The sequence below is a fragment of the Equus caballus genome, chromosome 24, assembly GCF_041296265.1.
Source record: "Equus caballus isolate H_3958 breed thoroughbred chromosome 24, TB-T2T, whole genome shotgun sequence".
In the NCBI taxonomy this organism is placed as follows: Eukaryota; Metazoa; Chordata; class Mammalia; order Perissodactyla; family Equidae; genus Equus; species Equus caballus.
In genome coordinates this window covers 7,115,212-7,251,129 of record NC_091707.1, presented here as the reverse complement: position 1 = coordinate 7,251,129, position 135,918 = coordinate 7,115,212, and positions in this window count along the sequence as shown.

The window sequence follows — 135,918 nt, the reverse complement described above, 5'->3', positions numbered from 1 at the left end:
GATTCCGGACTGTCCGCCACGTGCTTCTGGCACGTCTGAGAGGTGGTTCCAACATGCCCGGCAGTTCATTTCGGAGAGTCGTCCAAGTGGTTCTGGCGTAGCCCGCAGGTGATTTTGGCCTGTCCGGCAGGTGGTTCCGCCGTGCTCGGCAGGTGGTTCAGGCATGGCCGTCACGTGGTTCCAGTCTGTCCAGGACGTGTTTCCAGCTTCTCCGGCAGGTGGTTCTGGTACGTCTGAGAGGTGGTTCCGCCAAGGCTGGCAGGTGGTCCCGGACTGTCCCCCAGGTGGTTCTGGCATAGCCAGCAGTTGATATTGGCCTGTCCGGCAGGTGGTTCCAGCGAGTCGAACAGGTGGCTCCGGCGTTCTTGGCAGGTGGTTCCGGTCTGTCCGGTAGGTGTTTCCGGCGTGTCCGGCTCGTGTTTCCGGCACGTCTGAGAGGTGGTTCCGGCATGCGTGTCAGGTGATTCCGTAGAGTCCGCCAGGTGGTTCTGGCATACCCGGCAGGTGATTTTGGCGTGTCCGGCAGGTGTTTCTGGCGAGTCGAGCAGGTGGCTCCGGCATGCTCGGCAGGTGCTTCCGGCGTCTCCGGCACTTGGTTCTGGTGTGTCTGAGAGCTGGTTCCGGCATGTCCGGCAGATGATTCCGGAGTGTCCGCCAAGTGGTTCTGGCATACCCAGCAGGTGATTTTGGCGTGTCAGGGAGGTGGTACCGGTGAGTCGAGCAGGTGGTTCCGGCGTGCTCAGCAGGTGGTTCAGGCGGTTCTGGCAGGTGGTATCCGTCTGTTCGGGGTGTGGTTCCAGCATCTCATGAACACGTTTCTGGCACGTCTGAGATGTGGTTCCAGCCGGCCCGACAGGTGTTTCCGCAGTGTCCGCCAAGCGGTTCTGGCGTAGTTGGCAGGTGATTTTGGCATGACTGGCAGGTGGTTCCAGCAAGCCTGGCAGGTGATTCCAAAGTGTTCCCCAACTGGTTGTGGCGTAGCCGGCAGGTGATTTTTGCATGATCGGCAGGTGGTTCTGGCGAGTCGAGCAGGTGGTTCCGGCGTGCTCGGCTGGTGCTTCCGGGGTCATTGGCACGGGGTTCTGGCATGTCTGAGAGGTGGTTCCTGCATGCCCGGCAAGTGATTCCGGAGTGTTCGCCAAGTGGTTCTGGCATAGTCGGCAGGTGATTTTGGCATGTCCGGCAGGTGGTTCAGGCGAGTTGAGCAGGTGGTTCCAACGTGCTTGGCAGGTGCTTCCGGCGTCTCCGGCACGTGTTTCTGGCACATCTGACTGGTGGTTCCGGCATGCCCAAAAGTTGATTCCGGTCTGTCCGTTAGGTGGTTCCGGCGTGCACGGCACGTGGTTCTGGTACGTGTCAGAGGTGGTTGCGTATGCCCAACAGGTGATTCCGGACTGTCCGCCACGTGCTTCTGGCACGTCTGAGAGGTGGTTCCAACATGCCCGGCAGTTCATTTCGGAGAGTCGTCCAAGTGGTTCTGGCGTAGCCCGCAGGTGATTTTGGCCTGTCCGGCAGGTGGTTCCGCCGTGCTCGGCAGGTGGTTCAGGCATGGCCGTCACGTGGTTCCAGTCTGTCCAGGACGTGTTTCCAGCTTCTCCGGCAGGTGGTTCTGGTACGTCTGAGAGGTGGTTCCGCCAAGGCTGGCAGGTGGTCCCGGACTGTCCCCCAGGTGGTTCTGGCATAGCCAGCAGTTGATATTGGCCTGTCCGGCAGGTGGTTCCAGCGAGTCGAACAGGTGGCTCCGGCGTTCTTGGCAGGTGGTTCCGGTCTGTCCGGTAGGTGTTTCCGGCGTGTCCGGCTCGTGTTTCCGGCACGTCTGAGAGGTGGTTCCGGCATGCGTGTCAGGTGATTCCGTAGAGTCCGCCAGGTGGTTCTGGCATACCCGGCAGGTGATTTTGGCGTGTCCGGCAGGTGTTTCTGGCGAGTCGAGCAGGTGGCTCCGGCATGCTCGGCAGGTGCTTCCGGCGTCTCCGGCACTTGGTTCTGGTGTGTCTGAGAGCTGGTTCCGGCATGTCCAGCAGATGATTCCGGAGTGTCCGCCAAGTGGTTCTGGCATACCCAGCAGGTGATTTTGGCGTGTCAGGGAGGTGGTACCGGTGAGTCGAGCAGGTGGTTCCGGCGTGCTCAGCAGGTGGTTCAGGCGGTTCTGGCAGGTGGTATCCGTCTGTTCGGGGTGTGGTTCCAGCATCTCATGAACACGTTTCTGGCACGTCTGAGATGTGGTTCCAGCCGGCCCGACAGGTGTTTCCGCAGTGTCCGCCAAGCGGTTCTGGCGTAGTTGGCAGGTGATTTTGGCATGACTGGCAGGTGGTTCCAGCAAGCCTGGCAGGTGATTCCAAAGTGTTCCCCAACTGGTTGTGGCGTAGCCGGCAGGTGATTTTTGCATGATCGGCAGGTGGTTCTGGCGAGTCGAGCAGGTGGTTCCGGCGTGCTCGGCTGGTGCTTCCGGGGTCATTGGCACGGGGTTCTGGCATGTCTGAGAGGTGGTTCCTGCATGCCCGGCAAGTGATTCCGGTGTGTTCGCCAAGTGCTTCTGGCATAGTCGGCTGGTGATTTTGGCATGTCCGGCAGGTGGTGCAGGCGAGTTGAGCAGGCGGTTCCAACGTGCTTGGCAGGTGATTCCGGCCTCTCCGGCACGTGTTTCTGGCACATCTGACAGGTGGTTCCGGCATGCCCGAAAGGCGATTCCGGTCTGTCCGGTAGGTGCTTCCAGCCTGCACGGCATGTGGTTCTAGTACGTCTCAGAGGTGGTTGCGCATGCCCAACAGGTGATTCCGGACTGTCCGCCACATGGTTCTGGCACGTCTGAGAGGTGGTTCCGGCATGCCCGGCAGGTCATCCCAGAGAGTCCTCCAAGTGGTTCTGTCATAACACGCAGGTGATTTTGGCGTGTCTGGCAGGTTGTTCCGTTGTGCTTGGAAGGTGGTTCAGGCTTGGCCGGCAGGTGGTTCCAGACTGTCCAGGACGTGTTTCCAGCTTCTCCGGCAGGTGGTTCTGGTACGTCTGAGAGGTGGTTCCGCCATGGCGGGCAGGTGATTCCGGACCGTCCCCCAGGTGGTTCTGGCATAGCCAGCAGTTGATATTGGCCTGTCCGGCAGGTGGTTCCAGCGAGTCGAACAGGTGGCTCCGGCGTGCTCGGCAGGTGGTTCCGGTCTGTCCGGTAGGTGATTCCGGCGTGTCCGGCACGTGCTTCCGACACGTCTGAGCGGTGGTTCCGGCATGCGCGACAGGTGATTTCGGAGTGTCCGCCAGGTGGTTCTGGAGTACCCGGCAGGTGATTTTGGCGTGTCCGGCAGGTGTTTCTGGCGAGTCGAACAGGTGGCTCCGGCATGCTCGGCAGGTGCTTCCGGCGTCTCCGGCACTTGGTTCTGGTGTGTCTGAGAGCTGGTTCCGGCATGTCCGGCGTATGATTCCGGAGTTTCCGCCAAGTGGTTCTGGCACACCCAGCAGGTGATTTTGGCGTGTCAGGGAGGTGGTACCGGTGAGTCGAGCAGGTGGTTCCGGCGTGCTCGGCAGGTGCTTCCGGGTTCATTGGCACGTGGTTCTGGCATATCTGAGAGGTGGTTCCGGCATGCCCGGCAGGTGACTCCGGAGTGTTCGCCAAGTGTTTCCGGCGTAGCCGGCAGGTGATTTTGCATGTCCAGCGGTCGTTCCGGCGGGTCGAGCCGGTGGTTCCGGCGTGTCCGGCAGGTGGTTCCGGTCTGTCCGGCAGGTGGTTCTGTGGTGTCCGGCACGAGGTTCAGTCTGAGAGGCTGTGCCGGCATGCCCCTCACGTGATTCCGGCTTGTCCCCGAAGTGGTGCTGGTGTAGCGGGCAGGTGATTTTGGCGTGTCCGGCAGGTGGTTCAGGCGAGTTGAGCAGGTGGTTGCGACGTGCTCGGCAGGTGCTTCCGGCGCCTCCGGCACGTGTTTCTGGCACAACTGACTGGTGGTTCCGGCATGCCCAAAAGTTGATTCCGGTCTGTCCGGTAGGTGGTTCCGGCGTGTCCGGCACGTGCTTCCGGCACGTCTGAGAGGTGGTTCCCGCATGCGCGACAGGTGGTTTCGGAGTGTCCGCCAGGTGGTTCTGGCGTACCCGGCAGGTGATTTTGGCGTGTCCGGCAGGTGTTTCTGGCGAGTCGAGCAGGTGGCTCCGGCATGCTCGGCAGGTGCTTCCGGCGTCTCCGGCACTTGGTTCTGGTGTGTCTGAGAGCTGGTTCCGGCATGTCCGGCAGATGATTCCGGAGTGTCCGCCAAGTGGTTCTGGCATACCCAGCAGGTGATTTTGGCGTGTCAGGGAGGTGGTACCGGTGAGTCGAGCAGGTGGTTCCGGCGTGCTCAGCAGGTGGTTCAGGCGGTTCTGGCAGGTGGTATCCGTCTGTTCGGGGTGTGGTTCCAGCATCTCATGAACACGTTTCTGGCACGTGTGAGATGTGGTTCCAGCCGGCCCGACAGGTGTTTCCGCAGTGTCCGCCAAGCGGTTCTGGCGTAGTTGGCAGGTGATTTTGGCATGACTGGCAGGTGGTTCCAGCAAGCCTGGCAGGTGATTCCAAAGTGTTCACCAACTGGTTGTGGCGTAGCCGGCAGGTGATTTTTGCGTGATCGGCAGGTGGTTCTGGCGAGTCGAGCAGGTGGTTCCGGCGTGCTCGGCTGGTGCTTCCGGGGTCATTGGCACGGGGTTCTGGCATGTCTGAGAGGTGGTTCCTGCATGCCCGGCAAGTGATTCCGGAGTGTTCGCCAAGTGGTTCTGGCATAGTCGGCAGGTGATTTTGGCATGTCCGGCAGGTGGTTCAGGCGAGTTGAGCAGGTGGTTCCAACGTGCTTGGCAGGTGCTTCCGGCGTCTCCGGCACGTGTTTCTGGCACATCTGACTGGTGGTTCCGGCATGCCCAAAAGTTGATTCCGGTCTGTCCGGTAGGTGGTTCCGGCGTGCACGGCACGTGGTTCTGGTACGTGTCAGAGGTGGTTGCGTATGCCCAACAGGTGATTCCGGACTGTCCGCCACGTGCTTCTGGCACGTCTGAGAGGTGGTTCCAACATGCCCGGCAGGTCATTTCGGAGAGTCGTCCAAGTGGTTCTGGCGTAGCCCGCAGGTGATTTTGGCCTGTCCGGCAGGTGGTTCCGCCGTGCTCGGCAGGTGGTTCAGGCATGGCCGTCACGTGGTTCCAGTCTGTCCAGGACGTGTTTCCAGCTTCTCCGGCAGGTGGTTCTGGTACGTCTGAGAGGTGGTTCCGCCATGGCTGGCAGGTGATCCCGGACCGTCCCCCAGGTGGTTCTGGCATAGCCAGCAGTTGATATTGGCCTGTCCGGCAGGTGGTTCCAGCGAGTCGAACAGGTGGCTCCGGCGTTCTTGGCAGGTGGTTCCGGTCTGTCCGGTAGGTGTTTCCGGCGTGTCCGGCTCGTGTTTCCGGCACGTCTGAGAGGTGGTTCCGGCATGCGTGTCAGGTGATTCCGTAGAGTCCGCCAGGTGGTTCTGGCATACCCGGCAGGTGATTTTGGCGTGTCCGGCAGGTGTTTCTGGCGAGTCGAGCAGGTGGCTCCGGCATGCTCGGCAGGTGCTTCCGGCGTCTCCGGCACTTGGTTCTGGTGTGTCTGAGAGCTGGTTCCGGCATGTCCGGCAGATGATTCCGGAGTGTCCGCCAAGTGGTTCTGGCATACCCAGCAGGTGATTTTGGCGTGTCAGGGAGGTGGTACCGGTGAGTCGAGCAGGTGGTTCCGGCGTGCTCAGCAGGTGGTTCAGGCGGTTCTGGCAGGTGGTATCCGTCTGTTCGGGGTGTGGTTCCAGCATCTCATGAACACGTTTCTGGCACGTGTGAGATGTGGTTCCAGCCGGCCCGACAGGTGTTTCCGCAGTGTCCGCCAAGCGGTTCTGGCGTAGTTGGCAGGTGATTTTGGCATGACTGGCAGGTGGTTCCAGCAAGCCTGGCAGGTGATTCCAAAGTGTTCCCCAACTGGTTGTGGCGTAGCCGGCAGGTGATTTTTGCATGATCGGCAGGTGGTTCTGGCGAGTCGAGCAGGTGGTTCCGGCGTGCTCGGCTGGTGCTTCCGGGGTCATTGGCACGGGGTTCTGGCATGTCTGAGAGGTGGTTCCTGCATGCCCGGCAAGTGATTCCGGTGTGTTCGCCAAGTGCTTCTGGCATAGTCGGCTGGTGATTTTGGCATGTCCGGCAGGTGGTGCAGGCGAGTTGAGCAGGCGGTTCCAACGTGCTTGGCAGGTGATTCCGGCCTCTCCGGCACGTGTTTCTGGCACATCTGACAGGTGGTTCCGGCATGCCCGAAAGGCGATTCCGGTCTGTCCGGTAGGTGCTTCCAGCCTGCACGGCATGTGGTTCTAGTACGTCTCAGAGGTGGTTGCGCATGCCCAACAGGTGATTCCGGACTGTCCGCCACATGGTTCTGGCACGTCTGAGAGGTGGTTCCGGCATGCCCGGCAGGTCATCCCAGAGAGTCCTCCAAGTGGTTCTGTCATAACACGCAGGTGATTTTGGCGTGTCTGGCAGGTTGTTCCGTTGTGCTTGGCAGGTGGTTCAGGCTTGGCCGGCAGGTGGTTCCAGACTGTCCAGGACGTGTTTCCAGCTTCTCCGGCAGGTGGTTCTGGTACGTCTGAGAGGTGGTTCCGCCATGGCGGGCAGGTGATTCCGGACCGTCCCCCAGGTGGTTCTGGCATAGCCAGCAGTTGATATTGGCCTGTCAGGCAGGTGGTTCCAGCGAGTCGAACAGGTGGCTCCGGCGTGCTCGGCAGGTGGTTCCGGTCTGTCCGGTAGGTGATTCCGGCGTGTCCGGCACGTGCTTCCGGCACGTCTGAGAGGTGGTTCCGGCATGCGCGACAGGTGATTTCGGAGTGTCCGCCAGGTGGTTCTGGCGTACCCGGCAGGTGATTTTGGCGTGTCCGGCAGGTGTTTCTGGCGAGTCGAACAGGTGGCTCCGGCATGCTCGGCAGGTGCTTCCGGCGTCTCCGGCACTTGGTTCTGGTGTGTCTGAGAGCTTGTTCCGGCATGTCCGGCGTATGATTCCGGAGTTTCCGCCAAGTGGTTCTGGCACACCCAGCAGGTGATTTTGGCGTGTCAGGGAGGTGGTACCGGTGAGTCGAGCAGGTGGTTCCGGCGTGCTCGGCAGGTGCTTCCGGGGTCATTGTCACGGGGTTATGGCATGTCTGAGAGGTGGTTCCTGCATGCGCAGCAAGTGATTCCGGAGTGTTCGCCAAGTGGTTCTGGCATACCCGGCTGGTGATTTGGGCATGTCAGGTAGGTGGTTCCGGCGAGTCGAGCAGGTGGCTCTGGCGTGCTCGGCAGGTTGTTCAGTCGGGTCTGGCAGGTGTTTTCCGTCTGTTCGGGGTGTGGTTCCAGCATCTCATGCACATGGTTCTGGCACGTCTGAGATGTGGTTCCGGCCGGCCCGACAGGTGTTTCCACAGTGTCCGCCAAGTGGTACTGGCGTAGTTGGCAGGTGATTTTGGCATGACCAGCAGGTGGTTCCAGCAAGCCCGGCAGGTGATTCCGAAGTGTTCCCCAACTGGTTGTGGCGTAGCCGGCAGGTGATTTTTGCGTGTCCGGCAGGTGGTTCTGGCGAGTCGAGCAGGTGGTTCTGGCGTGCTCGGCAGGTGCTTCCGGGTTCATTGGCACGTGGTTCTGGCATATCTGAGAGGTGGTTCCGGCATGCCCGGCAGGTGACTCCGGAGTGTTCGCCAAGTGTTTCCGGCGTAGCCGGCAGGTGATTTTGCATGTCCAGCAGTCGTTCCGGCGGGTCGAGCCGGTGGTTCCGGCGTGTCCGGCAGGTGGTTCCGGTCTGTCCGGCAGGTGGTTCTGTGGTGTCCGGCACGAGGTTCAGTCTGAGAGGCTGTGCCGGCATGCCCCTCACGTGATTCCGGCTTGTCCCCGAAGTGGTGCTGGTGTAGCGGGCAGGTGATTTTGGCGTGTCCGGCAGGTGGTTCAGGCGAGTTGAGCAGGTGGTTGCGACGTGCTCGGCAGGTGCTTCCGGCGTCTCCGGCACGTGTTTCTGGCACAACTGACTGGTGGTTCCGGCATGCCCAAAAGTTGATTCCGGTCTGTCCGGTAGGTGGTTCCGGCGTGTCCGGCACGTGCTTCCGGCACGTCTGAGAGGTGGTTCCGGCATGCGCGACAGGTGGTTTCGGAGTGTCCACCAGGTGGTTCTGGCGTACCCGGCAGGTGATTTTGGCGTGTCCGGCAGGTGTTTCTGGCGAGTCGAGCAGGTGGCTCCGGCATGCTCGGCAGGTGCTTCCGGCGTCTCCGGCACTTGGTTCTGGTGTGTCTGAGAGCTGGTTCCGGCATGTCCGGCAGATGATTCCGGAGTGTCCGCCAAGTGGTTCTGGCATACCCAGCAGGTGATTTTGGCGTGTCAGGGAGGTGGTACCGGTGAGTCGAGCAGGTGGTTCCGGCGTGCTCAGCAGGTGGTTCAGGCGGTTCTGGCAGGTGGTATCCGTCTGTTCGGGGTGTGGTTCCAGCATCTCATGAACACGTTTCTGGCACGTCTGAGATGTGGTTCCAGCCGGCCCGACAGGTGTTTCCGCAGTGTCCGCCAAGCGGTTCTGGCGTAGTTGGCAGGTGATTTTGGCATGACTGGCAGGTGCTTCCAGGAGGCCTGGCAGGTGATTCCAAAGTGTTCACCAACTGGTTGTGGCGTAGCCGGCAGGTGATTTTTGCGTGATCGGCAGGTGGTTCTGGCGAGTCGAGCAGGTGGTTCCGGCGTGCTCGGCTGGTGCTTCCGGGGTCATTGGCACGGGGTTCTGGCATGTCTGAGAGGTGGTTCCTGCATGCCCGGCAAGTGATTCCGGAGTGTTCGCCAAGTGGTTCTGGCTTAGTCGGCAGGTGATTTTGGCATGTCCGGCAGGTGGTTCAGGCGAGTTGAGCAGGTGGTTCCAACGTGCTTGGCAGGTGCTTCCGGCGTCTCCGGCACGTGTTTCTGGCACATCTGACAGGTGGTTCCGGCATGCCCGAAAGGTGATTCCGGTCTGTCCGGTAGGTGGTTCCAGCCTGCACGGCATGTGGTTCTGGTACGTCTCAGAGGTGGTTGCGCATGCCCAACAGGTGATTCCGGACTGTCCGCCACATGGTTCTGGCACGTCTGAGAGGTGGTTCCGGCATGCCCGGCAGGTCATCCCAGAGAGTCCTCCAAGTGGTTCTGGCATAACACGCAGGTGATTTTGGCGTGTCTGGCAGGTTGTTCCGTTGTGCTTGGCAGGTGGTTCAGGCTTGGCCGGCAGGTGGTTCCAGCAAGCCCGGCAGGTGATTCCGAAGTGTTCCCCAACTGGCTGTGGCGTAGCCAGCAGGTGATTTTTGCGTGTCCGGCAGGTGGTTCTGGCGAGTCGAGCAGGTGGTTCCGGCGTGCTCGGCAGGTGCTTCCGGGGTCATTGGCACGTGGTTCTGGCATATTTGAGAGGTGGTTCCGGCATGCCCGGCAGGTGATTCCGGAGTGTTTACCAAGTGTTTCCGGCATAGCCGGCAGGTGATTTTGCACGTCCAGCGGTCGGTCCGGCGGGTCGAGCCGGTGGTTACGGCGTGTCCGGCAGGTGGTTCCGGTCTGTGCGGCAGGTGGTTCTGTGGTGTCCGGCACGAGGTTCAGTCTGAGAGGCTGTGCCGGCATGCCCCTCACGTGATTCCGGCTTGTCCCCGAAGTGGTGCTGGTGTAGCGGGCAGGTGATTTTGGCGTCTCCGGCAGGTGGTTCAGGCGAGTTGAGCAGGTGCTTGCGACGTGCTCGGCAGGTGCTTCCGGCGTCTCCGGCACGTGTTTCTGGCACAGCTGACTGGTGGTTCCGGCATGCCCAAAAGTTGATTCTGGTCTGTCCGGTAGGTGGTTCCGGCGTGCACGGCACGTGGTTCTGGTACGTCTCAGAGGTGGTTGCGTATGCCCAACAGGTGATTCCGGACTGTCCGCCACGTGCTTCTGGCACGTCTGAGAGGTGGTTCCAACATGCCCGGCAGGTCATTTCGGAGAGTCGCCCAAGTGGTTCTGGTGTAGCCCGCAGGTGATTTTGGCGTGTCCGGCAGGTGGTTCCGCCGTGCTCGGCAGGTGGTTCAGGCATGGCCGTCACGTGGTTCCAGTCTGTCCAGGACGTGTTTCCAGCTTCTCCGGCAGGTGGTTCTGGTACGTCTGAGAGGTGGTTCCGCCATGGCTGGCAGGTGATCCCGGACTGTCCCCCAGGTGGTTCTGGCATAGCCAGCAGTTGATATTGCCCTGTCCGGCAGGTGGTTCCAGCAAGTCGAACAGGAGGCTCCGGCGTTCTTGGCAGGTGGTTCCGGTCTGTCCGGTAGGTGTTTCCGGCGTGTCTGCCACGTGCTTCCGGCACGTCTGAGAGGTGGTTCCGGCATGCGCGGCAGGTGAATCCGTAGTGTCCGCCAGGTGGTTCTGGCGTAGCCGGCAGGTGATTCTTGCGTGTCCGGCAGGTGGTTCTGGCGAGTCGAGCAGGTGGTTCCGGCGTGCTCGGCAGGTGCTTCCGGGGTCATTGGCACGTGGTTCTGGCATATCTGAGAGGTGGTTCCGGCATGCGCGGCAGGTGATTCCGTAGTGTCCGCCAGGTGGTTCTGGCATACCCGGCAGGTGATTTTGGCGTGTCCGGCAGGTGTTTCTGGCGAGTCGAGCAGGTGGCTCCGGCATGCTCGGCAGGTGCTTCCGGCGTCTCCGGCACTTGGTTCTGGTGTGTCTGAGAGCTGGTTCCGGCATGTCCGGCAGATGATTCCGGAGTGTCCGCCAAGTGGTTCTGGCATACCCAGCAGGTGATTTTGGCGTGTCAGGCAGGTGGTACCGGTGAGTCGAGCAGGTGGTTCCGGCGTGCTCAGCAGGTGGTTCAGGCGGCTCTGGCAGGTGGTATCCCTCTGTTCGGGGTGTCGTTCCAGCATCTCATGAACACGTTTCTGGCACGTCTGAGATGTGGTTCCAGCCGGCCCGACAGGTGTTTCCGCAGTGTCCGCCAAGCGGTTCTGGCGTAGTTGGCAGGTGATTTTGGCATGACTGGCAGGTGGTTCCAGCAAGCCTGGCAGGTGATTCCAAAGTGTTCACCAACTGGTTGTGGCGTAGCCGGCAGGTGATTTTTGCGTGATCGGCAGGTGGTTCTGGTGAGTCGAGCAGGTGGTTCCGGCGTGCTCGGCTGGTGCTTCCGGGGTCATTGGCACGGGGTTCTGGCATGTCTGAGAGGTGGTTCCTGCATGCCCGGCAAGTGATTCCGGAGTGTTCGCCAAGTGGTTCTGGCATAGTCAGCAGGTGATTTTGGCATGTCCGGCAGGTGGTTCAGGCGAGTTGAGCAGGTGGTTCCAACGTGCTTGGCAGGTGCTTCCGGCGTCTCCGGCACGTGTTTCTGGCACATCTGACAGGTGGTTCCGGCATGCCCGAAAGGTGATTCCGGTCTGTCCGGTAGGTGGTTCCAGCCTGCACGGCATGTGGTTCTGGTACGTCTCAGAGGTGGTTGCGCATGCCCAACAGGTGATTCCGGACTGTCCGCCACATGGTTCTGGCACGTCTGAGAGGTGGTTCCGGCATGCCCGGCAGGTCATCCCAGAGAGTCCTCCAAGTGGTTCTGGCATAACACGCAGGTGATTTTGGCGTGTCTGGCAGGTTGTTCCGTTGTGCTTGGCAGGTGGTTCAGGCTTGGCCGGCAGGTGGTTCCAGACTGTCCAGGACGTGTTTCCAGCTTCTCCGGCAGGTGGTTCTGGTACGTCTGAGAGGTGGTTCCGCCATGGCTGGCAGGTGATTCCGGACCGTCCCCCAGGTGGTTCTGGCATAGCCAGCAGTTGATATTGGCCTGTCCGGCAGGTGGTTCCAGCGAGTCGAACAGGTGGCTCCGGCGTGCTCGGCATGTGGTTCCGGTCTGTCCGGTAGGTGTTTCCGGCGTGTCCGGCACGTGCTTCCGGCACGTCTGAGAGGTGGTTCCGGCATGCGCGACAGGTGGTTTCGGAGTGTCCGCCAGGTGGTTCTGGCGTACACGGCAGGTGATTTTGGCGTGTCCGGCAGGTGTTTCTGGCGAGTCGAGCAGGTGGCTCCGGCATGCTCGGCAGGTGCTTCCGGCGTCTCCGGCACGTGGTTCTGGTGTGTCTGAGAGCTGGTTCCGGCATGTCCGGCAGATGATTCCGGAGTGTCCACCAAGTGGTTCTGGCATACCCTGCTGTGATTTGGGCATGTCAGGTAGGTGGTTCCGGAGAGTCGAGCAGGTGGCTCCGGCGTGCTCGGCAGGTTGTTCAGACGGGTCTGGCAGGTGTTTTCCGTCTGTTCGGGGTGTGGTTCCAGCATCTCATGCACATGGTTCTGGCACGTCTGAGATGTGGTTCCGGCAGGCCCGACAGGTGTTTCCACAGTGTCCGCCAAGTGGTACTGGCGTAGTTGGCAGGTGATTTTGGCATGACCGGCAGGTGGTTCCAGCAAGCCCGGCAGGTGATTTCGGAGTGTCCGCCAGGTGGTTCTGGCGTAGCCGGCAGGTGATTTTTGCGTGTCCGGCAGGTGGTTCTGGCGAGTCGAGCAGGTGGTTCCGGCGTGCTCGGCAGGTGCTTCCGGGGTCATTGGCACGTGGTTCTGGCATATCTGAGAGGTGGTTCCGGCATGCCCGGCATGTGATTCCGGAGTGTTCGCCAAGTGTTTGCGGCGTAGCCGGCAGGTGATTTTGCATGTCCAGCGGTCGTTCCGGCGGGTCGAGCCAGTGGTTCCGGCGTGTCCGGCAGGTGGTTCCGGTCTGTCCGGCAGGTGGTTCTGTGGTGTCCGGCACGAGGTTCAGTCTGAGAGGCTGTGCCGGCATGCCCCTCACGTGATTCCGGATTGTCCCCGAACTGGTGCTGGTGTAGCGGTCAGGTGATTTTGGCGTGTCCGGCAGGTGGTTCAGGCGACTTGAGCAGGTGGTTGCGACGTGCTCGGAAGGTTCTTCCGGCGTCTCCGGCACGTGTTTCTGGCACATCTGACTGGTGGTTCCGGCATGCCCAAGAGTTGATTCCGGTCTGTCCGGTAGGTGGTTCCGGCGTGCAGGGCACGTGGTTCTGGTACGTGGCAGAGGTGGTTGCGTATGCCCAACAGGTGATTCCGGACTGTCCGCCACGTGCTTCTGGCACGTCTGAGAGGTGGTTCCAACATGCCCGGCAGGTCATTTCGGAGAGTCGCCCAAGTGGTTCTGGCGTATCCCGCAGGTGATTTTGGCGTGTCCGGCAGGTGGTTCCGCCGTGCTCGGCAGGTGGTTCAGGCATGGCCTTCACGTGGTTCCAGTCTGTCCAGGACGTGTTTCCAGCTTCTCCGGCAGGTGGTTCTGGTACGTCTGAGAGGTGGTTCCGCCATGGATGGCAGGTGATCCCGGACTGTCCCCCAGGTGGTTCTGGCATAGCCAGCAGTTGATATTGGCCTGTCAGGCAGGTGGTTCCAGCGAGTCGAACAGGTGGCTCCGGCGTTCTTGGCAGGTGGTTCTGGCGTCTCCGGCACGTGGTTCTGGTGTGTCTGAGAGCTGGTTCTGGCATGTCCGGCAGATGATTCCGGAGTGTCCGCCAAGTGGTTCTTGCATACCTGGCTGGTGATTTGGGTATGTCAGGTAGGTGGGTCCGGCGAGTCGAGCATGTGGCTCCGGCGTTCTTGGCAGGTGGTTCCGGCGTCTCCGGCACGTGGTTCTGGTGTGTCTGAGAGCTGGTTCCGGCATGTCCGGCAGATGATTCCGGAGTGTCCGCCAAGTGGTTCTGGCATACCCAGCAGGTGATTTTGGCGTGTCAGGGAGGTGGTACCGGTGAGTCGAGCAGGTGGTTCCGGCGTGCTCAGCAGGTGGTTCAGGCGGTTCTGGCAGGTGGTATCCGTCTGTTCGGGGTGTGGTTCCAGCATCTCATGAACACGTTTCTGGCACGTGTGAGATGTGGTTCCAGCCGGCCCGACAGGTGTTTCCGCAGTGTCCGCCAAGCGGTTCTGGCGTAGTTGGCAGGTGATTTTGGCATGACTGGCAGGTGGTTCCAGCAAGCCTGGCAGGTGATTCCAAAGTGTTCACCAACTGGTTGTGGCGTAGCCGGCAGGTGATTTTTGCGTGATCGGCAGGTGGTTCTGGCGAGTCGAGCAGGTGGTTCCGGCGTGCTCGGCTGGTGCTTCCGGGGTCATTGGCACGGGGTTCTGGCATGTCTGAGAGGTGGTTCCTGCATGCCCGGCAAGTGATTCCGGAGTGTTCGCCAAGTGGTTCTGGCATAGTCGGCAGGTGATTTTTGCATGTCCGGCAGGTGGTTCAGGCGAGTTGAGCAGGTGGTTCCAACGTGCTTGGCAGGTGCTTCCGGCGTCTCCGGCACGTGTTTCTGGCACATCTGACTGGTGGTTCCGGCATGCCCAAAAGTTGATTCCGGTCTGTCCGGTAGGTGGTTCCGGCGTGCACGGCACGTGGTTCTGGTACGTGGCAGAGGTGGTTGCGTATGCCCAACAGGTGATTCCGGACTGTCCGCCACGTGCTTCTGGCACGTCTGAGAGGTGGTTCCAACATGCCCGGCAGGTCATTTCGGAGAGTCGTCCAAGTGGTTCTGGCGTAGCCCGCAGGTGATTTTGGCGTGTCCGGCAGGTGGTTCCGCCGTGCTCGGCAGGTGGTTCAGGCATGGCCGTCACGTGGTTCCAGTCTGTCCAGGACGTGTTTCCAGCTTCTCCGGCAGGTGGTTCTGGTACGTCTGAGAGGTGGTTCCGCCATGGCTGGCAGGTGATCCCGGACTGTCCCCCAGGTGGTTCTGGCATAGCCAGCAGTTGATATTGGCCTGTCCGGCAGGTGGTTCCAGCGAGTCGAACAGGTGGCTCCGGCGTTCTTGGCAGGTGGTTCCGGTCTGTCCGGTAGGTGTTTCCGGCGTGTCCGGCTCGTGTTTCCGGCACGTCTGAGAGGTGGTTCCGGCATGCGTGTCAGGTGATTCCGTAGAGTCCGCCAGGTGGTTCTGGCATACCCGGCAGGTGATTTTGGCGTGTCCGGCAGGTGTTTCTGGCGAGTCGAGCAGGTGGCTCCGGCATTCTTGGCAGGTGCTTCCGGCGTCTCCGGCACTTGGTTCTGGTGAGTCTGAGAGCTGGTTCCGGCATGTCCGGCAGATGATTCCGGAGTGTCCGCCAAGTGGTTCTGGCATACCCAGCAGGTGATTTTGGCGTGTCAGGGAGGTGGTACCGGTGAGTCGAGCAGGTGGTTCCGGCGTGCTCAGCAGGTGGTTCAGGCGGTTCTGGCAGGTGGTATCCGTCTGTTCGGGGTGTGGTTCCAGCATCTCATGAACACGTTTCTGGCACGTCTGAGATGTGGTTCCAGCCGGCCCGACAGGTGTTTCCGCAGTGTCCGCCAAGCGGTTCTGGCGTAGTTGGCAGGTGATTTTGGCATGACTGGCAGGTGGTTCCAGCAAGCCTGGCAGGTGATTCCAAAGTGTTCCCCAACTGGTTGTGGCGTAGCCGGCAGGTGATTTTTGCTTGATCGGCAGGTGGTTCTGGCGAGTCGAGCAGGTGGTTCCGGCGTGCTCGGCTGGTGCTTCCGGGGTCATTGGCACGGTGTTCTGGCATGTCTGAGAGGTGGTTCCTGCATGCCCGGCAAGTGATTCCGGTGTGTTCGCCAAGTGCTTCTGGCATAGTCGGCTGGTGATTTTGGCATGTCCGGCAGGTGGTGCAGGCGAGTTGAGCAGGCGGTTCCAACGTGCTTGGCAGGTGATTCCGGCCTCTCCGGCACGTGTTTCTGGCACATCTGACAGGTGGTTCCGGCATGCCCGAAAGGCGATTCCGGTCTGTCCGGTAGGTGCTTCCAGCCTGCACGGCATGTGGTTCTAGTACGTATCAGAGGTGGTTGCGCATGCCCAACAGGTGATTCCGGACTGTCCGCCACATGGTTCTGGCACGTCTGAGAGGTGGTTCCGGCATGCCCGGCAGGTCATCCCAGAGAGTCCTCCAAGTGGTTCTGGCATAACACGCAGGTGATTTTGGCGTGTCTGGCAGGTTGTTCCGTTGTGCTTGGCAGGTGGTTCAGGCTTGGCCGGCAGGTGGTTCCAGACTGTCCAGGACGTGTTTCCAGCTTCTCCGGCAGGTGGTTCTGGTACGTCTGAGAGGTGGTTCCGCCATGGCGGGCAGGTGATTCCGGACCGTCCCCCAGGTGGTTCTGGCATAGCCAGCAGTTGATATTGGCCTGTCAGGCAGGTGGTTCCAGCGAGTCGAACAGGTGGCTCCGGCGTGCTCGGCAGGTGGTTCCGGTCTGTCCGGTAGGTGATTCCGGCGTGTCCGGCACGTGCTTCCGGCACGTCTGAGAGGCGGTTCCGGCATGCGCGACAGGTGATTTCGGAGTGTCCGCCAGGTGGTTCTGGCGTACCCGGCAGGTGATTTTGGCGTGTCCGGCAGGTGTTTCTGGCGAGTCGAACAGGTGGCTCCGGCATGCTCGGCAGGTGCTTCCGGCGTCTCCGGCACTTGGTTCTGGTGTGTCTGAGAGCTGGTTCCGCCATGTCCGGCGTATGATTCCGGAGTTTCCGCCAAGTGGTTCTGGCACACCCAGCAGGTGATTTTGGCGTGTCAGGGAGGTGGTACCGGTGAGTCGAGCAGGTGGTTCCGGCGTGCTCGGCAGGTGCTTCCGGGGTCATTGTCACGGGGTTATGGCATGTCTGAGAGGTGGTTCCTGCATGCCCGGCAAGTGATTCCGGAGTGTTCGCCAAGTGGTTCTGGCATACCCGGCTGGTGATTTGGGCATGTCAGGTAGGTGGTTCCGGCGAGTCGAGCAGGTGGCTCTGGCGTGCTCGGCATGTTGTTCAGTCGGGTCTGGCAGGTGTTTTCCGTCTGTTCGGGGTGTGGTTCCAGCATCTCATGAACACGTTTCTGGCACGTCTGAGATGTGGTTCCAGCCGGCCCGACAGGTGTTTCCGCAGTGTCCGCCAAGCGGTTCTGGCGTAGTTGGCAGGTGATTTTGGCATGACTGGCAGGTGCTTCCAGGAGGCCTGGCAGGTGATTCCAAAGTGTTCACCAACTGGTTGTGGCGTAGCCGGCAGGTGATTTTTGCGTGATCGGCAGGTGGTTCTGGCGAGTCGAGCAGGTGGTTCCGGCGTGCTCGGCTGGTGCTTCCGGGGTCATTGGCACGGGGTTCTGGCATGTCTGAGAGGTGGTTCCTGCATGCCCGGCAAGTGATTCCGGAGTGTTCGCCAAGTGGTTCTGGCCTAGTCGGCAGGTGATTTTGGCATGTCCGGCAGGTGGTTCAGGCGAGTTGAGCAGGTGGTTCCAACGTGCTTGGCAGGTGCTTCCGGCGTCTCCGGCACGTGTTTCTGGCACATCTGACAGGTGGTTCCGGCATGCCCGAAAGGTGATGCCGGTCTGTCCGGTAGGTGGTTCCATCCTGCACGGCATGTGGTTCTGGTACGTCTCAGAGGTGGTTGCGCATGCCCAACAGGTGATTCCGGACTGTCCGCCACATGGTTCTGACACGTCTGAGAGGTGGTTCCGGCATGCCCGGCAGGTCATCCCAGAGAGTCCTCCAAGTGGTTCCGGCATAACACGCAGGTGATTTTGGCGTGTCTGGCAGGTTGTTCCGTTGTGCTTGGCAGGTGGTTCAGGCTTGGCCGGCAGGTGGTTCCAGACTGTCCAGGACGTGTTTCCAGCTTCTCCGGCAGGTGGTTCTGGTACGTCTGAGAGGTGGTTCCGCCATGGCTGGCAGGTGATTCCGGACCGTCCCCCAGGTGGTTCTGGCATAGCCAGCAGTTGATATTGGCCTGTCCGGCAGGTGGTTCCAGCGAGTCGAACAGGTGGCTCCGGCGTGCTCGGCAGGTGGTTCCGGTCTGTCCGGTAGGTGTTTCCGGCGTGTCCGGCACGTGCTTCCGGCACGTCTGAGAGGTGGTTCCGGCATGCGCGACAGGTGGTTTCAGAGTGTCCGCCAGGTGGTTCTGGCGTACCCGGCAGGTGATTTTGGCGTGTCCGGCAGGTGTTTCTGGCGAGTCGAGCAGGTGGCTCCGGCATGCTCGGCAGGTGCTTCCGGCGTCTCCGGCACGTGTTTCTGGTGTGTCTGAGAGCTGGTTCCGGCATGTCCGGCAGATGATTCCGGAGTGTCCGCCAAGTGGTTCTGGCATACCCGGCTGGTGATTTGGGCATGTCAGGTAGGTGGTTCCGGCGAGTCGAGCAGGTGGCTCTGGCGTGCTCGGCATGTTGTTCAGTCGGGTCTGGCAGGTGTTTTCCGTCTGTTCGGGGTGTGGTTCCAGCATCTCATGCACATGGTTCTGGCACGTCTGAGATGTAGTTCCGGCCGGCCCGACAGGTGTTTCCACAGTGTCCGCCAAGTGGTACTGGCGTAGTTGGCAGGTGATTTTGGCATGACCAGCAGGTGGTTCCAGCAAGCCCGGCAGGTGATTCCGAAGTGTTCCCCAACTGGTTGTGGCGTAGCCGGCAGGTGATTTTTGCGTGTCCGGCAGGTGGTTCTGGCGAGTCGAGCAGGTGGTTCTGGCGTGCTCGGCAGGTGCTTCCGGGTTCATTGGCACGTGGTTCTGGCATATCTGAGAGGTGGTTCCGGCATGCCCGGCAGGTGACTCCGGAGTGTTCGCCAAGTGTTTCCGGCGTAGCCGGCAGGTGATTTTGCATGTCCAGCGGTCGTTCCGGCGGGTCGAGCCGGTGGTTCCGGCGTGTCCGGCAGGTGGTTCCGGTCTGTCCGGCAGGTGGTTCTGTGGTGTCCGGCACGAGGTTCAGTCTGAGAGGCTGTGCCGGCATGCCCCTCACGTGATTCCGGCTTGTCCCCGAAGTGGTGCTGGTGTAGCGGGCAGGTGATTTTGGCGTGTCCGGCAGGTGGTTCAGGCGAGTTGAGCAGGTGGTTGCGACGTGCTCGGCAGGTGCTTCCGGCGTCTCCGGCACGTGTTTCTGGCACATCTGACTGGTGGTTCCGGCATGCCCAAAAGTTGATTCCGGTCTGACCGGTAGGTGGTTCCGGCGTGCACGGCACGTGGTTCTGGTACGTCTCAGAGGTGGTTGCGTATGCCCAACAGGTGATTCCGGACTGTCCGCCACATGCTTCTGGCACGTCTGAGAGGTGGTTCCAACATGCCCGGCAGGTAATTTCGGAGAGTCGTCCAAGTGGTTCTGGCGTAGCCCGCAGGTGATTTTGGCGTGTCCGGCAGGTGGTTCCGCCGTGCTCGGTAGGTGGTTCAGGCATGGCCGTCACGTGGTTCCAGTCTGTCCAGGACGTGTTTCCAGCTTCTCCGGCAGGTGGTTCTGGTACGTCTGAGAGGTGGTTCCGCCATGGCTGGCAGGTGATCCCGGACTGTCCCCCAGGTGGTTCTGGAATAGCCAGCAGTTGATATTGGCCTGTCCGGCAGGTGGTTCCAGCGAGTCGAACAGGTGGCTCCGGCGTTCTTGGCAGGTGGTTCCGGTCTGTCCGGTAGGTGTTTCCGGCGTGTCTGGCACGTGCTTCCGGCACGTCTGAGAGGTGGTTCCCGCAAGCGCGGCAGGTAATTCCATAGTGTCCGCCAGGTGGTTCTGGCATACCCGGCAGGTGATTTTGGCGTGTCCGGCAGGTGTTTCTGGCGAGTCGAGCAGGTGGCTCCGGCATGCTCGGCAGGTGCTTCCGGTGTCTCCGGCACTTGGTTCTGGTGTGTCTGAGAGCTGGTTCCGGCATGTCCGGCAGATGATTCCGGAGTGTCCGCCAAGTGGTTCTGGCATACCCAGCAGGTGATTTTGGCGTGTCAGGGAGGTGGTACCGGTGAGTCGAGCAGGTGGTTCCGGCGTGCTCAGCAGGTGGTTCAGGCGGTTCTGGCAGGTGGTATCCGTGTGTTCGGGGTGTGGTTCCAGCACCTCATCAACAAGATTCTGGCACGTCTGAGATGTGCTTCCAGCCGGCCCGACAGGTGTTTCCGCAGTGTCCGCCAAGCGGTTCTGGCGTAGTTGGCAGGTGATTTTGGCATGACTGGCAGGTGGTTCCAGCAAGCCTGGCAGGTGATTCCAAAGTGTTCACCAACTGGTTGTGGCGTAGCCGGCAGGTGATTTTTGCGTGATCGGCAGGTGGTTCTGGCGAGTCGAGCAGGTGGTTCCGGCGTGCTCGGCTGGTGCTTCCGGGGTCATTGGCACGGGGTTCTGGCATGTCTGAGAGGTGGTTCCTCCATGCCCGGCAAGTGATTCCGGAGTGTTCGCCAAGTGGTTCTGGCACAGTCGGCAGGTGATTTTGGCATGTCCGGCAGGTGGTTCAGGCGAGTTGAGCAGGTGGTTCCCACGTGCTTGGCAGGTGCTTCCGGCGTCTCCGGCACGTGTTTCTGGCACATCTGACAGGTGGTTCCGGCATGCCCGAAAGGTGATTCCGGTCTGTCCGGTAGGTGGTTCCAGCCTGCACGGCATGTGGTTCTGGTACGTCTCAGAGGTGGTTGCGCATGCCCAACAGGTGATTCCGGACTGTCCGCCACATGGTTCTGGCACGTCTGAGAGGTGGTTCCGGCATGCCCGGCAGGTCATCCCAGAGAGTCCTCCAAGTGGTTCTGGCATAACACGCAGGTGATTTTGGCGTGTCTGGCAGGTTGTTCCGTTGTGCTTGGCAGGTGGTTCAGGCTTGGCCGGCAGGTGGTTCCAGACTGTCCAGGACGTGTTTCCAGCTTCTCCGGCAGGTGGCTCTGGTCCGTCTGAGAGGTGGTTCCGCCATGGCTGGCAGGTGATTCCGGACCATCCCCCAGGTGGTTCTGGCATAGCCAGCAGTTGATATTGGCCTGTCCGGCAGATGGTAACAACGAGTCGAACAGGTGGCTCCGGAGTGCTCGGCAGGTGGTTCCGGTCTGTCCGGTAGGTTATTCCGGCGTGTCCGGAACGTGCTTCTGGCACGTCAGAGAGGTGGTTCCGGCATGCGCGACAGGTGATTTCGGAGTGTCCGCCAGGTGGTTCTGGCATACCCGGCAGGTGATTTTGGCGTGTCCGGCAGGTGTTTCTGGCGAGTCGAGCTGGTGGCTCCGGCATGCTCGGCAGGTGCTTCCGGCGTCTCCGGCACTTGGTTCTGGTGTGTCTGAGAGCTGGTTCCGGCATGTCCGGCAGATGATTCCGGAGTGTCCGCCAAGTGGTTCTGGCATACCCTGCTGGTGATTTGGGCATGTCAGGTAGGTGGTTCCGGCGAGTCGAGCAGGTGGCTCCGGCGTGCTCGGCAGGTTGTTCAGACGGGTCTGGCAGGTGTTTTCCGTCTGTTCGGGGTGTGGTTCCAGCATCTCATGCACATGGTTCTGGCACGTCTGAGACGTGGTTCCGGCCGGCCTGACAGGTGTTTCCACAGTGTCCGCCAAGTGGTACTGGCGTAGTTGGCAGGTGATTTTGGCATGACCGGCAGGTGGTTCCAGCAAGCTCGGCAGGTGATTCCGAAGTGTTCCCCAACTGGTTGTGGCGTAGCCGGCAGGTGATTTCTGCGTGTCCGGCAGGTGGTTCTGGCGAGTCGAGCAGGTGGTTCCGGCGTGCTCGGCAGGTGCTTCCGGGGTCATTGGCACGTGGTTCTGGCATATCTGAGAGGTGGTTCCGGCATGCCCGGCAGGTGATTCCGGAGTGTTCGCCAAGTGTTTGCGGCGTAGCCGGCAGGTGATTTTGCACGTCCAGCGGTCGTTCCGGCGGGTTGAGCCGGTGGTTCCGGCGTGTCCGGCAGGTGGTTCCGGTCTGTCCGGCAGGTGGTTCTGTGGTGTTCGGCACGAGGTTCAGTCTGAGAGGCTGTGCCGGCATGCCCCTCATGTGATTCCGGCTTGTCCCCGAAGTGGTGCTGGTGTAGCGGGCAGGTGATTTTGGCGTGTCCGGCAGGTGGTTCAGGCGAGTTGAGCAGGTGGTAGCGACGTGCTCGGCAGGTGCTTCCGGCGACTCCGGCACGTGTTTCTGGCACATCTGACTGGTGGTTCCGGCATGCCCAAAAGTTGATTCCGGTCTGTCCGGTAGGTGGTTCCGGCGTGCACGGCACGTGGTTCTGGTACGTGTCAGAGGTGGTTGCGTATGCCCAACAGGTGATTCCGGACTGTCCGCCACGTGCTTCTGGCACGTCTGAGAGGTGCTTCCAACATGCCCGGCAGGTCATTTCGGAGAGTCGTCCAAGTGGTTCTGGCGTAGCCCGCAGGTGATTTTGGCGTGACCGGCAGGTGGTTCCGCCGTGCTCGGCAGGTGGTTCAGGCATGGCCGTCACGTGGTTCCAGTCTGTCCAGGACGTGTTTCCAGCTTCTCCGGCAGGTGGTTCTGGTACGTCTGAGAGGTGGTTCCGCCATGGCTGGCAGGTGATCCCGGACTGTCCCCCAGGTGGTTCTGGCATAGCCAGCAGTTGATATTGGCCTGTCCGGCAGGTGGTTCCAGCGAGTCGAACAGGTGGCTCCGGCGGGCTCGGCAGGTGGTTCCGGTCTGTCCGGTAGGTGATTCCGGCGTGTCCGGCACGTGCTTCCGGCACGTCTGAGAGGTGGTTCCGGCAAGCGCGACAGGTGATTTCGGAGTGTCCGCCAGGTGGTTCTGGCGTACCCGGCAGGTGATTTTGGCGTGTCCGGCAGGTGTTTCTGGCGAGTCGAGCAGGTGCTTCCGGCGTGCTCAGCAGGTGGTTCAGGCGGTTCTGGCAGGTGGTATCCGTCTGTTCGGGGTGTGGTTCCAGCATCACATGAACACGTTTCTGGCACGTCTGAGATGTGGTTCCAGCCGGCCCGACAGGTGTTTCCGCAGTGTCCGCCAAGCGGTTCTGGCGTAGTTGGCAGGTGATTTTGGCATGCCTGGCAGGTGGTTCCAGCAAGCCTGGCAGGTGATTCCAAAGTGTTCCCCAACTGGTTGTGGCGTAGCCGGCAGGTGATTTTTGCGTGATCGGCAGGTGGCTCTGGCGAGTCGAGCAGGTGGTTCCGGCGTGCTCGGCTGGTGCTTCCGGGGTCATTGGCACGGGGTTCTGGCATGTCTGAGAGGTGGTTCCTGCATTCCCGGCAAGTGATTCCGGAGTGTTCGCCAAGTGGGTCTGGCATAGTCGGCAGGAGATTTTGGCATGTCCGGCAGGTGGTTCAGGCGAGTCGAGCAGGTGGTTCCAACGTGCTTGGCAGGTGCTTCCGGCGTCTCTGGCACGTGTTTCTGGCACATCTGACAGGTGGTTCCGGCATGCCCAAAACGTGATTCCGGTCTGTCCGGTAGGAGGCTCCAGCCGGCACGGCATGTGGTTCTGGTACGTCTCAGAGGTGGTTGCGCATGCCCAACAGGTGATTCCGGACTGTCCGCCACATGGTTCTGGCACGTCTGAGAGGTGGTTCCGGCATGCCCGGCAGGTCATCCCAGAGAGTCCTCCAAGTGGTTCTGGCATAACTCGCAGGTGCTTTTGGCTTGTCTGGCACGTGGTTCCGTTGTGCTTGGCAGGTGGTTCAGGCTTGGCCGGCAGGTGGTTCCAGACTGTCCAGGACCTGTTTCCAGCTTCTCCGGCAGGTGGTTCTGGTACGTCTGAGAGGTGGTTCCGCCATGGCTGGCAGGCGATTCCGGACCGTCCCCCAGGTGGTTCTGGCATAGCCAGCAGTTGATATTGGCCTGTCCGGCAGGTGGTTCCAGCGAGTCGAACAGGTGGCTCCGGCGTGCTCGGCAGGTGGTTCCGGTCTGTCCGGTAGGTGTTTCCGGCGTGTCCGGCACGTGCCTCCGGCACGTCTGAGAGGTGGTTCCGGCATGCGCGACAGGTGATTTCGGAGTGTCCGCCAGGTGGTTCTGGCGTAGCCGGCAGGTGATTTTGGCGTGTCCGGCAGGTGTTTCTGGCAAGTCGAGCAGGTGGCTCCGGCATGCTCGGCAGGTGCTTCCGGCGTCTCCGGCACGTGGTTCTGGTGTGTCTGAGAGCTGGTTCCGGCATGTCCGGCAGATGATTCCGGAGTGTCCGCCAAGTGGTTCTTGCATACCTGGCTGGTGATTTGGGCATGTCAGGTAGGTGGTTCCGGCGAGTCGAGCAGGTGGCTCCGGCGTTCTTGGCAGGTGGTTCCGGCGTCTCCGGCACGTGGTTCTGGTGTGTCTGAGAGCTGGTTCCGGCATGTCCGGCAGATGATTCCGGAGTGTCCGCCAAGTGGTTCTGGCATACCCGGCTGGTGATTTGGGCATGTCAGGTAGGTGGTTCCGGCGAGTCGAGCAGGTGGCTCCGGCGAGCTCGGCAGGTTGTTGATACGGTTCTGGCAGGTGTTTTCCGTCTGTTCGGGGTGTGGTTCCAGCATCTCATGCACATGGTTCTGGCACGTCTGAGATGTGGTTCCGGCCGGCCCGACACGTGTTACCACAGTGTCCGCCAAGTGGTACTGGCGTAGTTGGCAGGTGATTTTGGCATGACCGGCGGGTGGTTCCAGCAAGCCCGGCAGGTGATTCCGAAGTGTTCCCCAACTGGTTGTGGCGTAGCCGGCAGGTGATTTTTGCGTGTCCGGCAGGTGGTTCTGGCGAGTCGAGCAGGTGGTTCCGGCGTGCTCGGCAGGTGCTTCCGGGGTCATTGGCACGTGGTTCTGCCATGTCTGAGATGTGGTTCATGCATGCCCGGCAGGTGATTCCGGAGTGTTCGCCAAGTGTTTCCGGCGTAGCCGGCAGGTGATTTTGCACGTCCAGCGGTCGTTCCGGCGGGTCGAGCCGGTGGTTCCGGCGTGTCCGGCAGGTGGTTCCGGTCTGTCCGGCAGGTGGTTCTGTGGTGTCCGGCACGAGGTTCAGTCTGAGAGGCTGTGCCGGCATGCCCCTCATGTGATTCCGGCTTGTCCCCGAAGTGGTGCTGGTGTAGCGGGCAGGTGATTTTGGCGTGTCCGGCAGGTGGTTCAGGCGAGTTGAGCAGGTGGTAGCGACGTGCTCGGCAGGTGCTTCCGGCGACTCCGGCACGTGTTTCTGGCACATCTGACTGGTGGTTCCGGCATGCCCAAAAGTTGATTCCGGTCTGTCCGGTAGGTGGTTCCGGCGTGCACGGCACGTGGTTCTGGTACGTCTCAGAGGTGGTTGCGTATGCCCAACAGGTGATTCCGGACTGTCCGCCACGTGCTTCTGGCACGTCTGAGAGGTGCTTCCAACATGCCCGGCAGGTCATTTCGGAGAGTCGTCCAAGTGGTTCTGGCGTAGCCCGCAGGTGATTTTGGCGTGTCCGGCAGGTGGTTCCGCCGTGCTCGGCAGGTGGTTCAGGCATGGCCGTCACGTGGTTCCAGTGTGTCCAGGACGTGTTTCCAGCTTCTCCGGCAGGTGGTTCTGGTACGTCTGAGAGGTGGTTCCGCCATGGCTGGCAGGTGATCCCGGACTGTCCCCCAGGTGGTTCTGGCATAGCCAGGAGTTGATATTGGCCTGTCCGGCAGGTGGTTCCAGCGAGTCGAACAGGTGGCTCCGGCGTGCTCGGCAGGTGGTTCCGGTCTGTCCGGTAGGTGATTCCGGCGTGTCCGGCACGTGCTTCCGGCACGTCTGAGAGGTGGTTCCGGCAAGCGCGACAGGTGATTTCGGAGTGTCCGCCAGGTGGTTCTGGCGTACCCGGCAGGTGATTTTGGCGTGTCCGGCAGGTGTTTCTGGCGAGTCGAGCAGGTGCTTCCGGCGTGCTCAGCAGGTGGTTCAGGCGGTTCTGGCAGGTGGTATCCGTCTGTTCGGGGTGTGGTTCCAGCATCACATGAACACGTTTCTGGCACTTCTGAGATGTGGTTCCAGCCGGCCCGACAGGTGTTTCCGCAGTGTCCGCCAAGCGGTTCTGGCGTAGTTGGCAGGTGATTTTGGCATGCCTGGCAGGTGGTTCCAGCAAGCCTGGCAGGTGATTCCAAAGTGTTCCCCAACTGGTTGTGGCGTAGCCGGCAGGTGATTTTTGCGTGATCGGCAGGTGGCTCTGGCGAGTCGAGCAGGTGGTTCCGGCGTGCTCGGCTGGTGCTTCCGGGGTCATTGGCACGGGGTTCTGGCATGTCTGAGAGGTGGTTCCTGCATTCCCGGCAAGTGATTCCGGAGTGTTCGCCAAGTGGGTCTGGCATAGTCGGCAGGAGATTTTGGCATGTCCGGCAGGTGGTTCAGGCGAGTCGAGCAGGTGGTTCCAACGTGCTTGGCAGGTGCTTCCGGCGTCTCCGGCACGTGTTTCTGGCACATCTGACAGGTGGTTCCGGCATGCCCAAAACGTGATTCCGGTCTGTCCGGTAGGAGGCTCCAGCCGGCACGGCATGTGGTTCTGGTACGTCTCAGAGGTGGTTGCGCATGCCCAACAGGTGATTCCGGACTGTCCGCCACATGGTTCTGGCACGTCTGAGAGGTGGTTCCGGCATGCCCGGCAGGTCATCCCAGAGAGTCCTCCAAGTGGTTCTGGCATAACTCGCAGGTGCTTTTGGCTTGTCTGGCACGTGGTTCCGTTGTGCTTGGCAGGTGGTTCAGGCTTGGCCGGCAGGTGGTTCCAGACTGTCCAGGACCTGTTTCCAGCTTCTCCGGCAGGTGGTTCTGGTACGTCTGAGAGGTGGTTCCGCCATGGCTGGCAGGCGATTCCGGACCGTCCCCCAGGTGGTTCTGGCATAGCCAGCAGTTGATATTGGCCTGTCCGGCAGGTGGTTCCAGCGAGTCGAACAGGTGGCTCCGGCGTGCTCGGCAGGTGGTTCCGGTCTGTCCGGTAGGTGTTTCCGGCGTGTCCGGCACGTGCCTCCGGCACGTCTGAGAGGTGGTTCCGGCATGCGCGACAGGTGATTTCGGAGTGTCCGCCAGGTGGTTCTGGCGTAGCCGGCAGGTGATTTTGGCGTGTCCGGCAGGTGTTTCTGGCAAGTCGAGCAGGTGGCTCCGGCATGCTCGGCAGGTGCTTCCGGCGTCTCCGGCACGTGGTTCTGGTGTGTCTGAGAGCTGGTTCCGGCATGTCCGGCAGATGATTCCGGAGTGTCCGCCAAGTGGTTCTTGCATACCTGGCTGGTGATTTGGGCATGTCAGGTAGGTGGTTCCGGCGAGTCGAGCAGGTGGCTCCGGCGTTCTTGGCAGGTGGTTCCGGCGTCTCCGGCACGTGGTTCTGGTGTGTCTGAGAGCTGGTTCCGGCATGTCCGGCAGATGATTCCGGAGTGTCCGCCAAGTGGTTCTGGCATACCCGGCTGGTGATTTGGGCGTGTCAGGGAGGTGGTTCCGGCGAGTCGAGCAGGTGGCTCCGGCGAGCTCGGCAGGTTGTTGATACGGTTCTGGCAGGTGTTTTCCGTCTGTTCGGGGTGTGGTTCCAGCATCTCATGCACATGGTTCTGGCACGTCTGAGATGTGGTTCCGGCCGGCCCGACAGGTGTTTCCACAGTGTCCGCCAAGTGGTACTGGCGTAGTTGGCAGGTGATTTTGGCATGACCGGCAGGTGGTTCCAGCAAGCCCGGCAGGTGATTCCGAAGTGTTCCCCAACTGGTTGTGGCGTAGCCGGCAGGTGATTTTTGCGTGTCCGGCAGGTGGTTCTGGCGAGTCGAGCAGGTGGTTCCGGCGTGCTCGGCAGGTGCTTCCGGGGTCATTGGCACGTGGTTCTGCCATGTCTGAGATGTGGTTCATGCATGCCCGGCAGGTGATTCCGGAGTGTTCGCCAAGTGTTTCCGGCGTAGCCGGCAGGTGATTTTGCACGTCCAGCGGTCGTTCCGGCGGGTCGAGCCGGTGGTTCCGGCGTGTCCGGCAGGTGGTTCCGGTCTGTCCGGCAGGTGGTTCTGTGGTGTCCGGCACGAGGTTCAGTCTGAGAGGCTGTGCCGGCATGCCCCTCATGTGATTCCGGCTTGTCCCCGAAGTGGTGCTGGTGTAGCGGGCAGGTGATTTTGGCGTGTCCGGCAGGTGGTTCAGGCGAGTTGAGCAGGTGGTAGCGACGTGCTCGGCAGGTGCTTCCGGCGACTCCGGCACGTGTTTCTGGCACATCTGACTGGTGGTTCCGGCATGCCCAAAAGTTGATTCCGGTCTGTCCGGTAGGTGGTTCCGGCGTGCACGGCACGTGGTTCTGGTACGTCTCAGAGGTGGTTGCGTATGCCCAACAGGTGATTCCGGACTGTCCGCCACGTGCTTCTGGCACGTCTGAGAGGTGCTTCCAACATGCCCGGCAGGTCATTTCGGAGAGTCGTCCAAGTGGTTCTGGCGTAGCCCGCAGGTGATTTTGGCGTGTCCGGCAGGTGGTTCCGCCGTGCTCGGCAGGTGGTTCAGGCATGGCCGTCACGTGGTTCCAGTGTGTCCAGGACGTGTTTCCAGCTTCTCCGGCAGGTGGTTCTGGTACGTCTGAGAGGTGGTTCCGCCATGGCTGGCAGGTGATCCCGGACTGTCCCCCAGGTGGTTCTGGCATAGCCAGCAGTTGATATTGGCCTGTCCGGCAGGTGGTTCCAGCGAGTCGAACAGGTGGCTCCGGCGGGCTCGGCAGGTGGTTCCGGTCTGTCCGGTAGGTGATTCCGGCGTGTCCGGCACGTGCTTCTGGCACGTCTGAGAGGTGGTTCCGGCAAGCGCGACAGGTGATTTCGGAGTGTCCGCCAGGTGGTTCTGGCGTACCCGGCAGGTGATTTTGGCGTGTCCGGCAGGTGTTTCTGGCGAGTCGAGCAGGTGCTTCCGGCGTGCTCAGCAGGTGGTTCAGGCGGTTCTGGCAGGTGGTATCCGTCTGTTCGGGGTGTGGTTCCAGCATCACATGAACACGTTTCTGGCACGTCTGAGATGTGGTTCCAGCCGGCCCGACAGGTGTTTCCGCAGTGTCCGCCAAGCGGTTCTGGCGTAGTTGGCAGGTGATTTTGGCATGACTGGCAGGTGGTTCCAGCAAGCCTGGCAGGTGATTCCAAAGTGTTCCCCAACTGGTTGTGGCGTAGCCGGCAGGTGATTTTTGCGTGATCGGCAGGTGGCTCTGGCGAGTCGAGCAGGTGGTTCCGGCGTGCTCGGCTGGTGCTTCCGGGGTCATTGGCACGGGGTTCTGGCATGTCTGAGAGGTGGTTCCTGCATTCCCGGCAAGTGATTCCGGAGTGTTCGCCAAGTGGGTCTGGCATAGTCGGCAGGAGATTTTGGCATGTCCGGCAGGTGGTTCAGGCGAGTCGAGCAGGTGGTTCCAACGTGCTTGGCAGGTGCTTCCGGCGTCTCCGGCACGTGTTTCTGGCACATCTGACAGGTGGTTCCGGCATGCCCAAAACGTGATTCCGGTCTGTCCGGTAGGAGGCTCCAGCCGGCACGGCATGTGGTTCTGGTACGTCTCAGAGGTGGTTGCGCATGCCCAACAGGTGATTCCGGACTGTCCGCCACATGGTTCTGGCACGTCTGAGAGGTGGTTCCGGCATGCCCGGCAGGTCATCCCAGAGAGTCCTCCAAGTGGTTCTGGCATAACTCGCAGGTGCTTTTGGCTTGTCTGGCACGTGGTTCCGTTGTGCTTGGCAGGTGGTTCAGGCTTGGCCGGCAGGTGGTTCCAGACTGTCCAGGACCTGTTTCCAGCTTCTCCGGCAGGTGGTTCTGGTACGTCTGAGAGGTGGTTCCGCCATGGCTGGCAGGCGATTCCGGACCGTCCCCCAGGTGGTTCTGGCATAGCCAGCAGTTGATATTGGCCTGTCCGGCAGGTGGTTCCAGCGAGTCGAACAGGTGGCTCCGGCGTGCTCGTCAGGTGGTTCCGGTCTGTCCGGTAGGTGTTTCCGGCGTGTCCGGCACGTGCCTCCGGCACGTCTGAGAGGTGGTTCCGGCATGCGCGACAGGTGATTTCGGAGTGTCCGCCAGGTGGTTCTGGCGTAGCCGGCAGGTGATTTTGGCGTGTCCGGCAGGTGTTTCTGGCAAGTCGAGCAGGTGGCTCCGGCATGCTCGGCAGGTGCTTCCGGCGTCTCCGGCACGTGGTTCTGGTGTGTCTGAGAGCTGGTTCCGGCATGTCCGGCAGATGACTCCGGAGTGTCCGCCAAGTGGTTCTGGCATACCCGGCTGGTGATTTGGGCATGTCAGGTAGGTGGTTCCGGCGAGTCGAGCAGGTGGCTCCGGCGAGCTCGGCAGGTTGTTGATACGGTTCTGGCAGGTGTTTTCCGTCTGTTCGGGGTGTGGTTCCAGCATCTCATGCACATGGTTCTGGCACGTCTGAGATGTGGTTCCGGCCGGCCCGACAGGTGTTTCCACAGTGTCCGCCAAGTGGTACTGGCGTAGTTGGCAGGTGATTTTGGCATGACCGGCAGGTGGTTCCAGCAAGCCCGGCAGATGATTCCGAAGTGTTCCCCAACTGGTTGTGGCGTAGCCGGCAGGTGATTTTTGCGTGTCCGGCAGGTGGTTCTGGCGAGTCGAGCAGGTGGTTCTGGCGTGCTCGGCAGGTGCTTCCGGGGTCATTGGCACGTGGTTCTGCCATGTCTGAGATGTGGTTCATGCATGCCCGGCAGGTGATTCGGGAGTGTTCGCCAAGTGTTTCCGGCGTAGCCGGCAGGTGATTTTGCACGTCCAGCGGTCGTTCCGGCGGGTCGAGCCGCTGTTTCCGGCGTGTCCGGCAGGTGCTTCTGTGGTGTCCGGCACGAGGTTCAGTCTGAGATGCTGTGCCGGCATGCCCCTCACGTGATTCCGGCTTGTCCCCGAAGTGGTGCTGGTGTAGCGGGCAGGTGATTTTGGCGTGTCCGGCAGGTGGTTCAGGCGAGTAGAGCAGGTGGTTGCGACGTGCTCGGCAGGTGCTTCCGGCGTCTCCGGCACGTGTTTCTGGCACATCTGACTGCTGGTTCCGGCATGCCCAATAGTTGATTCCGGTCTGTCCGGTAGGTGTTTCCGGCGTGCACGGCACGTGGTTCTGGTACGTCTCAGAGGTGGTTGCGTATGCCCAACAGGTGATTCCGGACTGTCCGCCACGTGCTTCTGGCACGTCTGAGAGGTGGTTCCAACATGCCCGGCAGGTCATTTCGGAGAGTCGTCCAAGTGGTTCTGGCGTAGCCCACAGGTGATTTTGGCGTGTCCGGCAGGTGGTTCCGCCGTGCTCGGCAGGTGGTTCAGGCATGGCCGTCACGTGGTTCCAGTCTGTCCAGGACGTGTTTCCAGCTTCTCCGGCAGGTGGTTCTGGTACGTCTGAGAGGTGGTTCCGCCATGGCTGGCAGGTGATCCCGGACTGTCCCCCAGGTGGTTCTGGCATAGCCAGCAGTTGATATTGGCCTGTTCGGCAGGTGGTCCAGCGAGTCAAACAGGTGGCTCCGGCGTTCTTGGCAGGTGGTTCTGGTGTCTCCAGTAGGTGTTTCCGGCGTGTCTGGCACGTGCTTCCGGCACGTCTGAGAGGTGGTTCCGGCATGCGCGGCAGGTGATTCCGTAGTGTCCGCCAGGTGGTTCTGGCGTAGCCGGCAGGTGATTTTGGCGTGTCCGGCAGTGTTTCTGGCGAGTCGAGCAGGTGGCTCCGGCGTTCTCGGCAGGTGGTTCCGGCGTCTCCGGCACTTGGTTCTGGTGTGTCTGAGAGCTGGTTCCGGCATGTCCGGCGGATGATTCCTGAGTGTCCGCCAAGTGGTTCTGGCATACCCAGCAGGTGATTTTGGCGTGTCAGGGAGGTGGTACCGGTGAGTCGAGCATGTGGTTCCGGCGTGCTCAGCAGGTGGTTCAGGCGGTTCTGGCAGGTGGTATCCGTCTGTTCGGGGTGTGGTTCCAGCATCTCATGAACACGTTTCTGCCACGTCTGAGATGTGGTTCCAGCCGGCCCGACAGGTGTTTCCGCAGTGTCCGCCAAGCGGTTCTGGCGTAGTTGGCAGGTGATTTTGGCATGACTGGCAGGTGGTTCCAGCAAGCCTGGCAGGTGATTCCAAAGTGTTCACCAACTGGTTGTGGCGTAGCCGGCAGGTGATTTTTGCGTGATCAGCAGGTGGTTCTGGCTAGTCGAGAAGGTGGTTCCAGCGTGCTCGGCTGGTGCTTCCGGGGTCATTGTCACGGGGTTCTGGCATGTCTGAGAGGTGGTTCCTGAAAGCCCGGCAAGTGATTCCGGAGTGTTCGCCAAGTGGTTCTGGCACTGTCGGCTGGTGATTTTGGCATGTCCGGCAGGTGGTTCAGGCGAGTTGAGCAGGTGGTTCCAACGTGCTTGGCAGGTGCTTCCGGCGTCTCCGGCACGTGTTTCTGGCACATCTGACAGGTGGTTCCGGCATGCCCGAAAGGTGATTCCGGTCTGTCCGGTAGGTGGTTCCAGCCTGCACGGCATGTGGTTCTGGTACGTCTCAGAGGTGGTTGCGCATGCCCAACAGGTGATTCCGGACAGTCCGCCACATGGTTCTGGCACGTCTGAGAGGTGGTTCCGGCATGCCCGGAAGGTCATCCCAGAGAGTCCTCCAAGTGGTTCTGGCATAACACGCAGGTGATTTTGGCGTGTCTGGCAGGTTGTTCCGTTGTGCTTGGCAGGTGGTTCAGGCTTGGCCGGCAGGTGGTTCCAGACTGTCCAGGACGTGTTTCCGGCTTCTCCGGCAGGTGGTTCTGGTACGTCTGAGAGGTGGTTCCGCCATGGCTGGCAGGCGATTCCGGACCGTCCCCCGGGTGGTTCTGGCATAGCCAGCAGTTGATATTGGCCTGTCCGGCAGGTGGTTCCAGCGAGTCGAACAGGTGGCTCCGGCGTCCTCGGCAGGTGGTTCCGGTCTGTCCGGTAGGTGATTCCGGGGTGTCCGGCACGTGCTTCCGGCACGTCTGAGAGGTGGTTCCGTCATGCGCGACAGGTGATATCGGAGTGTCCGCCAGGTGGTTCTGGCGTACCCGGCAGGTGATTTTGGCGTGTCCGGCAGGTGTTTCTGGCGAGTCGAGCAGGTGGCTCCGGCATGCTCGGCAGGTGCTTCCGGCGTCTCCGGCACGTGGTTCTGGTGTGTCTGAGAGCTGGTTCCGGCATGTGCGGCAGATGATTCCGGAGTGTCCGCCAAGTGGTTCTGGCATACCCGGCTGGTGATTTGGGCATGTCAGGTAGGTGGTTCCGGCGAGTCGAGCAGGTGGCTCCGGCGTGCTCGGCAGCTTGTTCAGACGGGTCTGGCAGGTGTTTTCCGTCTGTTCGGGGTGTGGTTCCAGCATCTCATGCACATGGTTCTGGCACGTCTGAGATGTGGTTCCGGCCGGCCCGACAGGTGTTTCCACAGTGTCCGCCAAGTGGTACTGGCGTAGTTGGCAGGTGATATTGGCATGACCGGCAGGTGGTTCCAGCAAGCCCGGCAGGTGATTCCGAAGTGTTCCCCAACTGGTTGTGGCGTAGCCGGCAGGTGATTTTTGCGTGTCCGGCAGGTGGTTCTGGCGAGTCGAGCAGGTGGTTCCGGCGTGCTCGGCAGGTGCTTCCGGGGTCATTGGCACGTGGTTCTGGCATATCTGAGAGGTGGTTCCGGCATGCCCGGCAGGTGATTCCGGAGTGTTTGCCAAGTGTTTCCGGCGTAGCCGGCAGTTGATTTTGCACGTCCAGCGGTCGTTCCGGCGGGTCGAGCCGGTGGTTCCGGCGTGTCCGGCAGGTGGTTCCGGTCTGTCCGGCAGGTGGTTCTGTGGTGTCCGGCACGAGGTTCAGTCTGAGAGGCTGTGCCGGCATGCCCCTCACGTGATTCCGGCTTGTCCCCGAAGTGGTGCTGGTGTAGCGGGCAGGTGATTTTGGCGTGTCCGGCAGGTGGTTCAGGCGAGTTGAGCAGGTGGTTGCGACGTGCTCGGCGGGTGCTTCCGGCGTCTCCGGCACGTTTTTCTGGCACATCTGACTGGTGGTTCCGGCATGCCCAAAAGTTGATTCCGGTCTGTCCGGTAGGTGGTTCCGGCGTGCACGGCACGTGGTTCTGGTACGTCTCAGAGGTGGCTGCGTATGCCCAACAGGTGATTCCGGACTGTCCGCCACGTGCTTCTGGCACGTCTGAGAGGTGGTTCCAACATGCCCGGCAGGTCATTTCGGAGAGTCGTCCAAGTGGTTCTGGCGTAGCCCGCAGGTGATTTTGGCGTGTCCGGCAGGTGGTTCCGCCGTGCTCGGCAGGTGGTTCAGGCATGGCCGTCACGTGGTTCCAGTCTGTCCAGGATGTGTTTCCAGCTTCTCCAGCAGGTGGTTCTAGTACGTCTGAGAGGTGGTTCCGCCATGGCTGGCAGGAGATCCCGGACTGTCCCCCAGGTGGTTCTGGCATAGCCTGCAGTTGATATTGGGCTTTCCGGCAGGTGGTTCCAGCGACTCGAACAGGTGGCTCCGGCGTGCTCGGCAGGTGGTTCCGGTCTGTCCGGTAGGTGATTCCGGCGTGTCCGGCACGCGCTTCCGGCACGTCTGAGAGGTGGTTCCGGCATGCGCGACAGGTGATTCCGGAGTGTCCGCTAGGTGGTTCTGGCGTACCTGGCAGGTGATTTTGGCGTGTCCAGCAGGTGGTTCAGGCGAGTTGAGCAGGTGGTTGCGACGTGCTCGGCAGGTGCTTCCGGCGTCTCCGGCACGTGTTTCTGGCACATCTGACTGGTGGTTCCGGCATGCCCAAAATTTGATTCCTATCTGTCCGGTAGGTGGTTCCGGCGTGCACGGCACGTGGTTCTGGTACGTGTCAGAGGTAGTTGCGTATGCCCAACCGGTGATTCCGGACTGTCTGCCACGTGCTTCTGGCACGTCTGAGAGGTGGTTCCAACATGCCCGGCAGGTCATTTCAGAGAGACGTCCAAGTGGTTCTGGCGTAGCCCGCAGGTGATTTTGGCGTGTCCGGCAGGTGGTTCCACCGTGCTCGGCAGGTGGTTCAGGCATGGCCGTCACGTGGTTCCAGTCCGTCCAGGACGTGTTTCCAGCTTCTCCGGCAGGTGGTTCTGGTACGTCTGAGAGGTGGTTCCGCCATGGCTGGCAGGTGATCCCGGACTGTCCCCCAGGTGGTTCTGGCATAGCCAGCAGTTGATATTGGCCTGTCCGGCAGGTGGTTCCAGGAAGTCGAACAGGTGGCTCCGGCGTTCTTGGCAGGTGGTTCCGGTCTGTCCGGTAGGTGTTTCCGGCGTGTCTGGCACGTGCTTCCGGCACGTCTGAGAGGTGGTTCTGGCATGCGCGGCAGGTGATTCCGTAGTGTCCGCCAGGTGGTTCTGGCATACCAGGCAGGTGATTTTGGCGTGTCCGGCAGGTGTTTCTGGCGAGTCGAGCAGGTGGCTCCGGCATCTCGGCAGGTGCTTCCGGCGTCTCCGGCACTTGGTTCTGGTGTGTCTGAGAGTGGTTCCGGCATGTCCGGCAGATGATTCCGGAGTGTCCGCCAAGTGGTTCTGGCATACCCAGCAGGTGATTTTGGCGTGTCAGGGAGGTGGTACCGGTGAGTCGAGCAGGTGGTTCCGGCGTGCTAAGCAGGTGGTTCAGGCGGTTCTGGCAGGTGGTATCCGTCTGTTCGGGGTGTGGTTCCAGCATCTCATGAACACGTTTCTGGCACGTCTGAGATGTGGTTCCAGCCGGCCCGACAGGTGTTTCCGCAGTGTCCGCCAAGCGGTTCTGGCGTAGTTGGCAGGTGATTTTGGCATGACTGGCAGGTGGTTCCAGCAAGCCTGGCAGGTGATTCCAAAGTGTTCACCAACTGGTTGTGGCGTAGCCGGCAGGTGTTTTTTGCGTGATCGGCAGGTGGTTCTGGCGAGTCGAGCAGGTGGTTCCGGCGTGCTCGGCTGGTGGTTCCGGGGTCATTGGCACGGGGTTCTGGCATGTCTGAGAGGTGGTTCCTGCATGCCCGGCAAGTGATTCCGGAGTGTTCGCCAAGTGGTTCTGGCATAGTCGGTAGGTGATTTTGGCATGTCCGGCAGGTGGTTCAGGCGAGTTGAGCAGGTGGTTCCAACGTGCTTGGCAGGTGCTTCCGGCGTCTCCGGCACGTGTTTCTGGCACATCTGACAGGTGGTTCCGGCATGCCCGAAAGGTGATTCCGGTCTGTCCGGTAGGTGGTTCCAGCCTGCACGGCATGTGGTTCTGGTACGTCTCAGAGGTGGTTGCGCATGCCGAACAGGTGATTCCGGACTGTCCGCCACATGGTTCTGGCACGTCTGAGAGGTGGTTCCGGCATGCCCGGCAGGTCATCCCAGAGAGTCCTCCAAGTGGTTCTGGCATAACACGCAGGTGATTTTGGCGTGTCTGGCACGTTGTTCCGTTGTGCTTGGCAGGTGGTTCAGGCTTGGCCGGCAGGTGGTTCCAGACTGTCCAGGACGTGTTTCCAGCTTCTCCGGCAGGTGGTTCTGGTACGTCTGAGAGGTGGTTCCTCCATGGCTGGCAGGTGATTCCGGACCGTCCCCCAGGTGGTTCTGGCACAGCCAGCATTTGATATTGGCCTGTCCGGCAGGTGGTTCCAGCGAGTCGAACAGGTGGCTCCGGCGTGCTCGGCAGGTGGTTCCGGTCTGTCCGGTACGTGATTCCGGCGTGTCCGGCACGTGCTTCCAGCACGTCTGACAGGTGGTTCCGGCATGCGCGACAGGTGATTTCGGAGTGTCCGCCAGGTGGTTCTGGCATACCCGGCAGGTGATTTTGGCGTGTCCGGCAGGTGTTTCTGGCGAGTCGAGCAGGTGGCTCCGGCATGCTCGGCAGGTGCTTCCGGCGTCTCCGGCACGTGGTTCTGGTGTGTCTGAGAGCTGGTTCCGGCATGTCCGGCAGATGATTCCGGAGTGTCCGCCAAGTGGTTCTGGCATACCCGGCTGGTGATTTGGGCATGTCAGGTAGGTGGCTCCGGCATTCTCGGCAGGTTGTTCAGACGGGTCTGGCAGGTGTTTTCCGTCTGTGAGGTTTGTGGTTCCAGCATCTCATGCACATGGTACTGGCACGTCTGAGATGTGGTTCTGGCCGGCCCGACAGTTGTTTCCACAGTGTCCGCCAAGTGGTACTGGCGTACTTGGCAGGTGATTTTTGCGTGTCCGGCAGGTGGTTCTGGCGAGTCGAGCAGGTGGTTCCGGCGTGCTCGGCAGGTGCTTCCGGGGTCATTGGCACGTGGTTCTGGCATATCTGAGAGGTGGTTCCGGCATGCCCGGCAGGTGATTCCGGAGTGTTCGCCAAGTGTTTCCGGAGTAGCCGGCAGGTGATTTTGCATGTCCAGCGGTCGTTCCGGCGGGTCGAGCCGGTGGTTCCGGCGTGTCCGGCAGGTGGTTCCGGTCTGTCCGGCAGGTGGTTCTGCGGTGTCCGGCACGAGGTTCAGTCTGAGAGGCTGTGCCGGCATGCCCCTCACGTGATCCCGGCTTGTCCCCGAAGTGGTGCTGGTGTAGCGGGCAGGTGATTTTGGCGTGTCCGGCAGGTGGTTCAGGCGAGTTGAGCAGGTGGTTGCGACGTGCTCGGCAGGTGCTTCCGGCGTCTCTGGCACGTGTTTCTGGCACATCTGACTGGTGGTTCCGACATGCCCAAAAGTTGATTCCGGTCTGTCCGGTAGGTGGTTCCGGCGTGCACGGCACGTGGTTCTGGTACGTGTCAGAGGTGGTTGCGTATGCCCAACAGGTGATTCCGGACTGTCCGCCACGTGCTTCTGGCACGTCTGAGAGGTGGTTCCAACATGCCCGGCAGCTCATTTCGGAGAGTCGTCCAAGTGGTTCTGGCGTAGCCCGCAGGTGATTTTGGCGTGTCCGGCGGGTGGTTCCGCCGTGCTCGGCAGGTGGTTCAGGCATGGCCCTCACGTGGTTCCAGTCTGTTCAGGACGTGTTTCCAGCTTCTCCGGCAGGTGGTTCTGGTACGTCTGAGAGGTGGTTCCGCCATATCTGGCAGGTGATCCCGGACTGTCCCCCATGTGTTTCTGGCATAGCCAGCAGTTGATATTGGCCTGTCCGGCAGGTGGTTCCAGCGAGTCGAACAGGTGGCTCCGGCGTTCTTGGCAGATGGTTCCGGTCTGTCCGGTAGGTGTTTCCGGCGTGTCTGGCACGTGCTTCCTGCACGTCTGAGAGGTGGTTCCGGCATGTGCGGCAGGTGATTCCGTAGTGTCCGCCAGGTGGTTCTGGCATACCCGGCAGGTGATTTTGGCGTGTCCGGCAGGTGTTTCTGGCGAGTCGAGCAGGTGGCTCCGGCATGCTCGGCTGGTGCTTCCGGCGTCTCCGGCACGTGGTTCTGGTGTGTCTGAGAGCTGGTTCCGGCATGTCCGGCAGATGATTCCGGAGTGTCCGCCAATTGGTTCTGGCATACCCGGCTGGTGATTTGGGCATGTCAGGTAGGTGGTTCCGGCGAGTCGACCAGGTGGCTCCGGCGTGCTCGGCAGGTTGTTCAGACAGGTCTGGCAGGTGTTTTCCGTCTGTTCGGGGTGTGGTTCCAGCATCTCATGCACATGGTTCTGGCACGTCTGAGATGTGGTTCCGGCCGGCCCGACAGGTGTTTCCACAGTGTCCGCCAAGTGGTACTGGCGTAGTTGGCAGGTGATTTTGGCATGACCGGGAGGTGGTTCCAGCAAGCCCGGCAGGTGATTCCGAAGTGTTCCCCAAGTGGTTGTGGCGTAGCCGGCAGGTGGTTTTTGCGTGTCCGGCAGGTGGTTCTGGCGAGTCGAGCAGGTGGTTCCGGCGTGCTCGGCAGGTGGTTCCGGGGTCATTGGCACGTGGTTCTGGCATATCTGAGAGGTGGTTCCGGCATGCCCGGCAGGTGATTCCGGAGTGTTCGCCAAGTGTTTCCGGAGTAGCCGGCAGGTGATTTTGCATGTCCAGCGGTCGTTCCGGCGGGTCGAGCCGGTGGTTCCGGCGTGTCCGGCAGGTGGTTCCGGTCTGTCCGGCAGGTGGTTCTGCGGTGTCCGGCACGAGGTTCAGTCTGAGAGGCTGTGCCGGCATGCCCCTCACGTGATCCCAGCTTGTCCCCGAAGTGGTGCTGGTGTAGCGGGCAGGTGATTTTGGCGTGTCCGGCAGGTGGTTCAGGCGAGTTGAGCAGGTGGTTGCGACGTGCTCGGCAGGTGCTTCCGGCGTCTCTGGCACGTGTTTCTGGCACATCTGACTGGTGGTTCCGACATGCCCAAAAGTTGATTCCGGTCTGTCCGGTAGGTGGTTCCGGCGTGCACGGCACGTGGTTCTGGTACGTGTCAGAGGTGGTTGCGTATGCCCAACAGGTGATTCCGGACTGTCCGCCACGTGCTTCTGGCACGTCTGAGAGGTGGTTCCAACATGCCCGGCAGCTCATTTCGGAGAGTCGTCCAAGTGGTTCTGGCGTAGCCCGCAGGTGATTTTGGCGTGTCCGGCGGGTGGTTCCGCCGTGCTCGGCAGGTGGTTCAGGCATGGCCGTCACGTGGTTCCAGTCTGTCCAGGACGTGTTTCCAGCTTCTCCGGCAGGTGGTTCTGGTACGTCTGAGAGGTGGTTCCGCCATGGCTGGCAGGTGATCCCGGACTGTCCCCCAGGTGGTTCTGGCATAGCCAGCAGTTGATATTGGCCTGTCCGGCAGGTGGTTCCAGCGAGTCGAACAGGTGGCTCCGGCGTTCTTGGCAGGTGGTTCCGGTCTGTCCGGTAGGTGTTTCCGGCGTGTCTGGCACGTGCTTCCGGCACGTCTGAGAGGTGGTTCCGGCATGCGCGGCAGGTGATTCCGTAGTGTCCGCCAGGTGGTTCTGGCATACCTGGCAGGTGATTTTGGCGTGTCCGGCAGGTGTTTCTGGCGAGTCGAGCAGGTGGCTCCGGCATGCTCGGCAGGTGCTTCCGGCGTCTCCGGCACTTGGTTCTGGTGTGTCTGAGAGCTGGTTCCGGCATGTCCGGCAGATGATTCCGGAGTGTCCGCCAAGTGGTTCTGGCATACCCAGCAGGTGATTTTGGCGTGTCAGGGAGGTGGTACCGGTGAGTCGAGCAGGTGGTTCCGGCGTGCTCAGCAGGTGGTTCAGGCGGTTCTGGCAGGTGGTATCCGTCTGTTCGGGGTGTGGTTCCAGCATCTCATGAACACGTTTCTGGCACGTCTGAGATGTGGTTCCAGCCGGCCCGACAGGTGTTTCCGCAGTGTCCGCCAAGCGGTTCTGGCGTAGTTGGCAGGTGATTTTGGCATGACTGGCAGGTGGTTCCAGCAAGCCTGGCAGGTGATTCCAAAGTGTTCACCAACTGGTTGTGGCGTAGCCGGCAGGTGTTTTTTGCGTGATCGGCAGGTGGTTCTGGCGAGTCGAGCAGGTGGTTCCGGCGTGCTCGGCTGGTGGTTCCGGGGTCATTGGCACGGGGTTCTGGCATGTCTGAGAGGTGGTTCCTGCATGCCCGGCAAGTGATTCCGGAGTGTTCGCCAAGTGGTTCTGGCATAGTCGGCAGGTGATTTTGGCATGTCCGGCAGGTGGTTCAGGCGAGTTGAGCAGGTGGTTCCAACGTGCTTGGCAGGTGCTTCCGGCGTCTCCGGCACGTGTTTCTGGCACACCTGACAGGTGGTTCCGGCATGCCCGAAAGGTGATTCCGGTCTGTCCGGTAGGTGGTTCCAGCCTGCACGGCATGTGGTTCTGGTACGTCTCAGAGGTGGTTGCGCATGCCGAACAGGTGATTCCGGACTGTCCGCCACATGGTTCTGGCACGTCTGAGAGGTGGTTCCGGCATGCCCGGCAGGTCATCCCAGAGAGTCCTCCAAGTGGTTCTGGCATAACACGCAGGTGATTTCGGTGCGTCTGGCAGGTTGTTCCGTTGTGCTTGGCAGGTGGTTCAGGCTTGGCCGGCAGGTGGTTCCAGACTGTCCAGGACGTGTTTCCAGCTTCTCCGGCAGGTGGTTCTGGTACGTCTGAGAGGTGGTTCCGCCATGGCTGGCAGGTGATCCCGGACTGTCCCCCAGGTGGTTCTGGCATAGCCAGCAGTTGATATTGGCCTGTCCGGCAGGTGGTTCCAGCGAGTCGAACAGGTGGCTCCGGCGTTCTTGGCAGGTGGTTCCGGTCTGTCCGGTAGGTGTTTCCGGCGTGTCTGGCACGTGCTTCCGGCATGTCTGAGAGGTGGTTGTGGCATGCGCGGCAGGTGATTCCGTAGTGTCCCCCAGGTGGTTCTGGCATACCCGGCAGGTGATTTTGGCGTGTCCGGCAGGTGTTTCTGGCGAGTCGAGCAGGTGGTTCCGGCGTGCTCGGCAGGTGCTTCCGGGGTCATTGGCACGTGGTTCTGGCATATCTGAGAGGTGGTTCCGGCATGCCCGGCAGGTGATTCCGGAGTGTTCGCCAAGTGTTTCCGGCGTAGCCGGCAGGTGATTTTGCATGTACAGCGGTCGTTCCGGCGTGTCGAGCCGGTGGTTCCAGCGTGTGCGGCAGGTGGTTCTGGTCTGTCCGTCAGGTGGATCTGTGGTGTCCGGCACGGTGTTCAGTCTGAGAGGGTGTGCCGGCATGCCCATCACGTGATTCCAGCTTGTCCCCGAAGTGGTGCTGGTGTAGCGGGCAGGTGATTTTTGCGTGTCCGGCAGGTGGTTCTGGCGAGTCGAGCAGGTGGTTCCGGCGTGCTCGGCAGGTGCTTCCGGGGTCATTGGCACGTGGTTCTGGCATGTCTGAGAGGTGGTTCCAACATGCCCGGCAGGTCATTTCGGAGAGTCGTCCAAGTGGTTCTGGCGTAGCCCGCAGGTGATTTTGGCGTGTCCGGCAGGTGGTTCCGCCGTGCTCGGCAGGTGGTTCAGGCATGGCCGTCACGTGGTTCCAGTCTGTCCAGGACGTGTTTCCAGCTTCTCCGGCAGGTGGCTCTGGTACGTCTGAGAGGTGGTTCCGCCATGGGTGGCAGGTGATTCCGGACCGTCCCCCAGGTGGTTCTGGCATAGCCAGCAGTTGATATTGGCCTGTCCGGCAGGTGGTTCCAGCGAGTCGAACAGGTGGCTCCGGCGTGCTCGGCAGGTGGTTCCGGTCTGTCCGGTAGGTGATTCCGGCGTGTCCGGCACGTGCTTCTGGCACGTCTGAGAGGTGGTTCCGGCATGCGCGACAGGTGATTTCGGAGTGTCCGCCAGGTGGTTCTGGCGTACCCGGCAGGTGACTTTGGCGTGTCCGGCAGGTGTTTCTGGCGAGTCGAGCAGGTGGCTCCGGCATGCTCGGCAGGTGCTTCCGGCGTCTCCGGCACTTGGTTCTGGTGTGTCTGAGAGCTGGTTCCGGCATGTCCGGCAGATGATTCCGGAGTGTCCGCCAAGTGGTTCTGGCATACCCAGCAGGTGATTTTGGCGTGTCAGGGAGGTGGTACCGGTGAGTCGAGCAGGTGGTTCCGGCGTGCTCAGCAGGTGGTTCAGGCGGTTCTGGCAGGTGGTATCCCTCTGTTCGGGGTGTGGTTCCAGCATCTCATGAACACGTTTCTGGCACGTCTGAGATGTGGTTCCAGCCGGCCCGACAGGTGTTTCCGCAGTGTCCGCCAAGCGGTTCTGGCGTAGTTGGCAGGTGATTTTGGCATGACTGGCAGGTGGTTCCAGCAAGCCTGGCAGGTGATTCCAAAGTGTTCACCAACTGGTTGTGGCGTAGCCGGCAGGTGATTTTTGCGTGATCGGCAGGTGGTTCAGGCGAGTCGAGCAGGTGGTTCCGGCGTGCTCGGCTGGTGGTTCCGGGGTCATTGGCACGGGGTTCTGGCATGTCTGAGAGGTGGTTCCTGCATGCCCGGCAAGTGATTCCGGAGTGTTCGCCAAGTGGTTCTGGCATAGTTGGCAGGTGATTTTGGCATGTCCGGCAGGTGGTTCAGGCGAGTTGAGCAGGTGGTTCCAACGTTCTTGGCAGGTGCTTCCGGCGTCTCCGGCACGTGTTTCTGGCACATCTGACAGGTGGTTCCGGCATGCCCGAAAGGTGATTCCGGTCTGTCCGGTAGGTGGTTCCAGCCTGCACGGCATGTGGTTCTGGTACGTCTCAGAGGTGGTTGCGCATGCCCAACAGGTGATTCCGGACTGTCCGCCACATGGTTCTGGCACGTCTGAGAGGTGGTTCCGGCATGCCCGGCAGGTCATCCCAGAGAGTCCTCCAAGTGGTTCTGGCATAACACGCAGGTGATTTTGGTGCGTCTGGCAGGTTGTTCCGTTGTGCTTGGCAGGTGGTTCAGGCTTGGCCGGCAGGTGGTTCCAGACTGTCCAGGACGTGTTTCCAGCTTCTCCGGCAGGTGGTTCTGGTACGTCTGAGAGGTGGTTCCGCCATGGCTGGCAGGTGATTCCGGACCGTCCCCCAGGTGGTTCTGGCATAGCCAGCAGTTGATATTGGCCTGTCCGGCAGGTGGTTCCAGCGAGTCGAACAGGTGGCTCCGGCGTGCTCGGCAGGTGGTTCCGGTCTGTCCGGTAGGTGATTCCGGCGTGTACGGCACGTGCTTCCGGCACGTCTGAGAGGTGGTTCCGGCATGCGCGACAGGTGATTTCGGAGTGTCCGCCAGGTGGTTCTGGCGTATCCGGCAGGTGATTTTGGCGTGTCCGGCAGGTGTTTCTGGCGAGTCGAGCAGGTGGCTCCGGCATGCTCGGCAGGTGCTTCCGGCGTCTCCAGCACGTGGTTCTGGTGTGTCTGAGAGCTGGTTCCGGCATGTCCGGCAGATGATTCCGGAGTGTCCGCCAAGTGGTTCTGGCATACCCGGCTGGTGATTTGGGCATGTCAGGTAGGTGGCTCCGGCGTGCTCGGCAGGTTGTTCAGACGAGTCTGGCAGGTGTTTTCCGTCTGTTCGGGGTGTGGTTCCAGCATCTCATGCACATGGTTCTGGCACGTCTGAGATGTGGTTCCGGCCGGCCCGACAGGTGTTTCCACAGTGTCCGCCAAGTGGTACTGGCGTAGTTGGCAGGTGATTTTGGCATGTCCGGCAGGTGGTTCCAGCAAGCCCGGCAGGTGATTCCGAAGTGTTCCCCAACTGGTTGTGGCGTAGCCGGCAGGTGATTTTTGCGTGTCCGGCAGGTGGTTCTGGCGAGTCGAGCAGGTGGTTCCGGCATGCTCGGCAGGTGCTTCCGGGGTCATTGGCACGTGGTTCTGGCATATCTGAGAGGTGGTTCCGGCATGCCCGGCAGGTGATTCCGGAGTGTTCGCCAAGTGTTTCCGGCGTGGCCGGCAGGTGATTTTGCATGTCCAGCGGTCGTTCCCGCGGGTCGAGCCGGTTGTTCCGGCGTGTGCGGCAGGTGGTTCCGGTCTGTCCGGCAGGTGGTTCTGTGGTGTCCGGCACGAGGTTCTGTCTGAGAGGCTGTGCCGGCATGCCCCTCACGAAATTCCGGCTTGTCCCCGAAGTGGTGCTGGTGTAGCGGGCAGGTGATTTTGGCGTGTCCGGCAGGTGGTTCAGGCGAGTTGAGCAGGTGGTTGCGACGTGCTCGGCAGGTGCTTCCGGCGTCTCCGGCACGTGTTTCTGGAACATCTGACTGGTGGTTCCGGCATGCCCAAAAGTTGATTCCGGTCTGTCCGGTAGGTGGTTCCGGCGTGCACGGCACGTGGTTCTGGTACGTCTCAGAGGTGGTTGCGTATGCCCAGCAGGTGATTCCGGACTGTCCGCCACGTGCTTCTCCCACGTCTGAGAGGTGGTTCCAACATGCACGGCAGGTCAATTCGGAGAGTCGTCCAAGTGGTTCTGGCATAGCCCGCAGGTGATTTTGGCGTGTCCGGCAGGTGGTTCCGCCGTGCACGGCAGGTGGTTCAGGCATGGCCGTCACGTGGTTCCAGTCTGTCCAGGACGTGTTTCCAGCTTCTCCGGCAGGTGGTTCTGGTACGTCTGAGAGGTGGTTCCGCCATGGCTGGCAGGTGATCCCGGACTGTCCCCCAGGTGGTTCTGGCATAGCCAGCAGTTGATATTGGCCTGTCCGGCAGGTGGTTCCAGCGAGTCGAACAGGTGGCTCCGGCGTGCTCGGCAGGTGGTTCCGGTCTGTCGGGTAGGTGATTCCGGCGTGTCCGGCACGTGCTTCCGGCACGTCTGAGAGGTGGTTCCGGCATGCGCGACAGGTGATTTCGGAGTGTCCGCCAGGTGGTTCTGGCGTACCCGGCAGGTGATTTTGGCGTGTCCGGCAGGTGTTTCTGGCGAGTCGAGCAGGTGGCTCCGGCATGCTCGGCAGGTGCTTGCGGCGTCTCCGGCACGTGGTTCTGGTGTGTCTGAGAGCTGGTTCCGGCATGTCCGGCAGATGATTCCGGAGTGTCCGCCAGGTGGTTCTGGCGTATCCGGCAGCTGATTTTGGCGTGTCCGGCAGGTGTTTCTGGCGAGTCGAGCAGGTGGCTCCGGCATGCTCGGCAGGTTATTCAGACGGGTCTGGCAGGTGTTTTCCGTCTGTCCGGGGTGTGCTTCCAGCATCTCATGCACATGGTTCTGGCACGTCTGAGATGTGGTTCCGGCCGGCCCGACAGGTGTTTCCACAGTGTCCGCCAAGCGGTTCTGGCGTAGTTGGCAGGTGATTTTGGCATGACCGGCATGTGGTTCCAGCAAGCCCGGCAGGTGATTCCGAAGTGTTCCCCAACTGGTTGTGGCGAAGCCGGCAGGTGATTTTGCGTGTCCGGCAGGTGGTTCTGGCGAGTCGAGCAGGTGGTTCCGGCGTGCTCGGCAGGTGCTTCCGGGGTCATTGACACGCTGTTCTGGCATATCTGAGAGGTGGTTCCGGCATGCCCGGCAGTTGATTCCGGAGTGTTCGCCAAGTGTTTCCGGCGTAGCCGGCAGGTGATTTTGCATGTCCAGCGGTCGTTCCGGCGGGTCGAGCCGGTGGTTCCGGCGAGTCCGGCAGGTGGTTCCGGTCTGTCCGGCAGGTGGTTCTGTGGTGTCCGGCACGAGGTTCAGTCTGAGAGGCTGTGCCGGCATGCCCCTCACGTGATTCCGGCTTGTCCCCGAAGTGGTGCTGGTGTAGCGGGCAGGTGATTTTGGCGTGTCAGGGAGGTGGTACCGGTGAGTCGAGCAGGTGGTTCCGGCGTGCTCAGCAGGTGGTTCAGGCGGTTCTGGCAGGAGGTATCCGTCCGTTCGGGGTGTGGTTCCAGCATCTCATGAACACGTTTCTGGCACGTCTGAGATGTGGTTCCGGCCGGCCCGACAGGTGTTTCCACAGTGTCTGCCAAGCGGTTCTGGCGTAGTTGGCAGGTGATTTTGGCATGACCGGCAGGTGGTTCCAGCAAGCCTGGCAGGTGATTCCAAAGTCTTCACCAACTGGTTGTGGCGTAGCCGGCAGGTGATTTTTGCGTGATCGGCAGGTGGTTCTGGCGAGTCGAGCAGGTGGTTCCGGCGTGCTCGGCTGGTGCTTCGGGGTCATTGGCACGGGGTTCTGGCATGTCTGAGAGGTGGTTCCTGAATTCCCGGCAAGTGATTCCAGAGTGTTCGCCAAGTGGTTCTGGCATAGTCGGCAGGTGATTTTGGCATGTCCGGCAGGTGGTTCAGGCGAGTTGAGCGGGTGGTTCCAACGTGCTTGTCAGGTGCTTCAGGCGTCTCCGGAACGTGTTTCTGGCACATCTGACAGGTGGTTCCGTCATGGCCGAAAGGTGATTCCCGTCTGTCCGGTAGGTGGTTCCAGCCTGCACGGCATGTGGTTCTGGTACGTCTCAGTGGTGGTTGCGCATGCCCACCAGGTGATTCCGGACTGTCCGCCACATGGTTCTGGCACGTCTGAGAGGTGGTTCCGGCATGCCCGGCAGGTCATCCCAGAGAGTCCTCCAACTGGTTCTGGCATAACACGCAGGTGATTTTGGCGTGTCTGGCAGGTTGTTCCGTTGTGCTTGGCAGGTGGTTCAGGCTTGGCCGGCTGGTGGTTCCAGACTGTCCAGGACGTGTTTCCAGCTTCTCCGGCAGGTGGTTCTGGTACCTCTGAGAGGTGGTTCCGCCATGGCTGGCAGGTGATTCCGGACCGTCCCCCATGTGGTTCCCTCAAAGCCAGCAGTTGATATTGGCCTGTCCGGCAGGTGGTTCCAGCGAGTCGAACAGGTGGCTCCGGCGTGCTCGGCAGGTGGTTCCGGTCTGTCCGGTAGGTGATTCCGGCGTGTCCGGCACGTGCTTCCGGCACGTCTGAGAGGTGGTTCCGGCATGCGCGACAGGTGATTTCGGAGTGTCCGCCAGGTGGTTCTGGCGTACCCGGCAGGTGACTTTGGCGTGTCCGGCAGGTGTTTCTGGCGAGTCGAGCAGGTGGCTCCGGCATGCTCGGCAGGTGCTTCCGGCGTCTCCGGCACTTGGTTCTGGTGTGTCTGAGAGCTGGTTCCGGCATGTCTGGCAGATGATTCCGGAGTGTCCGCCAAGTGGTTCTGGCATACCCAGCAGGTGATTTTGGCGTGTCAGGGAGGTGGTACCGGTGAGTCGAGCAGGTGGTTCCGGCGTGCACAGCAGGGGGTTCAGGCGGTTCTGGCAGGTGGTATCCCTCTGTTCGGGGTGTGGTTCCAGCATCTCATGAACACGTTTCTGGCACGTCTGAGATGTGGTTCCAGCCGGCCCGACAGGTGTTTCCGCAGTGTCCGCCAAGCGGTTCTGGCGTAGTTGGCAGGTGATTTTGGCATGACTGGCAGGTGGTTCCAGCAAGCCTGGCAGGTGATTCCAAAGTGTTCACCAACTGGTTGTGGCGTAGCCGGCAGGTGATTTTTGCGTGATCGGCAGGTGGTTCAGGCGAGTCGAGCAGGTGGTTCCGGCGTGCTCGGCTGGTGGTTCCGGGGTCATTGGCACGGGGTTCTGGCATGTCTGAGAGGTGGTTCCTGCATGCCCGGCAAGTGATTCCGGAGTGTTCGCCAAGTGTTTCTGGCATAGTTGGCAGGTGATTTTGGCATGTCCGGCAGGTGGTTCAGGCGAGTTGAGCAGGTGGTTCCAACGTTCTTGGCAGGTGCTTCCGGCGTCTCCGGCACGTGTTTCTGGCACATCTGACAGGTGGTTCCGGCATGCCCGAAAGGTGATTCCGGTCTGTCCGGTAGGTGGTTCCAGCCTGCACGGCATGTGGTTCTGGTACGTCTCAGAGGTGGTTGCGCATGCCCAACAGGTGATTCCGGACTGTCCGCCACATGGTTCTGGCACGTCTGAGAGGTGGTTCCGGCATGCCCGGCAGGTCATCCCAGAGAGTCCTCCAAGTGGTTCTGGCATAACACGCAGGTGATTTTGGTGCGTCTGGCAGGTTGTTCCGTTGTGCTTGGCAGGTGGTTCAGGCTTGGCCGGCAGGTGGTTCCAGACTGTCCAGGACGTGTTTCCAGCTTCTCCGGCAGGTGGTTCTGGTACGTCTGAGAGGTGGTTCCGCCATGGCTGGCAGGTGATTCCGGACCGTCCCCCAGGTGGTTCTGGCATAGCCAGCAGTTGATATTGGCCTGTCCGGCAGGTGGTTCCAGCGAGTCGAACAGGTGGCTCCGGCGTGCTCGGCAGGTGGTTCCGGTCTGTCCGGTAGGTGATTCCGGCGTGTACGGCACGTGCTTCCGGCACGTCTGAGAGGTGGTTCCGGCATGCGCGACAGGTGATTTCGGAGTGTCCGCCAGGTGGTTCTGGCGTATCCGGCAGGTGATTTTGGCGTGTCCGGCAGGTGTTTCTGGCGAGTCGAGCAGGTGGCTCCGGCATGCTCGGCAGGTGCTTCCGGCGTCTCCAGCACGTGGTTCTGGTGTGTCTGAGAGCTGGTTCCGGCATGTCCGGCAGATGATTCCGGAGTGTCCGCCAAGTGGTTCTGGCATACCCGGCTGGTGATTTGGGCATGTCAGGTAGGTGGCTCCGGCGTGCTCGGCAGGTTGTTCAGTCGGGTCTGGCAGGTGTTTTCCGTCTGTTCGGGGTGTGGTTCCAGCATCTCATGCACATGGTTCTGGCACGTCTGAGATGTGGTTCCGGCCGGCCCGACAGGTGTTTCCACAGTGTCCGCCAAGTGGTACTGGCGTAGTTGGCAGGTGATTTTGGCATGACCAGCAGGTGGTTCCAGCAAGCCCGGCAGGTGATTCCGAAGTGTTCCCCAACTGGTTGTGGCGTAGCCGGCAGGTGATTTTTGCGTGTCCGGCAGGTGGTTCTGGCGAGTCGAGCAGGTGGTTCTGGCGTGCTCGGCAGGTGCTTCCGGGTTCATTGGCACGTGGTTCTGGCATATCTGAGAGGTGGTTCCGGCATGCCCGGCAGGTGACTCCGGAGTGTTCGCCAAGTGTTTCCGGCGTAGCCGGCAGGTGATTTTGCATGTCCAGCGGTCGTTCCGGCGGGTCGAGCCGGTGGTTCCGGCGTGTCCGGCAGGTGGTTCCGGTCTGTCCGGCAGGTGGTTCTGTGGTGTCCGGCACGAGGTTCAGTCTGAGAGGCTGTGCCGGCATGCCCCTCACGTGATTCCGGCTTGTCCCCGAAGTGGTGCTGGTGTAGCGGGCAGGTGATTTTGGCGTGTCCGGCAGGTGGTTCAGGCGAGTTGAGCAGGTGGTTGCGACGTGCTCGGCAGGTGCTTCCGGCGTCTCCGGCACGTGTTTCTGGCACAACTGACTGGTGGTTCCGGCATGCCCAAAAGTTGATTCCGGTCTGTCCGGTAGGTGGTTCCGGCGTGTCCGGCACGTGCTTCCGGCACGTCTGAGAGGTGGTTCCGGCATGCGCGACAGGTGGTTTCGGAGTGTCCACCAGGTGGTTCTGGCGTACCCGGCAGGTGATTTTGGCGTGTCCGGCAGGTGTTTCTGGCGAGTCGAGCAGGTGGCTCCGGCATGCTCGGCAGGTGCTTCCGGCGTCTCCGGCACTTGGTTCTGGTGTGTCTGAGAGCTGGTTCCGGCATGTCCGGCAGATGATTCCGGAGTGTCCGCCAAGTGGTTCTGGCATACCCAGCAGGTGATTTTGGCGTGTCAGGGAGGTGGTACCGGTGAGTCGAGCAGGTGGTTCCGGCGTGCTCAGCAGGTGGTTCAGGCGGTTCTGGCAGGTGGTATCCGTCTGTTCGGGGTGTGGTTCCAGCATCTCATGAACACGTTTCTGGCACGTCTGAGATGTGGTTCCAGCCGGCCCGACAGGTGTTTCCGCAGTGTCCGCCAAGCGGTTCTGGCGTAGTTGGCAGGTGATTTTGGCATGACTGGCAGGTGCTTCCAGGAGGCCTGGCAGGTGATTCCAAAGTGTTCACCAACTGGTTGTGGCGTAGCCGGCAGGTGATTTTTGCGTGATCGGCAGGTGGTTCTGGCGAGTTGAGCAGGTGGTTCCGGCGTGCTCGGCTGGTGCTTCCGGGGTCATTGGCACGGGGTTCTGGCATGTCTGAGAGGTGGTTCCTGCATGCCCGGCAAGTGATTCCGGAGTGTTCGCCAAGTGGTTCTGGCTTAGTCGGCAGGTGATTTTGGCATGTCCGGCAGGTGGTTAAGGCGAGTTGAGCAGGTGGTTCCAACGTGCTTGGCAGGTGCTTCCGGCGTCTCCGGCACGTGTTTCTGGCACATCTGACAGGTGGTTCCGGCATGCCCGAAAGGTGATTCCGGTCTGTCCGGTAGGTGGTTCCAGCCTGCACGGCATGTGGTTCTGGTACGTCTCAGAGGTGGTTGCGCATGCCCAACAGGTGATTCCGGACTGTCCGCCACATGGTTCTGGCACGTCTGAGAGGTGGTTCCGGCATGCCCGGCAGGTCATCCCAGAGAGTCCTCCAAGTGGTTCTGGCATAACACGCAGGTGATTTTGGCGTGTCTGGCAGGTTGTTCCGTTGTGCTTGGCAGGTGGTTCAGGCTTGGCCGGCAGGTGGTTCCAGCAAGCCCGGCAGGTGATTCCGAAGTGTTCCCCAACTGGCTGTGGCGTAGCCAGCAGGTGATTTTTGCGTGTCCGGCAGGTGGTTCTGGCGAGTCGAGCAGGTGGTTCCGGCGTGCTCGGCAGGTGCTTCCGGGGTCATTGGCACGTGGTTCTGGCATATTTGAGAGGTGGTTCCGGCATGCCCGGCAGGTGATTCCGGAGTGTTTGCCAAGTGTTTCCGGCATAGCCGGCAGGTGATTTTGCACGTCCAGCGGTCGGTCCGGCGGGTCGAGCCGGTGGTTACGGCGTGTCCGGCAGGTGGTTCCGGTCTGTGCGGCAGGTGGTTCTGTGGTGTCCGGCACGAGGTTCAGTCTGAGAGGCTGTGCCGGCATGCCCCTCACGTGATTCCGGCTTGTCCCCGAAGTGGTGCTGGTGTAGCGGGCAGGTGATTTTGGCGTCTCCGGCAGGTGGTTCAGGCGAGTTGAGCAGGTGCTTGCGACGTGCTCGGCAGGTGCTTCCGGCGTCTCCGGCACGTGTTTCTGGCACAGCTGACTGGTGGTTCCGGCATGCCCAAAAGTTGATTCTGGTCTGTCCGGTAGGTGGTTCCGGCGTGCACGGCACGTGGTTCTGGTACGTCTCAGAGGTGGTTGCGTATGCCCAACAGGTGATTCCGGACTGTCCGCCACGTGCTTCTGGCACGTCTGAGAGGTGGTTCCAACATGCCCGGCAGGTCATTTCGGAGAGTCGCCCAAGTGGTTCTGGTGTAGCCCGCAGGTGATTTTGGCGTGTCCGGCAGGTGGTTCCGCCGTGCTCGGCAGGTGGTTCAGGCATGGCCGTCACGTGGTTCCAGTCTGTCCAGGACGTGTTTCCAGCTTCTCCGGCAGGTGGTTCTGGTACGTCTGAGAGGTGGTTCCGCCATGGCTGGCAGGTGATCCCGGACTGTCCCCCAGGTGGTTCTGGCATAGCCAGCAGTTGATATTGCCCTGTCCGGCAGGTGGTTCCAGCAAGTCGAACAGGAGGCTCCGGCGTTCTTGGCAGGTGGTTCCGGTCTGTCCGGTAGGTGTTTCCGGCGTGTCTGCCACGTGCTTCCGGCACGTCTGAGAGGTGGTTCCGGCATGCGCGGCAGGTGAATCCGTAGTGTCCGCCAGGTGGTTCTGGCGTAGCCGGCAGGTGATTCTTGCGTGTCCGGCAGGTGGTTCTGGCGAGTCGAGCAGGTGGTTCCGGCGTGCTCGGCAGGTGCTTCCGGGGTCATTGGCACGTGGTTCTGGCATATCTGAGAGGTGGTTCCGGCATGCGCGGCAGGTGATTCCGTAGTGTCCGCCAGGTGGTTCTGGCATACCCGGCAGGTGATTTTGGCGTGTCCGGCAGGTGTTTCTGGCGAGTCGAGCAGGTGGCTCCGGCATGCTCGGCAGGTGCTTCCGGCGTCTCCGGCACTTGGTTCTGGTGTGTCTGAGAGCTGGTTCCGGCATGTCCGGCAGATGATTCCGGAGTGTCCGCCAAGTGGTTCTGGCATACCCAGCAGGTGATTTTGGCGTGTCAGGCAGGTGGTACCGGTGAGTCGAGCAGGTGGTTCCGGCGTGCTCAGCAGGTGGTTCAGGCGGCTCTGGCAGGTGGTATCCCTCTGTTCGGGGTGTCGTTCCAGCATCTCATGAACACGTTTCTGGCACGTCTGAGATGTGGTTCCAGCCGGCCCGACAGGTGTTTCCGCAGTGTCCGCCAAGCGGTTCTGGCGTAGTTGGCAGGTGATTTTGGCATGACTGGCAGGTGGTTCCAGCAAGCCTGGCAGGTGATTCCAAAGTGTTCACCAACTGGTTGTGGCGTAGCCGGCAGGTGATTTTTGCGTGATCGGCAGGTGGTTCTGGTGAGTCGAGCAGGTGGTTCCGGCGTGCTCGGCTGGTGCTTCCGGGGTCATTGGCACGGGGTTCTGGCATGTCTGAGAGGTGGTTCCTGCATGCCCGGCAAGTGATTCCGGAGTGTTCGCCAAGTGGTTCTGGCATAGTCAGCAGGTGATTTTGGCATGTCCGGCAGGTGGTTCAGGCGAGTTGAGCAGGTGGTTCCAACGTGCTTGGCAGGTGCTTCCGGCGTCTCCGGCACGTGTTTCTGGCACATCTGACAGGTGGTTCCGGCATGCCCGAAAGGTGATTCCGGTCTGTCCGGTAGGTGGTTCCAGCCTGCACGGCATGTGGTTCTGGTACGTCTCAGAGGTGGTTGCGCATGCCCAACAGGTGATTCCGGACTGTCCGCCACATGGTTCTGGCACGTCTGAGAGGTGGTTCCGGCATGCCCGGCAGGTCATCCCAGAGAGTCCTCCAAGTGGTTCTGGCATAACACGCAGGTGATTTTGGCGTGTCTGGCAGGTTGTTCCGTTGTGCTTGGCAGGTGGTTCAGGCTTGGCCGGCAGGTGGTTCCAGACTGTCCAGGACGTGTTTCCAGCTTCTCCGGCAGGCGGTTCTGGTACGTCTGAGAGGTGGTTCCGCCATGGCTGGCAGGTGATTCCGGACCGTCCCCCAGGTGGTTCTGGCATAGCCAGCAGTTGATATTGGCCTGTCCGGCAGGTGGTTCCAGCGAGTCGAACAGGTGGCTCCGGCGTGCTCGGCATGTGGTTCCGGTCTGTCCGGTAGGTGTTTCCGGCGTGTCCGGCACGTGCTTCCGGCACGTCTGAGAGGTGGTTCCGGCATGCGCGACAGGTGGTTTCGGAGTGTCCGCCAGGTGGTTCTGGCGTACACGGCAGGTGATTTTGGCGTGTCCGGCAGGTGTTTCTGGCGAGTCGAGCAGGTGGCTCCGGCATGCTCGGCAGGTGCTTCCGGCGTCTCCGGCACGTGGTTCTGGTGTGTCTGAGAGCTGGTTCCGGCATGTCCGGCAGATGATTCCGGAGTGTCCACCAAGTGGTTCTGGCATACCCTGCTGTGATTTGGGCATGTCAGGTAGGTGGTTCCGGAGAGTCGAGCAGGTGGCTCCGGCGTGCTCGGCAGGTTGTTCAGACGGGTCTGGCAGGTGTTTTCCGTCTGTTCGGGGTGTGGTTCCAGCATCTCATGCACATGGTTCTGGCACGTCTGAGATGTGGTTCCGGCAGGCCCGACAGGTGTTTCCACAGTGTCCGCCAAGTGGTACTGGCGTAGTTGGCAGGTGATTTTGGCATGACCGGCAGGTGGTTCCAGCAAGCCCGGCAGGTGATTTCGGAGTGTCCGCCAGGTGGTTCTGGCGTAGCCGGCAGGTGATTTTTGCGTGTCCGGCAGGTGGTTCTGGCGAGTCGAGCAGGTGGTTCCGGCGTGCTCGGCAGGTGCTTCCGGGGTCATTGGCACGTGGTTCTGGCATATCTGAGAGGTGGTTCCGGCATGCCCGGCATGTGATTCCGGAGTGTTCGCCAAGTGTTTGCGGCGTAGCCGGCAGGTGATTTTGCATGTCCAGCGGTCGTTCCGGCGGGTCGAGCCAGTGGTTCCGGCGTGTCCGGCAGGTGGTTCCGGTCTGTCCGGCAGGTGGTTCTGTGGTGTCCGGCACGAGGTTCAGTCTGAGAGGCTGTGCCGGCATGCCCCTCACGTGATTCCGGATTGTCCCCGAACTGGTGCTGGTGTAGCGGTCAGGTGATTTTGGCGTGTCCGGCAGGTGGTTCAGGCGACTTGAGCAGGTGGTTGCGACGTGCTCGGAAGGTTCTTCCGGCGTCTCCGGCACGTGTTTCTGGCACATCTGACTGGTGGTTCCGGCATGCCCAAGAGTTGATTCCGGTCTGTCCGGTAGGTGGTTCCGGCGTGCAGGGCACGTGGTTCTGGTACGTGGCAGAGGTGGTTGCGTATGCCCAACAGGTGATTCCGGACTGTCCGCCACGTGCTTCTGGCACGTCTGAGAGGTGGTTCCAACATGCCCGGCAGGTCATTTCGGAGAGTCGCCCAAGTGGTTCTGGCGTATCCCGCAGGTGATTTTGGCGTGTCCGGCAGGTGGTTCCGCCGTGCTCGGCAGGTGGTTCAGGCATGGCCTTCACGTGGTTCCAGTCTGTCCAGGACGTGTTTCCAGCTTCTCCGGCAGGTGGTTCTGGTACGTCTGAGAGGTGGTTCCGCCATGGATGGCAGGTGATCCCGGACTGTCCCCCAGGTGGTTCTGGCATAGCCAGCAGTTGATATTGGCCTGTCCGGCAGGTGGTTCCAGCGAGTCGAACAGGTGGCTCCGGCGTTCTTGGCAGGTGGTTCTGGCGTCTCCGGCACGTGGTTCTGGTGTGTCTGAGAGCTGGTTCTGGCATGTCCGGCAGATGATTCCGGAGTGTCCGCCAAGTGGTTCTTGCATACCTGGCTGGTGATTTGGGTATGTCAGGTAGGTGGGTCCGGCGAGTCGAGCATGTGGCTCCGGCGTTCTTGGCAGGTGGTTCCGGCGTCTCCGGCACGTGGTTCTGGTGTGTCTGAGAGCTGGTTCCGGCATGTCCGGCAGATGATTCCGGAGTGTCCGCCAAGTGGTTCTGGCATACCCAGCAGGTGATTTTGGCGTGTCAGGGAGGTGGTACCGGTGAGTCGAGCAGGTGGTTCCGGCGTGCTCAGCAGGTGGTTCAGGCGGTTCTGGCAGGTGGTATCCGTCTGTTCGGGGTGTGGTTCCAGCATCTCATGAACACGTTTCTGGCACGTGTGAGATGTGGTTCCAGCCGGCCCGACAGGTGTTTCCGCAGTGTCCGCCAAGCGGTTCTGGCGTAGTTGGCAGGTGATTTTGGCATGACTGGCAGGTGGTTCCAGCAAGCCTGGCAGGTGATTCCAAAGTGTTCACCAACTGGTTGTGGCGTAGCCGGCAGGTGATTTTTGCGTGATCGGCAGGTGGTTCTGGCGAGTCGAGCAGGTGGTTCCGGCGTGCTCGGCTGGTGCTTCCGGGGTCATTGGCACGGGGTTCTGGCATGTCTGAGAGGTGGTTCCTGCATGCCCGGCAAGTGATTCCGGAGTGTTCGCCAAGTGGTTCTGGCATAGTCGGCAGGTGATTTTTGCATGTCCGGCAGGTGGTTCAGGCGAGTTGAGCAGGTGGTTCCAACGTGCTTGGCAGGTGCTTCCGGCGTCTCCGGCACGTGTTTCTGGCACATCTGACTGGTGGTTCCGGCATGCCCAAAAGTTGATTCCGGTCTGTCCGGTAGGTGGTTCCGGCGTGCACGGCACGTGGTTCTGGTACGTGGCAGAGGTGGTTGCGTATGCCCAACAGGTGATTCCGGACTGTCCGCCACGTGCTTCTGGCACGTCTGAGAGGTGGTTCCAACATGCCCGGCAGGTCATTTCGGAGAGTCGTCCAAGTGGTTCTGGCGTAGCCCGCAGGTGATTTTGGCGTGTCCGGCAGGTGGTTCCGCCGTGCTCGGCAGGTGGTTCAGGCATGGCCGTCACGTGGTTCCAGTCTGTCCAGGACGTGTTTCCAGCTTCTCCGGCAGGTGGTTCTGGTACGTCTGAGAGGTGGTTCCGCCATGGCTGGCAGGTGATCCCGGACTGTCCCCCAGGTGGTTCTGGCATAGCCAGCAGTTGATATTGGCCTGTCCGGCAGGTGGTTCCAGCGAGTCGAACAGGTGGCTCCGGCGTTCTTGGCAGGTGGTTCCGGTCTGTCCGGTAGGTGTTTCCGGCGTGTCCGGCTCGTGTTTCCGGCACGTCTGAGAGGTGGTTCCGGCATGCGTGTCAGGTGATTCTGTAGAGTCCGCCAGGTGGTTCTGGCATACCCGGCAGGTGATTTTGGCGTGTCCGGCAGGTGTTTCTGGCGAGTCGAGCAGGTGGCTCCGGCATTCTTGGCAGGTGCTTCCGGCGTCTCCGGCACTTGGTTCTGGTGAGTCTGAGAGCTGGTTCCGGCATGTCCGGCAGATGATTCCGGAGTGTCCGCCAAGTGGTTCTGGCATACCCAGCAGGTGATTTTGGCGTGTCAGGGAGGTGGTACCGGTGAGTCGAGCAGGTGGTTCCGGCGTGCTCAGCAGGTGGTTCAGGCGGTTCTGGCAGGTGGTATCCGTCTGTTCGGGGTGTGGTTCCAGCATCTCATGAACACGTTTCTGGCACGTCTGAGATGTGGTTCCAGCCGGCCCGACAGGTGTTTCCGCAGTGTCCGCCAAGCGGTTCTGGCGTAGTTGGCAGGTGATTTTGGCATGACTGGCAGGTGGTTCCAGCAAGCCTGGCAGGTGATTCCAAAGTGTTCCCCAACTGGTTGTGGCGTAGCCGGCAGGTGATTTTTGCTTGATCGGCAGGTGGTTCTGGCGAGTCGAGCAGGTGGTTCCGGCGTGCTCGGCTGGTGCTTCCGGGGTCATTGGCACGGTGTTCTGGCATGTCTGAGAGGTGGTTCCTGCATGCCCGGCAAGTGATTCCGGTGTGTTCGCCAAGTGCTTCTGGCATAGTCGGCTGGTGATTTTGGCATGTCCGGCAGGTGGTGCAGGCGAGTTGAGCAGGCGGTTCCAACGTGCTTGGCAGGTGATTCCGGCCTCTCCGGCACGTGTTTCTGGCACATCTGACAGGTGGTTCCGGCATGCCCGAAAGGCGATTCCGGTCTGTCCGGTAGGTGCTTCCAGCCTGCACGGCATGTGGTTCTAGTACGTATCAGAGGTGGTTGCGCATGCCCAACAGGTGATTCCGGACTGTCCGCCACATGGTTCTGGCACGTCTGAGAGGTGGTTCCGGCATGCCCGGCAGGTCATCCCAGAGAGTCCTCCAAGTGGTTCTGGCATAACACGCAGGTGATTTTGGCGTGTCTGGCAGGTTGTTCCGTTGTGCTTGGCAGGTGGTTCAGGCTTGGCCGGCAGGTGGTTCCAGACTGTCCAGGACGTGTTTCCAGCTTCTCCGGCAGGTGGTTCTGGTACGTCTGAGAGGTGGTTCCGCCATGGCGGGCAGGTGATTCCGGACCGTCCCCCAGGTGGTTCTGGCATAGCCAGCAGTTGATATTGGCCTGTCAGGCAGGTGGTTCCAGCGAGTCGAACAGGTGGCTCCGGCGTGCTCGGCAGGTGGTTCCGGTCTGTCCGGTAGGTGATTCCGGCGTGTCCGGCACGTGCTTCCGGCACGTCTGAGAGGCGGTTCCGGCATGCGCGACAGGTGATTTCGGAGTGTCCGCCAGGTGGTTCTGGCGTACCCGGCAGGTGATTTTGGCGTGTCCGGCAGGTGTTTCTGGCGAGTCGAACAGGTGGCTCCGGCATGCTCGGCAGGTGCTTCCGGCGTCTCCGGCACTTGGTTCTGGTGTGTCTGAGAGCTGGTTCCGCCATGTCCGGCGTATGATTCCGGAGTTTCCGCCAAGTGGTTCTGGCACACCCAGCAGGTGATTTTGGCGTGTCAGGGAGGTGGTACCGGTGAGTCGAGCAGGTGGTTCCGGCGTGCTCGGCAGGTGCTTCCGGGGTCATTGTCACGGGGTTATGGCATGTCTGAGAGGTGGTTCCTGCATGCCCGGCAAGTGATTCCGGAGTGTTCGCCAAGTGGTTCTGGCATACCCGGCTGGTGATTTGGGCATGTCAGGTAGGTGGTTCCGGCGAGTCGAGCAGGTGGCTCTGGCGTGCTCGGCATGTTGTTCAGTCGGGTCTGGCAGGTGTTTTCCGTCTGTTCGGGGTGTGGTTCCAGCATCTCATGAACACGTTTCTGGCACGTCTGAGATGTGGTTCCAGCCGGCCCGACAGGTGTTTCCGCAGTGTCCGCCAAGCGGTTCTGGCGTAGTTGGCAGGTGATTTTGGCATGACTGGCAGGTGCTTCCAGGAGGCCTGGCAGGTGATTCCAAAGTGTTCACCAACTGGTTGTGGCGTAGCCGGCAGGTGATTTTTGCGTGATCGGCAGGTGGTTCTGGCGAGTCGAGCAGGTGGTTCCGGCGTGCTCGGCTGGTGCTTCCGGGGTCATTGGCACGGGGTTCTGGCATGTCTGAGAGGTGGTTCCTGCATGCCCGGCAAGTGATTCCGGAGTGTTCGCCAAGTGGTTCTGGCCTAGTCGGCAGGTGATTTTGGCATGTCTGGCAGGTGGTTCAGGCGAGTTGAGCAGGTGGTTCCAACGTGCTTGGCAGGTGCTTCCGGCGTCTCCGGCACGTGTTTCTGGCACATCTGACAGGTGGTTCCGGCATGCCCGAAAGGTGATGCCGGTCTGTCCGGTAGGTGGTTCCATCCTGCACGGCATGTGGTTCTGGTACGTCTCAGAGGTGGTTGCGCATGCCCAACAGGTGATTCCGGACTGTCCGCCACATGGTTCTGACACGTCTGAGAGGTGGTTCCGGCATGCCCGGCAGGTCATCCCAGAGAGTCCTCCAAGTGGTTCCGGCATAACACGCAGGTGATTTTGGCGTGTCTGGCAGGTTGTTCCGTTGTGCTTGGCAGGTGGTTCAGGCTTGGCCGGCAGGTGGTTCCAGACTGTCCAGGACGTGTTTCCAGCTTCTCCGGCAGGTGGTTCTGGTACGTCTGAGAGGTGGTTCCGCCATGGCTGGCAGGTGATTCCGGACCGTCCCCCAGGTGGTTCTGGCATAGCCAGCAGTTGATATTGGCCTGTCCGGCAGGTGGTTCCAGCGAGTCGAACAGGTGGCTCCGGCGTGCTCGGCAGGTGGTTCCGGTCTGTCCGGTAGGTGTTTCCGGCGTGTCCGGCACGTGCTTCCGGCACGTCTGAGAGGTGGTTCCGGCATGCGCGACAGGTGGTTTCAGAGTGTCCGCCAGGTGGTTCTGGCGTACCCGGCAGGTGATTTTGGCGTGTCCGGCAGGTGTTTCTGGCGAGTCGAGCAGGTGGCTCCGGCATGCTCGGCAGGTGCTTCCGGCGTCTCCGGCACGTGTTTCTGGTGTGTCTGAGAGCTGGTTCCGGCATGTCCGGCAGATGATTCCGGAGTGTCCGCCAAGTGGTTCTGGCATACCCGGCTGGTGATTTGGGCATGTCAGGTAGGTGGTTCCGGCGAGTCGAGCAGGTGGCTCTGGCGTGCTCGGCATGTTGTTCAGTCGGGTCTGGCAGGTGTTTTCCGTCTGTTCGGGGTGTGGTTCCAGCATCTCATGCACATGGTTCTGGCACGTCTGAGATGTAGTTCCGGCCGGCCCGACAGGTGTTTCCACAGTGTCCGCCAAGTGGTACTGGCGTAGTTGGCAGGTGATTTTGGCATGACCAGCAGGTGGTTCCAGCAAGCCCGGCAGGTGATTCCGAAGTGTTCCCCAACTGGTTGTGGCGTAGCCGGCAGGTGATTTTTGCGTGTCCGGCAGGTGGTTCTGGCGAGTCGAGCAGGTGGTTCTGGCGTGCTCGGCAGGTGCTTCCGGGTTCATTGGCACGTGGTTCTGGCATATCTGAGAGGTGGTTCCGGCATGCCCGGCAGGTGACTCCGGAGTGTTCGCCAAGTGTTTCCGGCGTAGCCGGCAGGTGATTTTGCATGTCCAGCGGTCGTTCCGGCGGGTCGAGCCGGTGGTTCCGGCGTGTCCGGCAGGTGGTTCCGGTCTGTCCGGCAGGTGGTTCTGTGGTGTCCGGCACGAGGTTCAGTCTGAGAGGCTGTGCCGGCATGCCCCTCACGTGATTCCGGCTTGTCCCCGAAGTGGTGCTGGTGTAGCGGGCAGGTGATTTTGGCGTGTCCGGCAGGTGGTTCAGGCGAGTTGAGCAGGTGGTTGCGACGTGCTCGGCAGGTGCTTCCGGCGTCTCCGGCACGTGTTTCTGGCACATCTGACTGGTGGTTCCGGCATGCCCAAAAGTTGATTCCGGTCTGACCGGTAGGTGGTTCCGGCGTGCACGGCACGTGGTTCTGGTACGTCTCAGAGGTGGTTGCGTATGCCCAACAGGTGATTCCGGACTGTCCGCCACATGCTTCTGGCACGTCTGAGAGGTGGTTCCAACATGCCCGGCAGGTAATTTCGGAGAGTCGTCCAAGTGGTTCTGGCGTAGCCCGCAGGTGATTTTGGCGTGTCCGGCAGGTGGTTCCGCCGTGCTCGGTAGGTGGTTCAGGCATGGCCGTCACGTGGTTCCAGTCTGTCCAGGACGTGTTTCCAGCTTCTCCGGCAGGTGGTTCTGGTACGTCTGAGAGGTGGTTCCGCCATGGCTGGCAGGTGATCCCGGACTGTCCCCCAGGTGGTTCTGGAATAGCCAGCAGTTGATATTGGCCTGTCCGGCAGGTGGTTCCAGCGAGTCGAACAGGTGGCTCCGGCGTTCTTGGCAGGTGGTTCCGGTCTGTCCGGTAGGTGTTTCCGGCGTGTCTGGCACGTGCTTCCGGCACGTCTGAGAGGTGGTTCCCGCAAGCGCGGCAGGTAATTCCATAGTGTCCGCCAGGTGGTTCTGGCATACCCGGCAGGTGATTTTGGCGTGTCCGGCAGGTGTTTCTGGCGAGTCGAGCAGGTGGCTCCGGCATGCTCGGCAGGTGCTTCCGGTGTCTCCGGCACTTGGTTCTGGTGTGTCTGAGAGCTGGTTCCGGCATGTCCGGCAGATGATTCCGGAGTGTCCGCCAAGTGGTTCTGGCATACCCAGCAGGTGATTTTGGCGTGTCAGGGAGGTGGTACCGGTGAGTCGAGCAGGTGGTTCCGGCGTGCTCAGCAGGTGGTTCAGGCGGTTCTGGCAGGTGGTATCCGTGTGTTCGGGGTGTGGTTCCAGCACCTCATCAACAAGATTCTGGCACGTCTGAGATGTGCTTCCAGCCGGCCCGACAGGTGTTTCCGCAGTGTCCGCCAAGCGGTTCTGGCGTAGTTGGCAGGTGATTTTGGCATGACTGGCAGGTGGTTCCAGCAAGCCTGGCAGGTGATTCCAAAGTGTTCACCAACTGGTTGTGGCGTAGCCGGCAGGTGATTTTTGCGTGATCGGCAGGTGGTTCTGGCGAGTCGAGCAGGTGGTTCCGGCGTGCTCGGCTGGTGCTTCCGGGGTCATTGGCACGGGGTTCTGGCATGTCTGAGAGGTGGTTCCTCCATGCCCGGCAAGTGATTCCGGAGTGTTCGCCAAGTGGTTCTGGCATAGTCGGCAGGTGATTTTGGCATGTCCGGCAGGTGGTTCAGGCGAGTTGAGCAGGTGGTTCCCACGTGCTTGGCAGGTGCTTCCGGCGTCTCCGGCACGTGTTTCTGGCACATCTGACAGGTGGTTCCGGCATGCCCGAAAGGTGATTCCGGTCTGTCCGGTAGGTGGTTCCAGCCTGCACGGCATGTGGTTCTGGTACGTCTCAGAGGTGGTTGCGCATGCCCAACAGGTGATTCCGGACTGTCCGCCACATGGTTCTGGCACGTCTGAGAGGTGGTTCCGGCATGCCCGGCAGGTCATCCCAGAGAGTCCTCCAAGTGGTTCTGGCATAACACGCAGGTGATTTTGGCGTGTCTGGCAGGTTGTTCCGTTGTGCTTGGCAGGTGGTTCAGGCTTGGCCGGCAGGTGGTTCCAGACTGTCCAGGACGTGTTTCCAGCTTCTCCGGCAGGTGGCTCTGGTCCGTCTGAGAGGTGGTTCCGCCATGGCTGGCAGGTGATTCCGGACCATCCCCCAGGTGGTTCTGGCATAGCCAGCAGTTGATATTGGCCTGTCCGGCAGATGGTAACAACGAGTCGAACAGGTGGCTCCGGAGTGCTCGGCAGGTGGTTCCGGTCTGTCCGGTAGGTTATTCCGGCGTGTCCGGAACGTGCTTCTGGCACGTCAGAGAGGTGGTTCCGGCATGCGCGACAGGTGATTTCGGAGTGTCCGCCAGGTGGTTCTGGCATACCCGGCAGGTGATTTTGGCGTGTCCGGCAGGTGTTTCTGGCGAGTCGAGCTGGTGGCTCCGGCATGCTCGGCAGGTGCTTCCGGCGTCTCCGGCACTTGGTTCTGGTGTGTCTGAGAGCTGGTTCCGGCATGTCCGGCAGATGATTCCGGAGTGTCCGCCAAGTGGTTCTGGCATACCCTGCTGGTGATTTGGGCATGTCAGGTAGGTGGTTCCGGCGAGTCGAGCAGGTGGCTCCGGCGTGCTCGGCAGGTTGTTCAGACGGGTCTGGCAGGTGTTTTCCGTCTGTTCGGGGTGTGGTTCCAGCATCTCATGCACATGGTTCTGGCACGTCTGAGACGTGGTTCCGGCCGGCCTGACAGGTGTTTCCACAGTGTCCGCCAAGTGGTACTGGCGTAGTTGGCAGGTGATTTTGGCATGACCGGCAGGTCGTTCCAGCAAGCTCGGCAGGTGATTCCGAAGTGTTCCCCAACTGGTTGTGGCGTAGCCGGCAGGTGATTTCTGCGTGTCCGGCAGGTGGTTCTGGCGAGTCGAGCAGGTGGTTCCGGCGTGCTCGGCAGGTGCTTCCGGGGTCATTGGCACGTGGTTCTGGCATATCTGAGAGGTGGTTCCGGCATGCCCGGCAGGTGATTCCGGAGTGTTCGCCAAGTGTTTGCGGCGTAGCCGGCAGGTGATTTTGCACGTCCAGCGGTCGTTCCGGCGGGTTGAGCCGGTGGTTCCGGCGTGTCCGGCAGGTGGTTCCGGTCTGTCCGGCAGGTGGTTCTGTGGTGTCCGGCACGAGGTTCAGTCTGAGAGGCTGTGCCGGCATGCCCCTCATGTGATTCCGGCTTGTCCCCGAAGTGGTGCTGGTGTAGCGGGCAGGTGATTTTGGCGTGTCCGGCAGGTGGTTCAGGCGAGTTGAGCAGGTGGTAGCGACGTGCTCGGCAGGTGCTTCCGGCGACTCCGGCACGTGTTTCTGGCACATCTGACTGGTGGTTCCGGCATGCCCAAAAGTTGATTCCGGTCTGTCCGGTAGGTGGTTCCGGCGTGCACGGCACGTGGTTCTGGTACGTGTCAGAGGTGGTTGCGTATGCCCAACAGGTGATTCCGGACTGTCCGCCACGTGCTTCTGGCACGTCTGAGAGGTGCTTCCAACATGCCCGGCAGGTCATTTCGGAGAGTCGTCCAAGTGGTTCTGGCGTAGCCCGCAGGTGATTTTGGCGTGACCGGCAGGTGGTTCCGCCGTGCTCGGCAGGTGGTTCAGGCATGGCCGTCACGTGGTTCCAGTCTGTCCAGGACGTGTTTCCAGCTTCTCCGGCAGGTGGTTCTGGTACGTCTGAGAGGTGGTTCCGCCATGGCTGGCAGGTGATCCCGGACTGTCCCCCAGGTGGTTCTGGCATAGCCAGCAGTTGATATTGGCCTGTCCGGCAGGTGGTTCCAGCGAGTCGAACAGGTGGCTCCGGCGGGCTCGGCAGGTGGTTCCGGTCTGTCCGGTAGGTGATTCCGGCGTGTCCGGCACGTGCTTCCGGCACGTCTGAGAGGTGGTTCCGGCAAGCGCGACAGGTGATTTCGGAGTGTCCGCCAGGTGGTTCTGGCGTACCCGGCAGGTGATTTTGGCGTGTCCGGCAGGTGTTTCTGGCGAGTCGAGCAGGTGCTTCCGGCGTGCTCAGCAGGTGGTTCAGGCGGTTCTGGCAGGTGGTATCCGTCTGTTCGGGGTGTGGTTCCAGCATCACATGAACACGTTTCTGGCACGTCTGAGATGTGGTTCCAGCCGGCCCGACAGGTGTTTCCGCAGTGTCCGCCAAGCGGTTCTGGCGTAGTTGGCAGGTGATTTTGGCATGCCTGGCAGGTGGTTCCAGCAAGCCTGGCAGGTGATTCCAAAGTGTTCCCCAACTGGTTGTGGCGTAGCCGGCAGGTGATTTTTGCGTGATCGGCAGGTGGCTCTGGCGAGTCGAGCAGGTGGTTCCGGCGTGCTCGGCTGGTGCTTCCGGGGTCATTGGCACGGGGTTCTGGCATGTCTGAGAGGTGGTTCCTGCATTCCCGGCAAGTGATTCCGGAGTGTTCGCCAAGTGGGTCTGGCATAGTCGGCAGGAGATTTTGGCATGTCCGGCAGGTGGTTCAGGCGAGTCGAGCAGGTGGTTCCAACGTGCTTGGCAGGTGCTTCCGGCGTCTCTGGCACGTGTTTCTGGCACATCTGACAGGTGGTTCCGGCATGCCCAAAACGTGATTCCGGTCTGTCCGGTAGGAGGCTCCAGCCGGCACGGCATGTGGTTCTGGTACGTCTCAGAGGTGGTTGCGCATGCCCAACAGGTGATTCCGGACTGTCCGCCACATGGTTCTGGCACGTCTGAGAGGTGGTTCCGGCATGCCCGGCAGGTCATCCCAGAGAGTCCTCCAAGTGGTTCTGGCATAACTCGCAGGTGCTTTTGGCTTGTCTGGCACGTGGTTCCGTTGTGCTTGGCAGGTGGTTCAGGCTTGGCCGGCAGGTGGTTCCAGACTGTCCAGGACCTGTTTCCAGCTTCTCCGGCAGGTGGTTCTGGTACGTCTGAGAGGTGGTTCCGCCATGGCTGGCAGGCGATTCCGGACCGTCCCCCAGGTGGTTCTGGCATAGCCAGCAGTTGATATTGGCCTGTCCGGCAGGTGGTTCCAGCGAGTCGAACAGGTGGCTCCGGCGTGCTCGGCAGGTGGTTCCGGTCTGTCCGGTAGGTGTTTCCGGCGTGTCCGGCACGTGCCTCCGGCACGTCTGAGAGGTGGTTCCGGCATGCGCGACAGGTGATTTCGGAGTGTCCGCCAGGTGGTTCTGGCGTAGCCGGCAGGTGATTTTGGCGTGTCCGGCAGGTGTTTCTGGCGAGTCGAGCAGGTGGCTCCGGCATGCTCGGCAGGTGCTTCCGGCGTCTCCGGCACGTGGTTCTGGTGTGTCTGAGAGCTGGTTCCGGCATGTCCGGCAGATGATTCCGGAGTGTCCGCCAAGTGGTTCTTGCATACCTGGCTGGTGATTTGGGCATGTCAGGTAGGTGGTTCCGGAGAGTCGAGCAGGTGGCTCCGGCGTTCTTGGCAGGTGGTTCCGGCGTCTCCGGCACGTGGTTCTGGTGTGTCTGAGAGCTGGTTCCGGCATGTCCGGCAGATGATTCCGGAGTGTCCGCCAAGTGGTTCTGGCATACCCGGCTGGTGATTTGGGCATGTCAGGTAGGTGGTTCCGGCGAGTCGAGCAGGTGGCTCCGGCGAGCTCGGCAGGTTGTTGATACGGTTCTGGCAGGTGTTTTCCGTCTGTTCGGGGTGTGGTTCCAGCATCTCATGCACATGGTTCTGGCACGTCTGAGATGTGGTTCCGGCCGGCCCGACACGTGTTACCACAGTGTCCGCCAAGTGGTACTGGCGTAGTTGGCAGGTGATTTTGGCATGACCGGCGGGTGGTTCCAGCAAGCCCGGCAGGTGATTCCGAAGTGTTCCCCAACTGGTTGTGGCGTAGCCGGCAGGTGATTTTTGCGTGTCCGGCAGGTGGTTCTGGCGAGTCGAGCAGGTGGTTCCGGCGTGCTCGGCAGGTGCTTCCGGGGTCATTGGCACGTGGTTCTGCCATGTCTGAGATGTGGTTCATGCATGCCCGGCAGGTGATTCCGGAGTGTTCGCCAAGTGTTTCCGGCGTAGCCGGCAGGTGATTTTGCACGTCCAGCGGTCGTTCCGGCGGGTCGAGCCGGTGGTTCCGGCGTGTCCGGCAGGTGGTTCCGGTCTGTCCGGCAGGTGGTTCTGTGGTGTCCGGCACGAGGTTCAGTCTGAGAGGCTGTGCCGGCATGCCCCTCATGTGATTCCGGCTTGTCCCCGAAGTGGTGCTGGTGTAGCGGGCAGGTGATTTTGGCGTGTCCGGCAGGTGGTTCAGGCGAGTTGAGCAGGTGGTAGCGACGTGCTCGGCAGGTGCTTCCGGCGACTCCGGCACGTGTTTCTGGCACATCTGACTGGTGGTTCCGGCATGCCCAAAAGTTGATTCCGGTCTGTCCGGTAGGTGGTTCCGGCGTGCACGGCACGTGGTTCTGGTACGTCTCAGAGGTGGTTGCGTATGCCCAACAGGTGATTCCGGACTGTCCGCCACGTGCTTCTGGCACGTCTGAGAGGTGCTTCCAACATGCCCGGCAGGTCATTTCGGAGAGTCGTCCAAGTGGTTCTGGCGTAGCCCGCAGGTGATTTTGGCGTGTCCGGCAGGTGGTTCCGCCGTGCTCGGCAGGTGGTTCAGGCATGGCCGTCACGTGGTTCCAGTGTGTCCAGGACGTGTTTCCAGCTTCTCCGGCAGGTGGTTCTGGTACGTCTGAGAGGTGGTTCCGCCATGGCTGGCAGGTGATCCCGGACTGTCCCCCAGGTGGTTCTGGCATAGCCAGCAGTTGATATTGGCCTGTCCGGCAGGTGGTTCCAGCGAGTCGAACAGGTGGCTCCGGCGTGCTCGGCAGGTGGTTCCGGTCTGTCCGGTAGGTGATTCCGGCGTGTCCGGCACGTGCTTCCGGCACGTCTGAGAGGTGGTTCCGGCAAGCGCGACAGGTGATTTCGGAGTGTCCGCCAGGTGGTTCTGGCGTACCCGGCAGGTGATTTTGGCGTGTCCGGCAGGTGTTTCTGGCGAGTCGAGCAGGTGCTTCCGGCGTGCTCAGCAGGTGGTTCAGGCGGTTCTGGCAGGTGGTATCCGTCTGTTCGGGGTGTGGTTCCAGCATCACATGAACACGTTTCTGGCACTTCTGAGATGTGGTTCCAGCCGGCCCGACAGGTGTTTCCGCAGTGTCCGCCAAGCGGTTCTGGCGTAGTTGGCAGGTGATTTTGGCATGCCTGGCAGGTGGTTCCAGCAAGCCTGGCAGGTGATTCCAAAGTGTTCCCCAACTGGTTGTGGCGTAGCCGGCAGGTGATTTTTGCGTGATCGGCAGGTGGCTCTGGCGAGTCGAGCAGGTGGTTCCGGCGTGCTCGGCTGGTGCTTCCGGGGTCATTGGCACGGGGTTCTGGCATGTCTGAGAGGTGGTTCCTGCATTCCCGGCAAGTGATTCCGGAGTGTTCGCCAAGTGGGTCTGGCATAGTCGGCAGGAGATTTTGGCATGTCCGGCAGGTGGTTCAGGCGAGTCGAGCAGGTGGTTCCAACGTGCTTGGCAGGTGCTTCCGGCGTCTCCGGCACGTGTTTCTGGCACATCTGACAGGTGGTTCCGGCATGCCCAAAACGTGATTCCGGTCTGTCCGGTAGGAGGCTCCAGCCGGCACGGCATGTGGTTCTGGTACGTCTCAGAGGTGGTTGCGCATGCACAACAGGTGATTCCGGACTGTCCGCCACATGGTTCTGGCACGTCTGAGAGGTGGTTCCGGCATGCCCGGCAGGTCATCCCAGAGAGTCCTCCAAGTGGTTCTGGCATAACTCGCAGGTGCTTTTGGCTTGTCTGGCACGTGGTTCCGTTGTGCTTGGCAGGTGGTTCAGGCTTGGCCGGCAGGTGGTTCCAGACTGTCCAGGACCTGTTTCCAGCTTCTCCGGCAGGTGGTTCTGGTACGTCTGAGAGGTGGTTCCGCCATGGCTGGCAGGCGATTCCGGACCGTCCCCCAGGTGGTTCTGGCATAGCCAGCAGTTGATATTGGCCTGTCCGGCAGGTGGTTCCAGCGAGTCGAACAGGTGGCTCCGGCGTGCTCGGCAGGTGGTTCCGGTCTGTCCGGTAGGTGTTTCCGGCGTGTCCGGCACGTGCCTCCGGCACGTCTGAGAGGTGGTTCCGGCATGCGCGACAGGTGATTTCGGAGTGTCCGCCAGGTGGTTCTGGCGTAGCCGGCAGGTGATTTTGGCGTGTCCGGCAGGTGTTTCTGGCAAGTCGAGCAGGTGGCTCCGGCATGCTCGGCAGGTGCTTCCGGCGTCTCCGGCACGTGGTTCTGGTGTGTCTGAGAGCTGGTTCCGGCATGTCCGGCAGATGATTCCGGAGTGTCCGCCAAGTGGTTCTTGCATACCTGGCTGGTGATTTGGGCATGTCAGGTAGGTGGTTCCGGCGAGTCGAGCAGGTGGCTCTGGCGTTCTTGGCAGGTGGTTCCGGCGTCTCCGGCACGTGGTTCTGGTGTATCTGAGAGCTGGTTCCGGCATGTCCGGCAGATGATTCCGGAGTGTCCGCCAAGTGGTTCTGGCATACCCGGCTGGTGATTTGGGCGTGTCAGGGAGGTGGTTCCGGCGAGTCGAGCAGGTGGCTCCGGCGAGCTCGGCAGGTTGTTGATACGGTTCTGGCAGGTGTTTTCCGTCTGTTCGGGGTGTGGTTCCAGCATCTCATGCACATGGTTCTGGCACGTCTGAGATGTGGTTCCGGCCGGCCCGACAGGTGTTTCCACAGTGTCCGCCAAGTGGTACTGGCGTAGTTGGCAGGTGATTTTGGCATGACCGGCAGGTGGTTCCAGCAAGCCCGGCAGGTGATTCCGAAGTGTTCCCCAACTGGTTGTGGCGTAGCCGGCAGGTGATTTTTGCGTGTCCGGCAGGTGGTTCTGGCGAGTCGAGCAGGTGGTTCCGGCGTGCTCGGCAGGTGCTTCCGGGGTCATTGGCACGTGGTTCTGCCATGTCTGAGATGTGGTTCATGCATGCCCGGCAGGTGATTCCGGAGTGTTCGCCAAGTGTTTCCGGCGTAGCCGGCAGGTGATTTTGCACGTCCAGCGGTCGTTCCGGCGGGTCGAGCCGGTGGTTCCGGCGTGTCCGGCAGGTGGTTCCGGTCTGTCCGGCAGGTGGTTCTGTGGTGTCCGGCACGAGGTTCAGTCTGAGAGGCTGTGCCGGCATGCCCCTCATGTGATTCCGGCTTGTCCCCGAAGTGGTGCTGGTGTAGCGGGCAGGTGATTTTGGCGTGTCCGGCAGGTGGTTCAGGCGAGTTGAGCAGGTGGTAGCGACGTGCTCGGCAGGTGCTTCCGGCGACTCCGGCACGTGTTTCTGGCACATCTGACTGGTGGTTCCGGCATGCCCAAAAGTTGATTCCGGTCTGTCCGGTAGGTGGTTCCGGCGTGCACGGCACGTGGTTCTGGTACGTCTCAGAGGTGGTTGCGTATGCCCAACAGGTGATTCCGGACTGTCCGCCACGTGCTTCTGGCACGTCTGAGAGGTGCTTCCAACATGCCCGGCAGGTCATTTCGGAGAGTCGTCCAAGTGGTTCTGGCGTAGCCCGCAGGTGATTTTGGCGTGTCCGGCAGGTGGTTCCGCCGTGCTCGGCAGGTGGTTCAGGCATGGCCGTCACGTGGTTCCAGTGTGTCCAGGACGTGTTTCCAGCTTCTCCGGCAGGTGGTTCTGGTACGTCTGAGAGGTGGTTCCGCCATGGCTGGCAGGTGATCCCGGACTGTCCCCCAGGTGGTTCTGGCATAGCCAGCAGTTGATATTGGCCTGTCCGGCAGGTGGTTCCAGCGAGTCGAACAGGTGGCTCCGGCGGGCTCGGCAGGTGGTTCCGGTCTGTCCGGTAGGTGATTCCGGCGTGTCCGGCACGTGCTTCTGGCACGTCTGAGAGGTGGTTCCGGCAAGCGCGACAGGTGATTTCGGAGTGTCCGCCAGGTGGTTCTGGCGTACCCGGCAGGTGATTTTGGCGTGTCCGGCAGGTGTTTCTGGCGAGTCGAGCAGGTGCTTCCGGCGTGCTCAGCAGGTGGTTCAGGCGGTTCTGGCAGGTGGTATCCGTCTGTTCGGGGTGTGGTTCCAGCATCACATGAACACGTTTCTGGCACGTCTGAGATGTGGTTCCAGCCGGCCCGACAGGTGTTTCCGCAGTGTCCGCCAAGCGGTTCTGGCGTAGTTGGCAGGTGATTTTGGCATGACTGGCAGGTGGTTCCAGCAAGCCTGGCAGGTGATTCCAAAGTGTTCCCCAACTGGTTGTGGCGTAGCCGGCAGGTGATTTTTGCGTGATCGGCAGGTGGCTCTGGCGAGTCGAGCAGGTGGTTCCGGCGTGCTCGGCTGGTGCTTCCGGGGTCATTGGCACGGGGTTCTGGCATGTCTGAGAGGTGGTTCCTGCATTCCCGGCAAGTGATTCCGGAGTGTTCGCCAAGTGGGTCTGGCATAGTCGGCAGGAGATTTTGGCATGTCCGGCAGGTGGTTCAGGCGAGTCGAGCAGGTGGTTCCAACGTGCTTGGCAGGTGCTTCCGGCGTCTCCGGCACGTGTTTCTGGCACATCTGACAGGTGGTTCCGGCATGCCCAAAACGTGATTCCGGTCTGTCCGGTAGGAGGCTCCAGCCGGCACGGCATGTGGTTCTGGTACGTCTCAGAGGTGGTTGCGCATGCCCAACAGGTGATTCCGGACTGTCCGCCACATGGTTCTGGCACGTCTGAGAGGTGGTTCCGGCATGCCCGGCAGGTCATCCCAGAGAGTCCTCCAAGTGGTTCTGGCATAACTCGCAGGTGCTTTTGGCTTGTCTGGCACGTGGTTCCGTTGTGCTTGGCAGGTGGTTCAGGCTTGGCCGGCAGGTGGTTCCAGACTGTCCAGGACCTGTTTCCAGCTTCTCCGGCAGGTGGTTCTGGTACGTCTGAGAGGTGGTTCCGCCATGGCTGGCAGGCGATTCCGGACCGTCCCCCAGGTGGTTCTGGCATAGCCAGCAGTTGATATTGGCCTGTCCGGCAGGTGGTTCCAGCGAGTCAAACAGGTGGCTCCGGCGTGCTCGGCAGGTGGTTCCGGTCTGTCCGGTAGGTGTTTCCGGCGTGTCCGGCACGTGCCTCCGGCACGTCTGAGAGGTGGTTCCGGCATGCGCGACAGGTGATTTCGGAGTGTCCGCCAGGTGGTTCTGGCGTAGCCGGCAGGTGATTTTGGCGTGTCCGGCAGGTGTTTCTGGCAAGTCGAGCAGGTGGCTCCGGCATGCTCGGCAGGTGCTTCCGGCGTCTCCGGCACGTGGTTCTGGTGTGTCTGAGAGCTGGTTCCGGCATGTCCGGCAGATGACTCCGGAGTGTCCGCCAAGTGGTTCTGGCATACCCGGCTGGTGATTTGGGCATGTCAGGTAGGTGGTTCCGGCGAGTCGAGCAGGTGGCTCCGGCGAGCTCGGCAGGTTGTTGATACGGTTCTGGCAGGTGTTTTCCGTCTGTTCGGGGTGTGGTTCCAGCATCTCATGCACATGGTTCTGGCACGTCTGAGATGTGGTTCCGGCCGGCCCGACAGGTGTTTCCACAGTGTCCGCCAAGTGGTACTGGCGTAGTTGGCAGGTGATTTTGGCATGACCGGCAGGTGGTTCCAGCAAGCCCGGCAGATGATTCCGAAGTGTTCCCCAACTGGTTGTGGCGTAGCCGGCAGGTGATTTTTGCGTGTCCGGCAGGTGGTTCTGGCGAGTCGAGCAGGTGGTTCTGGCGTGCTCGGCAGGTGCTTCCGGGGTCATTGGCACGTGGTTCTGCCATGTCTGAGATGTGGTTCATGCATGCCCGGCAGGTGATTCGGGAGTGTTCGCCAAGTGTTTCCGGCGTAGCCGGCAGGTGATTTTGCACGTCCAGCGGTCGTTCCGGCGGGTCGAGCCGCTGTTTCCGGCGTGTCCGGCAGGTGCTTCTGTGGTGTCCGGCACGAGGTTCAGTCTGAGATGCTGTGCCGGCATGCCCCTCACGTGATTCCGGCTTGTCCCCGAAGTGGTGCTGGTGTAGCGGGCAGGTGATTTTGGCGTGTCCGGCAGGTGGTTCAGGCGAGTAGAGCAGGTGGTTGCGACGTGCTCGGCAGGTGCTTCCGGCGTCTCCGGCACGTGTTTCTGGCACATCTGACTGCTGGTTCCGGCATGCCCAATAGTTGATTCCGGTCTGTCCGGTAGGTGTTTCCGGCGTGCACGGCACGTGGTTCTGGTACGTCTCAGAGGTGGTTGCGTATGCCCAACAGGTGATTCCGGACTGTCCGCCACGTGCTTCTGGCACGTCTGAGAGGTGGTTCCAACATGCCCGGCAGGTCATTTCAGAGAGTCGTCCAAGTGGTTCTGGCGTAGCCCACAGGTGATTTTGGCGTGTCCGGCAGGTGGTTCCGCCGTGCTCGGCAGGTGGTTCAGGCATGGCCGTCACGTGGTTCCAGTCTGTCCAGGACGTGTTTCCAGCTTCTCCGGCAGGTGGTTCTGGTACGTCTGAGAGGTGGTTCCGCCATGGCTGGCAGGTGATCCCGGACTGTCCCCCAGGTGGTTCTGGCATAGCCAGCAGTTGATATTGGCCTGTTCGGCAGGTGGTCCAGCGAGTCAAACAGGTGGCTCCGGCGTTCTTGGCAGGTGGTTCTGGTGTCTCCAGTAGGTGTTTCCGGCGTGTCTGGCACGTGCTTCCGGCACGTCTGAGAGGTGGTTCCGGCATGCGCGGCAGGTGATTCCGTAGTGTCCGCCAGGTGGTTCTGGCGTAGCCGGCAGGTGATTTTGGCGTGTCCGGCAGTGTTTCTGGCGAGTCGAGCAGGTGGCTCCGGCGTTCTCGGCAGGTGGTTCCGGCGTCTCCGGCACTTGGTTCTGGTGTGTCTGAGAGCTGGTTCCGGCATGTCCGGCGGATGATTCCTGAGTGTCCGCCAAGTGGTTCTGGCATACCCAGCAGGTGATTTTGGCGTGTCAGGGAGGTGGTACCGGTGAGTCGAGCATGTGGTTCCGGCGTGCTCAGCAGGTGGTTCAGGCGGTTCTGGCAGGTGGTATCCGTCTGTTCGGGGTGTGGTTCCAGCATCTCATGAACACGTTTCTGCCACGTCTGAGATGTGGTTCCAGCCGGCCCGACAGGTGTTTCCGCAGTGTCCGCCAAGCGGTTCTGGCGTAGTTGGCAGGTGATTTTGGCATGACTGGCAGGTGGTTCCAGCAAGCCTGGCAGGTGATTCCAAAGTGTTCACCAACTGGTTGTGGCGTAGCCGGCAGGTGATTTTTGCGTGATCAGCAGGTGGTTCTGGCTAGTCGAGAAGGTGGTTCCAGCGTGCTCGGCTGGTGCTTCCGGGGTCATTGTCACGGGGTTCTGGCATGTCTGAGAGGTGGTTCCTGAAAGCCCGGCAAGTGATTCCGGAGTGTTCGCCAAGTGGTTCTGGCACTGTCGGCTGGTGATTTTGGCATGTCCGGCAGGTGGTTCAGGCGAGTTGAGCAGGTGGTTCCAACGTGCTTGGCAGGTGCTTCCGGCGTCTCCGGCACGTGTTTCTGGCACATCTGACAGGTGGTTCCGGCATGCCCGAAAGGTGATTCCGGTCTGTCCGGTAGGTGGTTCCAGCCTGCACGGCATGTGGTTCTGGTACGTCTCAGAGGTGGTTGCGCATGCCCAACAGGTGATTCCGGACAGTCCGCCACATGGTTCTGGCACGTCTGAGAGGTGGTTCCGGCATGCCCGGAAGGTCATCCCAGAGAGTCCTCCAAGTGGTTCTGGCATAACACGCAGGTGATTTTGGCGTGTCTGGCAGGTTGTTCCGTTGTGCTTGGCAGGTGGTTCAGGCTTGGCCGGCAGGTGGTTCCAGACTGTCCAGGACGTGTTTCCGGCTTCTCCGGCAGGTGGTTCTGGTACGTCTGAGAGGTGGTTCCGCCATGGCTGGCAGGCGATTCCGGACCGTCCCCCGGGTGGTTCTGGCATAGCCAGCAGTTGATATTGGCCTGTCCGGCAGGTGGTTCCAGCGAGTCGAACAGGTGGCTCCGGCGTCCTCGGCAGGTGGTTCCGGTCTGTCCGGTAGGTGATTCCGGGGTGTCCGGCACGTGCTTCCGGCACGTCTGAGAGGTGGTTCCGTCATGCGCGACAGGTGATATCGGAGTGTCCGCCAGGTGGTTCTGGCGTACCCGGCAGGTGATTTTGGCGTGTCCGGCAGGTGTTTCTGGCGAGTCGAGCAGGTGGCTCCGGCATGCTCGGCAGGTGCTTCCGGCGTCTCCGGCACGTGGTTCTGGTGTGTCTGAGAGCTGGTTCCGGCATGTGCGGCAGATGATTCCGGAGTGTCCGCCAAGTGGTTCTGGCATACCCGGCTGGTGATTTGGGCATGTCAGGTAGGTGGTTCCGGCGAGTCGAGCAGGTGGCTCCGGCGTGCTCGGCAGCTTGTTCAGACGGGTCTGGCAGGTGTTTTCCGTCTGTTCGGGGTGTGGTTCCAGCATCTCATGCACATGGTTCTGGCACGTCTGAGATGTGGTTCCGGCCGGCCCGACAGGTGTTTCCACAGTGTCCGCCAAGTGGTACTGGCGTAGTTGGCAGGTGATATTGGCATGACCGGCAGGTGGTTCCAGCAAGCCCGGCAGGTGATTCCGAAGTGTTCCCCAACTGGTTGTGGCGTAGCCGGCAGGTGATTTTTGCGTGTCCGGCAGGTGGTTCTGGCGAGTCGAGCAGGTGGTTCCGGCGTGCTCGGCAGGTGCTTCCGGGGTCATTGGCACGTGGTTCTGGCATATCTGAGAGGTGGTTCCGGCATGCCCGGCAGGTGATTCCGGAGTGTTTGCCAAGTGTTTCCGGCGTAGCCGGCAGTTGATTTTGCACGTCCAGCGGTCGTTCCGGCGGGTCGAGCCGGTGGTTCCGGCGTGTCCGGCAGGTGGTTCCGGTCTGTCCGGCAGGTGGTTCTGTGGTGTCCGGCACGAGGTTCAGTCTGAGAGGCTGTGCCGGCATGCCCCTCACGTGATTCCGGCTTGTCCCCGAAGTGGTGCTGGTGTAGCGGGCAGGTGATTTTGGCGTGTCCGGCAGGTGGTTCAGGCGAGTTGAGCAGGTGGTTGCGACGTGCTCGGCGGGTGCTTCCGGCGTCTCCGGCACGTTTTTCTGGCACATCTGACTGGTGGTTCCGGCATGCCCAAAAGTTGATTCCGGTCTGTCCGGTAGGTGGTTCCGGCGTGCACGGCACGTGGTTCTGGTACGTCTCAGAGGTGGCTGCGTATGCCCAACAGGTGATTCCGGACTGTCCGCCACGTGCTTCTGGCACGTCTGAGAGGTGGTTCCAACATGCCCGGCAGGTCATTTCGGAGAGTCGTCCAAGTGGTTCTGGCGTAGCCCGCAGGTGATTTTGGCGTGTCCGGCAGGTGGTTCCGCCGTGCTCGGCAGGTGGTTCAGGCATGGCCGTCACGTGGTTCCAGTCTGTCCAGGATGTGTTTCCAGCTTCTCCAGCAGGTGGTTCTAGTACGTCTGAGAGGTGGTTCCGCCATGGCTGGCAGGAGATCCCGGACTGTCCCCCAGGTGGTTCTGGCATAGCCTGCAGTTGATATTGGGCTTTCCGGCAGGTGGTTCCAGCGACTCGAACAGGTGGCTCCGGCGTGCTCGGCAGGTGGTTCCGGTCTGTCCGGTAGGTGATTCCGGCGTGTCCGGCACGCGCTTCCGGCACGTCTGAGAGGTGGTTCCGGCATGCGCGACAGGTGATTCCGGAGTGTCCGCTAGGTGGTTCTGGCGTACCTGGCAGGTGATTTTGGCGTGTCCAGCAGGTGGTTCAGGCGAGTTGAGCAGGTGGTTGCGACGTGCTCGGCAGGTGCTTCCGGCGTCTCCGGCACGTGTTTCTGGCACATCTGACTGGTGGTTCCGGCATGCCCAAAATTTGATTCCTATCTGTCCGGTAGGTGGTTCCGGCGTGCACGGCACGTGGTTCTGGTACGTGTCAGAGGTAGTTGCGTATGCCCAACCGGTGATTCCGGACTGTCTGCCACGTGCTTCTGGCACGTCTGAGAGGTGGTTCCAACATGCCCGGCAGGTCATTTCAGAGAGACGTCCAAGTGGTTCTGGCGTAGCCCGCAGGTGATTTTGGCGTGTCCGGCAGGTGGTTCCACCGTGCTCGGCAGGTGGTTCAGGCATGGCCGTCACGTGGTTCCAGTCCGTCCAGGACGTGTTTCCAGCTTCTCCGGCAGGTGGTTCTGGTACGTCTGAGAGGTGGTTCCGCCATGGCTGGCAGGTGATCCCGGACTGTCCCCCAGGTGGTTCTGGCATAGCCAGCAGTTGATATTGGCCTGTCCGGCAGGTGGTTCCAGGAAGTCGAACAGGTGGCTCCGGCGTTCTTGGCAGGTGGTTCCGGTCTGTCCGGTAGGTGTTTCCGGCGTGTCTGGCACGTGCTTCCGGCACGTCTGAGAGGTGGTTCTGGCATGCGCGGCAGGTGATTCCGTAGTGTCCGCCAGGTGGTTCTGGCATACCAGGCAGGTGATTTTGGCGTGTCCGGCAGGTGTTTCTGGCGAGTCCAGCAGGTGGCTCCGGCATCTCGGCAGGTGCTTCCGGCGTCTCCGGCACTTGGTTCTGGTGTGTCTGAGAGTGGTTCCGGCATGTCCGGCAGATGATTCCGGAGTGTCCGCCAAGTGGTTCTGGCATACCCAGCAGGTGATTTTGGCGTGTCAGGGAGGTGGTACCGGTGAGTCGAGCAGGTGGTTCCGGCGTGCTAAGCAGGTGGTTCAGGCGGTTCTGGCAGGTGGTATCCGTCTGTTCGGGGTGTGGTTCCAGCATCTCATGAACACGTTTCTGGCACGTCTGAGATGTGGTTCCAGCCGGCCCGACAGGTGTTTCCGCAGTGTCCGCCAAGCGGTTCTGGCGTAGTTGGCAGGTGATTTTGGCATGACTGGCAGGTGGTTCCAGCAAGCCTGGCAGGTGATTCCAAAGTGTTCACCAACTGGTTGTGGCGTAGCCGGCAGGTGTTTTTTGCGTGATCGGCAGGTGGTTCTGGCGAGTCGAGCAGGTGGTTCCGGCGTGCTCGGCTGGTGGTTCCGGGGTCATTGGCACGGGGTTCTGGCATGTCTGAGAGGTGGTTCCTGCATGCCCGGCAAGTGATTCCGGAGTGTTCGCCAAGTGGTTCTGGCATAGTCGGTAGGTGATTTTGGCATGTCCGGCAGGTGGTTCAGGCGAGTTGAGCAGGTGGTTCCAACGTGCTTGGCAGGTGCTTCCGGCGTCTCCGGCACGTGTTTCTGGCACATCTGACAGGTGGTTCCGGCATGCCCGAAAGGTGATTCCGGTCTGTCCGGTAGGTGGTTCCAGCCTGCACGGCATGTGGTTCTGGTACGTCTCAGAGGTGGTTGCGCATGCCGAACAGGTGATTCCGGACTGTCCGCCACATGGTTCTGGCACGTCTGAGAGGTGGTTCCGGCATGCCCGGCAGGTCATCCCAGAGAGTCCTCCAAGTGGTTCTGGCATAACACGCAGGTGATTTTGGCGTGTCTGGCACGTTGTTCCGTTGTGCTTGGCAGGTGGTTCAGGCTTGGCCGGCAGGTGGTTCCAGACTGTCCAGGACGTGTTTCCAGCTTCTCCGGCAGGTGGTTCTGGTACGTCTGAGAGGTGGTTCCTCCATGGCTGGCAGGTGATTCCGGACCGTCCCCCAGGTGGTTCTGGCACAGCCAGCATTTGATATTGGCCTGTCCGGCAGGTGGTTCCAGCGAGTCGAACAGGTGGCTCCGGCGTGCTCGGCAGGTGGTTCCGGTCTGTCCGGTACGTGATTCCGGCGTGTCCGGCACGTGCTTCCAGCACGTCTGACAGGTGGTTCCGGCATGCGCGACAGGTGATTTCGGAGTGTCCGCCAGGTGGTTCTGGCATACCCGGCAGGTGATTTTGGCGTGTCCGGCAGGTGTTTCTGGCGAGTCGAGCAGGTGGCTCCGGCATGCTCGGCAGGTGCTTCCGGCGTCTCCGGCACGTGGTTCTGGTGTGTCTGAGAGCTGGTTCCGGCATGTCCGGCAGATGATTCCGGAGTGTCCGCCAAGTGGTTCTGGCATACCCGGCTGGTGATTTGGGCATGTCAGGTAGGTGGTTCCGGCGAGTCGAGCAGGTGGCTCCGGCGTGCTCGGCAGGTTGTTCAGACGGGTCTGGCAGGTGTTTTCCGTCTGTGAGGTTTGTGGTTCCAGCATCTCATGCACATGGTACTGGCACGTCTGAGATGTGGTTCTGGCCGGCCCGACAGTTGTTTCCACAGTGTCCGCCAAGTGGTACTGGCGTACTTGGCAGGTGATTTTTGCGTGTCCGGCAGGTGGTTCTGGCGAGTCGAGCAGGTGGTTCCGGCGTGCTCGGCAGGTGCTTCCGGGGTCATTGGCACGTGGTTCTGGCATATCTGAGAGGTGGTTCCGGCATGCCTGGCAGGTGATTCCGGAGTGTTCGCCAAGTGTTTCCGGCGTAGCCGGCAGGTTATTTTGCATGTCCAGCGGTCGTTCCGGCGGGTCGAGCTGGTGGTTCCGGCGTGTCCGGCAGGTGGTTCCGGTCTGTCCGGCAGGTGGTTCTGTGGTGTCCGGCACGAGGTTCAGTCTGAGAGGCTGTGCCAGCATGCCCCTCACGTGATTCCGGCTTGTCCCCGAAGTGGTGCTGGTGTAGCGGGCAGGTGATTTTGGCGTGTCCGGCAGGTGGTTCAGGCGAGTTGAGCAGGTGGTTGCGACGTGCTCGGGAGGTGTTTCCGGCGTCTCCGGCACGTGTTTCTGGCACATCTGACTGGTGGTTCCGGCATGCCCAAATGTTGATTCCGGTATGTCCGGTTGGTGGTTCCGACGTGCACGGCACGTGGTTCTGGTACGTGTCAGAGGTCGTTGCGTATGCCCAACAGGTGATTCCGGACTGTCCGCCACGTGCTTCTGGCACGTCTGAGAGGTGGTTCCAACATGCCCGGCAGGTCATTTCGGAGAGTCGTCCAAGTGGTTCTGGCGTAGCCCGCAGGTGATTTTGGCGTGGCCGGCGGGTGGTTCCGCCGTGCTTGGCAGGTGGTTCAGGCATGGCCGTCACGTGGTTCCAGTCTGTCCAGGACGTGTTTCCAGCTTCTCCGGCAGGTGGTTCTGGTACGTCTGAGAGGTGGTTCCGCCGTGGCTGACAGGTGATCCCGGACTGTCCCCCAGGTGGTTCTGGCATAGCCAGCAGTTGATATTGGCCTCTCCGGCAGGTGGTTCCAGTGAGTCGAACAGGTGGCTCCGGCGTTCTTGGCAGGTGGTTCCGGTCTGTCCGGTAGGTGTTTCCGGCGTGTCTGGCACGTGCTTCCGGCACGTCTGAGAGGTGGTTCCGGCATGCGCGGCAGGTGATTCCGTAGTGTCCGCCAGGTGGTTCTGGCGTACCCGGCAGGTGATTTTGGCGTGTCCGGCAGGTGTTTCTGGCGAGTCGAGCAGGTGGCTCCGGCATGCTCGGCAGGTGCTTCCGGCGTCTCCGGCACGTGGTTCTGGTGTGTCTGAGAGCTGGTTCCGGCATGTCCGGCAGATGATTCCGGAGTGTCCGCCAAGTTGTTCTGGCATACCCGGCTGGTGAGTTGGGCATGTCCGGCAGGTGGTTCAGGCGAGTTGAGCAGGTGGTTCCAACGTGCTTGGCAGGTGCTTCCGGCGTCTCCGGCACGTGTTTCTGGCACATCTGACAGGTGGTTCCGGCATGCCCGAAAGGTGATTCCGGTCTGTCCGGTAGGTGGTTCCAGCCTGCACGGCATGTGGTTCTGGTACGTCTCAGAGGTGGTTGCGCATGCCCAACAGGTGATTCCGGACTGTCCGCCACATGGTTCTGGCACGTCTGAGAGGTGGTTCCGGCATGCCCGGCAGGTCATCCCAGAGAGTCCTCCAAGTGGTTCTGGCATAACACGCAGGTGATTTTGGTGTGTCTGGCAGGTTGTTCCGTTGTGCTTGGCAGGTGGTTCAGGCTTGGCCGGCAGGTGGTTCCAGACTGTCCAGGACGTGTTTCCAGCTTCTCCGGCAGGTGGTTCTGGTACGTCTGAGAGGTGGTTCCGCCATGGATGGCAGGCGATTCAGGACCGTCCCCCAGGTGGTTCTGGAATAGCCAGCAGTTGATATTGGCCTGTCCGGCAGGTGGTTCCAGCGAGTCGAACAGGTGGCTCCGGCGTGCTCGGCAGGTGGTTCCGGTCTGTCAGGTAGGTGATTCCGGCGTGTCCGGCACGTGCTTCCGGCACGTCTGATAGGTGGTTCAGGCATGCGCGACAGGTGGTTTCGGAGTGTCCGCCAGTTGGTTCTGGCGTCCCCGGCAGGTGATTTTGGCGTGTCCGGCAGGTGTTTCTGGCGAGTCGAGCAGGTGGCTCCGGCATGCTGGGCAGGTGCTTCCGGCGTCTCCGGCACGTGGTTCTGGTGTGTCTGAGAGCTGGTTCCGGCATGTCCGGCAGATGATTCCTGAGTGTCCGCCAAGTGGTTCTGGCATACCCGGCTGGTGATTTGGGCATGTCAGGTAGGTGGTTCCGGCGAGTCGAGCAGGTGGCTCCGGCGTGCTCGGCAGGTTGTTCAGACGGGTCTGGCAGGTGTTTTCCGTCTGTTCGGGGTGTGGTTCCAGCATCTCATGCACATGGTTCTGGCACGTCTGAGATGTGGTTCCGGCCGGCCCGACAGGTGTTTCCACAGTGTCCGCCAAGTGGTACTGGCGTAGTTGGCAGGTGATTTTGGCATGACCGGCAGGTGGTTCCAGCAAGCCCGGCAGGTGATTCCGAAGTGTTCCCCAACTGGTTGTGGCGTAGCCGGCAGGTGATTTTGGCGTGTCCGGCAGGTGGTTCTGGCGAGTCGAGCATGTGGTTCCCGCGTGCTCGGCAGGTGCTTCCGGGGTCATTGGCACGTGGTTCTGGCATATCTGAGAGGTGGTTCCGGCATGCCCGGCAGGTGATTCCGGAGTTTTCGCCAAGTGTTTCCGGAGTAGCCGGCAGGTGATTTTGCATGTCCAGCGGTCGTTCCGGCGGGTCGAGCCGGTGGTTCCGGCGTGTCCGGCAGGTGGTTCCGGTCTGTCCGGCAGGTGGTTCTGTGGTGTCCGGCACGAGGTTCAGTCTGAGAGGCTGTGCCGGCATGCCCCTCACGTGATTCCGGCTTGTCCCCGAAGTGGTGCTCGTGTAGCGGGCAGGTGATTTTGGCGTGTCCGGCAGTTGGTTCAGCCGAGTTGAGCAGGTGGTTGCGCCGTGCTCGGCAGGTGCTTCTGGCGTCCCCGGCACGTGTTTCTGGCACATCTGACTGGTGGTTCCGGCATGCCCAAAAGTTGATTCCGGTCTGTCCGGTAGGCGGACCCGTCGTGCACGGCACGTGGTTCTGGTACATGTCAGAGGTGGTTGCGTATGCCCAACTGGTGATTCCGGACTGTCCGCCACGTGCTTCTGGCATGTCTGAGAGGTGGTTCCAACATGCCCGGCAGGTCATTTCGGAGAGTCGTCCAAGTGGTTCTGGTGTAGCCCGCAGGTGATTTTGGCGTGTCCGGCAGGTGGTTCCGCCGTGCTCGGCAGGTGGTTCAGGCATGGCCGTCACGTGGTTCCAGTCTGTCCAGGACGTGTTTCCAGCTTCTCCGGCAGGTGGTTCTGGTACGTCTGAGAGGTGGTTCCGCCATGGCTGGCAGGTGATCCCGGACTGTCCCCCAGGTGGTTCTGGCATAGCCAGCAGTTGATATTGGCCTGTCCGGCAGGTGGTTCCAGCGAGTCGAACAGGTGGCTCCGGCGTTCTTGGCAGATGGTTCCGGTCTGTCCGGTAGGTGTTTCCGGCGTGTCTGGCACGTGCTTCCGGCACGTCTGAGAGGTGGTTTCGGCATGCGCGGCAGGTGATTCCGTAGTGTCCGCCTGGTGGTTCTGGCATACCCGGCAGGTGATTTTGGCGTGTCCGGCAGGTGTTTCTGGCGAGTCGAGCAGGTGGCTCCGGCATGCTCGGCTGGTGCTTCCGGCGTCTCCGGCACGTGGTTCTGGTGTGTCTGAGAGCTGGTTCCGGCATGTCCGGCAGATGATTCCGGAGTGTCCCCCAATTGGTTCTGGCATACCCGGCTGGTGATTTGGGCATGTCAGGTAGGTGGTTCCGGCGAGTCGAGCAGGTGGCTCCGGCGTGCTCGGCAGGTTGTTCAGACGGGTCTGGCAGGTGTTTTCCGTCTGTTCGGGGTGTGGTTCCAGCATCTCATGCACATGGTTCTGGCACGTCTGAGATGTGGTTCCGGCCGGCCCGACAGGTGTTTCCACAGTGTCCGCCAAGTGGTACTGGCGTAGTTGGCAGGTGATTTTGGCATGACCGGCAGGTGGTTCCAGCAAGCCCGGCAGGTGATTCCGAAGTGTTCCCCAACTGGTTGTGGCGTAGCCAGCTGGTGGTTTTTGCGTGTCCGGCAGGTGGTTCTGGCGAGTCGAGCAGGTGGTTCCGGCGTGCTCGGCAGGTGCTTCCGGGGTCATTGGCACGTGGTTCTGGCATATCTGAGAGGTGGTTCCGGCATGCCCGGCAGGTGATTCCGGAGTGTTCGCCAAGTGTTTCCGGCGTAGCCGGCAGGTGATTTTGCACGTCCAGCGGTCGTTCCGGCGGTTCGAGCCGGTGGTTCCAGCGTGTGCGGCAGGTGGTTCTGGTCTGTCCGTCAGGTGGATCTGTGGTGTCCGGCACGAGGTTCAGTCTGAGAGGCTGTGCCGGCATGCCCCTCACGTGATTCCAGCTTGTCCCCGAAGTGGTGCTGGTGTAGCGGGCAGGTGATTTGGGAGTGTCCGGCAGGTGGTTCTGGCGAGTCGAACAGGTGGTTCCGGCGTGCTCGGCAGGTGCTTCCGGGGTCATTGGCACGTGGTTCTGGCATATCTGAGAGGTGGTTCCAACATGCCCGGCAGGTCATTTCGGAGAGTCGTCCAAGTGGTTCTGGCGTAGCCCGCAGGTGATTTTGGCGTGTCCGGCACGTGGTTCCGCCGTGCTCGGCAGGTGGTTCAGGCATGGCCGTCACGTGGTTCCAGTCTGTCCAGGACGTGTTTCCAGCTTCTCCGGCAGGTGGTTCTGGTACGTCTGAGAGGTGGTTCCGCCGTGGCTGGCAGGTGATCCCGGACTGTCCCCCAGGTGGTTCTGGCATAGCCAGCAGTTGATATTGGCCTGTCCGGCAGGTGGTTCCAGCAAGTCGAACAGGTGGCTCCGGCGTTCTTGGCAGGTGGTTCCGGTCTGTCCGGTAGGTGTTTCCGGCGTGTCTGGCACGTGCTTCCGGCACGTCTGAGAGGTGCTTCCGGCGTCTCCTGCACTTGGCTCTGGTGTGTCTGAGAGCTGGTTCCGGCATGTCCGGCAGATGATTCCGGAGTGTCCGCCAAGTGGTTCTGGCATACCCGGCTGGTGATTTGGGCATGTCAGGTAGGTGGCTCCGGCGTGCTCGGCAGGTTGTTCAGACGGGTCTGGCAGGTGTTTTCCGTCTGTTCGGGGTGTGGTTCCAGCATCTCATGCACATGGTTGTGGGACGTCTGAGATGTGGTTCCGGCCGGCCCGACAGGTGTTTCCACAGTGTCCGCCAAGTGGTACTGGAGTAGTTGGCAGGTGATTTTGGCATGACCGGCAGGTGGTTCCAGCAAGCCCGGCAGGTGATTCCGAAGTGTTCCCCAACTGGTTGTGGCGTAGCCGGCAGGTGATTTTTGCGTGTCCGGCAGGTGGTTCTGGCGAGTCGAGCAGGTGGTTCCGGCGTGCTCGGCAGGTGGTTCCGGGGTCATTGGCACGGGGTTCTGGCATGTCTGAGAGGTGGTTCCTGCATGCCCGGCAAGTGATTCCGGAGTGTTCGCCAAGTGGTTCTGGCATAGTCGGCAGGTGATTTTGGCAGGTCCGGCAGGTGGTTCAGGCGAGTTGAGCAGGTGGTTCCAACGTGCTTGGCAGGTGCTTCCGGCGTCTCCGGCACGTGTTTCTGGCACATCTGACAGGTGGTTCCGGCATGCCCGAAAGGTGATTCCGGTCTGTCCGGTAGGTGGTTCCAGCCTGCACGGCATGTGGTTCTGGTACGTCTCAGAGGTGGTTGCGCATGCCAAACAGGTGATTCCGGACTGTCCGCCACATGGTTCTGGCACGTCTGAGAGGTGGTTCCGGCATGCCCGGCAGGTCATCCCAGAGAGTCCTCCAAGTGGTTCTGGCATAACACGCAGGTGATTTTGGTGCGTCTGGCAGGTTGTTCCGTTGTGCTTGGCAGGTGGTTCAGGCTTGGCCGGCAGGTGGTTCCAGACTGTCCAGGACGTGTTTCCAGCTTCTCCGGCAGGTGGTTCTGGTACGTCTGAGAGGTGGTTCCGCCATGGCTGGCAGGTGATCCCGGACTGTCCCCCAGGTGGTTCTGGCATAGCCAGCAGTTGATATTGGCCTGTCCGGCAGGTGGTTCCAGCGAGTCGAACAGGTGGCTCCGGCGTTCTTGGCAGGTGGTTCCGGTCTGTCCGGTAGGTGTTTCCGGCGTGTCTGGCACGTGCTTCCGGCACGTCTGAGAGGTGGTTGTGGCATGCGCGGCAGGTGATTCCGTAGTGTCCCCCAGGTGGTTCTGGCATACCCGGCAGGTGATTTTGGCGTGTCCGGCAGGTGTTTCTGGCGAGTCGAGCAGGTGGCTCCGGCATGCTCGGCAGGTGCTTCCGGCGTCTCCGGCACTTGGTTCTGGTGTGTCTGAGAGCTGGTTCCGGCATGTCCGGCAGATGATTGCGGAGTGTCCGCCAAGTGGTTCTGGCATACCCAGCAGGTGATTTTGGCGTGTCAGGGAGGTGGTACCGGTGAGTCGAGCAGGTGGTTCCGGCGTGCTCAGCAGGTGGTTCAGGCGGTTCTGGCAGGTGGTATCCGTGTGTTCGGGGTGTGGTTCCAGCATCTCATGCACATGGTTCTGGCACGTCTGAGATGTGGTTCCGGCCGGCCCGACAGGTGTTTCCACAGTGTCCGCCAAGTGGTACTGGGGTAGTTGGCAGGTGATTTTGGCATGACCGGCAGGTGGTTCCAGCAAGCCCGGCAGGTGATTCCGAAGTGTTCCCCAACTGGTTGTGGCGTAGCCGGCATGTGATTTTTGCGTGTCCGGCAGGTGGTTCTGGCGAGTCGAGCAGGTGGTTCCGGCGTGCTCGGCAGGTGCTTCCGGGGTCATTGGCACGTGGTTCTGGCATATCTGAGAGGTGGTTCCGGCATGCCCGGCAGGTGATTCCGGAGTGTTCGCCAAGTGTTTCCGGAGTAGCCGGCAGGTGATTTTGCATGTCCAGCGGTCGTTCCGGCGGGTCGAGCCGGTGGTTCCGGCGTGTCCGGCAGGTGGTTCCGGTCTGTCCGGCAGGTGGTTCTGCGGTGTCCGGCACGAGGTTCAGTCTGAGAGGCTGTGCCGGCATGCCCCTCACGTGATCCCAGCTTGTCCCCGAAGTGGTGCTGGTGTAGCGGGCAGGTGATTTTGGCGTGTCCGGCAGGTGGTTCAGGCGAGTTGAGCAGGTGGTTGCGACGTGCTCGGCAGGTGCTTCCGGCGTCTCTGGCACGTGTTTCTGGCACATCTGACTGGTGGTTCCGACATGCCCAAAAGTTGATTCCGGTCTGTCCGGTAGGTGGTTCCGGCGTGCACGGCACGTGGTTCTGGTACGTGTCAGAGGTGGTTGCGTATGCCCAACAGGTGATTCCGGACTGTCCGCCACGTGCTTCTGGCACGTCTGAGAGGTGGTTCCAACATGCCCGGCAGCTCATTTCGGAGAGTCGTCCAAGTGGTTCTGGCGTAGCCCGCAGGTGATTTTGGCGTGTCCGGCGGGTGGTTCCGCCGTGCTCGGCAGGTGGTTCAGGCATGGCCCTCACGTGGTTCCAGTCTGTTCAGGACGTGTTTCCAGCTTCTCCGGCAGGTGGTTCTGGTACGTCTGAGAGGTGGTTCCGCCATATCTGGCAGGTGATCCCGGACTGTCCCCCATGTGTTTCTGGCATAGCCAGCAGTTGATATTGGCCTGTCCGGCAGGTGGTTCCAGCGAGTCGAACAGGTGGCTCCGGCGTTCTTGGCAGATGGTTCCGGTCTGTCCGGTAGGTGTTTCCGGCGTGTCTGGCACGTGCTTCCTGCACGTCTGAGAGGTGGTTCCGGCATGTGCGGCAGGTGATTCCGTAGTGTCCGCCAGGTGGTTCTGGCATACCCGGCAGGTGATTTTGGCGTGTCCGGCAGGTGTTTCTGGCGAGTCGAGCAGGTGGCTCCGGCATGCTCGGCTGGTGCTTCCGGCGTCTCCGGCACGTGGTTCTGGTGTGTCTGAGAGCTGGTTCCGGCATGTCCGGCAGATGATTCCGGAGTGTCCGCCAATTGGTTCTGGCATACCCGGCTGGTGATTTGGGCATGTCAGGTAGGTGGTTCCGGCGAGTCGACCAGGTGGCTCCGGCGTGCTCGGCAGGTTGTTCAGACAGGTCTGGCAGGTGTTTTCCGTCTGTTCGGGGTGTGGTTCCAGCATCTCATGCACATGGTTCTGGCACGTCTGAGATGTGGTTCCGGCCGGCCCGACAGGTGTTTCCACAGTGTCCGCCAAGTGGTACTGGCGTAGTTGGCAGGTGATTTTGGCATGACCGGGAGGTGGTTCCAGCAAGCCCGGCAGGTGATTCCGAAGTGTTCCCCAAGTGGTTGTGGCGTAGCCGGCAGGTGGTTTTTGCGTGTCCGGCAGGTGGTTCTGGCGAGTCGAGCAGGTGGTTCCGGCGTGCTCGGCAGGTGGTTCCGGGGTCATTGGCACGTGGTTCTGGCATATCTGAGAGGTGGTTCCGGCATGCCCGGCAGGTGATTCCGGAGTGTTCGCCAAGTGTTTCCGGAGTAGCCGGCAGGTGATTTTGCATGTCCAGCGGTCGTTCCGGCGGGTCGAGCCGGTGGTTCCGGCGTGTCCGGCAGGTGGTTCCGGTCTGTCCGGCAGGTGGTTCTGCGGTGTCCGGCACGAGGTTCAGTCTGAGAGGCTGTGCCGGCATGCCCCTCACGTGATCCCAGCTTGTCCCCGAAGTGGTGCTGGTGTAGCGGGCAGGTGATTTTGGCGTGTCCGGCAGGTGGTTCAGGCGAGTTGAGCAGGTGGTTGCGACGTGCTCGGCAGGTGCTTCCGGCGTCTCTGGCACGTGTTTCTGGCACATCTGACTGGTGGTTCCGACATGCCCAAAAGTTGATTCCGGTCTGTCCGGTAGGTGGTTCCGGCGTGCACGGCACGTGGTTCTGGTACGTGTCAGAGGTGGTTGCGTATGCCCAACAGGTGATTCCGGACTGTCCGCCACGTGCTTCTGGCACGTCTGAGAGGTGGTTCCAACATGCCCGGCAGCTCATTTCGGAGAGTCGTCCAAGTGGTTCTGGCGTAGCCCGCAGGTGATTTTGGCGTGTCCGGCGGGTGGTTCCGCCGTGCTCGGCAGGTGGTTCAGGCATGGCCGTCACGTGGTTCCAGTCTGTCCAGGACGTGTTTCCAGCTTCTCCGGCAGGTGGTTCTGGTACGTCTGAGAGGTGGTTCCGCCATGGCTGGCAGGTGATCCCGGACTGTCCCCCAGGTGGTTCTGGCATAGCCAGCAGTTGATATTGGCCTGTCCGGCAGGTGGTTCCAGCGAGTCGAACAGGTGGCTCCGGCGTTCTTGGCAGGTGGTTCCGGTCTGTCCGGTAGGTGTTTCCGGCGTGTCTGGCACGTGCTTCCGGCACGTCTGAGAGGTGGTTCCGGCATGCGCGGCAGGTGATTCCGTAGTGTCCGCCAGGTGGTTCTGGCATACCTGGCAGGTGATTTTGGCGTGTCCGGCAGGTGTTTCTGGCGAGTCGAGCAGGTGGCTCCGGCATGCTCGGCAGGTGCTTCCGGCGTCTCCGGCACTTGGTTCTGGTGTGTCTGAGAGCTGGTTCCGGCATGTCCGGCAGATGATTCCGGAGTGTCCGCCAAGTGGTTCTGGCATACCCAGCAGGTGATTTTGGCGTGTCAGGGAGGTGGTACCGGTGAGTCGAGCAGGTGGTTCCGGCGTGCTCAGCAGGTGGTTCAGGCGGTTCTGGCAGGTGGTATCCGTCTGTTCGGGGTGTGGTTCCAGCATCTCATGAACACGTTTCTGGCACGTCTGAGATGTGGTTCCAGCCGGCCCGACAGGTGTTTCCGCAGTGTCCGCCAAGCGGTTCTGGCGTAGTTGGCAGGTGATTTTGGCATGACTGGCAGGTGGTTCCAGCAAGCCTGGCAGGTGATTCCAAAGTGTTCACCAACTGGTTGTGGCGTAGCCGGCAGGTGTTTTTTGCGTGATCGGCAGGTGGTTCTGGCGAGTCGAGCAGGTGGTTCCGGCGTGCTCGGCTGGTGCTTCCGGGGTCATTGGCACGGGGTTCTGGCATGTCTGAGAGGTGGTTCCTGCATGCCCGGCAAGTGATTCCGGAGTGTTCGCCAAGTGGTTCTGGCATAGTCGGCAGGTGATTTTGGCATGTCCGGCAGGTGGTTCAGGCGAGTTGAGCAGGTGGTTCCAACGTGCTTGGCAGGTGCTTCCGGCGTCTCCGGCACGTGTTTCTGGCACATCTGACAGGTGGTTCCGGCATGCCCGAAAGGTGATTCCGGTCTGTCCGGTAGGTGGTTCCAGCCTGCACGGCATGTGGTTCTGGTACGTCTCAGAGGTGGTTGCGCATGCCGAACAGGTGATTCCGGACTGTCCGCCACATGGTTCTGGCACGTCTGAGAGGTGGTTCCGGCATGCCCGGCAGGTCATCCCAGAGAGTCCTCCAAGTGGTTCTGGCATAACACGCAGGTGATTTCGGTGCGTCTGGCAGGTTGTTCCGTTGTGCTTGGCAGGTGGTTCAGGCTTGGCCGGCAGGTGGTTCCAGACTGTCCAGGACGTGTTTCCAGCTTCTCCGGCAGGTGGTTCTGGTACGTCTGAGAGGTGGTTCCGCCATGGCTGGCAGGTGATCCCGGACTGTCCCCCAGGTGGTTCTGGCATAGCCAGCAGTTGATATTGGCCTGTCCGGCAGGTGGTTCCAGCGAGTCGAACAGGTGGCTCCGGCGTTCTTGGCAGGTGGTTCCGGTCTGTCCGGTAGGTGTTTCCGGCGTGTCTGGCACGTGCTTCCGGCATGTCTGAGAGGTGGTTGTGGCATGCGCGGCAGGTGATTCCGTAGTGTCCCCCAGGTGGTTCTGGCATACCCGGCAGGTGATTTTGGCGTGTCCGGCAGGTGTTTCTGGCGAGTCGAGCAGGTGGTTCCGGCGTGCTCGGCAGGTGCTTCCGGGGTCATTGGCACGTGGTTCTGGCATATCTGAGAGGTGGTTCCGGCATGCCCGGCAGGTGATTCCGGAGTGTTCGCCAAGTGTTTCCGGCGTAGCCGGCAGGTGATTTTGCATGTACAGCGGTCGTTCCGGCGTGTCGAGCCGGTGGTTCCAGCGTGTGCGGCAGGTGGTTCTGGTCTGTCCGTCAGGTGGATCTGTGGTGTCCGGCACGGTGTTCAGTCTGAGAGGGTGTGCCGGCATGCCCATCACGTGATTCCAGCTTGTCCCCGAAGTGGTGCTGGTGTAGCGGGCAGGTGATTTTGGAGTGTCCGGCATGTGGTTCTGGCGAGTCGAGCAGGTGGTTCCGGCGTGCTCGGCAGGTGCTTCCGGGGTCATTGGCACGTGGTTCTGGCATATCTGAGAGGTGGTTCCAACATGCCCGGCAGGTCATTTCGGAGAGTCGTCCAAGTGGTTCTGGCGTAGCCCGCAGGTGATTTTGGCGTGTCCGGCAGGTGGTTCCGCCGTGCTCGGCAGGTGGTTCAGGCATGGCCGTCACGTGGTTCCAGTCTGTCCAGGACGTGTTTCCAGCTTCTCCGGCAGGTGGCTCTGGTACGTCTGAGAGGTGGTTCCGCCATGGGTGGCAGGTGATTCCGGACCGTCCCCCAGGTGGTTCTGGCATAGCCAGCAGTTGATATTGGCCTGTCCGGCAGGTGGTTCCAGCGAGTCGAACAGGTGGCTCCGGCGTGCTCGGCAGGTGGTTCCGGTCTGTCCGGTAGGTGATTCCGGCGTGTCCGGCACGTGCTTCTGGCACGTCTGAGAGGTGGTTCCGGCATGCGCGACAGGTGATTTCGGAGTGTCCGCCAGGTGGTTCTGGCGTACCCGGCAGGTGACTTTGGCGTGTCCGGCAGGTGTTTCTGGCGAGTCGAGCAGGTGGCTCCGGCATGCTCGGCAGGTGCTTCCGGCGTCTCCGGCACTTGGTTCTGGTGTGTCTGAGAGCTGGTTCCGGCATGTCCGGCAGATGATTCCGGAGTGTCCGCCAAGTGGTTCTGGCATACCCAGCAGGTGATTTTGGCGTGTCAGGGAGGTGGTACCGGTGAGTCGAGCAGGTGGTTCCGGCGTGCTCAGCAGGTGGTTCAGGCGGTTCTGGCAGGTGGTATCCCTCTGTTCGGGGTGTGGTTCCAGCATCTCATGAACACGTTTCTGGCACGTCTGAGATGTGGTTCCAGCCGGCCCGACAGGTGTTTCCGCAGTGTCCGCCAAGCGGTTCTGGCGTAGTTGGCAGGTGATTTTGGCATGACTGGCAGGTGGTTCCAGCAAGCCTGGCAGGTGATTCCAAAGTGTTCACCAACTGGTTGTGGCGTAGCCGGCAGGTGATTTTTGCGTGATCGGCAGGTGGTTCAGGCGAGTCGAGCAGGTGGTTCCGGCGTGCTCGGCTGGTGGTTCCGGGGTCATTGGCACGGGGTTCTGGCATGTCTGAGAGGTGGTTCCTGCATGCCCGGCAAGTGATTCCGGAGTGTTCGCCAAGTGGTTCTGGCATAGTTGGCAGGTGATTTTGGCATGTCCGGCAGGTGGTTCAGGCGAGTTGAGCAGGTGGTTCCAACGTTCTTGGCAGGTGCTTCCGGCGTCTCCGGCACGTGTTTCTGGCACATCTGACAGGTGGTTCCGGCATGCCCGAAAGGTGATTCCGGTCTGTCCGGTAGGTGGTTCCAGCCTGCACGGCATGTGGTTCTGGTACGTCTCAGAGGTGGTTGCGCATGCCCAACAGGTGATTCCGGACTGTCCGCCACATGGTTCTGGCACGTCTGAGAGGTGGTTCCGGCATGCCCGGCAGGTCATCCCAGAGAGTCCTCCAAGTGGTTCTGGCATAACACGCAGGTGATTTTGGTGCGTCTGGCAGGTTGTTCCGTTGTGCTTGGCAGGTGGTTCAGGCTTGGCCGGCAGGTGGTTCCAGACTGTCCAGGACGTGTTTCCAGCTTCTCCGGCAGGTGGTTCTGGTACGTCTGAGAGGTGGTTCCGCCATGGCTGGCAGGTGATTCCGGACCGTCCCCCAGGTGGTTCTGGCATAGCCAGCAGTTGATATTGGCCTGTCCGGCAGGTGGTTCCAGCGAGTCGAACAGGTGGCTCCGGCGTGCTCGGCAGGTGGTTCCGGTCTGTCCGGTAGGTGATTCCGGCGTGTACGGCACGTGCTTCCGGCACGTCTGAGAGGTGGTTCCGGCATGCGCGACAGGTGATTTCGGAGTGTCCGCCAGGTGGTTCTGGCGTATCCGGCAGGTGATTTTGGCGTGTCCGGCAGGTGTTTCTGGCGAGTCGAGCAGGTGGCTCCGGCATGCTCGGCAGGTGCTTCCGGCGTCTCCAGCACGTGGTTCTGGTGTGTCTGAGAGCTGGTTCCGGCATGTCCGGCAGATGATTCCGGAGTGTCCGCCAAGTGGTTCTGGCATACCCGGCTGGTGATTTGGGCATGTCAGGTAGGTGGCTCCGGCGTGCTCGGCAGGTTGTTCAGACGAGTCTGGCAGGTGATTTCCGTCTGTTCGGGGTGTGGTTCCAGCATCTCATGCACATGGTTCTGGCACGTCTGAGATGTGGTTCCGGCCGGCCCGACAGGTGTTTCCACAGTGTCCGCCAAGTGGTACTGGCGTAGTTGGCAGGTGATTTTGGCATGTCCGGCAGGTGGTTCCAGCAAGCCCGGCAGGTGATTCCGAAGTGTTCCCCAACTGGTTGTGGCGTAGCCGGCAGGTGATTTTTGCGTGTCCGGCAGGTGGTTCTGGCGAGTCGAGCAGGTGGTTCCGGCATGCTCGGCAGGTGCTTCCGGGGTCATTGGCACGTGGTTCTGGCATATCTGAGAGGTGGTTCCGGCATGCCCGGCAGGTGATTCCGGAGTGTTCGCCAAGTGTTTCCGGCGTGGCCGGCAGGTGATTTTGCATGTCCAGCGGTCGTTCCCGCGGGTCGAGCCGGTTGTTCCGGCGTGTGCGGCAGGTGGTTCCGGTCTGTCCGGCAGGTGGTTCTGTGGTGTCCGGCACGAGGTTCTGTCTGAGAGGCTGTGCCGGCATGCCCCTCACGAAATTCCGGCTTGTCCCCGAAGTGGTGCTGGTGTAGCGGGCAGGTGATTTTGGCGTGTCCGGCAGGTGGTTCAGGCGAGTTGAGCAGGTGGTTGCGACGTGCTCGGCAGGTGCTTCCGGCGTCTCCGGCACGTGTTTCTGGAACATCTGACTGGTGGTTCCGGCATGCCCAAAAGTTGATTCCGGTCTGTCCGGTAGGTGGTTCCGGCGTGCACGGCACGTGGTTCTGGTACGTCTCAGAGGTGGTTGCGTATGCCCAGCAGGTGATTCCGGACTGTCCGCCACGTGCTTCTCCCACGTCTGAGAGGTGGTTCCAACATGCACGGCAGGTCAATTCGGAGAGTCGTCCAAGTGGTTCTGGCATAGCCCGCAGGTGATTTTGGCGTGTCCGGCAGGTGGTTCCGCCGTGCACGGCAGGTGGTTCAGGCATGGCCGTCACGTGGTTCCAGTCTGTCCAGGACGTGTTTCCAGCTTCTCCGGCAGGTGGTTCTGGTACGTCTGAGAGGTGGTTCCGCCATGGCTGGCAGGTGATCCCGGACTGTCCCCCAGGTGGTTCTGGCATAGCCAGCAGTTGATATTGGCCTGTCCGGCAGGTGGTTCCAGCGAGTCGAACAGGTGGCTCCGGCGTGCTCGGCAGGTGGTTCCGGTCTGTCGGGTAGGTGATTCCGGCGTGTCCGGCACGTGCTTCCGGCACGTCTGAGAGGTGGTTCCGGCATGCGCGACAGGTGATTTCGGAGTGTCCGCCAGGTGGTTCTGGCGTACCCGGCAGGTGATTTTGGCGTGTCCGGCAGGTGTTTCTGGCGAGTCGAGCAGGTGGCTCCGGCATGCTCGGCAGGTGCTTGCGGCGTCTCCGGCACGTGGTTCTGGTGTGTCTGAGAGCTGGTTCCGGCATGTCCGGCAGATGATTCCGGAGTGTCCGCCAGGTGGTTCTGGCGTATCCGGCAGCTGATTTTGGCGTGTCCGGCAGGTGTTTCTGGCGAGTCGAGCAGGTGGCTCCGGCATGCTCGGCAGGTTATTCAGACGGGTCTGGCAGGTGTTTTCCGTCTGTCCGGGGTGTGCTTCCAGCATCTCATGCACATGGTTCTGGCACGTCTGAGATGTGGTTCCGGCCGGCCCGACAGGTGTTTCCACAGTGTCCGCCAAGCGGTTCTGGCGTAGTTGGCAGGTGATTTTGGCATGACCGGCATGTGGTTCCAGCAAGCCCGGCAGGTGATTCCGAAGTGTTCCCCAACTGGTTGTGGCGAAGCCGGCAGGTGATTTTGCGTGTCCGGCAGGTGGTTCTGGCGAGTCGAGCAGGTGGTTCCGGCGTGCTCGGCAGGTGCTTCCGGGGTCATTGACACGCTGTTCTGGCATATCTGAGAGGTGGTTCCGGCATGCCCGGCAGTTGATTCCGGAGTGTTCGCCAAGTGTTTCCGGCGTAGCCGGCAGGTGATTTTGCATGTCCAGCGGTCGTTCCGGCGGGTCGAGCCGGTGGTTCCGGCGAGTCCGGCAGGTGGTTCCGGTCTGTCCGGCAGGTGGTTCTGTGGTGTCCGGCACGAGGTTCAGTCTGAGAGGCTGTGCCGGCATGCCCCTCACGTGATTCCGGCTTGTCCCCGAAGTGGTGCTGGTGTAGCGGGCAGGTGATTTTGGCGTGTCAGGGAGGTGGTACCGGTGAGTCGAGCAGGTGGTTCCGGCGTGCTCAGCAGGTGGTTCAGGCGGTTCTGGCAGGAGGTATCCGTCCGTTCGGGGTGTGGTTCCAGCATCTCATGAACACGTTTCTGGCACGTCTGAGATGTGGTTCCGGCCGGCCCGACAGGTGTTTCCACAGTGTCTGCCAAGCGGTTCTGGCGTAGTTGGCAGGTGATTTTGGCATGACCGGCAGGTGGTTCCAGCAAGCCTGGCAGGTGATTCCAAAGTCTTCACCAACTGGTTGTGGCGTAGCCGGCAGGTGATTTTTGCGTGATCGGCAGGTGGTTCTGGCGAGTCGAGCAGGTGGTTCCGGCGTGCTCGGCTGGTGCTTCGGGGTCATTGGCACGGGGTTCTGGCATGTCTGAGAGGTGGTTCCTGAATTCCCGGCAAGTGATTCCAGAGTGTTCGCCAAGTGGTTCTGGCATAGTCGGCAGGTGATTTTGGCATGTCCGGCAGGTGGTTCAGGCGAGTTGAGCGGGTGGTTCCAACGTGCTTGTCAGGTGCTTCAGGCGTCTCCGGAACGTGTTTCTGGCACATCTGACAGGTGGTTCCGTCATGGCCGAAAGGTGATTCCCGTCTGTCCGGTAGGTGGTTCCAGCCTGCACGGCATGTGGTTCTGGTACGTCTCAGTGGTGGTTGCGCATGCCCACCAGGTGATTCCGGACTGTCCGCCACATGGTTCTGGCACGTCTGAGAGGTGGTTCCGGCATGCCCGGCAGGTCATCCCAGAGAGTCCTCCAACTGGTTCTGGCATAACACGCAGGTGATTTTGGCGTGTCTGGCAGGTTGTTCCGTTGTGCTTGGCAGGTGGTTCAGGCTTGGCCGGCTGGTGGTTCCAGACTGTCCAGGACGTGTTTCCAGCTTCTCCGGCAGGTGGTTCTGGTACCTCTGAGAGGTGGTTCCGCCATGGCTGGCAGGTGATTCCGGACCGTCCCCCAGGTGGTTCCCTCAAAGCCAGCAGTTGATATTGGCCTGTCCGGCAGGTGGTTCCAGCGAGTCGAACAGGTGGCTCCGGCGTGCTCGGCAGGTGGTTCCGGTCTGTCCGGTAGGTGATTCCGGCGTGTCCGGCACGTGCTTCCGGCACGTCTGAGAGGTGGTTCCGGCATGCGCGACAGGTGATTTCGGAGTGTCCGCCAGGTGGTTCTGGCGTACCCGGCAGGTGACTTTGGCGTGTCCGGCAGGTGTTTCTGGCGAGTCGAGCAGGTGGCTCCGGCATGCTCGGCAGGTGCTTCCGGCGTCTCCGGCACTTGGTTCTGGTGTGTCTGAGAGCTGGTTCCGGCATGTCTGGCAGATGATTCCGGAGTGTCCGCCAAGTGGTTCTGGCATACCCAGCAGGTGATTTTGGCGTGTCAGGGAGGTGGTACCGGTGAGTCGAGCAGGTGGTTCCGGCGTGCACAGCAGGGGGTTCAGGCGGTTCTGGCAGGTGGTATCCCTCTGTTCGGGGTGTGGTTCCAGCATCTCATGAACACGTTTCTGGCACGTCTGAGATGTGGTTCCAGCCGGCCCGACAGGTGTTTCCGCAGTGTCCGCCAAGCGGTTCTGGCGTAGTTGGCAGGTGATTTTGGCATGACTGGCAGGTGGTTCCAGCAAGCCTGGCAGGTGATTCCAAAGTGTTCACCAACTGGTTGTGGCGTAGCCGGCAGGTGATTTTTGCGTGATCGGCAGGTGGTTCAGGCGAGTCGAGCAGGTGGTTCCGGCGTGCTCGGCTGGTGGTTCCGGGGTCATTGGCACGGGGTTCTGGCATGTCTGAGAGGTGGTTCCTGCATGCCCGGCAAGTGATTCCGGAGTGTTCGCCAAGTGTTTCTGGCATAGTTGGCAGGTGATTTTGGCATGTCCGGCAGGTGGTTCAGGCGAGTTGAGCAGGTGGTTCCAACGTTCTTGGCAGGTGCTTCCGGCGTCTCCGGCACGTGTTTCTGGCACATCTGACAGGTGGTTCCGGCATGCCCGAAAGGTGATTCCGGTCTGTCCGGTAGGTGGTTCCAGCCTGCACGGCATGTGGTTCTGGTACGTCTCAGAGGTGGTTGCGCATGCCCAACAGGTGATTCCGGACTGTCCGCCACATGGTTCTGGCACGTCTGAGAGGTGGTTCCGGCATGCCCGGCAGGTCATCCCAGAGAGTCCTCCAAGTGGTTCTGGCATAACACGCAGGTGATTTTGGTGCGTCTGGCAGGTTGTTCCGTTGTGCTTGGCAGGTGGTTCAGGCTTGGCCGGCAGGTGGTTCCAGACTGTCCAGGACGTGTTTCCAGCTTCTCCGGCAGGTGGTTCTGGTACGTCTGAGAGGTGGTTCCGCCATGGCTGGCAGGTGATTCCGGACCGTCCCCCAGGTGGTTCTGGCATAGCCAGCAGTTGATATTGGCCTGTCCGGCAGGTGGTTCCAGCGAGTCGAACAGGTGGCTCCGGCGTGCTCGGCAGGTGGTTCCGGTCTGTCCGGTAGGTGATTCCGGCGTGTACGGCACGTGCTTCCGGCACGTCTGAGAGGTGGTTCCGGCATGCGCGACAGGTGATTTCGGAGTGTCCGCCAGGTGGTTCTGGCGTATCCGGCAGGTGATTTTGGCGTGTCCGGCAGGTGTTTCTGGCGAGTCGAGCAGGTGGCTCCGGCATGCTCGGCAGGTGCTTCCGGCGTCTCCAGCACGTGGTTCTGGTGTGTCTGAGAGCTGGTTCCGGCATGTCCGGCAGATGATTCCGGAGTGTCCGCCAAGTGGTTCTGGCATACCCGGCTGGTGATTTGGGCATGTCAGGTAGGTGGCTCCGGCGTGCTCGGCAGGTTGTTCAGACGAGTCTGGCAGGTGTTTTCCGTCTGTTCGGGGTGTGGTTCCAGCATCTCATGCACATGGTTCTGGCACGTCTGAGATGTGGTTCCGGCCGGCCCGACAGGTGTTTCCACAGTGTCCGCCAAGTGGTACTGGCGTAGTTGGCAGGTGATTTTGGCATGTCCGGCAGGTGGTTCCAGCAAGCCCGGCAGGTGATTCCGAAGTGTTCCCCAACTGGTTGTGGCGTAGCCGGCAGGTGATTTTTGCGTGTCCGGCAGGTGGTTCTGGCGAGTCGAGCAGGTGGTTCCGGCATGCTCGGCAGGTGCTTCCGGGGTCATTGGCACGTGGTTCTGGCATATCTGAGAGGTGGTTCCGGCATGCCCGGCAGGTGATTCCGGAGTGTTCGCCAAGTGTTTCCGGCGTGGCCGGCAGGTGATTTTGCATGTCCAGCGGTCGTTCCCGCGGGTCGAGCCGGTTGTTCCGGCGTGTGCGGCAGGTGGTTCCGGTCTGTCCGGCAGGTGGTTCTGTGGTGTCCGGCACGAGGTTCTGTCTGAGAGGCTGTGCCGGCATGCCCCTCACGAAATTCCGGCTTGTCCCCGAAGTGGTGCTGGTGTAGCGGGCAGGTGATTTTGGCGTGTCCGGCAGGTGGTTCAGGCGAGTTGAGCAGGTGGTTGCGACGTGCTCGGCAGGTGCTTCCGGCGTCTCCGGCACATGTTTCTGGAACATCTGACTGGTGGTTCCGGCATGCCCAAAAGTTGATTCCGGTCTGTCCGGTAGGTGGTTCCGGCGTGCACGGCACGTGGTTCTGGTACGTCTCAGAGGTGGTTGCGTATGCCCAGCAGGTGATTCCGGACTGTCCGCCACGTGCTTCTCCCACGTCTGAGAGGTGGTTCCAACATGCACGGCAGGTCAATTCGGAGAGTCGTCCAAGTGGTTCTGGCATAGCCCGCAGGTGATTTTGGCGTGTCCGGCAGGTGGTTCCGCCGTGCACGGCAGGTGGTTCAGGCATGGCCGTCACGTGGTTCCAGTCTGTCCAGGACGTGTTTCCAGCTTCTCCGGCAGGTGGTTCTGGTACGTCTGAGAGGTGGTTCCGCCATGGCTGGCAGGTGATCCCGGACTGTCCCCCAGGTGGTTCTGGCATAGCCAGCAGTTGATATTGGCCTGTCCGGCAGGTGGTTCCAGCGAGTCGAACAGGTGGCTCCGGCGTGCTCGGCAGGTGGTTCCGGTCTGTCGGGTAGGTGATTCCGGCGTGTCCGGCACGTGCTTCCGGCACGTCTGAGAGGTGGTTCCGGCATGCGCGACAGGTGATTTCGGAGTGTCCGCCAGGTGGTTCTGGCGTACCCGGCAGGTGATTTTGGCGTGTCCGGCAGGTGTTTCTGGCGAGTCGAGCAGGTGGCTCCGGCATGCTCGGCAGGTGCTTGCGGCGTCTCCGGCACGTGGTTCTGGTGTGTCTGAGAGCTGGTTCCGGCATGTCCGGCAGATGATTCCGGAGTGTCCGCCAGGTGGTTCTGGCGTATCCGGCAGCTGATTTTGGCGTGTCCGGCAGGTGTTTCTGGCGAGTCGAGCAGGTGGCTCCGGCATGCTCGGCAGGTTATTCAGACGGGTCTGGCAGGTGTTTTCCGTCTGTCCGGGGTGTGCTTCCAGCATCTCATGCACATGGTTCTGGCACGTCTGAGATGTGGTTCCGGCCGGCCCGACAGGTGTTTCCACAGTGTCCGCCAAGCGGTTCTGGCGTAGTTGGCAGGTGATTTTGGCATGACCGGCATGTGGTTCCAGCAAGCCCGGCAGGTGATTCCGAAGTGTTCCCCAACTGGTTGTGGCGAAGCCGGCAGGTGATTTTGCGTGTCCGGCAGGTGGTTCTGGCGAGTCGAGCAGGTGGTTCCGGCGTGCTCGGCAGGTGCTTCCGGGGTCATTGACACGCTGTTCTGGCATATCTGAGAGGTGGTTCCGGCATGCCCGGCAGTTGATTCCGGAGTGTTCGCCAAGTGTTTCCGGCGTAGCCGGCAGGTGATTTTGCATGTCCAGCGGTCGTTCCGGCGGGTCGAGCCGGTGGTTCCGGCGAGTCCGGCAGGTGGTTCCGGTCTGTCCGGCAGGTGGTTCTGTGGTGTCCGGCACGAGGTTCAGTCTGAGAGGCTGTGCCGGCATGCCCCTCACGTGATTCCGGCTTGTCCCCGAAGTGGTGCTGGTGTAGCGGGCAGGTGATTTTGGCGTGTCAGGGAGGTGGTACCGGTGAGTCGAGCAGGTGGTTCCGGCGTGCTCAGCAGGTGGTTCAGGCGGTTCTGGCAGGAGGTATCCGTCCGTTCGGGGTGTGGTTCCAGCATCTCATGAACACGTTTCTGGCACGTCTGAGATGTGGTTCCGGCCGGCCCGACAGGTGTTTCCACAGTGTCTGCCAAGCGGTTCTGGCGTAGTTGGCAGGTGATTTTGGCATGACCGGCAGGTGGTTCCAGCAAGCCTGGCAGGTGATTCCAAAGTCTTCACCAACTGGTTGTGGCGTAGCCGGCAGGTGATTTTTGCGTGATCGGCAGGTGGTTCTGGCGAGTCGAGCAGGTGGTTCCGGCGTGCTCGGCTGGTGCTTCGGGGTCATTGGCACGGGGTTCTGGCATGTCTGAGAGGTGGTTCCTGAATTCCCGGCAAGTGATTCCAGAGTGTTCGCCAAGTGGTTCTGGCATAGTCGGCAGGTGATTTTGGCATGTCCGGCAGGTGGTTCAGGCGAGTTGAGCGGGTGGTTCCAACGTGCTTGTCAGGTGCTTCAGGCGTCTCCGGAACGTGTTTCTGGCACATCTGACAGGTGGTTCCGTCATGGCCGAAAGGTGATTCCCGTCTGTCCGGTAGGTGGTTCCAGCCTGCACGGCATGTGGTTCTGGTACGTCTCAGTGGTGGTTGCGCATGCCCACCAGGTGATTCCGGACTGTCCGCCACATGGTTCTGGCACGTCTGAGAGGTGGTTCCGGCATGCCCGGCAGGTCATCCCAGAGAGTCCTCCAACTGGTTCTGGCATAACACGCAGGTGATTTTGGCGTGTCTGGCAGGTTGTTCCGTTGTGCTTGGCAGGTGGTTCAGGCTTGGCCGGCTGGTGGTTCCAGACTGTCCAGGACGTGTTTCCAGCTTCTCCGGCAGGTGGTTCTGGTACCTCTGAGAGGTGGTTCCGCCATGGCTGGCAGGTGATTCCGGACCGTCCCCCAGGTGGTTCCCTCAAAGCCAGCAGTTGATATTGGCCTGTCCGGCAGGTGGTTCCAGCGAGTCGAACAGGTGGCTCCGGCGTGCTCGGCAGGTGGTTCCGGTCTGTCCGGTAGGTGATTCCGGCGTGTCCGGCACGTGCTTCCGGCACGTCTGAGAGGTGGTTCCGGCATGCGCGACAGGTGATTTCGGAGTGTCCGCCAGGTGGTTCTGGCGTACCCGGCAGGTGACTTTGGCGTGTCCGGCAGGTGTTTCTGGCGAGTCGAGCAGGTGGCTCCGGCATGCTCGGCAGGTGCTTCCGGCGTCTCCGGCACTTGGTTCTGGTGTGTCTGAGAGCTGGTTCCGGCATGTCTGGCAGATGATTCCGGAGTGTCCGCCAAGTGGTTCTGGCATACCCAGCAGGTGATTTTGGCGTGTCAGGGAGGTGGTACCGGTGAGTCGAGCAGGTGGTTCCGGCGTGCACAGCAGGGGGTTCAGGCGGTTCTGGCAGGTGGTATCCCTCTGTTCGGGGTGTGGTTCCAGCATCTCATGAACACGTTTCTGGCACGTCTGAGATGTGGTTCCAGCCGGCCCGACAGGTGTTTCCGCAGTGTCCGCCAAGCGGTTCTGGCGTAGTTGGCAGGTGATTTTGGCATGACTGGCAGGTGGTTCCAGCAAGCCTGGCAGGTGATTCCAAAGTGTTCACCAACTGGTTGTGGCGTAGCCGGCAGGTGATTTTTGCGTGATCGGCAGGTGGTTCAGGCGAGTCGAGCAGGTGGTTCCGGCGTGCTCGGCTGGTGGTTCCGGGGTCATTGGCACGGGGTTCTGGCATGTCTGAGAGGTGGTTCCTGCATGCCCGGCAAGTGATTCCGGAGTGTTCGCCAAGTGGTTCTGGCATAGTTGGCAGGTGATTTTGGCATGTCCGGCAGGTGGTTCAGGCGAGTTGAGCAGGTGGTTCCAACGTTCTTGGCAGGTGCTTCCGGCGTCTCCGGCACGTGTTTCTGGCACATCTGACAGGTGGTTCCGGCATGCCCGAAAGGTGATTCCGGTCTGTCCGGTAGGTGGTTCCAGCCTGCACGGCATGTGGTTCTGGTACGTCTCAGAGGTGGTTGCGCATGCCCAACAGGTGATTCCGGACTGTCCGCCACATGGTTCTGGCACGTCTGAGAGGTGGTTCCGGCATGCCCGGCAGGTCATCCCAGAGAGTCCTCCAAGTGGTTCTGGCATAACACGCAGGTGATTTTGGTGCGTCTGGCAGGTTGTTCCGTTGTGCTTGGCAGGTGGTTCAGGCTTGGCCGGCAGGTGGTTCCAGACTGTCCAGGACGTGTTTCCAGCTTCTCCGGCAGGTGGTTCTGGTACGTCTGAGAGGTGGTTCCGCCATGGCTGGCAGGTGATTCCGGACCGTCCCCCAGGTGGTTCTGGCATAGCCAGCAGTTGATATTGGCCTGTCCGGCAGGTGGTTCCAGCGAGTCGAACAGGTGGCTCCGGCGTGCTCGGCAGGTGGTTCCGGTCTGTCCGGTAGGTGATTCCGGCGTGTACGGCACGTGCTTCCGGCACGTCTGAGAGGTGGTTCCGGCATGCGCGACAGGTGATTTCGGAGTGTCCGCCAGGTGGTTCTGGCGTACCCGGCAGGTGATTTTGGCGTGTCCGGCAGGTGTTTCTGGCGAGTCGAGCAGGTGGCTCCGGCATGCTCGGCAGGTGCTTCCGGCGTCTCCAGCACGTGGTTCTGGTGTGTCTGAGAGCTGGTTCCGGCATGTCCGGCAGATGATTCCGGAGTGTCCGCCAAGTGGTTCTGGCATACCCGGCTGGTGATTTGGGCATGTCAGGTAGGTGGCTCCGGCGTGCTCGGCAGGTTGTTCAGACGAGTCTGGCAGGTGTTTTCCGTCTGTTCGGGGTGTGGTTCCAGCATCTCATGCACATGGTTCTGGCACGTCTGAGATGTGGTTCCGGCCGGCCCGACAGGTGTTTCCACAGTGTCCGCCAAGTGGTACTGGCGTAGTTGGCAGGTGATTTTGGCATGTCCGGCAGGTGGTTCCAGCAAGCCCGGCAGGTGATTCCGAAGTGTTCCCCAACTGGTTGTGGCGTAGCCGGCAGGTGATTTTTGCGTGTCCGGCAGGTGGTTCTGGCGAGTCGAGCAGGTGGTTCCGGCATGCTCGGCAGGTGCTTCCGGGGTCATTGGCACGTGGTTCTGGCATATCTGAGAGGTGGTTCCGGCATGCCCGGCAGGTGATTCCGGAGTGTTCGCCAAGTGTTTCCGGCGTGGCCGGCAGGTGATTTTGCATGTCCAGCGGTCGTTCCCGCGTGTCGAGCCGGTTGTTCCGGCGTGTGCGGCAGGTGGTTCCGGTCTGTCCGGCAGGTGGTTCTGTGGTGTCCGGCACGAGGTTCTGTCTGAGAGGCTGTGCCGGCATGCCCCTCACGAAATTCCGGCTTGTCCCCGAAGTGGTGCTGGTGTAGCGGGCAGGTGATTTTGGCGTGTCCGGCAGGTGGTTCAGGCGAGTTGAGCAGGTGGTTGCGACGTGCTCGGCAGGTGCTTCCGGCGTCTCCGGCACGTGTTTCTGGAACATCTGACTGGTGGTTCCGGCATGCCCAAAAGTTGATTCCGGTCTGTCCGGTAGGTGGTTCCGGCGTGCACGGCACGTGGTTCTGGTACGTCTCAGAGGTGGTTGTGTATGCCCAGCAGGTGATTCCGGACTGTCCGCCACGTGCTTCTCCCACGTCTGAGAGGTGGTTCCAACATGCACGGCAGGTCAATTCGGAGAGTCGTCCAAGTGGTTCTGGCATAGCCCGCAGGTGATTTTGGCGTGTCCGGCAGGTGGTTCCGCCGTGCACGGCAGGTGGTTCAGGCATGGCCGTCACGTGGTTCCAGTCTGTCCAGGACGTGTTTCCAGCTTCTCCGGCAGGTGGTTCTGGTACGTCTGAGAGGTGGTTCCGCCATGGCTGGCAGGTGATCCCGGACTGTCCCCCAGGTGGTTCTGGCATAGCCAGCAGTTGATATTGGCCTGTCCGGCAGGTGGTTCCAGCGAGTCGAACAGGTGGCTCCGGCGTGCTCGGCAGGTGGTTCCGGTCTGTCGGGTAGGTGATTCCGGCGTGTCCGGCACGTGCTTCCGGCACGTCTGAGAGGTGGTTCCGGCATGCGCGACAGGTGATTTCGGAGTGTCCGCCAGGTGGTTCTGGCGTACCCGGCAGGTGATTTTGGCGTGTCCGGCAGGTGTTTCTGGCGAGTCGAGCAGGTGGCTCCGGCATGCTCGGCAGGTGCTTGCGGCGTCTCCGGCACGTGGTTCTGGTGTGTCTGAGAGCTGGTTCCGGCATGTCCGGCAGATGATTCCGGAGTGTCCGCCAGGTGGTTCTGGCGTATCCGGCAGCTGATTTTGGCGTGTCCGGCAGGTGTTTCTGGCGAGTCGAGCAGGTGGCTCCGGCATGCTCGGCAGGTTATTCAGACGGGTCTGGCAGGTGTTTTCCGTCTGTCCGGGGTGTGCTTCCAGCATCTCATGCACATGGTTCTGGCACGTCTGAGATGTGGTTCCGGCCGGCCCGACAGGTGTTTCCACAGTGTCCGCCAAGCGGTTCTGGCGTAGTTGGCAGGTGATTTTGGCATGACCGGCAGGTGGTTCCAGCAAGCCCGGCAGGTGATTCCGAAGTGTTCCCCAACTGGTTGTGGCGAAGCCGGCAGGTGATTTTGCGTGTCCGGCAGGTGGTTCTGGCGAGTCGAGCAGGTGGTTCCGGCGTGCTCGGCAGGTGCTTCCGGGGTCATTGACACGCTGTTCTGGCATATCTGAGAGGTGGTTCCGGCATGCCCGGCAGTTGATTCCGGAGTGTTCGCCAAGTGTTTCCGGCGTAGCCGGCAGGTGATTTTGCATGTCCAGCGGTCGTTCCGGCGGGTCGAGCCGGTGGTTCCGGCGAGTCCGGCAGGTGGTTCCGGTCTGTCCGGCAGGTGGTTCTGTGGTGTCCGGCACGAGGTTCAGTCTGAGAGGCTGTGCCGGCATGCCCCTCACGTGATTCCGGCTTGTCCCCGAAGTGGTGCTGGTGTAGCGGGCAGGTGATTTTGGCGTGTCAGGGAGGTGGTACCGGTGAGTCGAGCAGGTGGTTCCGGCGTGCTCAGCAGGTGGTTCAGGCGGTTCTGGCAGGAGGTATCCGTCCGTTCGGGGTGTGGTTCCAGCATCTCATGAACACGTTTCTGGCACGTCTGAGATGTGGTTCCGGCCGGCCCGACAGGTGTTTCCACAGTGTCTGCCAAGCGGTTCTGGCGTAGTTGGCAGGTGATTTTGGCATGACCGGCAGGTGGTTCCAGCAAGCCTGGCAGGTGATTCCAAAGTCTTCACCAACTGGTTGTGGCGTAGCCGGCAGGTGATTTTTGCGTGATCGGCAGGTGGTTCTGGCGAGTCGAGCAGGTGGTTCCGGCGTGCTCGGCTGGTGCTTCGGGGTCATTGGCACGGGGTTCTGGCATGTCTGAGAGGTGGTTCCTGAATTCCCGGCAAGTGATTCCAGAGTGTTCGCCAAGTGGTTCTGGCATAGTCGGCAGGTGATTTTGGCATGTCCGGCAGGTGGTTCAGGCGAGTTGAGCGGGTGGTTCCAACGTGCTTGTCAGGTGCTTCAGGCGTCTCCGGAACGTGTTTCTGGCACATCTGACAGGTGGTTCCGTCATGGCCGAAAGGTGATTCCCGTCTGTCCGGTAGGTGGTTCCAGCCTGCACGGCATGTGGTTCTGGTACGTCTCAGTGGTGGTTGCGCATGCCCACCAGGTGATTCCGGACTGTCCGCCACATGGTTCTGGCACGTCTGAGAGGTGGTTCCGGCATGCCCGGCAGGTCATCCCAGAGAGTCCTCCAACTGGTTCTGGCATAACACGCAGGTGATTTTGGCGTGTCTGGCAGGTTGTTCCGTTGTGCTTGGCAGGTGGTTCAGGCTTGGCCGGCTGGTGGTTCCAGACTGTCCAGGACGTGTTTCCAGCTTCTCCGGCAGGTGGTTCTGGTACCTCTGAGAGGTGGTTCCGCCATGGCTGGCAGGTGATTCCGGACCGTCCCCCAGGTGGTTCCCTCAAAGCCAGCAGTTGATATTGGCCTGTCCGGCAGGTGGTTCCAGCGAGTCGAACAGGTGGCTCCGGCGTGCTCGGCAGGTGGTTCCGGTCTGTCCGGTAGGTGATTCCGGCGTGTCCGGCACGTGCTTCCGGCACGTCTGAGAGGTGGTTCCGGCATGCGCGACAGGTGATTTCGGAGTGTCCGCCAGGTGGTTCTGGCGTACCCGGCAGGTGATTTTGGCGTGTCCGGCAGGTGTTTCTGGCGAGTCGAGCAGCTGGCTCCGGCATGCTCGGCAGGTGCTTCCGGCGTCTCCGGCACGTGGTTCTGGTGTGTCTGAGAGCTGGTTCCGGCATGTCCGGCAGATGATTCCGGAGTGTCCGCCAAGTGGTTCTGGCATACCCGGCTGGTGATTTGGGCATGTCAGGTAGGTGGTTCCGGCGAGTCGAGCAGGTGGCTCCGGCGTGCTCGGCAGGTTGTTCAGACGGGTCTGGCAGGTGTTTTCCGTCTGTTCGGGGTGTGGTTCCAGCATCTCATGCACATGGTTCTGGCACGTCTGAGATGTGGTTCCGGCCGGCCCGACAGGTGTTTCCACAGTGTCCGCCAAGTGGTACTGGCGTAGTTGGCAGGTGATTTTGGCATGACCGGCAGGTGGTTCCAGCAAGCCCGGCAGGTGATTCCGAAGTGTTCCCCAACTCGTGGCGTAGCCGGCAGGTGATTATTGCGTGTCCGGCAGGTGGTTCTGGCGAGTCGAGCAGGTGGTTCCAGCGTGCTCGGCAGGTGCTTCCGGGGTCATTGGCACGTGGTTCTGGCATATCAGAGAGGTGGTTCCGGCATGCCCGGCAGGTGATTCCGGAGCGTTCGCGAAGTGTTTCCGACGTAGCCGGCAGGTGATTTTGCATGTCCAGCGGTCGTTCCGGCGGGTCGAGCCGGTGGTTCCGGCGTGTCCGGCAGGTGGTTCCGCTCTGTCCGGCAGGTGGTTCTGTGGTGTCCAGCACGAGGTTCAGTCTGAGAGGCTGTGCCGGCATGCCCCTCACGTGATTCCGGCTTGTCCCCGAAGTGGTGCTGGTGTAGCGGGCAGGTGATTTTGGCGTGTCCGGCAGGTGGTTCAGGCGAGTTGAGCAGGTAGTTGCGACATGCTCGGCAGGTGCTTCCGGCGTCTCCGGCACGTGTTTCTGGCACATCTGACAGGTGGTTCCGGCATGCCCAAAAGTTGATTCCGGTCTGTCCGGTAGGTGGTTCCGGCGTGCCCGACACGTGGTTCGGGTACGTCTCAGAGGTGGTTGCGTATGCCCAACACGTGATTCCGGACTGTCCGCCACGTGTTCTGGCACGTCTGAGAGGTGGTTCCAGCCAGCCCACAGGTGTTTCCGCAGTGTCCGCCAAGCGGTTCTGGCGTAGTTGCCAGGTGATTTTGGCATGACTGGCAGGTGGTTCCAGCAAGCCTGGCAGGTGATTCCAAAGTCTTCACCAACTGGTTGTGGCGTAGCCGGCAGGTGATTTTTGCGTGATCGGCAGGTGGTTCTGGCGAGTCGAGCAGGTGGTTCCGGCGTGCTCGGCTGGTGCTTCCGGGGTCATTGGCACGGGGTTCTGGCATGTCTGAGAGGTGGTTCCTGCATGCCCGGCAAGTGATTCCGGAGTGTTCGCCAAGTGGTTCTGGCATAGTCGGCAGGTGATTTTGGCATGTCCGGCAGGTGGTTCAGGCGAGTTGAGCAGGTGGTTCCAACGTGCTTGGCAGGTGCTTCCGGCGTCTCCAGCACGTGTTTCTGGCACATGTGACAGGTGGTTCCGGCATGCCCGAAAGGTGATTCCGGTCTGTCCGGTAGGTGGTTCCAGCCTGCACGGCATGTGGTTCTGGTACGTCTCAGAGGTGGTTGCGCATGCCCAACAGGTGATGCCGGACTGTCCGCCACATGGTTCTGGCACGTCTGAGAGGTGGTTCCGGCATGCCCGGCAGGTCATCCCAGAGAGTCCTCCAAGTGGTTCTGGCATAACACGCAGGTGATTTTGGCGTGTCTGGCAGGTTGTTCCGTTGTGCTTGGCAGGTGGTTCAGGCTTGGCCGGCAGGTGGTTCCAGACTGTCCAGGACGTGTTTCCAGCTTCTCCGGCAGGTGGTTCTGGTACATCTGAGAGTTGTTTCCGCCATGGCTGGCAGGCGATTCCGGACCGTCCCCCAGGTGGTTCTGGCATAGCCAGCAGTTGATATAGGCCTGTCCGGCAGTTGGCTCCAGCGAGTCGAACAGGTGGCTCCGGCGTGCTCGGCAGGTGGTTCCGGTCTGTCCGGTAGGTGATTCCGGCGTGTCCGGCACGTGCTTCCGGCACGTCTGAGAGCTGGTTCCGGCAAGTCAGGCAGATGATTTCGGAGTGTCCGCAAAGTGGTTCTGGCATACCCGGCTGGTGATTTTGGCATGTCAGGTAGGAGGTTCCGGCGAGTCGAGCAGGTGGCTCCGGCGTGCTCGGCAGTTTGTTCAGACGGGTCTGGCAGGTGTTTTCCGTCTGTTCAGGGTGTGGTTCCAGCATCTCATGCACATGGTTCTGGCACGTCTGAGATGTGGTTCCGGCCGGCCCGACAGGTGTTTCCACAGTGTCCGCCAAGTGGTACTGACGTAGTTGGCAGGTGATTTTGGCATGACCGGCAGGTGGTTCCAGCAAGCCCGGCAGGTGATTCCGAAGTGTTCCCCAACTGGTTGTGGCGTAGCCGGCAGGTGATTTTTGCGTGTCCGGCAGGTGGTTCTGGCGAGTCGAGCAGGTGGTTCCGGCGTGCTCGGCAGGTGCTTCCGGGGTCATTGGCACGTGGTTCTGGCATATCTGAGAGGTGGTTCCGGCATGCCCGGCAGGTGATTCCGGAGTGTTCGCCAAGTGTTTCCGGCGTAGCCGGCAGGTGATTTTGCATGTCCAGCGGTCGTTCCGGCGGGTCGAGCCGGTGGTTCCGGCGTGTCCGGCAGGTGGTTCCGGTCTGTCCGGCAGGTGGTTCTGTGGTGTCCGGCACGAGGTTCAGTCTGAGAGGCTGTGCCGGCATGCCCCTCACGTGATTCCAGCTTGTCCCCGAAGTGGTGCTGGTGTAGCGGGCAGGTGATTTTGGCGTGTCCGGCAGGTGGTTCAGGCGAGTTGAGCAGGTGGTTGCGACGTGCTCGGCAGGTGCTTCCGTCGTCTCCGGCACGTGTTTCTGGCACATCTGACTGATGGTTCCGGCATGCCCAAAAGTGGATTCCGGTCTGTCTGGTAGGTGGTTCCGGCGTGCACGGCACGTGGTTCTGGTTCGTCTCAGAGGTGGTTGCGTATGCCCAACAGGTGATTCCGGACTGTCCACCACGTGCTTCTGGCACGTCTGAGAGGTGGTTCCAACATGCCCGGCAGGTCATTTCGGAGAGTCGTCCAAGTGGTTCTGGCATTGCCTGCAGGTGATTTAGGCGTGTCGGGCAGGTGGTTCCGCCGTGATTGGCAGGTGGTTCAGGCATGGCCGTCACGTGGTTCCAGTCTGTCCAGGACGTGTTTCGAGCTTCTCCGGCAGGTGGTTCTGGTACGTCTGAGAGATGCTTCCGCCGTGGCTGGCAGGTGATCCCGGACTGTCCCCCAGGTGGTTCTGGCATAGCCAGCAGTTGATATTGGCCTGTCCGGCAGGTGGTTCCAGCGAGTCGAACAGGTGGCTCCGGCGTGCTCGGCAGGTGCTTCCGGCGTCTCCGGCACTTGGTTCTGGTGTGTCTGAGAGCTGGTTCCGGCATGTCCGGCAGATGATTCCGGAGTGTCCGCCAAGTGGTTCTGGCATACCCAGCAGGTGATTTTGACGTGCCAGGTAGGTGGTACCGGTGAGTCGAGCAGGTGGTTCCGGTGTGCTCAGCAGGTGGTTCAGGTGGTTCTGGCAGGTGGTATCCGTCTGTTCGGGGTGTGGTTCCAGCATCTCATGAACACGTTTCTGGCACGTCTGAGATGTGGTTCCAGCCGGCCCGACAGGTGTTTCCGCAGTGTCCGCCAAGCGGGTCTGGCGTAGTTCGCAGGTGATTTTGGCATGACTGGCAGGTGGTTCCAGCAAGCCTGGCAGGTGATTCCAAAGTGTTCCCCAACTGGTTGTGGCGTAGCCGGCAGGTGATTTTTGCGTGATCCTCAGGTGGTTCTGGTGAGTCGAGCAGGTGGTTCCGGCGTGCTCGGCTGGTGCTTCCGGGGTCATTGGCACGTGGTTCTGGCATGTCTGAGAGGTGGTTCCTGCATGCCCGGCAAGTGATTCCGGAGTGTTCGCCAAGTGTTTCCGGCGTAGCCGGCAGGTGATTTTGCATGTCCAGCGGTCGTACCGGCGGGTGGAGCCGGTGGTTCCGCCGTGTCCGGCAGGTGGTTCCGGTCTGTCCGGTAGGTGGTTTTGTGGTGTCCGGCACGAGGTTCAGTCTGAGAGGCTGTGCCGGCATGCCCCTCACGTGATTCCGGCTTGTCCCCGAAGTGGTGCTGGTATAGCGCCAGTTGATTTTGGCGTGTCCGGCAGGTGGTTCAGGCGATTTGAGCAGGTGGTTCCGGCGTGCTCGGCTGCTGCTTCCGGGGTCATTGGCACGGGGTTCTGGCATGTCTGAGAGGTGGTTCCTGCATGCCCGGCAAGTGATTCCGGAGTGTTCGCCAAGTGGTTCTGGCATAGTCGGCAGGTGATTTTGGCATGTCCGGCAGGTGGTTCAGGCGAGTTGAGCAGGTGGTTCCAACGTGCTTGGCAGGTGCTTCCGGCGTCTCCGGCACGTGTTTCTGGCACATCTGACAGGTGGTTCCGGCATGCCCGAAAGGTGATTCCGGTCTGTCCGGTAGGTGGTTCCAGCCTGCACGGCATGTGGTTCTGGTACGTCTCAGAGGTGGTTGCGCATGCCCAACAGGTGATTCCGGACTGTCCGCCACATGGTTCTGGCACGTCTGAGAGGTGGTTCCGGCATGCCCGGCAGGTCATCCCAGAGAGTCCTCCAAGTGGTTCTGGCATAACACGCAGGTGATTTTGGCGTGTCTGGCAGGTTGTTCCGTTGTGCTTGGCAGGTGGTTCAGGCTTGGCCGGCAGGTGGTTCCAGCAAGCCCGGCAGGTGATTCCGAAGTGTTCCCCAACTGGCTGTGGCGTAGCCAGCAGGTGATTTTTGCGTGTCCGGCAGGTGGTTCTGGCGAGTCGAGCAGGTGGTTCCGGCGTGCTCGGCAGGTGCTTCCGGGGTCATTGGCACGTGGTTCTGGCATATTTGAGAGGTGGTTCCGGCATGCCCGGCAGGTGATTCCGGAGTGTTTGCCAAGTGTTTCCGGCATAGCCGGCAGGTGATTTTGCACGTCCAGCGGTCGGTCCGGCGGGTCGAGCCGGTGGTTACGGCGTGTCCGGCAGGTGGTTCCGGTCTGTGCGGCAGGTGGTTCTGTGGTGTCCGGCACGAGGTTCAGTCTGAGAGGCTGTGCCGGCATGCCCCTCACGTGATTCCGGCTTGTCCCCGAAGTGGTGCTGGTGTAGCGGGCAGGTGATTTTGGCGTGTCCGGCAGGTGGTTCAGGCGAGTTGAGCAGGTGCTTGCAACGTGCTCGGCAGGTGCTTCCGGCGTCTCCGGCACGTGTTTCTGGCACAGCTGACTGGTGGTTCCGGCATGCCCAAAAGTTGATTCTGGTCTGTCCGGTAGGTGGTTCCGGTGTGCACGGCACGTGGTTCTGGTACGTCTCAGAGGTGGTTGCGTATGCCCAACAGGTGATTCCGGACTGTCCGCCACGTGCTTCTGGCACGTCTGAGAGGTGGTTCCAACATGCCCGGCAGGTCATTTCGGAGAGTCGCCCAAGTGGTTCTGGTGTAGCCCGCAGGTGATTTTGGCGTGTCCGGCAGGTGGTTCCGCCGTGCTCGGCAGGTGGTTCAGGCATGGCCGTCACGTGGTTCCAGTCGGTCCAGGACGTGTTTCCAGCTTCTCCGGCAGGTGGTTCTGGTACGTCTGAGAGGTGGTTGCGCATGCCCAACAGGTGATTCCGGACTGTCCGACACATGGTTTTGGCACGTCTGAGAGGTGGTTCCGGCATGCCTGGCAGGTCATCCCAGAGAGTCCTCCAAGTGGTTCTGGCATAACACGCAGGTGATTTTGGCGTGTCTGGCAGGTTGTTCCGTTGTGCTTTGCAGGTGGTTCAGGCTTGGCCGGCAGGTGGTTCCAGACTGTCCAGGACGTGTTTCCAGCTTCTCCGGCAGGTGGTTCTGGTACGTCTGAGAGGTGGTTCCGCCATGGCTGGCAGGTGATTCCGGACCGTCCCCCAGGTGGTTCTGGCATAGCCAGCAGTTGATATTGGCCTGTCCGGCAGGTGGTTCCAGCGAGTCGAACAGGTGGCTCCGGCGTGCTCGGCAGGTGGTTCCGGTCTGTCCGGTAGGTGATTCCGGCGTGTCCGGCACGTGCTTCCGGCACGTCTGAGAGGTGGTTCCGCCATGCGGGACAGGTGGTTTCGGAGTGTCCGCCAGGTGGTTCTGGCGTACCCGGCAGGTGATTTTGGCGTGTCCGGCAGGTGTTTCTGGCGAGTCGATCAGGTGGCTCCGGCATGCTCGGCAGGTGCTTCCGGCATCTCCGGCACGTGGTTCTGGTGTGTCTGAGAGCTGGTTCCGGCATGTCCGGCAGATGATTCCGGAGTGTCCGCCAAGTGGTTCTGGCATACCCGGCTGGTGATTTGGGCATGTCAGGTAGGTGGTTCCGGCGAGTCGAGCAGGTGGCTCCGGCGTGCTCGGCAGGTTGTTCAGACGGGTCTGGCAGGTGTTTTCCGTCTGTTCGGGGTGTGGTTCCAGCATCTCATGCACATGGTTCTGGCACGTCTGAGATGTGGTTCCGGCCGGCCCGACAGGTGTTTCCACAGTGTCCGCCAAGTGGTACTGGCGTAGTTGGCAGGTGATTTTGGCATGACCGGCAGGTGGTTCCAGCAAGCCTGGCAGGTGATTCCGAAGTGTTCCGCAACTGGTTGTGGCGTAGCCGGCAGGTGATTTTTGCGTGTCCGGCAGGTGGTTCTGGCGAGTCGAGCAGGTGGTTCCGGCGTGCTCGGCAGGTGCTTCCGGGGTCATTGGCACATGGTTCTGGCATATCTGAGAGGTGGTTCCGGCATGCCCGGCAGGTGATTCCGGAGTGTTCGCCAAGTGTTTCCGGCGTAGCCGGCAGGTGATTTTGCATGTCCATCGGTCGTTCCGGCGGGTCGAGCCGGTGGTTCCGGCGTGTCCGGCAGGTGGTTCCGGTCTGTCCGGCAGGTGGTTCTGTGGTGTCCGGCACGAGGTTCAGTCTGAGAGGCTGTGCCGGCATGCCCCTCACGTGATTCCGGCTTGTCCCCGAAGTGGTGCTGGTGTAGAGGGCAGGTGATTTTGGCGTGTCCGGCAGGTGGTTCAGGCGAGTTGAGCAGGTGGTTGCGACGTGCTCGGCAGGTGCTTCCGGCGTCTCCGGCACGTGTTTCTGGCACATCTGACTGGTGGTTCCGGCATGCCCAAAAGTTGATTCCGGTCTGTCCGGTAGGTGGTTCCGGCGTGCACGGCACGTGGTTCTGGTACGTCTCAGAGGTGGTTGCGTATGCCCAACAGGTGATTCCGGACTGTCCGCCACGTGCTTCTGGCACGTCTGAGAGGTGGTTCCAACATGCCCGGCAGGTCATTTCGGAGAGTCGTCCAAGTGGTTCTGGCATAGTCCGCAGGTGATTTTGGCGTGTCCGACAGGTGGTTCCGCCGTGCTCGGCAGGTGGTTCAGGCATGGCCGTCACGTGGTTCCAGTCTGTCCAGGACGTGTTTCCAGCGTCTGCGGCACGTGGTTCTGGTGTGTCTGATAGCTGGTTCCGGCATGTCCGGCAGATGATTCCAGAGTGTCCGCCAAGTGGTTCTGGCATACCCAGCAGGTGATTTTGGCGTGTCAGGGAGGTGGTACCGGTGAGTCGAGCAGGTGGTTCCGGCGTGCTCAGCAGGTTTTTCAGGCGTTTCTGGCAGGTGGTATCCGTCTGTTCGGGGTGTGGTTCCAGCATCTCATGAACACGTTTCTGGCACGTCTGAGATGTGGTTCCAGCTGGCCCGACAGGTGTTTCCACAGTGTCCGCCAAGCGGTTCTGGCGTAGTTGGCAGGTGATTTTGGCATGACTGGCAGGTGGTTCCAGCAAGCCTGGCAGGTGATTCCAAAGTGTTTCCCAACTGGTTGTGGCGTAGCCGGCAGGTGATTTTTGCGTGATCGGCAGGTGGTTCTGGCGTGTCGAGCAGGTGGTTCCGGTGTGCTCGGCTGGTGCTTCCGGGGTCATTGGCACGGGGTTCTGGCATGTCTGAGAGGTGGTTCCTGCATGCCCTGCAAGTGATTCCGGAGTGTTCGCCAAGTGGTTCTGGCATAGTCGGCAGGTGATTTTGGCATGTCCGGCAGGTGGTTCAGCCGAGTTGAGCAGGTGGTTCCAACGTGCTTGGCAGGTGCTTCCGGCGTCTCCGGCACGTGTTTCTGGCACATCTGACAGGTGGTTCCGGCATGCCCGAAAGGTGATTCCGGTCTGTCCGGTAGGTGGTTCCAGCCTGCACGGCATGTGGTTCTGGTACGTCTCAGAGGTGGTTGCGCATGCCCAACAGGTGATTCCGGACTGTCCGCCACATGGTTCTGGCACGTCTGAGAGGTGGTTCCGTCATGCCCGGAAGGTCATCCCAGAGAGTCCTCCATGTGGTTCTGGCATAACACGCAGGTGATTTTGGCGTGTCTGGCAGGTGGTTCCGCCGTGCTCGGCAGGTGGTTCAGGCATGGCCGTCACGTGGTTCCAGTCTGTCCAGGACGTGTTTCCAGCTTCTCCGGCAGGTGGTTCTGGTACGTCTGAGAGGTGGTTCCGCCATGGCTGGCAGGTGATCCCGGACTGTCCCCCAGGTGGTTCTGGCATAGCCAGCAGTTGATATTGGCCTGTCCGGCAGGTGGTTCCAGCGAGTCGAACAGGTGGCTCCGGCGGGCTCGGCAGGTGGTTCCGGTCTGTCCGGTAGGTGATTCCGGCGTGTCCGGAACGTGCTTCCGGCACGTCTGAGAGGTGGTTCCGGCAAGCGCGACAGGTGATTTCGGAGTGTCCGCCAGGTGGTTCTGGCGTACCCGGCAGGTGATTTTGGCGTGTCCGGCAGGTGTTTCTGGCGAGTCGAGCAGGTGCTTCCGGCGTGCTCAGCAGGTGGTTCAGGCGGTTCTGGCAGGTGGTATCCGTCTGTTCGGGGTGTGGTTCCAGCATCACATGAACACGTTTCTGGCACGTCTGAGATGCGGTTCCAGCCGGCCCGACAGGTGTTTCCGCAGTGTCCGCCAAGCGGTTCTGGCGTAGTTGGCAGGTGATTTTGGCATGCCTGGCAGGTGGTTCCAGCAAGCCTGGCAGGTGATTCCAAAGTGTTCCCCAACTGGTTGTGGCGTAGCCGGCAGGTGATTTTTGCGTGATCGGCAGGTGGCTCTGGCGAGTCGAGCAGGTGGTTCCGGCGTGCTCGGCTGGTGCTTCCGGGGTCATTGGCACGGGGTTCTGGCATGTCTGAGAGGTGGTTCCTGCATTCCCGGCAAGTGATTCCGGAGTGTTCGCCAAGTGGGTCTGGCATAGTCGGCAGGAGATTTTGGCATGTCCGGCAGGTGGTTCAGGCGAGTCGAGCAGGTGGTTCCAACGTGCTTGGCAGGTGCTTCCGGCGTCTCCGGCACGTGTTTCTGGCACATCTGACAGGTGGTTCCGGCATGCCCAAAACGTGATTCCGGTCTGTCCGGTAGGAGGCTCCAGCCGGCACGGCATGTGGTTCTGGTACGTCTCAGAGGTGGTTGCGCATGCCCAACAGGTGATTCCGGACTGTCCGCCACATGGTTCTGGCACGTCTGAGAGGTGGTTCCGGCATGCCCGGCAGGTCATCCCAGAGAGTCCTCCAAGTGGTTCTGGCATAACTCGCAGGTGCTTTTGGCTTGTCTGGCACGTGGTTCCGTTGTGCTTGGCAGGTGGTTCAGGCTTGGCCGGCAGGTGGTTCCAGACTGTCCAGGACCTGTTTCCAGCTTCTCCGGCAGGTGGTTCTGGTACGTCTGAGAGGTGGTTCCGCCATGGCTGGCAGGTGATCCCGGACTGTCCCCCAGGTGGTTCTGGCATAGCCAGCAGTTGATATTGGCCTGTCCGGCAGGTGGTTCCAGCGAGTCGAACAGGTGGCTCCGGCGTGCTCGGCAGGTGGTTCCGGTCTGTCCGGTAGGTGTTTCCGGCGTGTCCGGCACGTGCCTCCGGCACGTCTGAGAGGTGGTTCCGGCATGCGCGACAGGTGATTTCGGAGTGTCCGCCAGGTGGTTCTGGCGTAGCCGGCAGGTGATTTTGGCGTGTCCGGCAGGTGTTTCTGGCAAGTCGAGCAGGTGGCTCCGGCATGCTCGGCAGGTGCTTCCGGCGTCTCCGGCACGTGGTTCTGGTGTGTCTGAGAGCTGGTTCCGGCATGTCCGGCAGATGATTCCGGAGTGTCCGCCAAGTGGTTCTTGCATACCTGGCTGGTGATTTGGGCATGTCAGGTAGGTGGTTCCGGCGAGTCGAGCAGGTGGCTCCGGCGTTCTTGGCAGGTGGTTCCGGCGTCTCCGGCACGTGGTTCTGGTGTGTCTGAGAGCTGGTTCCGGCATGTCCGGCAGATGATTCCGGAGTGTCCGCCAAGTGGTTCTGGCATACCCGGCTGGTGATTTGGGCATGTCAGGTAGGTGGTTCCGGCGAGTCGAGCAGGTGGCTCCGGCGAGCCTGGCAGGTTGTTGATACGGTTCTGGCAGGTGTTTTCCGTCTGTTCGGGGTGTGGTTCCAGCATCTCATGCACATGGTTCTGGCACGTCTGAGATGTGGTTCCGGCCGGCCCGACAGGTGTTTCCACAGTGTCCGCCAAGTGGTACTGGCGTAGTTGGCAGGTGATTTTGGCATGACCGGCAGGTGGTTCCAGCAAGCCCGGCAGGTGATTCCGAAGTGTTCCCCAACTGGTTGTGGCGTAGCCGGCAGGTGATTTTTGCGTGTCCGGCAGGTGGTTCTGGCGAGTCAAGCAGGTGGTTCCGGCGTGCTCGGCAGGTGCTTCCGGGGTCATTGGCACGTGGTTCTGCCATGTCTGAGATGTGGTTCATGCATGCCCGGCAGGTGATTCCGGAGTGTTCGCCAAGTGTTTCCGGCGTAGCCGGCAGGTGATTTTGCACGTCCAGCTGTCGTTCCGGCGGGTCGAGCCGGTGGTTCCGGCGTGTCCGGCAGGTGGTTCCGGTCTGTCCGGCAGGTGGTTCTGTGGTGTCCGGCACGAGGTTCAGTCTGAGAGGCTGTGCCGGCATGCCCCTCATGTGATTCCGGCTTGTCCCCGAAGTGGTGCTGGTGTAGCGGGCAGGTGATTTTGGCGTGTCCGGCAGGTGGTTCAGGCGAGTTGAGCAGGTGGTAGCGACGTGCTCGGCAGGTGCTTCCAGCGACTCCGGCACGTGTTTCTGGCACATCTGACTGGTGGTTCCGGCATGCCCAAAAGTTGATTCCGGTCTGTCCGGTAGGTGGTTCCGGCGTGCACGGCACGTGGTTCTGGTACGTCTCAGAGGTGGTTGCGTATGCCCAACAGGTGATTCCGGACTGTCCGCCACGTGCTTCTGGCACGTCTGAGAGGTGCTTCCAACATGCCCGGCAGGTCATTTCGGAGAGTCGTCCAAGTGGTTCTGGCGTAGCCCGCAGGTGATTTTGGCGTGTCCGGCAGGTGGTTCCGCCGTGCTCGGCAGGTGGTTCAGGCATGGCCGTCACGTGGTTCCAGTGTGTCCAGGACGTGTTTCCAGCTTCTCCGGCAGGTGGTTCTGGTACGTCTGAGAGGTGGTTCCGCCATGGCTGGCAGGTGATCCCGGACTGTCCCCCAGGTGGTTCTGGCATAGCCAGCAGTTGATATTGGCCTGTCCGGCAGGTGGTTCCAGCGAGTCGAACAGGTGGCTCCGGCGGGCTCGGCAGGTGGTTCCGGTCTGTCCGGTAGGTGATTCCGGCGTGTCCGGCACGTGCTTCCGGCACGTCTGAGAGGTGGTTCCGGCAAGCACGACAGGTGATTTCGGAGTGTCCGCCAGGTGGTTCTGGCGTACCCGGCAGGTGATTTTGGCGTGTCCGGCAGGTGTTTCTGGCGAGTCGAGCAGGTGCTTCCGGCGTGCTCAGCAGGTGGTTCAGGCGGTTCTGGCAGGTGGTATCCGTCTGTTCGGGGTGTGGTTCCAGCATCACATGAACACGTTTCTGGCACGTCTGAGATGTGGTTCCAGCCGGCCCGACAGGTGTTTCCGCAGTGTCCGCCAAGCGGTTCTGGCGTAGTTGGCAGGTGATTTTGGCATGACTGGCAGGTGGTTCCAGCAAGCCTGGCAGGTGATTCCAAAGTGTTCCCCAACTGGTTGTGGCGTAGCCGGCAGGTGATTTTTGCGTGATCGGCAGGTGGCTCTGGCGAGTCGAGCAGGTGGTTCCGGCGTGCTCGGCTGGTGCTTCCGGGGTCATTGGCACGGGGTTCTGGCATGTCTGAGAGGTGGTTCCTGCATTCCCGACAAGTGATTCCGGAGTGTTCGCCAAGTGGGTCTGGCATAGTCGGCAGGAGATTTTGGCATGTCCGGCAGGTGGTTCAGGCGAGTCGAGCAGGTGGTTCCAACGTGCTTGGCAGGTGCTTCCGGCGTCTCCGGCACGTGTTTCTGGCACATCTGACAGGTGGTTCCGGCATGCCCAAAACGTGATTCCGGTCTGTCCGGTAGGAGGCTCCAGCCGGCACGGCATGTGGTTCTGGTACGTCTCAGAGGTGGTTGCGCATGCCCAACAGGTGATTCCGGACTGTCCGCCACATGGTTCTGGCACGTCTGAGAGGTGGTTCCGGCATGCCCGGCAGGTCATCCCAGAGAGTCCTCCAAGTGGTTCTGGCATAACTCGCAGGTGCTTTTGGCTTGTCTGGCACGTGGTTCCGTTGTGCTTGGCAGGTGGTTCAGGCTTGGCCGGCAGGTGGTTCCAGACTGTCCAGGACCTGTTTCCAGCTTCTCCGGCAGGTGGTTCTGGTACGTCTGAGAGGTGGTTCCGCCATGGCTGGCAGGCGATTCCGGACCGTCCCCCAGGTGGTTCTGGCATAGCCAGCAGTTGATATTGGCCTGTCCGGCAGGTGGTTCCAGCGAGTCGAACAGGTGGCTCCGGCGTGCTCAGCAGGTGGTTCCGGTCTGTCCGGTAGGTGTTTCCGGCGTGTCCGGCACGTGCCTCCGGCACGTCTGAGAGGTGGTTCCGGCATGCGCGACAGGTGATTTCGGAGTGTCCGCCAGGTGGTTCTGGCGTAGCCGGCAGGTGATTTTGGCGTGTCCGGCAGGTGTTTCTGGCAAGTCGAGCAGGTGGCTCCGGCATGCTCGGCAGGTGCTTCCGGCGTCTCCGGCACGTGGTTCTGGTGTGTCTGAGAGCTGGTTCCGGCATGTCCGGCAGATGATTCCGGAGTGTCCGCCAAGTGGTTCTTGCATACCTGGCTGGTGATTTGGGCATGTCAGGTAGGTGGTTCCGGCGAGTCGAGCAGGTGGCTCCGGCGTTCTTGGCAGGTGGTTCCGGCGTCTCCGGCACGTGGTTCTGGTGTGTCTGAGAGCTGGTTCCGGCATGTCCGGCAGATGATTCCGGAGTGTCCGCCAAGTGGTTCTGGCATACCCGGCTGGTGATTTGGGCATGTCAGGTAGGTGGTTCCGGCGAGTCGAGCAGGTGGCTCCGGCGAGCTCGGCAGGTTGTTGATACGGTTCTGGCAGGTGTTTTCCGTCTGTTCGGGGTGTGGTTCCAGCATCTCATGCACATGGTTCTGGCACGTCTGAGATGTGGTTCCGGCCGGCCCGACAGGTGTTTCCCCAGTGTCCGCCAAGTGGTACTGGCGTAGTTGGCAGGTGATTTTGGCATGACCGGGAGGTGGTTCCAGCAAGCCCGGCAGATGATTCCGAAGTGTTCCCCAACTGGTTGTGGCGTAGCCGGCAGGTGATTTTTGCGTGTCCGGCAGGTGGTTCTGGCGAGTCGAGCAGGTGGTTCCGGCGTGCTCGGCAGGTGCTTCCGGGGTCATTGGCACGTGGTTCTGGCATATCTGAGAGGTGGTTCCGGCATGCCCGGCAGGTGATTCCGGAGTGTTCGCCAAGTGTTTCCGGCGTAGCCGGCAGTTGATTTTGCACGTCCAGCGGTCGTTCCGGCGGGTCGAGCCGGTGGTTCCGGCGTGTCCGGCAGGTGGTTCCGGTCTGTCCGGCAGGTGGTTCTGTGGTGTCCGGCACGAGGTTCAGTCTGAGAGGCTGTGCCGGCATGCCCCTCACGTGATTCCGGCTTGTCCCCGAAGTGGTGCTGGTGTAGCGGGCAGGTGATTTTGGCGTGTCCGGCAGGTGGTTCAGGCGAGTTGAGCAGGTGGTTGCGACGTGCTCGGCGGGTGCTTCCGGCGTCTCCGGCACGTTTTTCTGGCACATCTGACTGGTGGTTCCGGCATGCCGAAAAGTTGATTCCGGTCTGTCCGGTAGGTGGTTCCGGCGTGCGCGGCACGTGGTTCTGGTACGTCTCAGAGGTGGCTGCGTATGCCCAACAGGTGATTCCGGACTGTCCGCCACGTGCTTCTGGCACGTCTGAGAGGTGGTTCCAACATGCCCGGCAGGTCATTTCGGAGAGTCGTCCAAGTGGTTCTGGCGTAGCCCGCAGGTGATTTTGGCGTGTCCGGCGGGTGGTTCCGCCGTGCTCGGCAGGTGGTTCAGGCATGGCCGTCACGTGGTTCCAGTCTGTCCAGGATGTGTTTCCAGCTTCTCCGGCAGGTGGTTCTAGTACGTCTGAGAGGTGGTTCCGCCATGGCTGGCAGGAGATCCCGGACTGTCCCCCAGGTGGTTCTGGCATAGCCTGCAGTTGATATTGGGCTTTCCGGCAGGTGGTTCCAGCGACTCGAACAGGTGGCTCCGGCGTGCTCGGCAGGTGGTTCCGGTCTGTCCGGTAGGTGATTCCGGCGTGTCCGGCACGCGCTTCGGGCACGTCTGAGAGGTGGTTCCGGCATGCGCGACAGGTGATTCCGGAGTGTCCGCTAGGTGGTTCTGGCGTACCTGGCAGGTGATTTTGGCGTGTCCAGCAGGTGGTTCAGGCGAGTTGAGCAGGTGGTTGCAACGTGCTCGGCAGGTGCTTCCGGCGTCTCCTGCACGTGTTTCTGGCACATCTGACTGGTGGTTCCGGCATGCCCAAAATTTGATTCCGATCTGTCCGGTAGGTGGTTCCGGCGTGCACGGCACGTGGTTCTGGTACGTCTCAGAGGTGCTTGCGTATGCCCAACAGGTGATTCCGGACTGTCCGCCACGTGCTTCTGGCACGTCTGAGAGGTGGTTCCAACATGCCCGGGAGGTCATTTCGGAGAGTCGTCCAAGTGGTTCTGGCGTAGCCCGCAGGTGATTTTGGCGTGTCCGGCAGGTGGTTCCACCGTGCTCGGCAGGTGGTTCAGGCATGGCCGTCACGTGGTTCCAGTCTGTCCAGGACGTGTTTCAAGCTTCTCCGGCAGGTGGTTCTGGTACGTCTGAGAGGTGGTTCCGCCATGTCTGGCAGGTGATCCCGGACTGTCCCCCAGGTGGTTGTGGCATAGCCAGCAGCTGATATTGGCCTGTCCGGCAGGTGGTTCCAGCGAGTCGAACAGGTGGCTCCGGCGTTCTTGGCAGGTGGTTCCGGTCTGTCCGGTAGGTGTTTCCGGCGTGTCTGGCACGTGCTTCCGGCACGTCTGAGAGGTGGTTCCGGCATGCGCGGCAGGTGATTCCGTAGTGTCCGCCAGGTGGTTCTGGCATACCCGGCAGGTGATTTTGGCGTGTCCGGCAGGTGTTTCTGGCGAGTCAAGCAGGTGGCTCCGGCATGCTCGGCAGGTGCTTCCGGCCTCTCCGGCACTTGGTTCTGGTGTGTCTGAGAGCTGGTTCCGGCATTTCCGGCAGATGATTCCGGAGTGTCCGCCAAGTGGTTCTGGCATACCCAGCAGGTGATTTTGGCGTGTCAGGGAGGTGGTACCGGTGAGTCGAGCAGGTGGTTCCGGCGTGCTCAGCAGGTGGTTCAGGCGGTTCTGGCAGGTGGTATCCGTCTGTTCGGGGTGTGGTTCCAGCATCTCATGAACACGTTTCTGGCACGTCTGAGATGCGGTTCCAGCCGGCCCGACAGGTGTTTCCGCAGTGTCCGCCAAGCGGTTCTGGCGTAGTTGGCAGGTGATTTTGGCATGACTGGCAGGTGGTTCCGTGGTTCTGGTACGTCTCAGAGGTGGTTGCGAATGCCCAACAGGTGATTCCGGACTGTCCGCCACGTGCTTCTGGCACGTTTGAGAGGTGGTTCCAACATGCCCGGCAGGTCATTTCGGAGAGTCGTCCAAGTGGTTCTGGCGTAGCCCGCAGGTGATTTTGGCGTGTCCGGCGGGTGGTTCCGCCGTGCTCGACAGGTGGTTCAGGCATGGCCGTCACGTGGTTCTAGTCTGTCCAGGACGTGTTTCCAGCTTCTCCGGCAGTTGGTTCTGGTACGTCTGAGAGGTGGTTCCGCCATGGCTGGCAGGTGATCCCGGACTGTCCCCCAGGTGGTTCTGGCATAGCCAGCAGTTGATATTGGCCTGTCCGGCAGGTGGTTCCAGGAAGTCGAACAGGTGGCTCCGGCGTTCTTGGCAGGTGGTTCCGGTCTGTCCGGTAGGTGTTTCCGGCGTGTCTGGCACGTGCTTCCGGCACGTCTGAGAGGTGGTTCTGGCATGCGCGGCAGGTGATTCCGTAGTGTCCGCCAGGTGGTTCTGGCATACCCGGCAGGTGATTTTGGCGTGTCCGGCAGGTGTTTCTGGCGGTCGAGCAGGTGGCTCCGGCATGCTGGGCAGGTGCTTCCGGCGTCTCCGGCACGTGCTTCTGGTGTGTCTGAGAGCTGGTTCCGGCATGTCCGGCAGATGATTCCGGAGTGTCCGCCAAGTGGTTCTGGCATACCCGGCTGGTGATTTGGGCATGTCAGGTAGGTGGCTCCGGCATGCTCGGCAGGTTTTTCAGACGGCTCTGGCAGGTGTTTTCCGTCTGCTCGCGGTGTGGTTCCAACATCTCATGCACATGGTTCTGGCACGTCTGAGATGTGGTTCCGGCCGGCCCGACAGGTGTTTCTACAGTGTCCGCCAAGTGGTACTGGCGTAGTTGGCAGGTGATTTTGGCATGACCGGCAGGTGGTTCCAGCAAGCCCGGCAGGTGGTTCTGGCGAGTCGAGCATGTGGTTCCGGCGTGCTCGGCAGGTGCTTCCGGGGTCATTGGCACGTGGTTCTGGCATATCTGAGAGGTGGTTCCGGCATGCCCGGCAGGTGATTCCAGAGTGTTCGCCAAGTGTTTCCGGCGTAGTCGGCACGTGATTTTGCATGTGCAGTGGTCGTTCTGGTGGGTCGAGCCGGTGGTTCCGGCCTGTCCGGAAGGTGGTCCCGGTCTGTCCGGCAGGTGGTTCTGTGGTGTCCGGCACGAGGTTCAGTCTGAGAGGCTGTGCCGGCATGCCCCTCACGTGATTCCGGCTTGTCCCCGAAGTGGTGCTGGTGTAGCGGGCAGGTGATTTTGGCGTGTCCGGCAGGTGGTTCAGGCGAGGTGAGCAGGTGCTTGCGACGTGCTCGGCAGGTGCTTCCAGCGTCTCCGGCACGTGTTTCTGGCACATCTGACTGGTGGTTCCGGCATGCCCAAAAGTTGATTCCAGTATGTCCGGTAGGTGGTTCCGGTGTGCACGGCACGTGGTTCTGGTACGTGTCAGAGGTAGTTGCGTATGCCCAACCGGTGATTCCGGACTGTCTGCCACGTGCTTCTGGCACGTCTGAGAGGTGGTTCCAACATGCCCGGCAGGTCATTTCAGAGAGACGTCCAAGTGGTTCTGGCGTAGCCCGCAGGTGATTTTGGCGTGTCCGGCAGGTGGTTCCGCCGTGCTCGGCAGGTGGTTCAGGCATGGCCGTCACGTGGTTCCAGTCTGTCCAGGACGTGTTTCCAGCTTCTCCGGCAGGTGGTTCTGGTACGTCTGAGAGGTGGTTCCGCCATGGCTGGCAGGTGATCCCGGACTGTCCCCCAGGTGGTTCTGGCATAGCCAGCAGTTGATATTGGCCTGTCCGGCAGGTGGTTCCAGGAAGTCGAACAGGTGGCTCCGGCGTTCTTGGCAGGTGGTTCCGGTCTGTCCGGTAGGTGTTTCCGGCGTGTCTGGCACGTGCTTCCGGCACGTCTGAGAGGTGGTTCTGGCATGCGCGGCAGGTGATTCCGTAGTGTCCGCCAGGTGGTTCTGGCATACCAGGCAGGTGATTTTGGCGTGTCCGGCAGGTGTTTCTGGCGAGTCGAGCAGGTGGCTCCGGCATCTCGGCAGGTGCTTCCGGCGTCTCCGGCACTTGGTTCTGGTGTGTCTGAGAGTGGTTCCGGCATGTCCGGCAGATGATTCCGGAGTGTCCGCCAAGTGGTTCTGGCATACCCAGCAGGTGATTTTGGCGTGTCAGGGAGGTGGTACCGGTGAGTCGAGCAGGTGGTTCCGGCGTGCTAAGCAGGTGGTTCAGGCGGTTCTGGCAGGTGGTATCCGTCTGTTCGGGGTGTGGTTCCAGCATCTCATGAACACGTTTCTGGCACGTCTGAGATGTGGTTCCAGCCGGCCCGACAGGTGTTTCCGCAGTGTCCGCCAAGCGGTTCTGGCGTAGTTGGCAGGTGATTTTGGCATGACTGGCAGGTGGTTCCAGCAAGCCTGGCAGGTGATTCCAAAGTGTTCACCAACTGGTTGTGGCGTAGCCGGCAGGTGATTTTTGCGTGATCGGCAGGTGGTTCTGGCGAGTCGAGCAGGTGGTTCCGGCGTGCTCGGCTGGTGGTTCCGGGGTCATTGGCACGGGGTTCTGGCATGTCTGAGAGGTGGTTCCTGCATGCCCGGCAAGTGATTCCGGAGTGTTCGCCAAGTGGTTCTGGCATAGTCGGTAGGTGATTTTGGCATGTCCGGCAGGTGGTTCAGGCGAGTTGAGCAGGTGGTTCCAACGTGCTTGGCAGGTGCTTCCGGCGTCTCCGGCACGTGTTTCTGGCACATCTGACAGGTGGTTCCGGCATGCCCGAAAGGTGATTCCGGTCTGTCCGGTAGGTGGTTCCAGCCTGCACGGCATGTGGTTCTGGTACGTCTCAGAGGTGGTTGCGCATGCCCAACAGGTGATTCCGGACTGTCCGCCACATGGTTCTGGCACGTCTGAGAGGTGGTTCCGGCATGCCCGGCAGGTCATCCCAGAGAGTCCTCCAAGTGGTTCTGGCATAACACGCAGGTGATTTTGGCGTGTCTGGCAGGTTGTTCCGTTGTGCTTGGCAGGTGGTTCAGGCTTGGCCGGCAGGTGGTTCCAGACTGTCCAGGACGTGTTTCCAGCTTCTCCGGCAGGGGGTTCTGGTACGTCTGAGAGGTGGTTCCGCCATGGATGGCAGGCGATTCAGGACCGTCCCCCAGGTGGTTCTGGAATAGCCAGCAGTTGATATTGGCCTGTCCGGCAGGTGGTTCCAGCGAGTCGAACAGGTGGCTCCGGCGTGCTCGGCAGGTGGTTCCGGTCTGTCAGGTAGGTGATTCCGGCGTGTCCGGCACGTGCTTCCGGCACGTCTGATAGGTGGTTCAGGCATGCGCGACAGGTGGTTTCGGAGTGTCCGCCAGTTGGTTCTGGCGTCCCCGGCAGGTGATTTTGGCGTGTCCGGCAGGTGTTTCTGGCGAGTCGAGCAGGTGGCTCCGGCATGCTGGGCAGGTGCTTCCGGCGTCTCCGGCACGTGGTTCTGGTGTGTCTGAGAGCTGGTTCCGGCATGTCCGGCAGATGATTCCTGAGTGTCCGCCAAGTGGTTCTGGCATACCCGGCTGGTGATTTGGGCATGTCAGGTAGGTGGTTCCGGCGAGTCGAGCAGGTGGCTCCGGCGTGCTCGGCAGGTTGTTCAGACGGGTCTGGCAGGTGTTTTCCGTCTGTTCGGGGTGTGGTTCCAGCATCTCATGCACATGGTTCTGGCACGTCTGAGATGTGGTTCCGGCCGGCCCGACAGGTGTTTCCACAGTGTCCGCCAAGTGGTACTGGCGTAGTTGGCAGGTGATTTTGGCATGACCGGCAGGTGGTTCCAGCAAGCCCGGCAGGTGATTCCGAAGTGTTCCCCAACTGGTTGTGGCGTAGCCGGCAGGTGATTTTGGCGTGTCCGGCAGGTGGTTCTGGCGAGTCGAGCAGGTGGTTCCCGCGTGCTCGGCAGGTGCTTCCGGGGTCATTGGCACGTGGTTCTGGCATATCTGAGAGGTGGTTCCGGCATGCCCGGCAGGTGATTCCGGAGTTTTCGCCAAGTGTTTCCGGAGTAGCCGGCAGGTGATTTTGCATGTCCAGCGGTCGTTCCGGCGGGTCGAGCCGGTGGTTCCGGCGTGTCCGGCAGGTGGTTCCGGTCTGTCCGGCAGGTGGTTCTGTGGTGTCCGGCACGAGGTTCAGTCTGAGAGGCTGTGCCGGCATGCCCCTCACGTGATTCCGGCTTGTCCCCGAAGTGGTGCTCGTGTAGCGGGCAGGTGATTTTGGCGTGTCCGGCAGTTGGTTCAGCCGAGTTGAGCAGGTGGTTGCGACGTGCTCGGCAGGTGCTTCCGGCGTCCCCGGCACGTGTTTCTGGCACATCTGACTGGTGGTTCCGGCATGCCCAAAAGTTGATTCCGGTCTGTCCGGTAGGCGGACCCGTCGTGCACGGCACGTGGTTCTGGTACATGTCAGAGGTGGTTGCGTATGCCCAACAGGTGATTCCGGACTGTCCGCCACGTGCTTCTGGCATGTCTGAGAGGTGGTTCCAACATGCCCGGCAGGTCATTTCGGAGAGTCGTCCAAGTGGTTCTGGTGTAGCCCGCAGGTGATTTTGGCGTGTCCGGCAGGTGGTTCCGCCGTGCTCGGCAGGTGGTTCAGGCATGGCCGTCACGTGGTTCCAGTCTGTCCAGGACGTGTTTCCAGCTTCTCCGGCAGGTGGTTCTGGTACGTCTGAGAGGTGGTTCCGCCATGGCTGGCAGGTGATCCCGGACTGTCCCCCAGGTGGTTCTGGCATAGCCAGCAGTTGATATTGGCCTGTCCGGCAGGTGGTTCCAGCGAGTCGAACAGGTGGCTCCGGCGTTCTTGGCAGATGGTTCCGGTCTGTCCGGTAGGTGTTTCCGGCGTGTCTGGCACGTGCTTCCTGCACGTCTGAGAGGTGGTTTCGGCATGCGCGGCAGGTGATTCCGTAGTGTCCGCCAGGTGGTTCTGGCATACCCGGCAGGTGATTTTGGCGTGTCCGGCAGGTGTTTCTGGCGAGTCGAGCAGGTGGCTCCGGCATGCTCGGCTGGTGCTTCCGGCGTCTCCGGCACGTGGTTCTGGTGTGTCTGAGAGCTGGTTCCGGCATGTCCGGCAGATGATTCCTGAGTGTCCCCCAATTGGTTCTGGCATACCCGGCTGGTGATTTGGGCATGTCAGGTAGGTGGTTCCGGCGAGTCGAGCAGGTGGCTCCGGCGTGCTCGGCAGGTTGTTCAGACGGGTCTGGCAGGTGTTTTCCGTCTGTTCGGGGTGTGGTTCCAGCATCTCATGCACATGGTTCTGGCACGTCTGAGATGTGGTTCCGGCCGGCCCGACAGGTGTTTCCACAGTGTCCGCCAAGTGGTACTGGCGTAGTTGGCAGGTGATTTTGGCATGACCGGCAGGTGGTTCCAGCAAGCCCGGCAGGTGATTCCGAAGTGTTCCCCAACTGGTTGTGGCGTAGCCGGCAGGTGGTTTTTGCGTGTCCGGCAGGTGGTTCTGGCGAGTCGAGCAGGTGGTTCCGGCGTGCTCGGCAGGTGCTTGCAGGGTCATTGGCACGTGGTTCTGGCATATCTGAGAGGTGGTTCCGGCATGCCCGGCAGGTGATTCCGGAGTGTTCGCCAAGTGTTTCCGGCGTAGCCGGCAGGTGATTTTGCACGTCCAGCGGTCGTTCCGGCGGTTCGAGCCGGTGGTTCCAGCGTGTGCGGCAGGTGGTTCTGGTCTGTCCGTCAGGTGGATCTGTGGTGTCCGGCACGAGGTTCAGTCTGAGAGGCTGTGCCGGCATGCCCCTCACGTGATTCCAGCTTGTCCCCGAAGTGGTGCTGGTGTAGCGGGCAGGTGATTTTGGAGTGTCCGGCAGGTGGTTCTGGCGAGTCGAACAGGTGGTTCCGGCGTGCTCGGCAGGTGCTTCCGGGGTCATTGGCACGTGGTTCTGGCATATCTGAGAGGTGGTTCCAACATGCCCGGCAGGTCATTTCGGAGAGTCGTCCAAGTGGTTCTGGCGTAGCCCGCAGGTGATTTTGGCGTGTCCGGCACGTGGTTCCGCCGTGCTCGGCAGGTGGTTCAGGCATGGCCGTCACGTGGTTCCAGTCTGTCCAGGACGTGTTTCCAGCTTCTCCGGCAGGTGGTTCTGGTACGTCTGAGAGGTGGTTCCGCCGTGGCTGGCAGGTGATCCCGGACTGTCCCCCAGGTGGTTCTGGCATAGCCAGCAGTTGATATTGGCCTGTCCGGCAGGTGGTTCCAGCAAGTCGAACAGGTGGCTCCGGCGTTCTTGGCAGGTGGTTCCGGTCTGTCCGGTACGTGTTTCCGGCGTGTCTGGCACGTGCTTCCGGCACGTCTGAGAGGTGCTTCCGGCGTCTCCTGCACTTGGCTCTGGTGTGTCTGAGAGCTGGTTCCGGCATGTGCGGCAGATGATTCCGGAGTGTCCGCCAAGTGGTTCTGGCATACCCGGCTGGTGATTTGGGCATGTCAGGTAGGTGGCTCCGGCGTGCTCGGCAGGTTGTTCAGACGGGTCTGGCAGGTGTTTTCCGTCTGTTCGGGGTGTGGTTCCAGCATCTCATGCACATGGTTGTGGGACGTCTGAGATGTGGTTCCGGCCGGCCCGACAGGTGTTTCCACAGTGTCCGCCAAGTGGTACTGGAGTAGTTGGCAGGTGATTTTGGCATGACCGGCAGGTGGTTCCAGCAAGCCCGGCAGGTGATTCCGAAGTGTTCCCCAACTGGTTGTGGCGTAGCCGGCAGGTGATTTTTGCGTGTCCGGCAGGTGGTTCTGGCGAGTCGAGCAGGTGGTTCCGGCGTGCTCGGCAGGTGCTTCCGGGGTCATTGGCACGTGGTTCTGGCATATCTGAGAGGTGGTTCCGGCATGCCCGGCAGGTGATTCCGGAGTGTTCGCCAAGTGTTTCCGGCGTGGCCGGCAGGTGATTTTGCATGTCCAGCGGTCGTTCCGGCGTGTCGAGCCGGTGGTTCCGGCGTGACCGGCAGTTGGTTCCGGTCTGTCCGGCAGGTGGTTCTGTGGTGTCCGGCACGAGGTTCAGTCTGAGAGGCTGTGCCGGCATGCCCCTCACGTGATTCCGGCTTGTCCCCGAAGTGGTGCTGGTGTAGCGGGCAGGTGATTTTGGCGTGTCCGGCAGGTGGTTCAGGCGAGTTGAGCAGGTGGTTGCGACGTGCTCGGCAGGTGCTTCCGGCGTCTCCGACACGTGTTTCTGGCACATCTGACTGGTGGTTCCGGCATGCCCAAAAGTTGATTCCGGTCTGTCCGGTAGGTGGTTCCAGCCTGCACGGCACGTGGTTCTGGTACGTGTCAGAGGTGGTTGCGTATGCCCAACAGGTGATTCCGGACTGTCCGCCACGTGCTTCTGGCACGTCTGAGAGGTGGTTCCAACATGCCCGGCAGGTCATTTCGGAGAGTCGTCCAAGTGGTTCTGGCGTAGCCCGCAGGTGATTTTGGCGTGTCCGGCGGGTGGTTCCGCCGTGCTCGGCAGGTGGTTCAGGCATGGCCGTCACGTGGTTCCAGTCTGTCCAGGACGTGTTTCCAGCTTCTCCGGCAGGTGGTTCTGGTACGTCTGAGAGGTGGTTCCGCCATGGCTGGCAGGTGATCCCGGACTGTCCCCCAGGTGGTTCTGGCATAGCCAGCAGTTGATATTGGCCTCTCCGGCAGGTGGTTCCAGTGAGTCGAACAGGTGGCTCCGGCGTTCTTGGCAGGTGGTTCCGGTCTGTCCGGTAGGTGTTTCCGGCGTGTCTGGCACGTGCTTCCGGCACGTCTGAGAGGTGGTTCCGGCATGCGCGGCAGGTGATTCCGTAGTGTCCGCCAGGTGGTTCTGGCGTACCCGGCAGGTGATTTTGGCGTGTCCGGCAGGTGTTTCTGGCGATTCGAGCAGGTGGCTCCGGCATGCTCAGCACGTGCTTCCGGCGTCTCCGGCACGTGGTTCTGGTGTGTCTGAGAGCTGGTTCCGGCATGTCCGGCAGATGATTCCGGAGTGTCCGCCAAGTGGTTCTGGCATACCCGGCTGGTGATTTGGGCATGTCAGGTAGGTGGTTCCGGCGAGTCGAGCAGGTGGCTCCGGCGTGCTCGGCAGGTTGTTCAGACGGGTCTGGCAGGTGTTTTCCGTCTGTTCAGGGTGTGGTTCCAGCATCTCATGCACATGGTTCTGGCACGTCTGAGATGTGGTTCCGGCCGCCCCGACATGTGTTTCCACAGTGTCCGCCAAGTGGTACTGGGGTAGTTGGCAGGTGATTTTGGCATGACCGGCAGGTGGTTCCAGCAAGCCCGGCAGGTGATTCCGAAGTGTTCCCCAACTGGTTGTGGCGTAGCCGGCATGTGATTTTTGCGTGTCCGGCAGGTGGTTCTGGCGAGTCGAGCAGGTGGTTCCGGCGTGCTCGGCAGGTGCTTCCGGGGTCATTGGCACGTGGTTCTGGCATATCTGAGAGGTGGTTCCGGCATGCCCGGCAGGTGATTCCGGAGTGTTCGCCAAGTGTTTCCGGAGTAGCCGGCAGGTGATTTTGCATGTCCAGCGGTCGTTCCGGCGGGTCGAGCCGGTGGTTCCGGCGTGTCCGGCAGGTGGTTCCGGTCTGTCCGGCAGGTGGTTCTGCGGTGTCCGGCACGAGGTTCAGTCTGAGAGGCTGTGCCGGCATGCCCCTCACGTGATCCCAGCTTGTCCCCGAAGTGGTGCTGGTGTAGCGGGCAGGTGATTTTGGCGTGTCCGGCAGGTGGTTCAGGCGAGTTGAGCAGGTGGTTGCGACGTGCTCGGCAGGTGCTTCCGGCGTCTCTGGCACGTGTTTCTGGCACATCTGACTGGTGGTTCCGACATGCCCAAAAGTTGATTCCGGTCTGTCCGGTAGGTGGTTCCGGCGTGCACGGCACGTGGTTCTGGTACGTGTCAGAGGTGGTTGCGTATGCCCAACAGGTGATTCCGGACTGTCCGCCACGTGCTTCTGGCACGTCTGAGAGGTGGTTCCAACATGCCCGGCAGCTCATTTCGGAGAGTCGTCCAAGTGGTTCTGGCGTAGCCCGCAGGTGATTTTGGCGTGTCCGGCGGGTGGTTCCGCCGTGCTCGGCAGGTGGTTCAGGCATGGCCGTCACGTGGTTCCAGTCTGTCCAGGAAGTGTTTCCAGCTTCTCCGGCAGGTGGTTCTGGTACGTCTGAGAGGTGGTTCCGCCATGGCTGGCAGGTGATCCCGGACTGTCCCCCAGGTGGTTCTGGCATAGCCAGCAGTTGATATTGGCCTGTCCGGCAGGTGGTTCCAGCGAGTCGAACAGGTGGCTCCGGCGTTCTTGGCAGGTGGTTCCGGTCTGTCCGGTAGGTGTTTCCGGCGTGTCTGGCACGTGCTTCCGGCACGTCTGAGAGGTGGTTCCGGCATGCGCGGCAGGTGATTCCGTAGTGTCCGCCAGGTGGTTCTGGCATACCAGGCAGGTGATTTTGGCGTGTCCGGCAGGTGTTTCTGGCGAGTCGAGCAGGTGGCTCCGGCATGCTCGGCAGGTGCTTCCGGCGTCTCCGGCACTTGGTTCTGGTGTGTCTGAGAGCTGGTTCCGGCATGTCCAGCAGATGATTCCGGAGTGTCCGCCAAGTGGTTCTGGCATACCCAGCAGGTGATTTTGGCGTGTCAGGGAGGTGGTACCGGTGAGTCGAGCAGGTGGTTCCGGCGTGCTCAGCAGGTGGTTCAGGCGGTTCTGGCAGGTGGTATCCGTCTGTTCGGGGTGTGGTTCCAGCATCTCATGAACACGTTTCTGGCACGTCTGAGATGTGGTTCCAGCCGGCCCGACAGGTGTTTCCGCAGTGTCCGCCAAGCGGTTCTGGCGTAGTTGGCAGGTGATTTTGGCATGACTGGCAGGTGGTTCCAGCAAGCCTGGCAGGTGATTCCAAAGTGTTCACCAACTGGTTGTGGCGTAGCCGGCAGGTGTTTTTTGCGTGATCGGCAGGTGGTTCTGGCGAGTCGAGCAGGTGGTTCCGGCGTGCTCGGCTGGTGGTTCCGGGGTCATTGGCACGGGGTTCTGGCATGTCTGAGAGGTGGTTCCTGCATGCCCGGCAAGTGATTCCGGAGTGTTCGCCAAGTGGTTCTGGCATAGTCGGCAGGTGATTTTGGCATGTCCGGCAGGTGGTTCAGGCGAGTTGAGCAGGTGGTTCCAACGTGCTTGGCAGGTGCTTCCGGCGTCTCCGGCACGTGTTTCTGGCACATCTGACAGGTGGTTCCGGCATGCCCGAAAGGTGATTCCGGTCTGTCCGGTAGGTGGTTCCAGCCTGCACGGCATGTGGTTCTGGTACGTCTCAGAGGTGGTTGCGCATGCCCAACAGGTGATTCCGGACTGTCCGCCACATGGTTCTGGCACGTCTGAGAGGTGGTTCCGGCATGCCCGGCAGGTCATCCCAGAGAGTCCTCCAAGTGGTTCTGGCATAACACGCAGGTGATTTCGGTGCGTCCGGCAGGTTGTTCCGTTGTGCTTGGCAGGTGGTTCAGGCTTGGCCGGCAGGTGGTTCCAGACTGTCCAGGACGTGTTTCCAGCTTCTCCGGCAGGTGGTTCTGGTACGTCTGAGAGGTGGTTCCGCCATGGCTGGCAGGTGATCCCGGACTGTCCCCCAGGTGGTTCTGGCATAGCCAGCAGTTGATATTGGCCTGTCCGGCAGGTGGTTCCAGCGAGTCGAACAGGTGGCTCCGGCGTTCTTGGCAGGTGGTTCCGGTCTGTCCGGTAGGTGTTTCCGGCGTGTCTGGCACGTGCTTCCGGCACGTCTGAGAGGTGGTTGTGGCATGCGCGGCAGGTGATTCCGTAGTGTCCCCCAGGTGGTTCTGGCATACCCGGCAGGTGATTTTGGCGTGTCCGGCAGGTGTTTCTGGCGAGTCGAGCAGGTGGCTCCGGCATGCTCGGCAGGTGCTTCCGGCGTCTCCGGCACTTGGTTCTGGTGTGTCTGAGAGCTGGTTCCGGCATGTCCGGCAGATGATTGCGGAGTGTCCGCCAAGTGGTTCTGGCATACCCAGCAGGTGATTTTGGCGTGTCAGGGAGGTGGTACCGGTGAGTCGAGCAGGTGGTTCCGGCGTGCTCAGCAGGTGGTTCAGGCGGTTCTGGCATGTGGTATCCGTCTGTTCGGGGTGTGGTTCCAGCATCTCATGAACACGTTTCTGGCACGTCTGAGATGTGGTTCCAGCCGGCCCGACAGGTGTTTCCGCAGTGTCCGCCAAGCGGTTCTGGCGTAGTTGGCAGGTGATTTTGGCATGACTGGCAGGTGGTTCCAGCAAGCCTGGCAGGTGATTCCAAAGTGTTCACCAACTGGTTGTGGCGTAGCCGGCAGGTGATTTTTGCGTGATCGGCAGGTGGTTCTGGCGAGTCGAGCAGGTGGTTCCGGCGTGCTCGGCTGGTGGTTCCGGGGTCATTGGCACGGGGTTCTGGCATGTCTGAGAGGTGGTTCCTGCCTGCCTGGCAAGTGATTCCGGAGTGTTCGCCAAGTGGTCCTGGCATAGTCGGCAGGTGATTTTGGCATGTCCGGCAGGTGGTTCAGGCGAGTTGAGCAGGTGGTTCCAACGTGCTTGGCAGGTGCTTCCGGCGTCTCCGGCACGTGTTTCTGGCACATCTGACAGGTGGTTCCGGCATGCCCGAAAGGTGATTCCGGTCTGTCCGGTAGGTGGTTCCAGCCTGCACGGCATGTGGTTCTGGTACGTCTCAGAGGTGGTTGCGCATGCCCAACAGGTGATTCCGGACTGTCCGCCACATGGTTCTGGCACGTCTGAGAGGTGGTTCCGGCATGCCCGGCAGGTCATCCCAGAGAGTCCTCCAAGTGGTTCTGGCATAACACGCAGGTGATTTTGGTGCGTCTGGCAGGTTGTTCCGTTGTGCTTGGCAGGTGGTTCAGGCTTGGCCGGCAGGTGGTTCCAGACTGTCCAGGACGTGTTTCCAGCTTCTCCGGCAGGTGGTTCTGGTACGTCTGAGAGGTGGTTCCGCCATGGCTGGCAGGTGATTCCGGACCGTCCCCCAGGTGGTTCTGGCATAGCCAGCAGTTGATATTGGCCTGTCCGGCAGGTGGTTCCAGCGAGTCGAACAGGTGGCTCCGGCGTGCTCGGCAGGTGGTTCTGCTCTGTCCAGTAGGTGATTCCGGCGTGTACGGCACGTGCTTCCGGCACGTCTGAGAGGTGGTTCCGGCATGCGCGACAGGTGATTTCGGAGTGTCCGCCAGGTGGTTCTGGCGTACCCGGCAGGTGATTTTGGCGTGTCCGGCAGGTGTTTCTGGCGAGTCGAGCAGGTGGCTCCGGCCTGCTCGGCAGGTGCTTCCGGCGTCTCCAGCACGTGGTTCTGGTGTGTCTGAGAGCTGGTTCCGGCATGTCCGGCAGATGATTCCGGAGTGTCCGCCAAGTGGTTCTGGCATACCCGGCTGGTGATTTGGGCATGTCAGGTAGGTGGCTCCGCCATGCTCGGCAGGTTGTTCAGACGGGTCTGGCAGGTGTTTTCCGTCTGTGAGGGTTGTGGTTCCAGCATCTCATGCACATGGTACTGGCACGTCTGAGATGTGGTTCCGGCCGGCCCGACAGTTGTTTCCACAGTGTCCGCCAAGTGGCACTGGCGTACTTGGCAGGTGATTTTGGCATGACCGGCAGGTGGTTCCAGCAAGCCCGGCAGGTGATTCCGAAGTTTTCCCCAACTGGTTGTGGCATAGCCGACAGGTGATTTTTGCGTGTCCGGCAGGTGGTTCTGGCGAGTCGAGCAGGTGGTTCCGGCGTGCTCGGCAGGTGCTTCCGGGGTCATTGGCACGTGGTTCTGGCATATCTGAGAGGTGGTTCCGGCATGCCTGGCAGGTGATTCCGGAGTGTTCGCCAAGTGTTTGCGGCGTAGCCGGCAGGTGATTTTGCATGTCCAGCGGTCGTTCCGGCGGGTCGAGCCGGTGGTTCCGGCGTGTCCGGCAGGTGGTTCCGGTCTGTCCGGCAGGTGGTTCTGCGGTGTCCGGCACGAGGTTCAGTCTGAGAGGCTGTGCCGGCATGCCCCTCACGTGATTCCGGCTTGTCCCCGAAGTGGTGCTGGTGGAGCGGGCAGGTGATTTTGGCGTGTCCGGCAGGTGGTTCAGGCGAGTTGAGCAGGTGGTTGCGACGTGCTCGGGAGGTGTTTCCGGCGTCTCCGGCACGTGTTTCTGGCACATCTGACTGGTGGTTCCGGCATGCCCAAATGTTGATTCCGGTATGTCCGGTTGGTGGTTCCGACGTGCACGGCACGTGGTTCTGGTACGTGTCAGAGGTGGTTGCGTATGCCCAACAGGTGATTCCGGACTGTCCGCCACGTGCTTCTGGCACGTCTGAGAGGTGGTTCCAACATGCCCGGCAGGTCATTTCGGAGAGTCGTCCAAGTGGTTCTGGCGTAGCCCGCAGGTGATTTTGGCGTGTCCGGCGGGTGGTTCCGCCGTGCTCGGCAGGTGGTTCAGGCATGGCCGTCACGTGGTTCCAGTCTGTCCAGGACGTGTTTCCAGCTTCTCCGGCAGGTGGTTCTGGTACGTCTGAGAGGTGGTTCCGCCATGGCTGGCAGGTGATCCCGGACTGTCCCCCAGGTGGTTCTGGCATAGCCAGCAGTTGATATTGGCCTCTCCGGCAGGTGGTTCCAGTGAGTCGAACAGGTGGCTCCGGCGTTCTTGGCAGGTGGTTCCGGTCTGTCCGGTAGGTGTTTCCGGCGTGTCTGGCACGTGCTTCCGGCACGTCTGAGAGGTGGTTCCGGCATGCGCGGCAGGTGATTCCGTATTGTCCGCCAGGTGGTTCTGGCGTACCCGGCAGGTGATTTTGGCGTGTCCGGCAGGTGTTTCTGGCGAGTCGAGCAGGTGGCTCCGGCATGCTCAGCACGTGCTTCCGGCGTCTCCGGCACGTGGTTCTGGTGTGTCTGAGAGCTGGTTCCGGCATGTCCGGCAGATGATTCCGGAGTGTCCGCCAAGTGGTTCTGGCATACCCGGCTGGTGATTTGGGCATGTCAGGTAGGTGGTTCCGGCGAGTCGCGCAGGTGGCTCCGGCGTGCTCGGCAGGTTGTTCAGACGGGTCTGGCAGGTGTTTTCCGTCTGTTCAGGGTGTGGTTCCAGCATCTCATGCACATGGTTCTGGCACGTCTGAGATGTGGTTCCGGCCGGCCCGACAGGTGTTTCCACAGTGTCCGCCAAGTGGTACTGGGGTAGTTGGCAGGTGATTTTGGCATGACCGGCAGGTGGTCCAGCAAGCCCGGCAGGTGATTCCGAAGTGTTCCCCAACTGGTTGTGGCGTAGCCGGCATGTGATTTTTGCGTGTCCGGCAGGTGGTTCTGGCGAGTCGAGCAGGTGGTTCCGGCGTGCTCGGCTGGTGCTTCCGGGGTCATTGGCACGGGGTTCTGGCATGTCTGAGAGGTGGTTCCTGCATGCCCGGCAAGTGATTCCGGAGTGTTCGCCAAGTGGTTCTGGCATAGTCGGCAGGTGATTTTGGCATGTCCGGCAGGTGGTTCAGGCGAGTTGAGCAGGTGGTTCCAACGTGCTTGGCAGGTGCTTCCGGCGTCTCCGGCACGTGTTTCTGGCACATCTGACAGGTGGTTCCGGCATGCCCGAAAGGTGATTCCGGTCTGTCCGGTAGGTGGTTCCAGCCTGCACGGCATGTGGTTCTGGTACGTCTCAGAGGTGGTTGCGCATGCCCAACAGGTGATTCCGGACTGTCCGCCACATGGTTCTGGCACGTCTGAGAGGTGGTTCCGGCATGCCCGGCAGGTCATCCCAGAGAGTCCTCCAAGTGGTTCTGGCATAACACGCAGGTGATTTTGGCGTGTCTGGCAGGTTGTTCCGTTGTGCTTGGCAGGTGGTTCAGGCTTGGCCGGCAGGTGGTTCCAGACTGTCCAGGACGTGTTTCCAGCTTCTCCGGCAGGTGGTTCCGGTACGTCTGAGAGGTGGTTCCGCCATGGCTGGCAGGTGATTCCGGACCGTCCCCCAGGTGGTTCTGGCATAGCCAGCAGTTGATATTGGCCTGTCCGGCAGGTGTTTCCAGCGAGTCGAACAGGTGGCTCCGGCGTGCTCTGCAGGTGGTTCCAGTCTGTCCGCTAGGTGATTCCGGCGTGTCCGGCACGTGCTTCCGGCACGTCTGAGAGGTGGTTCCGGCATGCGCGACAGGTGGTTTCGGAGTGTCCGCCAGGTGGTTCTGGCGTACCCGGCAGGTGATTTTGGCGTGTCCGGCAGGTGTTTCTGGCGAGTCGAGCAGGTGGCTCCGGCATTCTCGGCAGGTGCTTCCGGCGTCTCCGGCACGTGGTTCTGGTGTGTCTGAGAGCTGGTTCCGGCATGTCCGGCAGATGATTCCGTAGTGTCCGCCAAGTGGTTCTGGCATACCCGGCTGGTGATTTGGGCATGTCAGGTAGGTGGTTCCGGCGAGTCGAGCAGGTGGCTCCGGCGTGCTCGGCACGTTGTTCAGACGGGTCTGGCAGGTGTTTTCCGTCTGTTCGGGGTGTGGTTCCAGCATCTCATGCACATGGTTCTGGCACGTCTGAGATGTGGTTCCGGCCGGCCCGACAGGTGTTTCCACAGTGTCTGCCAAGTGGTACTGGCGTAGTTGGCAGGTGATTTTGGCATGACCGGCAGGTGGTTCCAGCAAGCCCGGCAGGTGATTCCGAAGTGTTCCCCAACTGGTTGTGGCGTAGCCGGCAGGTGATTTTGGCGTGTCCGGCAGGTGGTTCTGGCGAGTCGAGCAGGTGGTTCCGGCGTGCTCGGCAGGTGCTTCCGGGCTCATTGGCACGTGGTTCTGGCATATCTCAGAGGTGGTTCCAGCATGCCCGGCAGGTGATTCCGGAGTGTTCGCCAAGTGTTTCCGGCGTAGCCAGCAGGTGATTTTGCATGTCCAGCGGTCGTTCCGGCGGGTCGAGCCGGTTGTTCCGGCGTGTGCGGCAGGTGGTTCCGGTCTGTCCGGCAGGTGGTTCTGCGGTGTCCGGCACGAGGTTCAGTCTGAGAGGCTGTGCTGGCATGCCCCTCACGTGATTCCAGCTTGTCCCCGAAGTGGTGCTGGTGTAGCGGGCAGGTGATTTTGGCGTGTCCGGCAGGTGGTTCAGGCGAGTTGAGCAGGTGGTTGCGACGTGCTCGGCAGGTGCTTCCGGCGTCTCCGGCACGTGTTTCTGGCACATCTGACTGGT